This window comes from Marmota monax, unplaced genomic scaffold, assembly GCF_021218885.2.
Source record: "Marmota monax isolate L192 unplaced genomic scaffold, Marmota_monax_Labrador192_F-V1.1 WCK01_AAM20220418_F8-fsc00100, whole genome shotgun sequence".
NCBI classification, from domain to species: Eukaryota; Metazoa; Chordata; class Mammalia; order Rodentia; family Sciuridae; genus Marmota; species Marmota monax.
In genome coordinates this window covers 6,142,321-6,285,558 of record NW_026693872.1, presented here as the reverse complement: position 1 = coordinate 6,285,558, position 143,238 = coordinate 6,142,321, and the positions used below count along the sequence as shown (strand labels likewise).

Genomic DNA, 143,238 nt, shown 5'->3' with positions numbered 1-143,238 from the left:
TATATATATTGTCAATGGGGCCCCCATACTGTTTTTTCACCTACATTTTTCTGACCTGTCTTTCTTTTGTGACTTGTGATTGAAAAGCCCAACTGTCACATGGGACCACTTAGGAAACAACAGCAGGAGGTAGACTAGGTCCTGATTTCATGGCACAATCCTGCATGGGTTTTGCTTCATTTTAGTTTAGGGAGTGGGTTGTTTTGTTCTGATCTGGGCTTTTTTCTTTCTTTCTTTCTTTTCTTTTCTTTTTTTTTTTTTTGGTCAGGAGACACAGCTTCAACTGCTGACGTCATTTCTATGGTTAAATATGGTATGGAAGATTCAGCTTCATTCTTTTTCTTTCTCCTTGCCTTTTTTCCTGGCTTTGCTTGCAAAAATCACATTGTTGAAATTGACAGTGCCTGAGGGAATAGATAAATCCAACCAGAATGGGGCCAGTGCTGGTGACAAATAGCATTCTGGGCTGCTAATAACTTTGAGAGACATAGATGGAAAATACAGGGAAATAGGCACACAGTGAGAAGCCCCTAAGTGAGCTTTAGTGCCCCAGTGCATCCAGCATCCTGCTTGATTGAGATTTCCCTGAGTGAGAAGTGAAAGCCCAATGAGGCTCTGTTAATGAAGCCAGATTTAAAGTTAGGTAGTCAGTGTAGTTAGATAAATCGGGTCTAATGCCGAGTGAAATCTAAAATGGAGGCCATGCTGGCAATGATTCCAGGAAACGCAGGACAGCTCATGGAATGTTAATGAAGTCCCAAAAGGCCCTAGGCCAAAGTCCACCTCAAAGAAATGTTAATGAACAGCCACCAACAAAAAGGTGCTGACTCAGAAGTCCTTCCTGACCAGATTATTTCTTTGGCCCACCTGTGTCCCACCCCTCGGGCCTTCCCACCTACATTCCATCACTGAAAGAACTATAAAAAGGGGAGACAACATCCCTTCCACGGATTCCACCTCTTGGGTCCCCTTCTTCCTCCTGGAGAAGTCTTTTCTGCTGTCCTTTAATAAACTTCTAATTTCTACTCTGACCTTGCCTCGGCGTGCTTCTTTGGTGTTATTCTTCAACATTGGGGAAGCAAGGACTCGTCACCGGTCAACAGCGGTAACATTAGCTGGAGAAGGAGAGATGATTATTGCCAGAGAGAGAAGAGAAATCAGAATTTAAAAGGGTAACGATGTCCAAAGAACAGCACAATAACCATATGCATCATTAATTTTTATTTTCCATGTAAACAAAAATTAGTGCTGGGATATATATTAATTTCATTTTCTGGAATTATACATAAGAAACTATTAATGATACTGATGTGGTATAGAAATTTAACTGGGGTGGATTGAGGAGGGAAAACATTGCATTTATACTACACCTTTCTAGAATGAAGTTTTATTGTATTCCCAAAATAATATACATTAAAATAAAAATAATAATTAGTGGGGCTGGGGTTGTGGCTCAGTGGTAGAGTGCTTGCCTAGCATGCATGAGGCACTGAGTTCGATCCCCAGCACCACATAAAAATAAACAAATAAAATAAACACATTCTGGTCATCTACAACTAAAAAAAAATTAAATAATAATAATAATAATAATAATTAGTGTGTGTGGTGTGTATGTGTTTTAAGGGATGGAGGGCAGGAGATGCTGACCTAAACTAGCTCCAGGTTTCTCCCATAATGCATCCCTCTGTGCCCTGTGCTCTGGGTCTAGGACAACCCATTCATCAGCCAGGACCCAGAGGAACATAGTAACATCAATAAACCCACCTTGACAACTGAGCACCTGTGGTTCCCAGTTATATTCATCATAGACTCAAGCCTTGGAGAAGCTTGAAGGAAAGCCCAGTCTGCAAGAAAAAGCCCAGGCCACGGCAGGGCAAGCCCATTTCAGGTGGCCACTAAGCCCTTATTTCAGAAAGGAGCAAAACCACAGGTGATTAACTTCTTCCCTAGAAATGGGCAGCAGAGAACATGATGGGGTAACCACAATGAGCCTGCCTTAAGAGAAAAAACTCAACTGATGTGAAACCAGAGCATGAGTCACCTGCCCATTTTGCCACTTACCATGGAGTTTGATCAGACCCCAGAAGGCCTCTCTATGTATGTGACAAATGATAGTCACATTACATAAAACAAGTCAATGCAGGTGACCAGCATCTGTAGCCTGGACATCTTCTACTTCCCCTTTGACCAGCAGAACTGCACCCTTACCTTTGTTCTTTCCCATAAACAGGTAAGTTTGAGTTGGGGTTCAGGGATAGGGTAAATGACATCAGCCACAAAGCATGTATAGGCATCATTTTTTAAATTATATAAAAAGGGAGGGTAGGATATATGCTGAATGAGGTATGTTAGTTAGGTTTTTGTCTCTGTAACCAAAATACCTGACAAGAATAACTCAGAGGCCAGAAAGTTCATTTGGACTCATGGTTTCAGAGGTTCAGTCCATGGTTGGCCAATTCTGTCTCTTTGGGCCCAAGGTGAGGTGAAGCATCATGGACAAAGGGCATGGTGAAGAAAAGCTGCTCAGCCTATGGCAGGGTCAGGAAGCAGAGACAGAAGGAAGGGTGAAGGGGCCACAGGGAAGATGAACTCTTCCAGGGCACACCACCAGCACTCCACCTCCTCCAGCCATGCCCCACCTGACTACAGTTACCACCTAGTCAGTCCATTCAAACTAGGATGGGGCTGATGATGTTACAGCTCTTACCTCTGAATATTCCCACATTAACATGCAAGTTTTGGGGGACCACGTATCCAAACCATAACAAGGGGTATATGTGGAGGCTGGGGTGAGGGAGTCGAACTTAGAGAGGGGTCAAGATTTTCTGAGAAAGCACAGAATAGAAAAGAGGCAACCAAACAGTAAGCAAGTCATTTTATTGGGCAATCTGGATAAGGTGGCTATGGTAGGATTCTAATTCATCTCTGTAAGCCCTGCACAGGGTCACTGCTAAGCAGATGTGTGTTAAATGGCATCTGTCTTCCTTGCAATGAATAATATGTTGCTGGGCATGGACAAGGAAGTGCAGGACACAGATACTTTACATACAAGAGCAATGAGAGTGAGAACTCATGGGCTGCAAGGGATCCATGTGCCTTGTTTGTTTGAACAATGATGTCCTATGTGATCCCAGAGATTCTGGCATGGCTGTCCCCCTCACTACTACCTCTCTCACCCACACTTTTCTGAGTCCAGGAGCCAGGGCTTCCACTTTTTGCCCTAAGACTATAACTCTGACCCTTCCTCTTTTCCAAGTCCCCCAAAGCCTCTCCCATGTCTAAACTGCCAGTTTTGACCTAGGGTTTCTAGGTACAGGGAAGTCTTGTTAGTCCCAGGAAATCTGTTTCTCATCCAGCCCCAGGAAAGGCCCCTGTTGGGGTAAGGACACCAAAGAAGGAAGAAGCTCAAGCCATCCCTCTGTCCCTTCAGTCCTAAGGCACCCCATTCTCTACTTGCTCCTCCTCTCCGGGTGGCCATCAGGTACAGGTGAGAAACTGATGTGACTCCATTTTTTAAAAACAGCTTCTACCTCAAAGCCTGTCCAAGGGAAGGGGGCGTGACCCTTGTCCTTGGAGAAACCCACAGAGCACTCCTAGGCACATAGCCACCCTGCTGAGTTATTTGTCTGCAAATAATAGGAGATCTGCTGCAGTGTCCCTGACTCAGTTAGGCTAGGTGAAGACCCATAGCAACCCCCTAGCAACCACCAATCAGCATGAGACAGGAAAAATACTTGGGATACCAGATGACCCCCCCAGTAGTTTATGGTGGTTAATAACATGTTAGGAAACCATGTAGTTTAGCACAGACACCCCTCACGGATTAAACCAATCAGTTCAAAGGAATCCCCTTCTTGTACTAACCAATCACCCCGACCCAACTTGTTCCCACCAGAGAATGTGCTAATCAATGTTAAGAGCTGTTGTTTGACTTTCCCGTGGTGTGAAATGATTTGCTATGTGATGTTGTGACACATAGAATATCCTCCAAAACCTATAAAATCTCACTGAACAAAGGACCGGGACTCACTCCCTGGGACCGCTGTGTCGGAAACAGTTGTGAGTCCAGGCTCCAGCTTGCAATAAAGACTCTTGTGTAATTGCATGGGATTCGGCTCCTGGGGTCTACTGGGGTCCCATGAATCTGGCATTACACAAGCCCAGCCTCCAGGTGAAAAACCTCCTGGCGCCCAGTGGCTCTCTAGTGGCCATTGAAACCCTCCGCTTCTACCTGCTAGTAGAAAATTAGAACTGTGCCCCATTCAAGATGATCTTTCTGCTGAGCTTTGTCTTCCTGCTCTGGATGAATAAACTCCCCAACCAGTGGCAACCCCTTTATCACTGTGGCTCCTCCCACTGCTGGAGAGTGAAACAAGAAAAGAATTTAAAAAGACAAGTTCACAAGGCAAGTGAACTAACCAGATGTGTGGAGGAAGTAGAGACAGAAGAGAGAGGGCATCTTAAAAACGGCATCTGCCTGAGACAAAGACAAAATAAAAATAAAACCATGACACTGTGACACGTCAACACATCAAAAAAAAAAAAAAAAAAAACAAGTGGTACCTCTGAACCTGCCATCACTCCCCACCTTAGGCACCTACATTGCTCTGTGTCTGTCCCTTTATAAAAGAATTCTGAAATATCCTAACTTCCATCACAGGCCAGAGAATGGAGGAGGGAAAAAAGTAAGAGAAGTATAACTTCAAGCTAAATTTACAAAAAAAAAAAAAAAAAAAAAACCCTGCCCCACATCCCCTGCCTGGGTGCTGAAGATTTACCCATCAAGGCCAAGTCCAATCCTGCTTTTAGAACCAACCAACCAAGAAGCAACAAAAACTTCTCTTTGTGGACTAACCTCCTACCCCAGGACTCTGCCTTCCTGCACTGTCCTGTCCCTCCTATTAACAGACAGTGAAGGGCCAATGTAAATGACTTATGTTTTTTCTTCCCCAAATGTCATTACAGAACACCCTGGCCCCTTTAGTGGGCATTTTCCCAATGGCTATCCGACCATCAGGCTGGTGGCTTGGAGAATTTTTTCTGGGACTGGTCATTTCACCTCTGGGTAGTGAAAGGCGAGTGACTCACGCTAGACAGAGATTCAACCAGAGATTTACTGGGGGGCTGTCCGAGGGGGAAGAAAAGGAAAGGTAGAGAGCAGAGAGAGAAGAGGAGGAGGGCAGAGAGAAAGAGAAAGAACAGGGAGAGGAGAGAAAGAAGAGGAAGAGGGCAGAGAACATAAGCTTGCAAGCTTTGGCTTAAGAAGGGTTGCATAGGTGACGTGGCGTGTGCTGATTGGGCAGGGTGACTCAGGAATGGCGAGTGGACACTGTGTCTGGCCGGGATTGGTCAAGAAAACTTTGAATCTGGCGCCCTTCGGCTTGGCACCCTTCAGAGAGGAGGGGAAGGGGAAGGGATTCCGTGACTCTGGAGACAGCGGGGAGTCTCCCACACACCCAACAGGTAGCATCTGTAACAACTCAATAAACCCTTTATTTCAAACGAGATCCGGTGCGTTCGGGGTAGTATGGCCACAGACTAAATCCTTGAATTCAGAGACTTCTTAGCATCAACAGTTTGATTAACACCCAGATGATGGCGAGTCTGCTGCACCTGGCCTCCAGCAGCGCCCCCAACCCCATGCGGGGGTGGCTCCACTCCCTGTTGCTGCACTGCACCTGCCCGAGGAGGTGCCCCAAGATACAAGGGAAGGAGTATGTGAGGGGGGTCTCGCTCCCACTCATTTGCCTGAGGAGGGACTAGAACTGCCCACCTTCCCTTCATACTCTGCCCAGTCTTGTCCTCTTCTCACTTTAGATAAGACCCAAACAGACCTGGTTGAATGGGGGCGCAGGATTGACAAAGACCCAGCTAGTTGGCCTCGTGTTGCAGTCCAGCCACATGAAGGGGACACTGCTTTTCCTGGCCTCCTCCATCATCACAGTGACCATTCTCTGGAGCACCTGGGAGCTGAACTCTCATTGTGCAAGATCACATCACTCTCAGTTTCCCATGGCCTCAGCTGGCCACGTTGGACACTGCTTCTCTGTTCCCACCTGCATGCAGTCCCCAGAATCTCCTGATTCCCTCTCCAGCCCCTTATACTAAAATAGAGCCACTGTCAACACTCCTAGAAATGAGATCATATTTCCAAAGTATAATGAACTCAGCATATACATGTTTATATTAGAAATATCATTTCTACTGGAACAGACAGGCATTATTAATTACAACAAATATTTACCAGAAAAGAAACTTATGCTACTAATGTAGAGGAAAATGATTAATCATCATACAAGTATTTATACTATATGCTAGGTATTCTAGCACATACTATGTGCTAGGTACTCTTCTGGTGCTGAGGATATAGCAGTGAACCAAATTAACAAAACCTCTACTCTCATGGAGCTCACATTAGAGGTGGAGGGAGGAGAAAGAAAATAAAAACAGAGCCAGGCATGGTGTCACCCACCTGTAGTTCCAGCTACTTGGAAAACTGAGGCAGAAGGATCACTTTAGCTCAAGAGTTTGTGGCCAATGGGGGATGGTGGCGCATGTCTGTAATCCCAGCAGCTAGAGAGGCTGAGGCAGAAGGATTACGAGTTCAAAGTCGGTCTCAGCAACTTAACAAGGGCCTAAGCAACTCAGCAAGATCCTGTCTTAAAATATAAAAAAACAGCTGGAGATATGGTTCAGTAGCTAAGTGTCCCTGGGTTCAATCCCTGGTAACAAAAAAAAAAAGAGTTTGGGGCCAGGCTGGGCAAACTAGCAAGACCCTGTCTCAAAAGCGGGGAAGCGGGCGTTGCTGCTTAGAGAGTAGCTCAGTGGCAGAGTACTTTCCTAGCATTCTTAAGAGCCTGCTTTGGATCCCCCAGCACTAGAGTGGGGAGAAAAGAGGATTAAAAAATGATACATACAGTGTGTACCAAGTGCCAAGGAGGAGAAAACAAAGCAAAAGGAAGAATGGGAGACAGGAAGGGGTTATGAATTTGGATTGGGTGGCCACGCCAGGGCTCCTAGTAACTTCTGTCTGCTGGCTCCCATATATCATTTCGCAGCACCTGGGAGATGGAGACTGTCTTGCAAGAGACTCAGAAGTTATGTAACTTGCCTAAGGTTATACAGCTTGTACTGTTTTTAGCTCCTTTTTAGAGCTAGGCTTCAGGTATGCACTTAATTAGTGTTTATAGAGCCCAAGTGATAGATGGTAAGAACAAATGTCCTTGGCTAAGCCCTGGTGGAGACCTGAAGATGAATCTAACACAAGCTCTGTCCTGGAAGAGCTTGTAACTTGGCAGGAAAAAGAAAATATGTATGCTAAATAATTTCAATTAAATGTGTGGAACATGTTTTTAAGGTTTGTTGAGTGCCACTAAAGAGAAACTGCTCAGAAGTGTAAAGGAGCAAAACAGATTTTTTCATGGCGTGGTATGAAGGAGTCATTTGGAGTGCGACAGGACAAGATAGAGTTTGCATGTTAACAATGTGAAAATTTATCTGAATCCTGTGTTCCCAGGAAACAGCGATGGTTAAGAAAATCCTCCCTGAACTTTTTCTCTGAGAAATGGCTTACTGCAAAGACGCATCCTTTCCCATATAACTTAGATAAGACTCGCTATTCACTCTTTCTCCTGGCTCCCATAGGCTCACAGATGACTCCCTTGTCCTGTGACAAGGCCAGACACAGAGTCTTTAACTCCCTTTACTCTGACGTATGAACTATTAGCTGAGATTAGAACTATTTGACCCTGAATCTAGCTGGACACAGAGCTAAACATTTCCTGTTTGCCTAACTGCAACTTCCTCTGATTGGAACACAGTCCCTCCTGGAAATGATCCCACCTATAATGGGTATACTCCTTCCTACAAAAGTCCGAGTCAAAACCACCCTGCCCAGATACTCTGATCTGAGTGCTCTCCCTATCATGATAGCCTGAATGTGATCAATCTTTTTTATTTAGAGACAGGGTCTCACTAAGTTGCTTAGGGCCTCGCTAAGTTGCTGGGCTGGCTTTGAACTCAAGATCCTCCTGTCTCAGCCTCCCAAGCCTCTAGGATTATAAGTATGCGTCACCATGCTGGGCCTTGATCAATTTTCTTAATTGGCTCATTTTTGCCTTTGATAATATCCATCAGTTACCTGCAATTTGAAAAGAGCAGCAAAACAGCTCAAAGACAGCAAGCAGGGTTAGAATCCAATAGGTGAGAGCTGTTGTTATTGTCAATGCATAATTTTTCATTGAAGTACAGTTTTATTTTTTGTAAAATCTCATTCCTAATCTCAAAGGAAGAAGGAAGATTATTCTTGATCACAAAATAAGGCTGGTCTCATAACATTTGACTTCATTATTTACATGGTTGTAATAAGAGTGGTAATAAACTCTTTAGGCTTTTTTTTTTTTTTTTTAATATAGTACTAGATATCCAGCCCAGGGCCTCCTACATGCTAGCAAGTGCTTTACCACTGAGCTACATCCCTAGTCCCCTTTAGGCCCTCTATAGTTGGCTTTCCTGAAAGTTTCCTAAAAATTTCTTTTTTTTTCTTTCCTAAAAATTTCAAGTTTAACTTTTAAAAATCTCTTGAAGCTAGGTAGCCATGCAAATGATTTATCAATAGATTCCAACTCCAGAACCCCCAGATCTGGGTGAATTATCTTGAGGTCTCCAAACTAGCAAAGGGTTTCTGAGTGTGCTTGAAATTGCCCTGTAAGATTGGGAACACAAAAGCCCAGGTACCAGGCCAGTTTTCTTTAAATTAGCTTTGTAAGCACTGGCTCCATAACGCCAACCTTAGTTTCTTAAAAGTATCTGAACAAAATTTATTTGATTCAATGAGCATCATTCTCAAATATAAAATTTCAATCAAGGCTTTTATTGTACAACCAATGTTTCCAAATATGTTCTGGTGAAAAGGGAGGACAGATTCTACTAGAACCTATGCTAACAACTACTTTGTCATGAAAATACAATAGTTACATTGTCACGAAATTAATAATATTCAATAAGAGTTTCCAAATTCTGCAAAAGTCAGGCAGGGAAAATAATATATCATTTACAAATGTTTCATTTCAGTTTTCAAAAGTAGAGTCTTAAACGCAAAGCAGAATTATAATTGCTAAATTGTTATGAGTTATAGATAGCTTAAGAGGAAAGAAAAGGCTTCCTTAAAGATCCAGAAAATAGAGCATTATAACAACAAAAACAATATTTCAAACAAAAACTGTAATCATACTCCTTAGTTCATTCAGTTCTGTGTAATGAAATCTTGTTACCTGGGATCTTGGCTTAGCATTCTTTTGAACCCACTGGCTTCTAGAAATTCTGGTTCACTTCATTAGTACAGTCTTAAAAATTGTTCAAATGGTACCATCAAATATCATGCCCATAGTATCCATGGTCCTTTTCCACAGGATTCTGAGATAATTGCTTGAAGACAAAGCACTTTGGCTTATAGTTGATGGTTGAGCTTTCATGAAGCATAAAAGTGAAACAAAAAAATATCTGTTAGTCAGTTTTTTGTCGCTGTGACAAAATACCTGAGAAAAACAACTTAGAGGAGGAAAGATTTATTTTGGCTCCCAGTTTCAGAGGTTTTAGCGCATGGGCAGCCACTTCCATTGCCTTTAGGCCTGTGGTAAGGCAGAAAATCATGGTGGGGAGGGCAATATGGAGCAAAGCTGAACAACTCGCGGCAACCAGAAGACAAAAAGAGAGAGGAAGGGGCAGAGGTCCCAATATTTCCTTCAAGGATGTGCCCCCAACTAAAAACTCCCACATCCTAAGATTTCCGCTGCCTCCCAATAGGGACCAACCTTTAACACATGAGCTTTTGGGGAACATTCCAGATCCAAACTGTAACAGTATCTGTAGATGACAAAAGACTTTAAATGACTGTGGTTAGCTTACAACTTTTTACTGATGATTTTCAAAAGTGAAAGTTCCAATAAGAATTCATTTTAAGAATGTAATTTTTTTAGTTGCTTATAGACCTTTATTTTATTTATGAATCTATATGTGATACCGAGAATCGAACCCAGTGTCTCACATATGCGAGGCAGGTGCACTACCGCTGAGCCTCAGCAGTCTCAAGAATGTAATTCTTTTTTTTTTTCAGAATTTTAATATTTATTTTTTAGTTTTCGGTGGACACAACATCTTTGTTTGTATGTGGTGCTGAGGATCGAACCCGGGCTGCACGCATGCCTGGCGAGCGTGCTATCGCTTGAGCCACATCCCCAGCCCCAAGAATGTAATTCTTTATATCTTACAATTTGGTTGTTTCTATGAGATTGAAAACAAGACAATAAAACTAATTTTAACAACTTTAGGCAAAATAATTATAGACATAATAACTATTTTCAAAGGAGTCAATGAATATTACATCTAATTTATAAACTAGGATGAACATACCTTTTACAGAGATAGAATATTAAGATATAACATACAATAATCCTGGCATATCATATATCATGAATATTTCAAGCTTATAATAAGAACATATTAAGAAAGCCAGGTGGGGTGGTGCACACCTGTATAATACCAGCTATTTAGGAGGCTGAGGCAAGAGGATCACAAACTTGAGCCCAGCCTAGGCAATTTAGTGAAATATATATATTTCTTTTTTTTAATGGCTAGGGATGTAGTTCAGTTGTAGAGTACTTGCCTAGCATGTGTGATGCCCTGTGTTTGATCCCAAGTACTACCTAACAAAACAAAATAGGAACATATTAAGAATATCAAGAGATTCAGTAAATCTTAAGACCTAAGCATCTGTATATTAATAACAATACATAGACACATGATATGAATCACTACTGGCCTAGAAGATGCTAGATTCAAATTGAAGAAGTAAAAATATAACCATTTGAACATTAAAAGGAAATAACTAAAATTATGATCAAAGGCTCCAACTACATGGGCAGAGATCTGCTGCCCTCTCCTGGAAGACAATATAGTTCTGCTCAAAGAAGGATTGCAGGCAGAACCAACCTCCTTCCCTCCTTCCCTCTCCCCACCTCCTTCCTCCTTCCTTCTTCCTCTTCTTCTTCCCTTCTTCTCTCTTCTCTTTTACTTTTTATAACTTTTTTATTTATTTATTTTATGTGGTGCTGAGGATCCAACCTAGTCCCTCTCATGTGCTAGACAAGCGCTCTACCACTGAGCCACAACCCCAGCCCTCTTTTTTACCTTTTTAAAGTGATTTACAAGAAAGTTGTAAAAATACAAAGAGCCCTGTGTACCCTTCACCTAGATATCCCAATTGTGAATATTTCTAGATCAATAAGTTACAGAATTGATGACCCATGAACTCTGAATACTTCAGCCTGTATTTCTTAAAAAGGAGGACACTCCCATATAAAACTACTGTATAACTATCAAAATCAGAAAATGGCTATCAATCCAGGTTGCCATCAATTCTATAAGCCCTATTCAAATTTTGCCAACCGTCTCAAAGTTCTTTTGTAGGTCCAGGATCCAATCCAGGAACGCACACTGCACTTAGCTGGTCACTCTCCTCAGCCTCCTTGAGTCTGGAACAGTTCCTCAGTCTTTTCCTTTGGTTCATTACCTGGGTATTTTTGAAGAATGCAAGCTCATTATTTTGTAGTTATATTGTCAACTGATTTGGATCGGTCTATTATTTACTCGTGATTTATGCATTTTGGGTAGGAATACCCTAGGAGTGGTGCTGAGTTCTCAATGCATATAGAAAGTGCATAATTTATCACTTATTCTGTTAACTGTAATTAGTTAAAATGATGTCTGTCAGATTTCTCCACTGTAAAGGAATTAATTAATTAGTAAGTAATTTTTGTGAAGAGATACTTCGAGGACTATATAATTATCCTATTCCACATAATGATGGTTCTGGCATGAATAAATCATTCTGTGATCTTTACAAAATTGTAATTTTCTAATTCCATCCCTGTTTCTATACTTATTCACTGACATTCTAATATAGAGTTTTCTTTACCCTTTAGTGCTTCATCCATTCATTATATCAGTATGGTTTCCCGGATTCTTCTTTTATTTAAAGGGTTACATCCATCATTATCAATATATATCTTGATACTCAAATTCTTTGAATTTACTCTAGACCAACAAAGAAAAAAATCATTACTTGGTTCTGTGGCAGTGACAGGAACATGGACAATGTGACCATTTCATTTGTCAATGCTTTTCTGCCAAAGACCACCAAGAACACACCCCTAGTTAAGCAAAGACCACCAAGAACACACCCCTAGTTAAGAACTTTTGGAGTTCTGAGGCTCCAAAAGGAGTCTCAGAAAGGGAGTCTTAGAGCCTCTTACAGGATTTGGGTTTTGGTGGGGTGATTTTGGGAGAGTCTAAGAAAGTGGTAATTTGTAACTGTTGTCAGAAGGGTGGTAAATAATCAGCTAAAGAAGGAGTAGTTATTTATTTAGCAAGAGAGAGGTATTTTGAGCCAGGCAGGGTGGCACATGCCTATAATCCCAGCGACCAGTTGGAGGTCAGCCTTAGCAACTCAGGAAGACTCTGTCTCAAAACAAACAAATAAATAAATAAATAAAAAGGGCTGGGGATGTGGTTCAGTTGGTAAAGCACCTCTGGGTTCAATCCTGGTATCAAAAAAAAGGAGGGTGGTATTTTGTGGATATAGTTATTCTGTTTATATCTGTGCTAAGACAAAACTAGGAAACAGTCTTGTCTAATCTGTTCTATTGTGGTCTTAAAATGATCATGTCTGAGATTAGAATTCTATAAATTCAGCCAGATGCGGTGATGCATGTCTGTAATCCCAGCGGCATGGGAGGCTGAGACAGGAGGATCACGAGTTCATAGCCAGCCTCAGCAACAGCAAAGCACTAAGCAACTCAGTGAGACCCTGTCTTTAAATAAAATACAAAATAGGACTGGTGATGTGGCTCAGTGGTTGTGTGCCCCTGAGTTCAATCCCCAGTAACCAAAAAAAAAAAAAAAAAAAAAAAGAATTCTATAAATTCCTTTATGTTCAACCAGAGATCAAAAAAATGACCATAGAGTGTCAGATCAGTTCTAGATCTCAGGGGCTGCTCTTCTTCTTTCTCCCACTGTAGATTTCAATCCTCCAAAATCAATGTAAAACTGGGCAGAGTAGAATATGGACAACATATATTAGGAAAACAGATTTCAATACTTTCATTAAAAAAAAGATATTTGTTTTAATGACAGACACTCTAAAACAATAGGAGACTGTAAGAAATTGAATATTATGATAACTAATAACTATAGTTGAGTTTAAAAGAAAAATACATTTAAAAACCAGAATACTAGTCAGAAGAAAGCTCATTGATTTTGAATTTTCAAAGGCTGCTCAACCACTCATGAATTCAAAATCCCCAATTGACCTCTGTGGAAAAATTGTACCTCACCATTCCTGCAGATAGGGTGGCTGGGAGGCAGGTTGCCTCTAGTTGCTGATTTCTCTTGCTATACTGATGAGGCCAAAATAGATGTGAGCATTCTATTTTCCAGTAGCATCCAACCCAGGGAGACAGGAAGGCAGTGAGCATGTGGGAGGGAGATCTACCCAAGAACTCTCTAAGGGGATTTGGAACAAGGCATTCCTAAATTAAGAAAGAAAAGTTTCGGTAGCTCAATGGTAGAGCACCTGCCTCCCATGTGTGAGGCCCTGGGTTCAATCCTCAACACCACATAAAAATGAATAAATAAAATAAAGGTATAGTGTTTGTCTACAACTAAAAGTAAGAAAGAAAGAAACATTTCACTGGTCTTTCTACCGAGAAGCTGTGCCCTCCAATCTATTCTCCCATAACAGAAAATATGTGCTCTGTAAAATCTTATTTGTTTTCTGTTTTTAAATTTGTATTTTTTCTTAGTAAAGAATTTTTTAGAATTCTTATTTAATTAAAATGTCATAGGTGGGGCTGGGGATATAGCTCAGTTGTAGAGTGCTTGCCTCACATGCACAAGGCCCTGGGTTTAATTCCCAGCACCAAAAAAAAAAAAAAAAAAAAGTCACAGGGGCATACATTTTTTCCATCACACCAAGCTATAGTTGTGACTAACAGGTATGTTCATAAAGCAAGGATACAGGGAAGTTGGATAGTTGGAAAGGTGAAATTCAGATTGACTGATGAAAATAACTCTAATGGCTAAGTTAAAAGATAATTTTCAGAAAAGGCAAAGCCATTGACTCTTATAGATATAAAAATGGTCACATGTCAAAGATTTTACTCATACCACTGGTACAAGAGAATCAGACAAATGTTATAACCAGTTCAAAGGGAAATTCAATAGAACATATACTTAGATGAGGTAAAGACTGCATTTGCAAGTGGAACAAACAGAAATTATAAATACTTTGCAATTCCTAATAATTTCGTTTTTTTTTTTTTTTCCTATTTGCAACATAATTTTTTCCAAGGGCAGAAGTCCATTAAATTTCTCTTAGGACAGAATTTTATCATGTTTCATGTGATCATTTACCTAGGTGTGACAAGAGTTGAGGTGTTAAGCTTCACTTTTTGGAAGTTTTCATGAGTAATCTCAGATTGGACTTTTTAAAGATTTTTCAGAGTAGGAAACCCCACCAAAACCTCTCCACCTGGTTTCATTTGCAGGAATCATAAACTTAGATGAAATTATCCTAAAATGTTGTGTTCTGCGAGAAATTAATTTCTTTTCTCACCTATAAAACTGGGAACCCTATAAATAAGTTATAAGGGCTAATTTTCCAAGAAAGGATTATAATAATTGACTCCATAAAATTAATCTTTGTTCTTTAATAGTGTCTGGCCATATTTGATTAAAATAGCATCTTTCTCAAATATGACATTCTAGTCAAGGTCTTGGTTGCAAAAACAATGTTTCATGGTAAAAAGGAGAACAGATTCTCCTTGAACCTATGCCAGTTAATACAGTGTCCTGAAAATAAGAATACTCATTATGAGACTCTGAATTCTGGAAGGGTCAGACAGGGAGAATAATATTTACAAACATTTCATTTCAGTTTGAAAAAGCATAGTCCACTAAATTGTTATGAGCTTATGGGGAAAGAAAAGAACTTCCTTATGCATTTGGAAATTAAAACCTTATGATAAGATCAACAATATTCCAAACAAATACTGCAGTTATCTTTCATCTGTTCTTCCAGTCCTGTATAATTAATTCTTGTTCCACCAAATCTTGGGTTAGCAGATTTTGTTCCACTGGATTTTGATGGCTCAGGAGCTCACTAGCTTCTTGACTTGGTTCACTAGTGTGGTTTTAAAGTTGTTTAAATGATGCTTTTGGAAACCTGCATCCAAAAGTACTTGACATAGTTCTTTTCCACAGAGCTCTGTGATAGTACTTTGTTGAAGGCAAAATACTCTGGCCTGATTATTGAACATATAGGGAAGCATCAGAGTAAAACCAAAACTATCGGTAGATGCAAAAGACTAACTGGCTATGGTAAGCTTGAATTTCTTATTGATAATTTTCAAAAGTGAAATATTTAATAAGAGTTATTACAAGAATTATGCAACTAACAAGAAAATTTGATTGGTAAGGGCTAAGGGTTTGTAGTTCAGTGGTAGAGCACTTGCCTAGTATGTATGGGGCCCTGGGGCCCTACCAGCACCAACCAAAAAAAAATTTTTTTAAGAAAATTTGATTACTTCTTTGGCACATGAAACAAAATTAATAAGTCCAGAAGGCTTCATTGGTGAATTCTACCAAACATACATACAAGAGTCAACACCAATCCTTCACAAATTCTTCCAAAAAATAGGAGAGGTGGGACTACTTCTTAACTCATATGAATCCAGTATTACCCCAACACCAAAAGCAGACAAACACCAGAAAAGAAAATTGCAGATCAATATTTTTGTAAATATAAAGGTAAAAGTCCTTAACAAAGCCTGGCATGGTGGTATATACCTATAATTCCAGCTACTTAATACACGGAGACAGAAAGATCACAAGTTGGAGCTCAGCCTGGGCAATTTAGCAAGACCCTGTCTCAAAATTTAAAAAATGAAAAGATCTGGGGAAGGGGCTGAGGATATAGCTCAGTTGGTAAAGTGCTTGCCTAGCATGCATAAAGTCCTGGGTTCAATCCCCAGCACCACCAAAAAAAAAAAAAGGAAAAGAAAAGAAAAAAAGAAAGAAAAGGTCTGGGGATGTAGCTCAGTAGAAGAGCCTCCCTGTGCTCAATCCCCAGTAACACAAAAACAAAAACAGAAAGCCAAATCCAGCAAAGTATACAGGGATTATATACTATGACCAAGTGAGATTGATCCCAGGAAAGGAAGGCTCTAAAAGTCTGTTAATATAACGTATAAAAGTCAGAGTAAAATACAAAAAAAAAAAAAAAAAAGATAACTTTAATAGAGTTGCAAAAACAAGTATCTGACAAAACTGAACAGTCTTTTATGAAAAAAATAATCAACCAGCTAACAATGGAAATGAACTTTCTTTTTTTCTTTTAAATATTTATTTTTTGATTGTAGTTGGATACAATACCTTTATTTTATTTATTTATTTATACGTGGAGCTGAGGATCAAACCCCAAGGCCTCACACATGCTAGGCAAGCACTCCACCACTGAGCCACAATCCCAGCCCCACTGGAAATGAACTTTCTCAACCTGATACAAGGCATCAACAAAAAGCCCACAGTTAACAACCATATTTTTTGTTTGTTTGTTTTTGTTTGGTTTTTGGGGTTTGGGGGTTTTTTTTGGTTGGCTTTTTGTTTTGTTTTGGTACTGGTGATTGAACCTAGGGGCGCTTATCTACTGCATCACATCCCCACCCCTCTTTATTTTAAGACAGGGTATCACTAAGTTACTTAGGACCTTGTTAAATTGCTGCAGTTGGCCTTGAACTTGCAATCCTCCTGCCTCAGCCTCCCAAGTAATTGGAATTATAGGTGTGTGCCACCATGCCCAATCTAGCATCATACTTAATGGTGAAAGAATGAATGTTTTCCGGGACTGGGGATGTGGCTCAAGCGGTGGCCCGCTTGCCTGGCATGAGCAGGGCGCTGGTTCAATCCTCAGCACCACATAAAAATAAAATAAAGATGTTGTGTCCACCGAAAACTAAAAAATAAATATTAAAAAATTTTTTTAAAAAACCTCTTACAAAAAAAGAGGAATGAATATTTTCCTCCTAAAATCAGGGAAAAAAACGGATGTCCAGTATTGCCACTTCTATTCAACATTGTGTTAGAGGTTTTATCAGGACAAATAGGCAAGAAAACAAGTACAAATCACAATGTATGTACAAGGCATACATTGGGAAGAAGTAAAACTATCTCTATTTATGGATGACATGATCTTATATATACTGAAAATCTTAAGGAACCCACAAAGAAACTATTAGAACTAAGTGAGTTTGGCAAGATATCAAGATATGGGAGACCAATATATAAAAATCACTTGTATTTCTAATAGTGTAACAATGACCAATACAAAAAATGAAATTAAGAAAACAATTTCGTTCACAACAGCATCAAAAGAGAATGAGTACAGGGGAATAAATTTATCCAAAAACAAAAACAAAAACTCAAGACTTGTATACCGAAAACTACAAAATGTTGAAAGAAATTAAAGCATATCTAAATAATTGGGAAGATATCCCATGTTCATGGATTGGATGACTTAACATTGTAAAGATGACAATACTCCTCAAATGGATCTAGTGATTCACCATAATCCCTATCCCAATTCCACTGTCTTTTACAGAATTTGACGAGCTGATCCTAAAATTCATAGGAAGGCAAGAGACAGAATAGCCAAGATACTTTGTTGTTTACTAATTAATTTATTTATTTGTAAGTGGTTTTAACATCCAAATATATAACACACTACTTACAAACAGCAAAATATTTACATTACAATGTAAATTCTATGTAAATAGTTATTATGCTGTATTGTTTAGAGAATTATGACAAGAATAAAAGTCTGTATGTTTTTGATATAAATGGAGTGGATTTTTCCCCTGAATATTTTTGATGAATGGTTGGTTAACCTATAGATATAAGGACTATATAACAAAACAGGCATTTTTGCTCTGAGTGGTAGAGAATAAACCTAGAAAAGATCTTAGAAAAAGAAAAATACAGGCCAAGCTCAATATCCCTATCCAAGATGTCCATGAGATGGGGAAACTGAGGAAGGTGCGTGGAGTTTGAAATTCATAGATCATCCAGTCATACTTGTGAGTTATAACATTTCCCCTCAAAATGACATATGGTATTCAAAAGAGAGAACACTGTCCTACCAGATGAGATTGCCCCAATTTTGAGAAACCTCCTTTGAGCATTCTTTTCCAACTTTAAGACATTTCATCCTGTGTGGTTAATGAGAATCTTTCACATTCTGTCTGGAGTAGACTTACATAGCCATCATATCAGGATAAATGTTCATACCAGCCTGCACTCAGTATAGAGTTCCTATTCTTAGGCAAAAATCCCAAGACACCTTACCCATACAAATTTAGTCTAAGGAAGGCTAATGTCTCTTGTGATTTGACAGTTTTTTCCCATTCAACTTATCAATAGTGAAATATAAACTAGATGCAATTCTTTCTAATACCTCTCTTTGTGATTTTTCTAGGGGCTCTCTGGGAAATCTCAAAGATAATTTAAGACTTGTTTATTTTATTTTATGTTTGGGATTTTATTTTGAAAAGACAAAAATCATAAGTTTTGCTAAGAGAGGAGCATGGGAGAATTTTCCAGGATCATATGTCTTGATTATGATAGCAATAACACAATATATACATTTGCCAAAACTCTCAGAACTAAAGTCTTAACAAGAGTTCATTTTACTATATGTCAAGTACACCTTTATTTTTTAAAATTGAAGTTTTCAGGAGATTTGCACTAAGCACTTGAGATGATAGGATTTGGCTCCCAGAGAAACAGTACTATATTTGCCTATTCATGTCAAAGTGACATTTAAAAAGTAAACATAGAAGGAAATGTAATTGTAAAGAACCTTATCTCTTTCCTAAGTGAGAAGCTTTTGTCTTCTTAAATAAGGAAAGATAATAAAGTCAACATAAACCATAGATAGCTATTCTGGTAATACACAGAATCTTTACCATCTAGGCAAATGACAGAAAACTAGAGAACCCTTCATACTGTGAATGAATACAATAAACAGTAAACTAAAGCCTATCAAAAATGAGCAAAACTTTGCTAAGATTTTAGCACATTTCATAATATTTCAGACTTATTTGTACACCCTAAAAGGTAAATAAAATCCTTTTTCATAAATTTTCTATAACTTTATTTTTCCATTCTGTTGTCCTTCACTTTTCTCTTTCTCATTCTAAAATGAGTCATTTTATTGTAGGATATAAGTATTACCTGCTTCCTTTAATGAACAAAAATATATCTCATTATGTTGCATGTAAAGTGCCTCTTGGCCACCAATACTTTGGTAGAATTTTATTCACATATATTAATTGTAACTGGATTGTTTTTGTTGTTGGGTTTATTTATTTATTTTTGCATTGCTGGGGAATCTAACCCAGGGCTTGTGCATTCTAGGCAAGTGCTCTACAGCTGAACTATGTCCCCAGCCATAATTGTAACTTCTAACCAGTATAATTTTAACTTCACAGAGAAAACTGGGAAGTAGACAATTGTGCACTGTCACACATGAACATTTTGACAAATCACAACATAACCTTCTAGGGGCCATGTGCAACCCTAACAGTGCAATCTCTCTACTGGGAAAAATTGACAGATGCACTAACACAAAGACACATCCTCTCAGCAGTACATATAAATAAGAAGTAAACATATGTAAATTTGAAATTATGTGTAGTAATCAGTGTTTCAATTTAGACATGATCTAAACATCCAACAAATCCATTAAGTCTGTTTTGTGTCTATCTGAAGTTTTAAGCTATCTAAATTATCTTTAATCTGATACACAAAATAAAATTACTGTGAAATAATATTTCAGTAAATAAAGTGATAATTATTGCCATAATAATCAATTTAAACATAAATTTATATTTTTTATGAACTTAAAAATTAAGAATGCTAACTTATTTGATCAGTAAATCTATAGGTTTAGGAAGAACCTGTCCAAGTAGGAAAAAAAAAATAGTAAACTTCCATTATACTAAACACTGATAAATCAGAGTAGCATTTTTTAAACCAAACTTAGTAGTCTCATTTGACAAAAATTTGCCTAAATCACGCGAACTTGGATTCTTAAAACAATTCTGTGTTATTTTCATATGAATACTTTTTAAATCTAGCTCAGTGAAAGTATTCAACATTCAATTTCCCTATCTCTGGAATTTTAAGGAATACTCAGTTTTCCTAAATGCTTATTTATTTCTGTAAACCCATCAGAACAGAGCTCCCTGAAGAGACTTTATAATCAATGTCATTAATGCCATCCAGAGGTGGACAGTATTCTGCCTTTACAAACAAGAAATGAAGGTCCCTCTGAATTGCAGACATAAAGACAATCAAACACAGACAGAATTTATAGCTTAAATTATAAAATTTCAGCCACAGGATGAAGAGTAAACATAGAATTAAGTGTGTTACAGAAGAATTACACAGAATTACAAAACTTGACAAAACTCAGAGTGTCTTTTAGCTTTCACTGGATTTTCAAAATGATGAAGGGAGTGTGGCTCGATTGAGGGTAAGCATGAAAATTGACTGAAATTTCACGTTTTTTAGTATAATGTGTTCGAGAAAGTTTTTAGCTTTCATTGGGTTCTCAAGGTGGTATACGGGGAAACTTGGGGCAGTGGAGAAGGGGCCTCTGGTTGGCATGTGCAGGTCCTACTCAGTCCTCTAAATTCTCTTGTCTTTACGGACATCCCTAGTCTCCTAGTCACCCAGCACTCTGCTGACACTACTGCTTAAAGTCAGTCACTGGAGAGTCTCAGTCTGACTCTCTCGGCTCTAAGACAGTTCTCCTTCTCTGGATTGGTTCCACCTTAGCAATCCCTGCTGCCTCATTCAGGGCCTTGGCCTTGACCTTCCATTCCACAGCCTCCACTGGAGTGTTTCTTCATCTCTCACTGGCCCCACACAGTTCCATGGGCCCTAAGTGCAGCCCTCATCCACCTCCCACACAGGACATGAAGGGCTCTGGGTGACCTTCCACATCTCATGGGGACTATGGGGGGCACAAGAGTGCTAACTCAGTTCCTTTCTCTGTCTAAACACTTCTCACCTCTGTTTCTGCTCTCTAAAGGTTTCCATATGTCAGTTTTAGATCACAAAGTTTGGGCCCCAAGTGAGTAGTGGATCATATCCCCCATTCTGCTTAGAGCTTTCCTCCTGATCTATCTAACCCTTCTCAATATGCAAAACTCTCTCTCTCTCTCTCAGATTTCAGCAGAATCAAATTGTGTGTGTCCTTTGTCCTGAATTTCTCAAGCCAGAAGGAACAGGATTTAGTCCCCTTCTCCTGAAGCAGAAATTTTCCATAAGTCAGATTCTCTTGGGTGTAGAATTTTTCCTCCTCCAGATCTATAATAGAAGGGTTACAGAGAAAACCAATTTATGGGGCCATAGGAAGATAGAGTATATGTGTGTTTGGAAGGAATTGTGGGGGTTGAAACTATTGTAGGTTTCATATTTTTAAACATTATTCCATTATACATAATTGTCTTAAAATAGTTGAAAGGCGGGACTGGGGTTGTGGCTCAGTGGTAGAGCACTCACTTAGCACATGTAAGGTGCTGGGTTCGATCCTCAGCACCACATAAAAATGAAGATATAAAATAAAGATATTGTGTCCAACTACAAATTTTTAAAATATTTTTTTAAAAAAATTAGTTGAAAGGCATCATTAAAAAAAAGGTAGAATTGAACTAATTCTTTGTTCTCTATTGGGCAGAAATTAAGCCAGTTGTGTAATTTACATGAATGTAAATTTGGACTTAAAAAACTTAAATAATTAAAGAGATCAATGAGTGATAAAATGGGATAGCTAAGTAATGGGATGGTGTCTCTGCTTAGTTTAAAGATTATAATAGATGACCTCAAAATTACTTAAGCTATAAATTCTCATCCTTTTTCTCAGAATAATATTTTTATCAGGTACATCTTCTGACATTATTTTCAATCAGACTGAAGACTGATATGTCCCTGAGCTGGCTATCCACTACTCCCACTGGGTTCAATCCTTAGCATGGGGGAAAAAAAAAAGTAAAATGTCAATACTTCTGAAGCAACCAATAGATTCAATGCAATCCTTATGCAAATCCCAATGATACTTTTTTGCACAAAATAGAAAAACCCATCCTAAAATTCATATGGAATCTTAAAGGACCCAAAATATTTAAAAAGAAATGCAAAGCTGAAAGACTACACACTTCCTGTTTTCAAAACTTACTACAAAGGCACAACAATCATAATAATGTGTCACTGGTATTAAAATAGATATGTAGGCCAATAGAATAATAAAGAATACAGGAATAAACCTTCATGTATGTTTTAGTCAACTTTTTCACTGCTAGGACCAAAAGACCTCACAAGAACAATTAGAGGAGGAAAAGTTTGTCATTCATGGTTTTCAAGGGTCTCAGCCCAGAGATAGCCAGCTCTATTCCTAGTGGAGGGAAGCTACTCAGGACATCAAGCCAGGAAGGAGGGGGGGTGGGAGATAGAGTGCTCCACTCTCCAGGAACAAATATATACCCTGGAGGCACGCTCCCATTACCCGCCTCCTCCAGCCATACCCTACCACCTAAGTTACTCCTCAGTTAATGCCTATCAGGGGATTAATGCACTGACTGTGTTAAGGTTCTCATAACCCAATCCTTTCACATCTAAGCTTTCCTGCATTGTCTTACACATGAGATTTTGGGGGATACCTCATATTTAAACCATAACAAGGTGAGGCAGAACATTATGGTGGAAGGGCATGATGGAGATGTGCTGCTCATTCATGGTGGTCAGGAAGCAGTGACAGAGCAAGGGCAGCCCTTCCTGGAAGATGCATATGGCTCTCCCAAAATATTCATGCCCTAATCTCTGGAACCTGCAAATAGGTTAAATGGAAAAGGGGGAATTAAGGTTGCAGATGGAATCAAGTTGTCTAATTAGCTGACCTTAAAATGGAGAAATGAGGGTTGGGGTTGTGGCTCAGTGGTAGAGTGCTCACCTAGCACGTGTGAGGCCCTGGGTTCAATCCTCAGCACCACATAAAAATAAACAAAAATAAAGGTATTGTGTCCAACTACAGCTAAAAAAATAAATATTTTTTTTCTTAAATGGAGAGATTATTCTGAATTATCCAGGTAGAATCAATGGAATCACAAAGAACCTTTCTTATAGGTGAAAGAGGAAGAGAGAAGAGAATGAGAACCAACAGTGTGAGAATGACAGCCAATGTTTCTAGTTTTGAAGATGGAGAAATGAGACAATGAACCAAGAAATGCAGGCAATGTTTAAAATCTTAAAAAGCAAGGGAATGGATTTTTCCCTAGAGCCTCCAGAAAGAATACACCCCTGATGATACTTTATTTCAGTCCCATGAGACCTATTTCAGATTTCTGGCCTACGGAACTGTAAAATAATAAGTTGTGTTTCTTTAAGCCACTTAAGCTTGTAGTTTGTTACACAACAGCAATAAAACTAATATAAGCTATTAAAAGGCATTTGCGATAGAAAGAATCACTGGGTATTATGATGCACACCTGTAATCCCAGCTACTAGGAGGGCAAGACAGGAGGATCACAAATTCAAGATCAGCCCAGGCAACTTAGTGAGACGTAGTTTCAGAAAAAATAAAAAGTATGGGGGATGTAACTGCATGGTAGAGTTCTTGCCTAACATGTGCAAGGCCCTGGGTTTGCTCCCCAATCCTGGGAAAGAAAAAAAAGAAGGGGAAACCACTCCAACATATGTCTAACAAGAGAAAGAATAAACCAGGCACAGTGGCACACACCTGTAAGTCCAGCTACTCAGGTTGAGGCAGGATGATCACAAGTTTGAGGCCAGCCTAGACAACAAGACCCTCACTCAAAAGAAAACAAATAAAGCTGGGTGCAATGGCACATACCTGTAATCCCAGTGGCTCAGGAGTCTGAGGCAGGAGGATAGTGAAAAAGCCAGCCTCAGCAACTTAGTGAGGCCCTAAGCAATTTAGGGAGAGCCTGTCTCTAAATAAAATACATAGAGAGCTGGTGATGTGGCTCAGTGGTTGAGTGCTTCTGGGTTCAATCTCCAGTACCCAAGGGGAAAAAGAGAAGGGGAGAGAAAGGGGGTGTGGGACACGAGAATATAGAATAGAATAAAGCAAATGCACATGGTTTTAAATAGCTAGAAATGTTCCAGAATTGCAGCATTGAATGTTCAGACTGAGGGATGAACACCAAGGTCTGAACATAATCAGTATAAAGTGTCTATAACCACACACAATGTGGTGAAATACCCAAGACTAAGACAAAGTCTAGAAGCAGACTGAACCTCAAGCCTAGGAAAAAACAAGATGACCAGAACACTCCTTCCAGGGAGGTTATGAATGTCAGTGGTCAACCAATGCTATCAGTATTCAAAGTTGGGTGCTGCGTGTGGTCCATGACCCTTTAATCTGGGTATTCCTGAGTCCTGGTACATGCTCATTGAAGAATTTAGAAACAAAGAAGATAGAAGGAAACTGGTTCCCCAGGGAGAGATTTCCTTTCTGCCTTGTTCTCAATCTTCTGCTTCAGGTAAGAAAGGGGCCATGATAGGGGAAGAAGAAGAACCCTCTGCAATAGGAACATCTAGAAACTTCTTTCAGTTTTCCAACTCCTAGAGATTATCTAAAATAGGCATAGTTATTTTGCTGGGAGCCATTAGCCAAGTAGGTATGACAATTTCCTTGCCAGCGTACCCCATGTTGCAGTGACATTGCATGTAGGTGACCTTGCTCAAGGACCAGGGCGGATTAGGGTGTTCCCGGTTTAGGATAATCGGGTTTAGGGCATTCCAGGTTTAAGATTATTCCTGCTGGGAATAGGGCGTATCCTGCTGCCTGAGTTCCCCTTGAGTTCTCACGGGATTCAGACAGTATTTTTTGGGAGACAGAAGCCCAGTGGAGGTGGATTTGGGCAGAGAACGTGGATTTGGGCAGAGAACGTGGATTTCCCCAGAACGTGATTGTAGACGTCTGGTGTGAGTTTGGGAATAAAGAGTTGCTGTTTGAATCTACAAGCTGTGTGGTGGCTCGTGATTGTGTGCCCAGCCAGACTGCGGCATCTGTGCCCAGCCAGACTGCGGCATTTGGTGGCCCGTACGGGGAACATCTAAAGCTTGGAGGTAAGTGAAATTGCTCGCCCCTGAGGAAGAGCAAAAGAATGGGTGACCAATTCAAAAAACAATGTGTTATTGTTTTGATTTATCTTGTTTTTGTTTCAAGCTGCCTATCCCTAGAAATTTCTCAGGCAAACTGGAAAAAATGGTTGACTAAAGGTTTGAAGTTTGTCGGCCCTGAGGAAGAGAAAATTGATACAACGATTTTTTATTCCGTTTTTGTTTCATTCAGTTTCGGTTTTGTTTTGTGTTATCTTATTGGGTTGCGTTATCTTTATAGTAGATTAGAAATTAGTAAAAAACAAACCGAAAAGATGTTAAGTAAATTGTTAGAGGTTCAGACCATGGAGAAAGACATTTTAGATCAAGCAAAAGAGAAGGTCTCTCAAGCTAGTCAGACAGAGGAAGAAAATTTAAAGGAAAAGGGGTTGTTAGGAAAAAGGCCACAACAGGAGGCTGTTACTAACTCCGTTTTATCACAAGAGGGCGTAATTCAACCAACAGCCCCACCGATGGAGACAGCTGAGTGGCCCTCAAACCCCGTAGTTGATAAATGGGATCCTGAGACAGGACCTCAAAGATTAGCATGCCCTGTACTTGAACAGGCAGGAGGGCAGCGAATTCACCGTGCTTTAGATTTTAAAACAGTGAAGCAGTTAAAGGAGGCTGTAACAACCTATGGTCCCCAAGCTCCCTTCACGGTAAGCATGGTCGAGTCCATTACTAACTTGGACATGACGCCAGCAGATTGGGCTAGCATGTGTAAATCTGTACTAAATGGAGGACAATATTTGTTATGGAAGGTTGCCAATGAGGAATTTTGTGCGGAGACAGCTAGGCGAAGTGCAGCAGCCGGTTACCCTCAAAGAAATCTAGATATGTTGTTAGGAAAAGGACGTTATGAGGGTCAACAGCAACAAATTGAATATGATCCTGCTATATATGCACAAATTGCTGCAGACGCAGTTAGGGCATGGAAGACTTTACAAGGACATGGAGATTTACAAGGTCAGCTATCTAAGGTAATACAGAGAGCTAATGAACCTTACACTGACTTTGTAGATAGGCTAATTCAAACGGCTGCCAAAATTTTTAGGGATACAGAACAAGCAATGCCATTAATAAAACAACTGGCTTATGACCAAGCAAATCGTTGCTGCAGAGAGGTTATTAGACCATGGAGACATGAAGATTTAAACACATATATTAAATTATGTAGAGATATTAATGAACAAGGGCAAGTCTTGGCAGCTGCAGTACAACAGGCTTTAGATGCCAGGCCAAAAACATGTTATGATTGTGAACAAACAGGACATTTTAAAAGGAATTGCCCCATAGGAGGAGGGTTTAACAAAAGTAGGTATCAAAGGAATAGAATACCGGGTATTTGCCCACGATGCCATAGAGGGAGACATTGGGCTAATGAATGCCGTTCTCAAACCACCATAGAGGGTACTCCCTTATCAAAAAACGGACAAAGACCAGGTATTTATCCACGATATCGTGGAGAAAGGCATCAGGCTCCATTGCCAAAAAACGGACAGGGGGGCCCAATGCCCCGGGGCCCACAACCACAAATCTACGGGGCAGTGGAGGAACCCAGCAACACCATCAGGGTAGTGCCCAGGACACATTGTCCATTAAATCCCTCATCAGACAAACCCGAGGGAGCACAGGGTTGGACATCTGCGCCTCTGCCAGAGCAGTATTAACTCCAGAGATGGGAGTTCAAATCATTCCCACAGGAGTAAAAGGACCTCTTCCCCAAGGAACAGTAGGCTTTTATTATTGGGACGTAGTTCATCTACATTAAAAGGACTTATGATAAGTCCTGGGGTAATTGATCCCGATTATGTAGGTGAAATAAAAATTATAGCTAGTTCTCCAAGAGGTATATCAGTAATTTCACCTGGAGATAGAATAGCACAGTTGTTAATAATACCCAGCCTACATAATAAATTTCCTAGTCATAGTGTAGAAAGAGGTTCCAGGGGATTAGGCTCCACAGGTGTAGATTGGGCTATGTTGTCTTTAAATTTAGATTCTCGCCCAATGCTAAAACTAAATATTCAAGGTCATGAGTTTAATGGGCTACTGGACACAGGAGCTGACCTTAGCATCATATCTCGTCAAGAATGGCCAAAACATTGGCCATTACAACAAGCCACTCAAACGCTTTGAGGCCTAGGAGTGGCGACTAATCCCCATAGAAGTTCTATGATATTAGATTGGAAGGATCCCGAAGGATGTGAAGGAACTATACAGCCATATGTATTGGATCATCTTCCTATAAATTTAAGGGGACGAGATGTCCTAGATCAATTAGGTTTGACGTTAACAAATAACATCAATCCTAATGCGCCCACTACTAGGGCTAGACAAGGCTTTAGGAAAGAAAAAAGATTAGGAAAACAAGGGCAAGGTATAACAGCACCAATACAAATAGATCAAGGAACAGACAGACATGGGTTGGATTTTCAGAAAGGGCCACTGAGACAATCAAAATTACTTGGAAATCAGAAAGATCAGTGTGGGTTCCTCAGTGGCCCCTGACTAAAGAAAAGATACAAGTAGCCCATGATCTGGTCAAACAACAATTAGAGGAAGGACATATACAACCTTCCATATCTCCCCATAATACTCCCATTTTTGTCATAAAAAAGAAATCTGGTAAATGGAGATTATTGCAAGATTTAAGAGCCATTAATAATGAGATGGTTATTATGGGACCTGCTCAATCAGGGATTCCTCAATTGTCTGCTTTGCCAAAAACCTGGCATGTTTTAGCTATAGATATTAAAGATTGTTTTTTTTCAATTCCAATTCATCCCGAGGATAGTCCAAGTTTTGCATTTACTATCCCTGCATTAAATCATGAAGGTCCTGATCAGAGATATGAATGGAAAGTACTCCCTCAAGGGATGGCTAACAGTCCAACTATGTGTCAAATATATGTTAACAAAGCAATCCAGCCACTTAGAAATCAAAATCCTGAACTACAAATATTTCACTATATGGATGATGTATTATTGGCACATAAAGATAAAAACATATTGCTGGAATGTTATGCCACACTTACAAACTTATTAAAAAATTATAATCTAGAGATAGCAATAGATAAAGTACAATTAAATTTTCCAATTAATTATTTAGGAGTTCTATTATCCTCAACCATGGTCCGTCCACCAAAAATTCAAATACGAGTAGATCAACTCAAATCACTTAACGACTTTCAAAAGTTATTGGGAGACATAAATTGGATAAGGCCTTATCTAGGTATACCAACAGGAGAGTTGGGACCTTTATTTGATATTCTAAAAGGTCCATCAGATCCAAATTCACCCCGCATGTTAACTCCTAAAGCAAGAAAGGCATTAAAAATTATTGAAACATATATGGAAAATATACATTTGGATAGAATTGATATAAGTTTGCCTTTATTATTTATTGTACTACCAACAAAAAATATTCCTACAGGAGTATTTTGGCAAGAAGGTCCATTATTGTGGATACATTTATCTTATTCTCCTAACACTATTCTTACTAGGTATCCTGAGGCTGTAGGACAATTAATACTCAAAGGAATAAAAGCAGCGAAGGGAGTGTTTGGAATTTCTCCCAATAAAATTATTACTCCATATACTATGGATCAAATTGATGAGCTAGCTAATGAGTTAAATACTTGGGCAATAATCATGTGTAAATCTAATGTTACATTTGATAATCATTTACCATCTAATCCTTTGTTGTCTTTTTGGTCTAAGCATCCTGTAGTTTTTCCTAAAATGACAAGAAAAACACCTATCATGAATGCTCCAAATATATTCACTGATGGGTCTAATAATGGTACAGCAGCAGTAGTTACCCCAGATCGAACTTTTACATTTTTAGTACCCAAACAATCAGCTCAAAAGGTAGAGCTTAATGCAGTTTTACAAGCTTTTTTGATGTTTAAAGATTCTGTATTTAATTTATTTTCTGATAGTCAGTATGTAGTTAATGCTATAGTATCTCTTGAAGATGCTGGTAGGATTTCCCCTTCTTCTACTGTTTTCTCTTTGTTTTCCACTATACAAAGTCTAATCTGGGACAGAAAAGATCCATTCTTTATAGGACATATTAGGGCACATACAGGATTGCCAGGAGCCCTTAGTTTAGGCAATGATTTAGCAGATAAAACTACACATGACATACATATTTTCTCTACATTTGAAGAAGCTACAAATTTTCATAAAAGGTTTCATGTTAATGCTAATACTTTACAAAAGTGTTTTAAAATAACTAAGGAACAAGTCATACATATAATAAAACAATGTCAAAATTGTGTGACATTTTTACCACAAGTTAATCTTGGAGTCAATCCTAGAGGACTGATACCTAACCATATTTGGCAGATGGACGTCACACACTTGCCAGAATTGGGAAAATTAAAATATTTACACGTTACAGTTGATACTTCTTCTGGATTTTTGATGGGCTCCCTTCATGCCGGAGAAAAAACTAAAGATGTTATAGCTCATTGCTTACAAAATTTTGCCACTGTGGGCGTTCCTAAACAGTTAAAAACCGATAATGGTCCTGGCTATACCTCTACCTCTTTTAAACAATTTTGCTCATCATTTGGCATTACTCATATAACAGGAATCCCATACAATCCACAGGGACAAGGCATAGTTGAAAGAGCTCATCAAACTATTAAAACATACTTATTAAAGCAAAAAGAGGGAATTGGAAGAGGGTATATATCCCCCAAAGATAAACTTAAAATAACGCTTTTTACTCTAAACTTTTTAAATTTGGATTCATCAGGACTTAGTGCTGCGGAAAGACACATGTATCCAAAAAATGTACATAAGCCTAAAGTACTTTGGAAAGATATTCTAACAGGACAATGGAAAGGTCCTGACCCAGTGATTGTCTGGAGTCGGGGGTCTGTTTGTGTTTTTCCACAGGGAGAACAGCAGCCAATTTGGATTCCAGAGAGATTAACTAAAACAATTTCTACAGATGGAAAAGAAGATGATTTGACTCAAATCCATAACAGCTGATATCCAGAACTCCAGCTTGGCCATTCTTACATCTGCGACAGTGATTAACCAGGATGCTTTTTTCAATAGCTATTTTATTATTGCATTTTTCCACATCATAAGGTTCTATTTTTATTTTTTGAGCTCATACAAACCTAGGTTAATGTTTTTCTGATCAGTTTTATTTTTTAACTGTGAAGTTTTTAAACATTGCAATGGAGATTTCACCTAGGTAAAGCTACAAGGCCTTTACTATTTTCTTATGTGTTGTACGTTTGTGTGCACTCTTGTGTTTTGTGTTGTATGTCTGTATGTGCGTATGTCCATATGTCTTATATGAGGAGCGCTCATGAAAAAATGGATCCGAATTATTATTATTTTTTTTTATTCACGTGATTTAAATGGTTTAATTTAAATTAGGTAAACAGCTGTTAAGGATTGTTTTTAAAGGTGGTTAACAGATCTGTTTGTTTACTTTCACCTTTCCTTTTCATTATATTTAATAATTCTTTTCAGGATAATGTCTCTTTAGCATCATTGCCAGAATTCCTATCTTCATCCCAGTGCCGGTGAAGACAAAGATAAAACCAAACTACAGCTTCTATGATAGCTATCACAGTAAACTGTATAAACTGATGCATCAATGAATTTAACTCAACAAGTAATGCTCAATCAAGGAGTCAACTTACTTTGGGAGGAAACGGATTTTGGGAGGAAATGGACATATTGATAGATTCCTCCGCTTTGAACTGCTTGCAGAACTTGCCTGGACTATGTAACTATCGTTTGGTGCAGCGAATTGTGGTAATGCTGGCATATCTTTGCTGATGGTGTCACCAGTGATGCAATTTTTATTTCCTTGCCAGCGCACCCCATGTTAATTGTGGTAGTGCTGGCATATCTTTGCTGATGGTGTCACCAGTGATGCAATTTTTCCCAAGGAGCCGTCAATTGGCTTGGTGTCGTGGCATTTCTGTATCCTCCTCCCTTCTGCTAGTGATGGTCTAAAATTTGGGGGCCAATGGCTATATGCTGGACCGGTAGTCAGTGACGGGTATGATCCAATTGCAGTGGTATCAACCTAAGACAGGAGGCTGACGCCTAAAGGTCAGTTTTCCGATGACGGGTAAGAACCATATGTTGAATTGGACAACCTACCGGGCACGGTCCTTAAGCCACATTAACCTCACTCCCCCACTGGCACCAAGGCCAAATTTGGGGGCCAACAGAGGTGAGGCAAAGAACCTCACCCCCCCACTGGTGCATAGACCTATCCACAAGTATGGCTGTATGCTGGACCGGTAGTCAGTGACGGGTATGATTCAATTGCAGTGGTATCAACCTAAGACAGGAGGCTGACGCCTAAAGGTCAGTTTTCCGATGACGGGTAAGAACCATATGTTGAATTGGCCAAACTACCAGGCATGGTCCTTAAGCCACATTGCTTTTATTTAATTAATCAGAAGGGGGGAGATGCTGGGAGCCATTAGCCAAGTAGGTATGACAATTTCCTTGCCAGCGTACCCCATGTTGCAGTGACATTGCATGTAGGTGACCTTGCTCAAGGACCAGGGCGGATTAGGGTGTTCCCGGTTTAGGATAATCGGGTTTAGGGCGTTCCAGGTTTAAGATTATTCCTGCTGGGAATAGGGCGTATCCTGCTGCCTGAGTTCCCCTTGAGTTCTCACGGGATTCAGACAGTATTTTTTGGGAGACAGAAGCCCAGTGGAGGTGGATTTGGGCAGAGAACGTGGATTTGGGCAGAGAACGTGGATTTCCCCAGAACGTGATTGTAGACGGCTGGTGTGAGTTTGGGAATAAAGAGTTGCTGTTTGAATCTACAAGCTGTGTGGTGGCTCGTGATTGTGTGCCCAGCCAGACTGCGGCATCTGTGCCCAGCCAGACTGCGGCAGTTATTTCATAAGTGTATTACTATGATGCCCCATAGAATCTCCTTCTCCAAAAGAGAAAATCCACTTCCCGATATGTGCCACACCAGAGTAAGCACTTCTATTTTTCTTCCTACGAACCATCCACAATTGTCTTTTCTTCCACTTACTGTCTGTGTTCATCCATCTTTCTGTGCACAGTGTAATTCTTTCCATCTGTAGGTATGAAACCCACCCCACTGTAGCAAAGTACCTACTTTAGCCATCACTTTCCTACACACCTACTAGATCAAAGTGCTATAGGTAAGGTTGATGCCAGAGGGCAGCAGGTCAAAGGTGAAAGTAGACTGCTTCTCTTCCAGGAAATTAAAATGGCATAGTGGAAAGAGCATGAGATTTGGAGACAGACAAATGTGAGTTTGAATCTTGGTTCCTTGCTTTTCTAGCCTTGTAACCTCAGGTGAATTGCTTAACCAGTTTTCTCATCAGTAACATAGAACCTACCTTTCAGGGTGGGGAACATTTGAAGAGAGAAGAGTATGCAACATGGTGCTTGGTATCTGATAGGTGCCAATAAAATTCATCCCTCCCTCTAAGGTGGTCACATAACTTCTGGATAAGTGGGCACTGGAGAGGACTGAACCAGAGGTGGCTTTAGAAGCCAGTACAAAGAAGATAAACAAACTGTACACCTGGTCCAGGAAGTAGAAAACATTATAAAAGCTCCTCTGGGCACTTGGAGAGCAGGGATCAAAAAATGAATATTCAGTGCTTCCAGAAAGATTCAAGGATTTGTGTGGAGAACACTGTGACTCTGGGAATGGATATGCCATCTCTGTCACTCCAGTTGTTGCACCTCCAACCAATTTCCATCTGTAGAAAATTAAAATCTTTATTAGCCAGAAGAGGGGAGCAAGTGACACCTCAAAAGCCTCAAACTAAAAAAAAATTTAAAAAAAAAGCCTCAAACTAGAAAGCTGATAATAGGGCTATGCAGCGAAGTAGGGAAAAAGGAAGGGAGAGACAGTCCAGGAGAATACAGATGTGTTTCTTTTTGAGGCCTCCAGGCTGGAATCCTATCTGATGCCTGTCACTGTCTTCGGGACTCAGTTCGCATACAAATTGGGGCATGCAAAGCGTAGAGATAAAGTATAAGAAAGTAGGTTGATGCTCTAACTCAGCTCACCACATTAGCTTCCTTCATTTGCCTCTCAAGCCTATTCTCTTTAGCCTTGGCAGGAAGTGCCCAGCACCTGGAACCCTCTCAGTGCTCCCTCCCACCCTTCCCCATCTCATCCCGAGGGAGCATATAGCACAGCAACAGACAAACCTGGACCAGATCAAATTCAACTGCTGCCCCTTACTACTGTCTAACCTTGGGAAGTTACTGCTTCTTGCACTTTAGTATTAATTCATTTATCATATGAGAATAAACATAGTATCTACCACCTCGTAGAAGTGGGGAGTAGAAGAGTGGTTACCAGAGTCTGGGAGGAGTACGGATGGAATAGGTGGAACAGCAAGGATGCTTAGTGGGTACAGGGGTGCAGTTGAATAGGAAGAATGACTTCTAGTGTTCTCTAGCACAATATGGCAATTATGGTCAACAACAATTAATCATATGTTTCATAATAGCCAGAAGAGAGGATTTTGAATGTTCCTGACACACAAAAAATGATAAGTGTCTGAGGTGAGTGATATGCTATCACATTGATCAGATCCTTCCATGTTGTATATGTCTACTGAAATGTCACACTGTACTCTATAAATATGTATCAATTAAAAATAAGCTAGGTATGGTGGCACACACCTGTCATCCAATCTACGTGGCCGGAGGAGGCAAGAGGACCACAAACTAGAGGCCAGCCTAGGCAATAGCAAGGCCCTGCCTCCAAAAAATTAATTATTTTTAAAACAATTATAATAAAATAAAAATCAAAACTATATTTCAAAAACAATCGCTGACTAGGTATGGTGGGCCACACCTATAATCCCAGCAATTGGGGAGGCTGAGGCAGGAGGATCATAAGTTTGAGGTCAACCTCAGCAACTTAGCAAGACTCTGTCTCAAAATGAAAAATTAAAAGAGCAGGGAATATAGCTCAGAGGTAGAACACTCCTGGCTCAACCTCTAGTAATCCCCCAACACACACACACACACACACACACACACACACACACACACACACACAAACACACGTTGCTGGTAAATGTAGCATTAACATATGTAAATAGCAAATATTATGTTATAAAGTTATTTAAAATGATATCTCCTAGAACCTTGGGAGGATTAAATGAGGTTATCTCTTTAAAGGGTTCAGAATACATCTGACATATTCAGTGCTGAGTACATGTCAGCTCTGGTTATTATCATGGCTGCTCCCTGCCCCACCTTGGGCCTCCTCTCATAGGAAACACAAGAATTCTTCCCTCATCTCAAATATTTGGCATCCATTACAGGATGGGGCAGTACTTTCACCATCAACTGCTCAGAGTGTGGCCAGCATGGGGTGGTAAGACTGTTCAGAATTCAGTGTTTTCCAATCATCAACTTCACTGTCCATGTCCGAGTCAACATCTCCTACAGGATATCTGCCATCTGAGATGTGGTCAGTGCTGACCCCTCTACCCTCCTTGGCATTCTAAAGTTTTCCAAGCAACTGTCAAGGTGAACCCCAGAGTTCCTAACCACATTGTAGCTTCTTTCACCACTGTTACATGGCAATTCCCTTCATGGGGAATCTCAAAAGCTCTATCCAGCTCATGGGCATAAGAGCCCATGGAAGAGACTTTCTTTTCTTCTCACCTAGGGTTTTCTACTCTGGTTAGATGCCAGTGTCCAGGATCCACACCCTGAGGTTCTGATTGGCTGGAGCCCAAGGATTGGTTTTCCTGTCATTGTTGTTTTTAACATATCTGCTCTTCAATTAAGTTCTTGTAAGAAATTTAGAACACCAACTTGTGAGGATAAATTCCATTTGTTAAAGCAAAAACAGATTGCATGTGGCACTGTAGCTGAGGAATAACTTTGGCTTTTGGTAAAATTTGTGAGTCCACAGCTTTCTGATCAACCTTGAGCTGCTTGGAAATTTCGTATTTCTCTTCCTTTGTGTGGAAAACCTCACATTCCTGGTGCCTGGGCTTCTATAGCTTTCTTCCTGAAGTCAGCATCAGTGCAGTGTTTGGGGATTTTCATGATTCTGATAACAATTTTTGTAGAGGCAATGATGACAAATTTTTGATGTGTTCTACACAGAGGAACCGGAGTGGGGATCAAACTGCAGCAAGCCCTTGCTCAGCTGCCTTAAGAAAACCACTCTTCTTCCTCTGTGTACCCTGTGAGGATGACCAAGATGGTCCCAGGAATGATCTAACACCCAATGCTGACTGGAAGGTTATCTTGGCATGGGTCAACAACTCTCACAGCACACATTCAGGAGGATAACATCTAGAAATTTTGTGAAGATTGATACCACCATTCTTGCCACCACTAACTAGTTTTGAGACAGTAACCAGAACATTCTCCCTTTTCTTCTCACCCTTGGATTTAGCAGTTGAGTATTTCCTCTCATACATGGCTTTTCTGGAATACATAGTAGATTGGGGAGTATCTGCCAATTTTTTAAATTAGGACAGGGTTTCATCGGCAGTTGTTGTTTTTTTTTTTTTTTAGTTGTCAATGGATCTTTATTTTATTTATTTATTTATTTATTTATATATGGTGCTAAGAATCAAACCCAGTGCCTCACACATGCTAGGCAATCACTCTACCACTGAGCCACAACCCCAGCCCTTTTTAACATCACCAATGGCAAAAACCTTCTTGGTTTCAGGTTTAATCTCCTTAGTGTTCAACATCTTGAAGATGAGAAAGAGAACCAGGCATTTTTAAGCATCCCAAGTTATTCAAAGATAGCTGGGCATGGTGGTACACATCTGTAATTCCAGCAAATCAAGAGGCTGATGAGGGAGGATTGCAAGTTTGAGGCCAGCCTCAGGAGTTTAGTGAATACCCATCTCAAAATAAAAAATTTTAAAAAGCCAAGGACGTAACTCAGTGGTAAAATTACATCCAAGCTCCAGTAACACACACACACACACACACACACACCCATACACACACAAACACGCTCTCCTGCCTGCTACAAACTCTCCTGCCCAAAGCCCAATATATCTCTTTTGATCAAATCTTTGTCCTTGATCCATAATTTTGGCTTTGATCACAGCATCATGTTTATATACCTGGGAGGTTGGTAAACAAAAATGGAGAGTGGTTGGGGGGGGGGGTGATGAACAGAAATTTTACAGGCAAACATGCTGGAAACAGGAAATTCTTTTGGCAGGACGAACAGCGATAGCTCATGTCATCTTTTCCTGTGGCTGGAAATGGTATGACCTGCACATTATTCTCTCTCTTCCCTATAGCTGGGAAAGATTTTAAACAAAGATATAATTATGACCTTTTTATGTACCCAACCCACATAGGAAGGAGAAATTGAAAAATCTGCAACAATGGTGAGAAGCTTCAACACACTGCTTTTGAAAATCAAATAGAGGACTAGGGGAAATAGCTCAGTGGTAGAGCAATTGCCCAGCATGTAGGAGGCCCTAGCCTCATCTCAGCAGGGGCTTAAAAAAAATAACAACTCAGACAGAAAAAGAATAAAGATACAGTGACTTTTAAGAACAAGATTAATAAACTTAATCTGAACCAGGCATGGTGGCTCACACCTATAATCCCAGCTACTAAGGAAGCAGAGGGAGGGTATCACAAGTTCCAGGCCAGCCTGTGCAAGTGAGTGAGACCCTGTCTCAAAATAAAATCAGAAGGTCTGGGGGTGTCACCAGTGGTAGAATTGGAGACCCTGGGTTGAATTGCCAATATTGCAAAAAGAAAACATGCACACACACACATACACACACACACACACACACACACACATATATATATATATATAAATCTAATAAACATTATCAAACTTTGTGCCAGTGAACATGCATAGGCTTTTCTGACACATAAAAGACTATTCCCCAAAATTGACTACACTTCTGGCCACAAGGAATATCCTAACAAAATTGAAAAAGCAGAAATTGTCTAGATTGTATTCTCTGACAACAGCAACAAAAAAAATATAGTAAATAAGTACAAAAGGACCCCACACAAACACCAAGAAAACCTTACTTCTTGGGATTTTAAAATTAAACTTCCAAATATTTGGGGCTGGACTGGCTCTAGCTCAGTGGTTCCTTTGACAGAGAATTTACAACCAAATATTTGGGGCTAAAGAGAAAATAAAACAATCAAATAGAAATTATGAACTAATTAGAAATGAAGAGCACAATATAGGAAAATCTATGAATATAATGAAAGCATAACTCAAGTGCAAATTTTATATTTTGAGTGAATTGATTAGAAAACAAAGTGGGAGTGTGGAAAATAAAAGTAAAAGAATTAAGTTTCCAACTTGAAAAGCCGGATTGTAGGGAAGAAGGGAGCATAGAAAACATAGTAACAACCACGAAACCTTGCTCTCAAAGTTCCCACACCCATGTCACCAGCTAAGATTCACCATCTGGAAGTTTATTAGAAATGCCCTGGAGGCCTGGTGATAGAGCGTGTGCTCAGATTGTGCAAGGCCCTGAGTTGGATCCCCAATACCACAATGAAAAAGAAATGCGCTTGATCTGGGGCTCCACCTAGGATGACCGACTGTCCCATCCTGCCCAAAACTGAGGCGTTCTCAGAACATGGGGACTTGCAATACTAAAAACAAGAAAATTCTAGACAAACCAGGAGGAGTTAGTCACCCTACCTAGGAACTAAAATCTGCATTTCAACATGATCCCTAGGTGTTTTCTATGGATGGTGAAGTTCAAGAGGCACTGATCTTATACAAACTTTCAGTTAATATGCATAGAGCACCTTGTCTTGTCTGTGTTTCCACAAACCATAGCCACTAACATTGGAAGTGCCCTGAGACTAAACAAGACCATCCTGAGTTGGACGAATCTTTTTTTTTTTGGTACTGGGGATTGAACTCAGAGGCACTCAACTATTGAGCCACATCCCCAGCCCCATTTTGTATTTTATTTAGAGATAAGGTCTCACTGTGTTGCTTAGTGCCTTGTAAGTTGTCGAGGCTGGCTTTGAACTTGCAATCCTCCTGCCTCACCCTCCTGAGCCAATGGGAATATAGGCATGCCTTTCTTTCTTTCTTTCTTTCTTTTTCTTTTCTTTTCTTTCTTTCTTTTTTTTTTTTTTAATGGTGCTGGGGATTGAACCCAGGGTCTTGTGCATGCAAGGCAAGCACTATACCAACTGAGCTATATCCCCAGCCCTTGGACAATTCTTGAAAACATTTTCCAGAAGAGATGACCAGCATGGAAAGGAGAGCTAGTCATCACAAAGATGGTGCCTGGCATCCACCAAGTTCTTGGCTTCAAAGAACTCAAAGTCCTATACAATGTTTCCTTACAAGAGAGACCAGTGAAAGGGGTGTGGAAGACACTTAAGACCTTGCTAGGTACTAATACATAAAAGCTTCTGAACAACATTACAATTTACAAAATCCTTCCATACACTCAATTTCATTTAATATCCACCACTTCCCTTATCTAACTCTAAGAAAATTCTAGCTCAGAGGCTAAGTTACTGAATTCAACTCTGAATTTCATTCCTACTGCAGAAAGGAGAGGATGTCCCTGAGCATCAATAATTTTCCACTCAAATGGGAGAGCAGAAGGTTGAAATTTAATGAAGAAATAAACACAAGGAGATCCAATTTTATCTGAAATTTTGATTTCTTGGGGAAAGAGGGCAATTTAGCAAAATATTAAGACTCCATAAATTTGGAAATCTCAATGCATAGATGTTCATTACATTATTTGTTTAAACTTTTCTATTGGATTGAAATATTGCATGGCTTTTTGAAACAATAAAGCAAAGGTCAGGAGGGGCTGGGGATGTGGCTCAAGCGGTAGCGCGCTCGCCTGGCATGCGTGCGGCCTGGGTTTGATCCTCAGCACCACATACAAACAAAGATGTTGTGTCCGCCGAAAAACTAAAAAAAATAAATAAATATTAAAATTCTCTCTCTCTCTCCCTCTCTCTCACTCTCTCTTTAAAAAAAAAAATAAAAAAAAAAATAAAGCAAAGGTCAGGAGAAAATAATCCCAATGCATATTGAGCTCTCACCTCTCTTCCACCTGGGTCTACGTCTGGGATAACCCATCTATCAGCTGAATCCCAGAGGACTGTGAGAGCATCGGGGAGATCAGTATGGCAGCCAAGAATCTGTAATCCCAGTGCTCAGGAGTCTGAGGCAGGAGAATCTCAAGTTCAGGATCAGCCTCAGCAACTTAGCAAGGGCCTAGGCAACTCAGTGAGACACTGTCTCTAAACAAAATATTAAAAAAGGGCTGGGGATGTGGCTTGGTGGTTAAGCACCCTGGGTTCAATCCCCAGTACCAATAAATAAATAAATAAATCTTACGGATGTTGAAATATTTTCCATAAATATTTCAATATGACCAGCATGGAAAGGAGAGCTGGTCACCACAAAGATGGTGCCTGGCATCCACCAAGCTCTATCTTGTTCATTACCATCCCTAGCACCTAGAAAAGTTCCTGATATATGGTAGGCCCTCAAAACTATTCGTTGAACAAAAGGGTGGGAAAGGGGCTGGGATTATAGCTCAGTGGTAGAGCACTCAACTCGCACTTGTAAGGTACCGGGTTTGATCCTCAGCACCACATAAAAATAAATAAATAAATAAAATAAAGATATTGTGTTCATCTTTAAAAAAAAAAAACTTTTTTAAAAAAAGGGTGGGAAAGCAAAGGCAGTTTATCCTCCAGGAAACCATATCCTTGGAAATTATTTGGATGGTTCTCCCTTTCAGTGGATAACATGTTGCTGGGTGTGGAGAAAAAAGTGTGGGAAAGAATAGACAAGTTCCAAGATATTGTTCAGGTGCACGGAGAATGGTAGCTTCTGAGCATCAAAAAGACTGCTCCAGTGGCTGGGGATGTGGCTCAGCGGAAGAGCGCTCGTCTAGCACGTGCGAGGCCCTGGGTTTGATCCTCCATACCACATAAGAATAAATAAATAAAATAAAGGCATTGTGTCCACCTACAATTTTAAAAATACATATATAAAAAAAGACTGCTCCAGAGATAACCGAGGGTGCCAAGCTGTATGATCAGATTGTGTTCTATGTGAGTTTGCTTTTTCCTTCCCTGTTTGCTTCTCCCTTTGCCTAGAGACTGCACCACATGGGTATTACTCCAAGTTTCAGGGTCTTTCAATCTTGACACTTGTGTCTTGAAGGAGGCCAAAACTTTTCTCCTGGATTCCCAGCCTAACTCTCTGAAGGCTTATGGCTGTGCTCACCCTCTGTTGGCAGGTTCTATACTGGATTGTGAGGCTGCACTCCATATGGCTGCTGATCCCAGGGCCCTATCAGACCATGAAGAAGACAGACCGAAACTGTCACTGCAATTCACAGAAGCAAACAGCTATCTATTCCTAGATTTGAGATTTCTCCCAAATCCCATATTTACTTCACTCCCTCTCTTCCCCACCAGGTGGCCATCAGATGCAGACCCAGGCTCTATGTGACAAACCTCCTGGTGCCCAGTGGCTTTCTGATGGCCATTGAGGCCCTCAGTTTCTACCTGCCAGCAAAAAACCAGAATCGTGCCCCATTCAAGATGACCCTTCTGCTGGGCTACAAGGTCTCCTGCTCGGTCAGTGACACGGCCTTCATCAGTATGGCCCCTTCCACTTTGCATAGAAGCAATGGCAGCAGGGGACAGGGAAGGGCCAGAAGAATCAGCCCACTGCTCCACTTAAGTGGGGAGGGAGGCTTCTGAGGAAACACTGTTTTTTGGGAAAGAGGCTTAAAGAAAGTTTAGAAATGAAGCTGAAGAAGCCAGTTGTGGTGGCGCATGCCTATAATCCAAGGGCTTGGGTTGCTGAGGCTGGACACCTGAGATAGGAGAATTGAAAGTTCAAAGTTAGCCTCAGTAACTTAGCCAGACCCTATGTCCAAAAAAAAAAAGTTTTTCTGGTCCGGTGGCTTGGGAGGCTAAGGCAAGAGAATCACAAGTTCAAAGTCAGCCTCAGCAACTTAGCAAGGCCCTAAGCAACTTAGTGAGACCCTGTCTCTAAATAAAATATAAAAAGGACTCAGGTTAAGCGCCCTTGGGTTCAATCCCTCCCTGGTGAAGGAGGAGGAGGAGGAAGAGGAGGAGGAGGAGAAAAGAAATTAATCTCTCCAGGTTTAGTATAATTTTCTTTGCCCTCGGAAGTCTACTTTGCCCTGTGACTGTCCCTGATGGTGCAGTCTGCTAGAGACCATCTTCATCACCTATCTCCTGCACCTCACCTCCACCCAGCCCCCACCCATGCCTGGCTCTACTCCCTGCTGAGGCACTGCACCAGCCCAAGGAGGTGCTGCCCCCCTGGGGCCCAGAAGGAGAAGAAGGGTCTGGACCTCAGGTCCACCCACCTGCCTGGTGAGGAAGCCAGCACTGCCCACTTTCTCTTCCTGTTCCTCCACTTCTCTTCGCCTACCTCCTCTCCTGTCTCCCTCCCTTCCCAGGTGAGCCCTGCATTCCACAGGTGAGCCCTGCACTCCCCACAGGGGTGAAGGAGCCAGGAGACTTGGTGGAGAAGGTGTCAGGTACCAGGGAGGTGGAGCTAACTGGGTGCCCTGAATCAGCAAGAGCCCGGCAGGAACTGGAGGCCCAGAAGCAGCACTGTGGGTGGAATTCAGCCATCTATCTGATGGACACCCTGCTCTTCCATCTCTACCTGCTCTTTATGGCCTCCTCCGTCGTCATGGTCATTGCCCTCTGGAACACCTAGACATCATGTCTCTCTGTTCCTGTAGATCCCAACCCAGAGCTGCTTCTGGCCTCCTAGGGCCAGCCTCATCTTTTCCCCTTTTTGAGCACCAACTGTCACGTCCCCAAAGATTAACAATTCCACCTGTCCTAACCTAGCCCTGCTGCTTGTTATATCTCATCCCAGACATTTTCCCTTATTCCTGCATATTTGTGGGCTTCCCTCAGTCCTACTGCATGGTTCTAGATCCCTTAGGTCTTCTGAATACATCAGGTTCTACCCCACTCTACCCACTAATTTGCCTTAATAAATCAATTTGCAGAGATCTCTGGCTCTTTGTCATGTTGTAGGGTAGGAACTTAGTTATGCAAGAGTGATAGTCCCAAAATATCACCTGTGCATCCCTCTGCCTGTGATAAAGCTTTAATGTCATTAATGGTGACGCTTTCACCTCAAGTCCAGTGTGTCAATTTTTCTGTTGGAGAAGTTTTCATTCTCTAAGGTATTTTCAAAGACATGTTTTCCTATTAGTAGATTCTTTCAATTTACTTTTTTCCTTATCCTGTACTAATTTCATCTTAATACTCTCCTAGGGCTGAGGATGTGGCTCAAGCAGTAGCATGCTCACTTGGCATGCGTATGGCCCGGGTTTGATCCTCAGCACCACATACAAACAAAGATGTTGCGTCCGCCAAAAACTAAAAAATAAATATTAAAAAAAAATTCTCTCTCTCTCTCTCTCTCTCTCTTTAAAAAAAATACTCTCCTAATTTCTTCTCTTTCATTTGATTCCTTTTCTTATTTTCCTAGTTGAATTTTCAAAACATTCTCATTCTTTCTATAAATTTTCCTCTGAGATCAGCTTTAGCTCTATTCCAGAGGCTTTATGATAAGTTGTTCTCCTTTCATTACTTTGTAGATAATTCATAATTTTTATTTTTATTTCCATTTCCTCTTTGATCTAAAGGCTAGGGGTGGGGTACTGGGGATTGAACTCAGGGGCACTCGACCACTGAGCCACATCCCAGCCCTGTTTTCTTTTATTTGGAGACAGGGTCTCAGTTGCTTAGCGCCATGCTAAATTGCTGAAGCTGGCCTTGAACTTGTGATCCTCCTGCCTCCACCTCCCCAGCCGCTGGGATTACAGGCATGTGCCACTGTGCTGGGCGAGAACATGAACTTTACATTTAATTTTTTTTTAAATTTATAAAGCTTTCTTTCTGGATGAAAGCATGATTGATTTTGTAACTGTTTCCGGACATTTTAAAAGCATATGTCCTGCCAGCATATGGTGGCATGCCTGTAATCTCAGAGACTAGGGAGGCAGAGGCAGGAGGATCACAAATTCAAAGCCACACTCAGCAACTTAGTGGGGCCCAAAGCAACTTAGTGAGACCCTTTCTCAAAATAAAAAATAGGGCTGGGGATGTAGCTCAGTGGTTGAGTGCCTTTGGGTTCAATCCCTGGTACAAACAAACAAATAAACAAATGCATATGTTCTCAAGCTAGAGGTGTAGCTTAGTGCTAAAGCACTTGCCTGGCATGTATGGGTCCAATCCCCAGCGCTACGAAAAAGGGAAAAAAAGTATATATATTATCTGTTTATATGTACATCTATTAAACAGAGATTATTGGTTGCATTATTCAAATCCTCTTATATCAAAGCTTACTTTTGTCTACTTGGTCTGATAAAGATTTGAAGTTATTTTATTCAAGTTCTCTGGGTAATTGCAGTTTTTCTTTTATGTAATTGACTGTTAATGCTGCATAAAAATGTGTGGTTGTTGTATCTTTTTGAATCATATCTGATTTTATCCTTAGATAATGTCACAATTTGTTCTGTTCAATGTGTTTTGCACATGATTTCCATTTGATTCATAGCAATGTTGCAAATCTTTGCTTTTGACCAGCATATTTTTGCACATCTCTTTTATTATTATTATTATTATTATTATTATTTTAATCAGGGATGGAACCCAGACCGTTTTTTGTATTTTATTTAGAGACAGAGTCTCACTTAGTTGCTTAGGGCCTTGCTAAATTGTTGAAGCTGGCTTTGAAATCGTGATCCTCCTGCCTCAACTTCCTGAGCCACTGAGATTACACGCATGCACCACCATGCCAGGCCTCTCTTATTAATTCTTGATTAATTTTTGGAAAGGTAATAAATACACGAGGTACAACATCAAAAGACATAATATGACATAGAGTGAAACACAAGTCTCTTTTCTAACTTTGTTCCCAGCCCCTTGCTAGAAACAACCACTGTTATTTTCTCGCGTATCTTCCAGTTCTTTATTTTCCACCTTGCCTTGCCTCTTTATTTTAGGTGCATTTTTGGCAAACAGCACTAGTCTAGTTTTTATCTAATTCAATACCTTCTTTTAATAAATGAGTTCATCCTATTCACATGCAGAAAAAAAAAATGGTGCACTTGAGGGGACTGAGGTCAGCGGTAGAGCACACGCCTAGCATGTGCGAGGAGGCCCTGGGTTCGATACTCAGTATCACGTAAAAATAAATAAAATAAAGGTATTGTGTCCAACTACAGCTAGAAAATAGATATAAAAAATGGTGCCCTTGATTTCATATTTTCCATGTACTTTATGTTTACCATATATATTCCTTGGTGCTGTTTTCTCTATTTTCCCCCCTTTTTCTGGTTTAGTTTCGGTTCATATTTTTCCTGCTATAAATTTGAAGTTCTACAGTATCTCTTAAATTTCTGCTTATGATTATCTTCCTAACAGATAAAATTAGGACTCTATTTTTTCATTAATATATCAAAACTAAATTTTAATTCTGTTTTCCCACTAAAATGTTTTATTTGCCCATTCTTCCCAACCCCAACAAAGTGAAAACTAAAAGAGAGTTTTAAAAACATTTGCTTCCTAATTTGCTTTCCCTACCTTCATTTCAACACTCAGGATCTATAAATAGAGTTTAAACTTTTAGTACTAGGGTATTGTTTTTTTTTTCTTACATTATGATTTCATTTTCAAGAATCCTTGTGTTTAAGTCATTTTCCCATTTATGCCATAGATTTAACTCTTTTTATATTATGGAAAATTTTTTCCAGGTCTAGGGATGTGGCTCAAGCGGTAGCGCTCACCTGGCATGCGCCCAGTGCTGAGGTTGATCCTCAGCACCACATACAAATAAAGATGTTGTGTCCGCCGAAAACTAAAACAATAAATATTAAAAAAAAAAAATCCAGAAAATCAGGGAAGGTAAGTGAATATATCCTTCAAAACATTTTAGGTTACACTGCAGTGATGAATTAAGTGTAAAATGTCAGGAGATCCAGACAGCAAACGTTTATCTGAGTATTTATATCTGACTTTGGTTGCTGGGGAGTAAAACTGTGCACCACAGGTCACTACAGAAGAGGAAGAAGGAAGCACCACTATCTTGGTGATGTACCTCCCCAAAAGTTCATGACTTCTTCAGTTCCCACTGCAGGAGATGAAGAGTACATGCGAGTCTTACTTACTTGTTTTGACACTTTGGTTTGGGGAATGAATGTGGTCCTGTTTTTTGTGTGTTTGTTTGTTTTTGTTTTTATTTGTGTGTGTGTGTGATACTAAAGATTAAACACATGGATGTTCTACCATTGAACTACATCCCCAGCCCATTTTAATTTTTTAATTTTGAGATAAAATCTTACTAAGTTGCCCAGGCTAGACTTGATCTTCCAATCCTTCTGCCTCAACCTCCCAAGTAGCTGGGATTATAGGCATGCTCCATTTTGTCAGGCTAACCTTGGTCTTCTGTATGCTTCTGTATAAGAGAACTGGATATTCTCTACAGCAGTCTTCTCTTCATGCAATAGTATTTTGTTAACTAACCCTCTCATCCCCTCCCCAGAGGACAACCCCTTGTCCCACTATACTAAGAATCACAGGGCTAGGGTTGTGGCTCAGTGGTAGAGTGCTCTCCAAGCATGTGTGAGGCACTGGGTTCGATCCTCAGCAACACAAAAAAATAAATAAATAAAACAAAGGTACGAAAAATTCCCCTGTTAAAAATAAATAAAAGAATCATGATATTTTTCTTACTCAGGTCACATATAGTCCTTTTAATCCTATGTAAATGATAAAGACAATTTTCCATCATTCTTTTCAAGTGACCGGCAAGGACTGTTCTCTGGACCACGGGATGATCTCATTGTGGCTGAATCTGGGTCACATTCTTTATATCTGATGATAAGAAGAAGAACAGTTTCTTCAGGATTGGAAAGCAGAGATGGTAAAGAAAGGCATCTGCATGGCCTTTACTGAAAAGTTCCATGCCACTGAGAAATTTTATGGATCAAGGGATAATTCTCTCATGACTAGAGTTTCATCCACAAGTATGCATATAATATATGGAAATGTGGAACGCCTCATTATTGTGGACATTGCAAGATAATTTTTTTTATCCTTGGGATTGAACCCAGGGTGCTTTGCCACTGAATTATATCCCCAACCTTCTAATTTTTTTATTTTGATATAGTGTCTTGCTAAATTTTTGAGGATCTCACTAAGTTGTTGGGTCTGTCCTCAAACTCACAATCCTTCAGTCTCAGCCTCCCAAGTTATTGGGATTACAAGTGTGCCTGCAGGAGAATTTAAATGACAGGGAAGGTATAGATTGATTCAGAAAAGTAGGAATGTTATGTATGATTTGAACTACATACTGTATCCTTTCCATGGAAGCTTCAATTCATGGTGCAATGAGGAAATTGCTATCTTCAAGCACTTTCTCAAGATGGTTAACCTTCCCCAGACCCAAATGAGTTTTACATCAGTAAATTATAGTTCCACATTTTTCATCACTGGCTTTCTGATTCAGTGGCCATATTGGAGTCAGCCCACCAAATTCTTCTTCAGAGTTTATCCAGGAAATTTTACCATGACAACTATTTATGACTTCAGAAATAATTGAAGAATGTAAAATGACGATATGAAGAACAGTTTCTTCAGGATCTTGGGGTATTGATGGGTCATCCCAATAAGAAATGGTTTCAGAGGTTCGGTTGGACAACTCCACAGCTCTGGGCCCAAGATGAGGGGGAACATCATGACAGAAGGGTGTGGCAGAGGGAAATTGCTGGGTTCATGATAGCCAACAAGAGGATAAAGAGAAGGAGAGAAGGAGAGAGAGAGAGAGAGACTCTTTATGATACAAAGATCCAGTTTCTCTATTCTCTCCTCTTTCCCTTCTCCAATCTAGTAAACTTTGTCGTTTTTACTGCCTCCTGGTTAACACATTTCTCAAGTATTTTCCTCAGTCAGAGTACTGGGTATATGCTCTGAATCCCTAAAACTGTCTTTTGTGTAGTAGATAATGCTTTCTCTCTTTTTTTTTTTCAACCTTTATTTTATTTGTTTATTTTTATGTGGTGCTGAGGATCAAACCCAGCTCCTTGCACGTGCTATTGCTAGGTAGAGATGGTATGGGTATAGAATCACAGCCCACCCCACTCTCATTATCTACATCTATTATTCTAGTTTCCAACATCTTAGATGAGAAATCAGAGCTATTCTGATTCTCTCCCCTGTGAAAGGACATGTTTATAAGAATTTTTATTTATCCTAGAAATTAGAAATTTCACTAGACTGTTTCTACATGTGAATGCCTCTCCATGAATCCTACCTAGTCTTGGTGGCCCCTTTCAATATGGATATTCAAGTGTTTCTTCTGCTTAGGGAATTTTTTTCCTAGGATTTAATTAACACTCTCTTCTTTTGTTCTTTTTCTGTTCTGGAATTTTTGCTCTTCATAGGTTGGGTCTCATGGATTCATTTTTTTTTTTTTTTCATTGAACCCAGGCTACATCCCCAGATCTTTTTCTTCATGTTTTTGCTTCTTAATGGTTTGGCTTTGTGTTATGACTAATCTTTCAGACACCAATTCTATTCTCAGTAGTGACCAATTCTACTCTCAGTTCATATATTGAATGCTTTAATTAAAAATAAGGGTCTTGAGGCTGGAGTTGTGGCTCAGCAGTAGAGCACTCGCCTAGCAGCACGTGCAAGGCCCTGGGTTCGATCCTCGGCACCACATAAAAATAAGTAAATAAAACAAAGGTATTGTGTCCAACTACAACTAAAAATAAATAAAAACTTTTTAAAAATAAGGGTCTTGGGGCTGGGGCCGTGGCTTAGCCGTAATGCGCTTGCCTAACACGCGTAAGGCAATGGGTTCGATCCTCAGAACCACATAAAGGCAAATAAATAAAATAAAGGTATTGTGTCCAACTACAACTAAAAAATATTTAAAAAAAAAAAAAAGTATGGGTCTTGCTGGGCACAGCAGCCCACACCTGTAATCACAGCAGCTCAGGAGCCTGAGGCAGGAGGGTCAAGAGTTCAAAGCCAGCCTCAGCAACAAGGAGACTGTGGCTCAGTGGTTGAGTGCCCCTGAGTTCAATCCCCGGTACCAAAATAAATAAATAAATAAAAGTAAAAATAAGGGTCTTTACAAACCGATGTAAATACAGTGGTCTTGTAATGCCAGATTTGTGGGACCCCAATAGACCTCCAGGATCCGAATCTGATGCAATCACACAAGAGTCTTTATTGCAAGCTCAAGCCTGGACTCACAACAGTTTCCGATGCAGTGGTCCCAGGGAGTGAGTCCCGGTCCTTTGTTCAGTGAGGATTTATAGGTTTTGGGGGAATACTATATGTGTTACAATATCATACAGCAAATCATTCTATACCACGGAAAAATCAAACAACAACATTGATTAGCACATTCACTGGCAGGAACAAGTTGGGTAGGGGTGATTGGTTAGTTCAAGAGGGGAATTCATTTGAACTGATTGGTTTAAGCCACGAGGAGTGTACGTGCTAAACTACATGGTTTCCCAACATGTTATCAACCACCATAAACTACTGGGGGGTCATCTGGCATCCCCAGTATTTTCCCTGTCTCATGCTGATTGGTGGTTGCTAGCGGGGTTGCTATGGGTCTTCACCTAGCCTGAGTCAGGGACACCTGGCGCCACAGAGCTCTCCTGTTATTTGCAGACAAACAACTCAGCAGGGTGGGTATGTGCCTAGGAAGGCTCTGTGGGTTTTTCCAAGGACAAGGGTCACACCCCCTTCCTTAGGACAGGCCTTGAGGTAGAAGCTGCTGTTATTTATTTATTTTCAAAAATGGAGTCACATCAGTTTCTCAGTCTCATACTAGACAAAGGCACTATAAACATACATTGGAGAGAAGATACCCTCTTTAACAAATGATCCAGAGAAAACTAGAAATTCATATGTAGCAAAATGAAATGTGATCCCTATCTCTCACCCTGTACAAAATTTAACTCAAAGTGGATCAAAGACCTATGCATAAGACCAGAGACCATGTGACTACTAGAAAAAAAAGTAGGCTCACCTCTCCATCATGTCAGCTTAGAGACTGAATTCCTCAACAAGAGTCTTAAAGTTCAAGAAGTAAAATCAATAAATGAGATGATATAAAACTAAAAAAATTCTTCACAGCAAAGGAAACAATCAAGAATGTGAAGAGAGACTACGGAATGGGAGAAAATCTTTGCCACCTGCATCTCAGATAAAGCATTAACCTCCAGGATATACACAGAACTAAAAAAAATTTAGCACTCCCCCAAAAACCCAAATAACCCAATCAATAAATGGGCAAAGTAACTGAACAGACACTTAACAGAAGAATCAATATGATCGGTCAACAAATATATAAAAAAATATTCAACATCTCAAGCACTTAGAGAAATGTACATTAAAACTACAGTGAAATTTCATCTCACTCCAGTCAGAATGGCAATTATCAAGAATACAAGTAACAATAAATGTTGGCGAGGATGTGGGGGAAAAGGTACACTAATACATTGCTGGTGGGACTGCAAACTGGTGCAAACATTCTGGAAAGCAGTATGGAGATTCCTCAGAAACCTTGAAATGGAATAGCCCACCATTGGACCCAGTTATCCCACTCCTCAGCATATACCCAAAGAACTTAAAATCAGCATACTATAGTGACACAGCCACATCAATGTTTATAGCAGCTCAATTCACAATAGCTAAGCTATTGAACCAACCTAGGTGCCCTTCAACAGAGGAATGGAGAAAGAAAATGTGGTATGTTACTCAGCCATAAAGAAGAATGAAATGATGGAATTTGCAGGTAAATGGATGGAACTGGAGACTATCATGCTAAGTGAAATAAGCGAATCCCCAAAACCGAAGCCAAATTCTCTCTGATATGTGGATGCTAACTTACAATAAGTGGGGGTTGGGGGAATAGAAGTTCACTGGATTAGACAAAAGGGAATGAAGGGAAGGAAGAGGGATGGGAATAGGAAATATAATACAATGAGTCAGACATGACTTTCCTATGTTCATATATGAAAACATGACCAGATGTAACGTCATATCATGTGCAACCACAAAAATGGAAAGTTAACACAATTAGCAGAGTTTAAGTAAAACAGGTTACTCTCCATAATGTGGGTGGGCCTCATTCAATCAGTTGAAGTCCTTCAGAGCAAACTGCTGTTTGCTGAAGATGAAGGAATTCTGCCTCAAAACTGCAACATAGAAACCCTCCTTGTTTCCAGCCTGCTGGCCTACCCTGCAAATTTCCCGCTCAAGACCATAATATCAGTTATCTCCTGAATTCCAGCCTGCCAAGTCTTAGCCTGTTCTATAGACTTAGTCCCCATCATCAGGTGATCCAGTTTCTTAAAATAAATGTTTCTCTCTCTGCTCCAACCTTCTGAGTAAGAAAATCCCAAATCTTAATCAATGTTCTTGAGATACATACTAACCTGGAACTCTGCAGGGATGGCAGTTGCAGGCAATGAAGTTTCAGCTTAGCTAAATGACATGATACAAATCTACAACAGAGTAGCCCATGTTGACCTGGAAATTCTATAGCTCTAAACACCACTTTCAAACATAATTTCCAAATAAATAGCAATTAAAAAAAAACAACTCTGTGTGCATATAATTTCTTTGGAAAACCCTGGCCAAACAGTTGTTCTGAGCCTCCCTTAAATAAATTGTTAGGATTTTTGCCTGATTATTGATTTTGTGTCCCCTCAGCACCTATAAAGTTCATGTGTGTGAGATTCTTGTGAAGAGAAAACCATCTAAACTGTGGAGAGCCTAGAATAGTCTCCTTTTAACAACCAGTGATCAAACATTTTCTTCCTGCTGCAGCACAGGAAGGCATTTCTCAATTCCCAGGTCAATCCAGAACAAAGAAACAATCTCTCCCATCTGCAGGAACTAGAAATAACTGAGCACATGAGTGCAGCTCCCCTCAGCCCCCAACATGAGACATGACATCAGTCTCCAACAACCACAGCAGAGGAAGAGCAGTGAGGGGCAGCTCTTCCTCAAGTTCACAGCTTCTGCCTCTGGGCTTCTTGGAGGAATGTGAAGTTCTGTCTTTACACCAGTCGGAGAGAGACAAGCTGTCTTTGGGAATAAATAAAAATGTACTAAAGCCAGGCACAGTGGCGCACACCTGTAATCCCAGCCGCTTGGGAGGCTGAGGCAGGAGGATTGCAAGTTCAAAGCCAGCCTCAATAACTTAGCAAGACCCTGTCTCTAAATAAAATATTAAAAAGGGCTTGGGATGTAGCTCAGTGGTTTCGCACCTCATTCCCTGGTACAAAAAAAAAAAAAAAAAAAAAGAAAAGAAAATACTAAAACTAAATTATAGTAACATTTGCTCATCTCTGTAAATATACAAAAAAAAAAAAACTCACCCTGAATTATAAACAATAAAATTATATTGCATGTAAATTGTATCTAGAAAACACTGCTTGGATTGGAGATTAAGGAGAGGTAAAAACTGAATGTGAGGGGCTGGGGTTGTGGCTCAGTGATAGAGCGCTTGTCTAGCATTGTTGAGGCATTGGGTTTGATCCTTAGCACCACATATAAATAAATAAAAATAAAATCCCATCAAAATTTTAAAAAAAACCCTGAAGGTGACATGGAATCATGATCTAATCATGAAACAGATAAGTGATATTAAGAGGGAAATTGTTGGAATTCCAAGAAAGTCTGTAGTTTACTAAATAATATTGTACCAATTTTTAGCTTCCAGGCTTTCATGATTGTACTATGGTCATGTAAGTTGTTGACATTAAGGGAAAAGCATATTATCCAATTAATGGAATTCTATTTAAATCCATTTGATTAAGATGAATGTGATGTTCAAGTCTTCTGTGTCCTCACTCATGTATCTGCTTGATCTACCAAATACTGAGAGAAATATATTTAAAATGCTTTGCGATGATGTGAACTTGTCAATTGTTTCCTATTGTTGTCACTTTTTACTTAATATGATTTGAAGCCTTATTTAAGATGCATCCTTTTAAGTATGTCACTTGAATACAGTATATTGCTAAATTTTATTTCTTGGTCCAGTCTTTAGGAGAATAGTAAATATTTTAGATAGAATATTTTATCTGTAACCTATTTGCTGATTTCTATGTATAAGAAATGTTTCACTTTATTCTTATAATTTTACAATTGAGACATTAATATTATTTTATATCATTAGCTGTATTTTAGATTTACTCACACATTTAGTGTTTTCTTTACTAGACTTTCCACTTGTATTTCAGACCCTTGTTCTGGAATTTTCTCCTTCCACTTCAGGTATATCTTTTAACACTTTCTGCAACAGTGGAAATATTCTCTATCTGCATTGTCCAATATAGTGGCCACTGGCCACATGTGGCTATTGAGAATTCGGAATGTGACAAATGTGATTGCACTGTGAAATTTTTAATTTCATATAATTTAAATGTAACTAGCTATAGGGGCTTAAAGCTACCACATGGGACAGTGTAATTTTAGAAGTTCCTCTAGGCTCAGTAAGGACTTGCCCAGCATGCAAAGTATTGTAAAACAACAAATATTTTGAAGATGTTGCATCATTGTATTCTGGCTTCCTTTGTTGTTCTAGCACAGTCAATCTATTTTTTATTCCCTTTTATGGAACATGTATTTTGTCTTTGGTGTTTTGCAGTCAGCAACAGTGTTGCTAATTTGAGGCTCCACCAGACTTAGGATCTCCTTTTCTCTCCAGGCATTGGGAAAATCAGGCTATTTCTCCTTGTTGACTCTTGAGGAGGGAGTTCCCACAGCAGAATTCTTGGCACTTAGTGATCCATCTATACGGTGACCAACCATTTCAGTGTGCCAGGGACTGAGGGGTTACCCTCAATCTAGAACACAGGATTGTCAGTGCTGAAATGTCAGGGACTAGAAGGAAATTCTCCTTCAAAGATTAGCCTGACAGCCCCCTGGGAGACATCCTGCCTGGGAGGCATCCTGCAGCTACCTATCTCCCTGGAACATCCTGCGGTTATCAGGATCATCAGACATCTTGCACCTGGCAGTTTTACCACCCACATCCAGCAATTGTTGATTAGAGAGCTTCCCCATCCCCAGCATATAAATACCCCTGTGTGAACAATAAAAGTTTGCAGCTTGATCAGAATTTTTGTCTTGCTGTCACCTTTCGTGTCTCTTGTCCCTTCATTCCTCCCCATCTAGGTTCGCTGCCCACGTTGATGTGTCCTGCCGGACGGGACACTGAAACTGTACAGTTCTGGGAAAACAGGGATAGTTGATCATCTATCCATTTCTCTTCCTTCATACCACAGCCTTCCCCTCCGGGGAGACTAGATAAAAAGTAGTCCGGGCAGGGCATGGTGGGGCATGCCTGTAATCCCAGCTACTCAGGAGACTGACGTGGAAGGATCACAAGTTCAAAGCTGGCCTCAGCAACTTAGGGAGGCCCTAAGCAACTTAGCAAGAGCCTGTCTCTAAACAAAATATAAATAAATAAAATATAAAAAGCAGTGGAGATGTGGCTCAGTGGTTAGGCACTCCTGAGTTCAATCCCTTGTACAAAAATAAAATTAAATTTTTAAAAAAGCCAGTTCCTGTATATGTATCAAGGGTTCCCTGGGGGGGGGCATATAACCTACCACTATTTTGACACCTATAGGTAGAATCTGGGGAGAACAAAAAAACTTAGAAGAAAATATAGACAAAAAATTTTATGACACTGGATTTGGCAATGCTTTCTTAGATATGACAATAAAAGCACACGCAATAAAGGAAAAACAGCTTCACACTGTCTGAAATCCCTGCTCCCTCTGGACTTGAGACCCTGATGCTTAGGCTGACTTACTGGGCCATTCTTTTTCTTCTGGGTAATGAGGTTTCAGGAGCCCTGTTGTCATTCTGAAGTCCAGTCCCATCCAAGAAGCTCGACCTCTCTTCAAATATACACATGTCTAGATCTCAGGGCAGCCATGAAAAATTATTTCTCACAGAGCCTCTAGCCTCCATGTACATCACGGATATGGCTGGTTCCCACTTCAAAGTCCCTAAATGCTCCAGATTTAAAAGTACCTCAATTGTCTATGACAATTGGTGAGGAGAGTGATGCATAGCACAGAGACAACCTCTAGGGGGCAGTGTTGCCTAACGCCAAAGCCCCTGTCCAGCATTTCACCTGTGCCCAAAGTAGTGTATTATATGTTGATGGCTTTCTTCTCCTTCTCTTTCCTTAAGTTTTTAAATTCCTTTCGAAAAAAAACCCGACCCATTTCAACTGATGGAGAATATTTAAAGGTTTATTTTTTTCCCCTCAAGCCTCATCATAGAAAACAAAACATTGTTATTTCTTTGGAGCCTAGTGTATTTTTTGAAGAACTTGGACTTTTTTTTTTTTCTTGCTCTCTTATTTTATAGAAAGCTAGGAAATAGACCGTGTGTGGTGGTGCAGGCCTGTAATCCCAGAGGCTCAGGAGGCTGAGGCAGGAGTATCACAAGTTCAAGGCCAACCTCAACAACTTAGTGAGGTCCTGAGCAACTTAGTGAGACCCTGTCTCAAAATAAAAAATGTCAAAAAGGGCTGAGGATGTGACTCAGTGGCTAAGCACTCCTGTGTTCAAACCCTGGTACAAAAAAAGAAAGAAAGCTAGGAGATAGGGGTAACAATTCAGCTACTCCATAACACATTTAGATCTCTTGACTTTCAGAACTATTCCAGACCCAAAAATTACCTAGGGGGCGGAGCTGCCAGTTCCTGTATATGTATCAAGGGTACCTTGATGGGGGGGGGGGCACATAACCTACCACTATTTTGACATTTATAGGTAGAATCTGGGGAGAAAAAAAAATTAGAAGAAAATATAGAGGAAAAACTTCATGACATTGGATTTGGCAATGCTTTCTTAAATGTGACAATAAAAGCACAGGCAACAAAGGAAAAAAAATAGATCAGTTAGCCTTCCATTGAAATGAAGAATGTTTGTCTATCAACAGAATCAAAAAAGATAACCCATAGATTTGCAATCATATATCTGATAAGGGATTGATGTCCAGAAGGTACAAAGAATTCCTACAACTCAACCAAACAACCCAATTAAAACATTACCAAGGGACTGGAACATATATTTCTCCAAAGAAGATATATGATTTTGTTTTGTTTTTTGTGGTGCTGGGGATTGAACCCAGGGCCTTGTGCATGCAAGGCAAGCACTCTACCAACTGGGCTATATTCCCAGCCCTCCAAAGAAGATATGCGAATAAGCACATGAAAAGATGCTCAACATCATTTGTCATTAGATAATTACAAAACAACACCACAATGAGACCACCTCACACCCACTAAGAGGGCTATTATATCATATATATATATATATATATATATATATATATATATATGTTGTTGATGGACCTTAATTTTATTTATTTGTATGTGATGCTGAGAATCGAACCCAGTGCCTCACACATGCTAGGCAAGCGCTCTACCACTGAGCCACAACCCCAACCCCTATTATATCTTTTTAAAAAGAAGAGTGTTGGTAAGGATATGAAGAAATAGGGACTCTTATGCATTGCTGATGGGAAATAGAAAACATTGCAGGTGCTGTAAAAAAATGCACCTGTATATTAATTTATAAAAAGAACCAGAACTCACAGTTGAACCCAAAAATTCAAATAAGGCCTTTAACATATAAAAAGATGTTTTCTGACACATACACACACACACACACACACACACACACAAAGCTGCAGCTCACAGTTTCTCAAAATATTAAACATGGGTTTGGGTGCAGGGGCGCAGACCTATAATCCCCTGCTCGGGAGGCTGAGGCAGGAGGATTGAAAATTCAAAGTCAGCCTCAGCAATTTAGTGAGGCCCTAAGCAACTTAGTAAGACCCTGTCTCAAAATAAAATATTAAAAAGGCTGGTGATATGGCTTAGTGATTAAGTGCCCCTGGGTTCAATCACTGGTACAACACAAATAAATAAGTAATAATAATATAAGTTTCAATTTTGCCAGATGAGGAGTTCCATGGATAGATGGCAGTAATGGATATGAATGTAATCAACACTACTGAGTTGTACACTGTAAATGGTTAAGAGATAACTTTCATGTTACATATTCTTTAATCATATATTTTAAAACAGAGTCTCAGTTTTTAAAGAGCCCAAAGTTACTTCTGTTTGTCTAAACTTGATCAGACTCAGTTACTGACTAGCAACAATCAGTCATTCATTCCCCAGATATGTATTAAGCATATGCCATATGCCTTACTCTTCAAAATACCTGGGATACAGTAGAATCAATATAATAAAAAACAATAAAAACAAATAGCCCTGATTGTCACAGAGCTTATACTCTAGACTGATTAAAATTCAAGATTCATTTTGAAATCTAAATGCAGATACAGATGGTCACCATCTGTAATGGCTTGACTTATGCATTTTTTTCTTGGTTGCTGTTGTTGTTTAATTTATGACGGTATAAAAGTGACACACACTCAGTAGAAACCATGCTTTGTGTTTTGATCTTCTCCCAGGGTAGGGATATGCAGTACCATGTTTTCTTTCCTGTAATGCTGGGTAGTGATAGGAAGCTGCAGTTCCCAGTCAGCCACTGGCATACAAAAGTAAACAACAGATACTGTACATTGTACTGTGGTGCCAGCATTTTTGAATATTGAATTTTGGGTTTTCATATCCCATCTTGTCTAAAAAATGCCTATCTGTATATGTATATGAGATATTCAACATCTTACTATTAATAATGCTTTGTGTTAAGACAATTTTGCTCAACTGTAGATTAATATAAGTGCTCTGAGCACGTGTAAAGTAGAATAGGTTAAGTTAAGATGGCCAGTAGATTAGGGATATAAGTATATATCTGACTTACTGTGTTATTAATCTTGATGGGTCTAATAGAGTATAACACCATCATCAATCAAGGAGCATCTGTGTATTAATTTACAAAAAGAGCCAGAACTCAAAGTTGAACCCCAAAATACAAATAAGTCCTTTAACATATGAAAAGATGTTTTCTTTTTTCTTTTTTTTTTTAAAGAGAGAGAGAGAGAGAAAATTTTTTAATATTTATTTTCTAGTTTTCGGCGGACACAACATCTTTGTTTGTATGTGGTGCTGAGGATTGAACCCGGGCCGCACGCATGCCAGGCGAGCGCGCTACTGCTTGAGCCACATCCCCAGCCCTGAAAAGATGTTTTCTAACACCAAAATAAAATCAAAAAATGGGCAAAAGAACTGAATAGACAATTCACAGAAGAAGAAATACGATCGATCAACAAACATGAAAAAATGTTCAACATCTCTAATAATTAGAGAAATGCAAATTAAAACTACATATCGATTTCATCTCATTCCAGTCAGAATGGCAATTATCAAGAATACAAGTGGGGGTGGGGTTGTAGATCAGTGGTAGAGCGCTTGCCTAACACATGTGAGGCACTAGGTGTGATCCTCAGCACTGCATAAAAATAAATAAATAAAATGAAGTCATTATGTCCATCTACAACTAAAAATTATTTTTAAAAAAGAATGTAAGTAACAATAAAGGTTGGCGAGGATATGAGGGTAAAGGTACACTCGTACATTGCTGGTGGGATGCAAATTGGTGCAAACACTCTGGAAAGCAATATGGAGATTCCTCAGAAACCTTGGAACGGAACTTCCCATCATTGGATCCAGTTATCCCACTCCTCAGCATATACCCAAAGAACTTAAAATCAGCATACTATAGTGACATGGTCACATCAATGTTTATAGCAGCTCAATTCACAATATCTAAGTTATGGAACCAACCTAGGTGCCCTTCAACAGATGAATGGATAAAGAAAATGTGGTACATATACACAATGGAATATTACTCAGCCATAAAGAAGAATGAAATGATGGAATTTGCAGGTAAATGGATGGAACTAGAGACTATCATTATAGGTGAAATAAGTCAATCCCCAAAACCAAGGCCAAATGTTCTCTCTGATATATGGATGCTAACTCACAATAAGTAGGGATGCGGGGGGTGGATAGAAGTTCACTGGATGAGACAAAGGCTAATAAAGGGAAGGGCGGGGAGATGGGAATAGGAAAGACAGTAGAATGAATCAGACTTAACTTTCCTATGTTCATATATGAATACATGACCAGTGAAACTCCACATCATGTACAATCACAAGAATGGGAAGTTATATTCCATATATGTATACTATGTCAAAATACATTCTACTGTCATGTATATCTAAAAAAAAAAGTAAAATTTTTTTAAATACTTATTTCTTAGTTTTTTTAGGTGGACACAATATCTTTACATTTATGTGGTGCTGAGAATCGAACCCAGTGCCTCACGCATGCTAGGCAAGTACACTACCACTTGAGCCACATCCCCAGCCCTAAATTTAAAAAAAGACATTTTCTTTTCATCTCACTCAAAATAAGAGAAATGCACATTTAAGTTACACTCTCCCCCCAGCCCCTTATTGATTGGCACAAAGTCCAAATTGTTGACCAAGTACTCTACTGGTGAGGCCACGGGGAAACAGGGGCAGGCCCATGCACTGCTGAGCCTCGCATGTTCATGCCAATCAATATGGAGAACAATAAAACCATAACTCCAAGGGGCTCCATCAGTGCCACAAGAGGCTTCCCAGTCAGTCACCTGTCCCAGGAATTGTATCCAATTTGTACTCCAAGAATGAATTCTAGAAATAAATGCAAGTTGGTAAAGATACATATAGGATGATACTTGTTATATTATTTGTAATCACAAAAATGTCAAAACTCTGAATGTTTAACAATTAAGAAATAGTTGAACAAATAATGGTCTAGCCATAGTATGGAATATTATGGATTAATTGAAAATAGCTAAGGTTGTCTACTTCCATCATATATTAAATAAATATCAAGTTGCAGACAAATATATCATCATATTAATTAACCACACACCCAACGGTGCTCTCAGGACTTTTAATACAATATCTCATTTAATTTTTGCAACAACCTTATGAGGCGAATACTATCATTATTCCATTTTAAAGATGAAAGCAAACAATGGGGAGGCAAAGTAATCTGCCCAAGGTTAACCAGTTAGGATATGACTAGGCCCTGGAATAGAACCCAGGGAGGGTGGCTTTGAAGTACCAGCATAGAATCATATGGTATACTTTCTCTAAACATAACTCTAAGTTCGAATAGGTGTAGGTATACATATTTGTTTGAATGAATGTAGGAGCATGTATCTATCTATCTATCTATCTATATAATGGGCCCCTCTGGTATGGCTATAACTCCTGAGGTTAGGTAAGGTGAGAGAAGGGAAGGGATTTTTACTTCTTTCTATAATTTGTTTATGATTGTGTATGTGTGGTTTTCCATACCTTTCAAGTAAGTTTTGAAACAAAAAAATATATATATATATATATATATATATATATATATATATATAACCTTAGGGAAATGAAAAAAAAATATCTACCAAGTTATTAATACAGATGTTCCTCAACCTAAAATGGGGTTACATCCTGATAAATCCATCATAAATTAATAACATAGTAAGTAAAAAATCCACTTAATATACCTAACTTAGGGAATATCATAGATTACCCTAGTTTACCTTAAACATGCTCCATTAGTCTACAGTTGGGTAAAATCGTCCAATAGATTATTTTATAATAAAAGTAATGAAAAATCTCATGTAATTTATTTAATATCTGTATCCCAAAAGCACCGACAACAGAGAACTATAGAGTATCAATTGTTTATCTTTGTGATGTAGTGGCTGACTGCCAGGGGCAGCTCCCTACCACTACCCAGAATTGTTAGAGAATAAAACACATTTTGAAAGCCTGGGAAGATATCAAAATTCAAAATTCAAAGTATAGGTTCTGCTGAATGCACATCACTTGTGCACCATCCTAGATTTAAAATTCACAAACCAAGCCAGGCTCTTGGCTGTGCACCTACCTATAATACCAGCAGCTCAGGAGGCTGAGGCAGGAGGATCGCAAGTTCAAGTTCAGCCTCAGCAATTTAGCAGGGCCCTCAGCAACTAAAAAGACCCAGTCTCAAAACAAAAAATGATAATTTTTTAAAAAAGGACTGGGGCTGTGGCACAGTGGTAAATTGCCTCTGAGCTTACTCTTCAGTACAAACAAACAAACAAACACAAAATCACAATTTGAATCATGGGAAGCTGGGCCCCTCTGGTATGGCTATAACTCCTGGGGTTGGGGTAAGGTGAGAGAAGGGAAGGGATTTTTACTTCTTTCTATAATTTGTTTATGATTATGTATGTGTGGTCTTCCATACCTTTCAAGTAAGTTTCCACAGGGAGAACAGCAGCCGATTTGGATTCCAGAGAGATTAACCAAGGTCCTGACCCAGTGATTGTCTGGAGTCGGGGGTCTGTTTATGTGTTTCCACAGGGAGAACAGCAGCCGATTTGGATTCCAGAAAGATTAACTAAAGCGATTTCTACAGACCAAAAAGAAGATAATTTGGCTCAAATCCATAACAACTGATATCCAAAACTCCAGTTTGGCTATTCTTACATCTGCAACAGAACCAGGATGCTTTTTTCAATATCTATTTTATTATTGCCCTTTGCCATATCATGAAGTTCTATTTTGTTTTTTGAGCTCATACAGACCTAGGTTAATGTTTTGCTGATCAGTTCTATTTTTTGACTATAGAATTTTTAAACATTGCAATGGAGATTTCACCTGTAAAAAGTTATAAGGCCTTTACTATAATGTTATGTGTTGTATGTATTATATTATGTGTGCACACTTGTGTTTTATGTTATATGTTTGAATGTATGTATGTCCATATATCATATATGATGAGCGCTCATGATAAAATGGATCCAAATATTTTTTTTTCATGTGATTTATATGGTTTAATTTAAATTGGGTAAACAACTGTTGAGGATTGTTTTAATATGTAAACAAAAGAGAAGGTTAACAGATCTGTTTGTTTACTTTCACCTTTCCTTTTCATTATATTTAATAATTCTCTTAAAGATAATGTAAATTGTTAAGAAAATTGTTTTCTTTTAGTGCCTTCTGGAATGTTACATAATTTTTTCTTTAGCCATTATTGCCAGAATTCCTATCTTCATCCCAGTGCTGGTGAAGTCAAAGATAAAACCAATCTACAGCTTCTACAATAGCCATCACTGAACTGCTTGCAGAACTTGCCTGGACACATTGTGAACTCACCTGTATGCATTGTGAACTATCTGTTGGTGCAGCGACTTGCGGTAGTGTTGGGGTATTTTTGCTGATGATGTCATTGGTGGTACAATTTTTCCAAAAGGAGCCGTCAATTGGCCTGGTGTATCTTCCTCCCTTCTGCTTGTCATGATTGTCCAGCTAAAATTTGGGGGCCAACAGAGGTGAGGCAAAGAACCTCACCCACCCCCCCCCCCTACAAAGACCTCTCCACAGGTGTGGCTGTATACTGGACCGGTAGTCAGTGACAGATAAGATCCAATTGCAATGGTACCAAAGGACCATATGTACTATTGGACAACCTAAGGCAGGCACGGTCCCTAAGCCACATACTTGTTGTTTAAACAGAGAGGGGGAGATGTTGAGAGCCACAGCCGAAGGGGCCCCAGCAAACTTCCAGCTGCCGGCTGATGATTGGCTCACAGCGGCCCCAGCAACATCTAGCTGATTGGCTCCTCTGCGGTCATGCTCATTGGGCTGTTTCCCTGCCCTTTCAGACCACGGAGCTGCTCATTGGGGGACTTTTTTGGCTCCGCCCACGTGACCCAGCCAATCGGCCTCAAGAGCAGGAGGATGGTGGGAGGTGGAGAGAAGCTTGTGTGGGAGAGAGAGGCTTGTGGAAAGCTGGTGGTGGCAGTTGAGGCTCTGAGGGTTTTTCCTGAGAGGCTGTTTTGTTTGGCGTGTGTGGTTCTAAAAATAAAGTTAGTTTCTTTTGACAAGTGGCTCCTGATTGTGCCCAGCCAGACTGAGGCAGTCTTCCATACCTTTCAAGTAAGTTTTGAAACAAAAAATTAATACAGGTTGAGAGTGAGCCTCCTCCAGACTCATCTTTTAAATTGAAATCCATCTAGCTGATTCCTAAGGCCTGAATTATTTACTGCTCCCACTCATGTCTTAGCAGGGGACTCACAACTTTCCAAAATCGTGGAAGCCATTTAAAACGTCCACCATTGGATCTACTTTCCATCCCCGTGAACACCCACCCGCATCTTTGTGTCAGCATGTCCCTACAAACACTCAAATCACTAATCCTATTTAATTTTTCTCTCTTATGCTGCCTGTGAATTTGTAGGGCAGCCCAACAGTTCTTTACAACGTACATTTCATTTAATTGAAAACTTTTACTGAATTGCCATCTACTTTTCTGTCTCCAGGCAAAATTTTCCAAAATCAAATGGTTTTCATTCATTAACAATGGAAGAAATGACAGACTCCTGGGTCCCACAGGAGGGCACCTGAATACTGAGAGTCAAGTCGGAATGGCAACATGGAAATAAATCTCAGTCAAACCACAAGCGCAAAGAGGAGGTGGGAGGGAGTAACTTGTACAGAAACCTAGTAGAAGTTTATAAGCTGTGGATTTCCGGCAGTGTCCATGCAGAAAGGACAGGCGGTGTCTTGCTGGAAAATTCTTTGCTGCGAAATGACACCTAGGCTGCTGACCTTGCCTCCCCGGCTTCCCCAACAGCGCGCTTCATTTACTCGCTACAGCCACCTCTTCTTTCCCTAAAACGTGCAGCTGTCCTTCAGCATGGCGCCTGGGAAGCTTGTTGCTTCAACCTACTGGTGTTCTTGCATCCACCCCTGTTTTCGCTCTGCTTCAGCCAGAGAGTAGTCTGATGGGTTGAATGAATGAAGGAAGGTAGTCTTTGTTAACCCCACATAACTTGTCAAAAAGATCATGTAACTATGAAGTCAGACTCATTGAGTTCCAGAACCAGTTCTTCCACTTACTAGCCAGTCTAAGAGTTTGAGAAATGTTTGTTGTCCTGGATTGGACTTCCAGCACTGGGGGGAAAAAAAAAAGCAAGCAAGTTTTTGTTTGTTTCCAGGGATTGAACCCAAGAGCGCTTAACCACTGAGCCATAGCTACCAGTCCCTTTTTATTTTTTCCTTTTGAGACAGGATCTCGCTAAGTTGCTAAAACTGACTTTGAATTTGCGATCCTCCTGCCTCAGCCTCTGGTATTACTGGCGTGTGTCAAGGCGTCCGACGAAAGAATGTTTGTTGAACCAAAGAACAAGACGTCTTGAAGAGACATTTTATATTACATTAATTGTAAATGAGCTAACACTTGCACCACACCTGGCCCACAATCAGGGTGTGTAAGACTAACCACCCTCCCTCCTACACCGTGAGTTTCCTGCCAGGGGTGGGGAAAGTCGGACTCGGTTTCAGCTGCCCAACGTCCCATTAGGCGACTAGAATAACTTGCATTACACACACAAACCCACATGATTGAACCCAGGGCGCCTTACCACTAAGCTACATCCCCAACCAGTCCCTTTTATTTTTGAGACAGGTTCTCGCTACATTGCGAGGCTGGCTTAGAACTTGCGATCCTCCTGCCTCAGTCGCTGGGATTACAGGCGGGCGCCACCACGCCCGGAGAGGACTACAATTTTTAACATGCTCGGGCAGGGAAACTGCTGGACCACTACAAATTCCACGTGGGTCTGGCTCCTTCGTGGCGACCACAAGTCCCATCGCGCTGCAAGAACTCCAGCTAGCACGCGCACGAACAAAGGCCTACGACACCTGCAGACAGAGTCTGACGTCTGCGCGATCCCACCCGGCAGCTTTCCCACAGCCCCAGACGGCGGCTCTGGACGTCACGCCCCCAGCTTCAGACCTCCCAAGGGTGCTTACATCAGACGCATGCGCACTCCTCCCTCTGCGTCTCCTCCCACTCTTCGTTAGTCCTTCGCGTTTCCAGTGCGGATCCTTTTTGTCCCCTACTGCGTGTGGTGTCACCTTCCCTGCGGAAGTGTTGGCTGTGAAGGAAGAACATGGCGGCCGCAGTGGTGGCGGCCCCCGGTGCTCCTGCCGGTCGAGCTAACAAGCGCGGCTGCGGCGGGCCGGGAGGCGGCGGCGGGGGAGCCAGAGCGACCGAGGAAGAACCGCCGCCGCCCCTACAAGCGGTTCTGGTGGCCGATAGCTTCGATCGCCGCTTCTTCCCTATCTCCAAGGACCAGCCTCGGGTAAGCGCCGGCACGTGAGCAGCCAGCGGACCTGGAGGTGATGGGGCTGGAGCAAGTTAACCTTTCGACTGGCTATTGAAGCATGCCCTGGAAGGTCTTGTGTTCTTCCCAATTTTCCTAAAAATTGGGTTGATCTGTTTAGAGGAAGGCAGATGTCTAAAGCTCGGTGACTGCCTGACCAAGTGAGTGACTGGCAGATGTAGGGCACTCAGGGCGGTCCTCCCAGGTTTGGGAGGAATGACGAGGAATAAATATAGAAACATTGTTTGAGGAAAGCCTGCACACAGCGATGCAGTGGCCCAAGGTGGAGGCTGCTTTGCCTTTTAACTTTGCAGTAATACAAAAGGGATAGTACCTTCCTTTGCCTCCAAAAAGGCGATGGTGTGCCTAAGAAAGAGCAGGCAGGATCTCGGGTTAGTGTATTTTTTACCTTCCAGCTTTTAATGACAACCTCCATCTGTCAAAAGGAGGACAGAATTATTGTAGGGGTTAGTTATCATCAGTCCTTGAATTCTCGAGACAATGAGAAATTGGACTGAGCTAGTCCTGGGATCATCAGGTTAAGAAGGAACTGCACTGAGTTTTGGGGAAATCTTCCCTAACTACCCCGCAAAAGATTAATGGTTGTTCATTTGTAACAAATGATGGGGGTGGCTAGCCCATGACTCTTAGGACTCAATAAAATTTTATGGGGAAGAAGACCTTAGCAGTGGTTAGAGTTCTGGTGATGTGATTGATTTCCAGTATTGTCCTTTGCCAAAAGACCCAGCAGCTCTCTATCTGACACTAAGCAAATAGATTCCATGCTTACCATGTCCAAATTGCAACAACTCAGATTTTGAAGCTTAGAGCATGCTATGAACATCAAAGGTGGGAACCTGTTTATTCTTGAACTGGAAAGATAAGGCAAAACTACAGTGTTTGGGAACACTGGTAGAGGAGTGAAAATTATTGTTATGGGGTACCTAAAGGGCCCATAACAAAAGACTTCAAATATTTTTCATATCCTGCCCTGCAGGTCCTCTTGCCCATGGCTAATGTGGCATTAATTGACTACACTCTGGAATTCCTGACTGCCACAGGTGTACAGGAAACCTTTGTCTTTTGCTGCTGGAAGGCTGCTCAAATCAAAGAACATTTACTGTAAGGCCCTGTAATTTTGCTTTCTATGCTTCACCATTTCTATCCAGTTTTTTTCAGGATGGATATAAGTAAGGGGAAACGAAGGGGTTAAAAAAAGTGTCTTTTTAGATCCTATTGTAAGGTCTAAGGTCATTTTCTTTACTTATCATGAGGTGAGCAGCTAAGCTCTGTGTCTGTCCATTTTGAGGTTCCTGTGACAAAAATAAGAATAACACTTGGGCCAACGAGTTCCCCTAGTTCCAGCTACTCAGGAGGCTGAGACAGGAGGATTGCTTGAGCCCAGGAGTTGAAGGCATCCTGGGCAATATAGTGAGATCCTCATCTCATAAAGAAAGAAAAAAAATGAATGACACTTGGGCTTGGGTTTCTCCGAATCTCACTTACAAAATTTGGTCTCAGTGGATTTTTTTTTTTTTTTAATGGCTGTAGTATGTAAATTATTAAAATAGAATCTTTGTTTTCCACTGAGTGTCCATATATCATCTGTTCTGATCCTCAAAGACAAGAATGAGTTCTCCTTCATCTTTGTATCCCTACTGCCTAGCTTAGTGCCAGGCATATAATAAGCCCTTACTATGTTCATTGAACTGGGTGTGGTGACAGACACCTGTAATCTCAGCTACTTGAAATCTTCTTGGAAAAGAGTGGCTCTCAGAATTTATGGAAGCTTAGCAAATAAAGGGCATTAGCATGGTCACCATCAGACAGTTCCTAAATTTTGTATGGACTTCGAAGAGTAAAAGTGACGTGACAAGTATGTTTTCATAGGACTTTTATACCCTAGGTTTCAATAGGATTTTAAGTTCAAATCTATGTTTGGGGATAGGGTTCAAGGTATAGAGAAGAAATAACCACGTTTCTCTAACCCATAAAATAAAACTGGTGGCACAGGATGCTGAAAGCATTAATTACAGTACATAAATCTCTTTGAAGTTGAGGACGCTGGCAGAAACCCAAAAAAGCCAGAGAGAATGAGGGTGAATGTTTAATTGAGGAAGGGGTTGGGAAGGTCCATGTGATGTTTATGGTTGATTTACTCGTTCGCTTCCCTGTAGGAAATCCAAGTGGTGCCGCCCCACATCCCTCAATGTGGTTCGAATAATTACATCAGAACTATATCGATCATTGGGAGATGTCCTGCGTGATGTTGATGCCAAGGCCTTGGTGCGCTCTGACTTTCTTCTGGTGTATGGAGATGTCATCTCAAACATCAATATTACCAGAGCCCTGGAGGAACATAGGTCAGGAAGGGAAGGTGGCAGGGACAAGGGTTAGGGGACAACAGAACTCTAGGATTGCTCTTTTGCAGCTCTCTCCCTCCTATCCTTTATAGGTTGAGGCGGAAGCTAGAAAAAAATGTATCTGTGATGACAATGATCTTCAAGGAATCTTCTCCTAGCCACCCGACTCGTTGCCATGAGGACAATGTGGTGGTGGCTGTGGATAGTGCCACAAACCGAATTCTGCATTTCCAGAAGACCCAGGGCCTCCGGCGTTTTTCATTTCCTCTGGTGTGTGGGTATCTGGGGTCCCCAAGATGGGAAAGTGACTGGCTTCAGCAGGAGAAACAGGTTAAAGGTCATATCACTTCTCCCCTCAGAGCCTGTTCCAGGGCAGTGGAGATGGAGTAGAGATTCGATATGATTTACTGGATTGTCATATCAGCATCTGCTCTCCTCAGGTGAGCTGTCAGAGCCAGAGTTACACATTTGAAGAGTAGAATTCTGAGGGTCTTTTGTCTCCTCAGAAGGATAGGGGATATTTTTTCTCTCTCTTTTTCTTATCTGTTGTAAAGCCAAAAGATGATGTCATCTTCTCCCCAGTGTATTGAGAGCCTCTTTGGCATTCTGGTCCATGTCCAAAATAGGTTTGATAGGTCTCTGGTGGCTGGTATTTGCTTCCAGAGAATAGCACCTAACCTTAGCCCGCCCTGCTTCCTCTTCAGGTGGCTCAACTCTTCACAGACAATTTTGACTACCAAACTCGAGATGATTTTGTGCGAGGCCTGTTAGTGAATGAAGAGGTGAGAAAAGTCTTCCAAAGCCTCTTTAGGAGGGTAGGAAAGAGCTTGGATTTTATCCCACTTTGGTAACTTTTGTGTTTTATTGAGGCTTAGGAGCAAGGAAAATAGCTGGGAAGCTGGGGAAAACAGACCACAAATAAAACTCTCGGGCTGTTTGGCTGTTACAGAGAGGAAGGGGGAACTGAGGATATTTAGGAAGATATTATACTTGGGGATGTTCTTCCTGTCTTGCTTGCTTAGCTGACCTCAACTTCCTTCCCATTTAGATCCTAGGGAACCAGATCCACATGCACGTAACAACTAGAGAATATGGTGCCCGGGTCTCTAACCTACACATGTACTCAGCTGTCTGTGCTGATGTCATCCGGCGATGGGTCTACCCTCTTACTCCAGAAGCCAACTTCACTGACAGCACCACACACAGCTGCACTCATTCCCGACACAACATCTACCGAGGGCCTGAGGTCAGCCTGGGCCATGGCAGCATCCTGGAGGAAAATGTGCTTCTGGGTTCTGGCACTGTCATTGGCAGCAATTGCTCTATCACCAACAGTGTCATTGGCCCCGACTGCCACATTGGTGAGCACAGGTGGGGAATCAAACCAACCATCCTAGGAATAGGAACCTGGGGACCTTGTGTTTTCAGAAGCAAGGATGGACCCATGGGTTTTAGTCCTTGGGAACAAGGGACTAGAGAGGCTAGCTTAAGAAAAAAAGGAATGAGGATTTGACAACTGATACTTTAAACTGTAACCTGTGAGCCTATTATTGGATGACTCTTCACATTCCAGAGCACCCTATAGTCACATTCAGGACCAAGTGGATAATTAACATGCACTAATAACCTCTATTTAGTGTATTACTATTTATATATCTGAGCTTATTCAATCCTCACAAAAACCTTGAGGTAGGTATTATTTATCCTAATTTATAAACAGGCTCTAAGAAGTTGTCTTGCCCAAGGTCATAGCTAATAAGAGGCAGCACTATGCTTGAATTCTGGGTATTCTGGTTGTAAACCCAGAGTTCTTTTTACCCTCTCATAATTAACTGGTTAGCCTCTTGGTAACTCATTGTGGCTGTAGGAAAGTGATGCTTCTAATGATACTGCCCCTTTAAAGAACAAAGTAAGATTCAAATTCTAAATGTAAAGAGGAGGCAGACTAATTTGATTCTATTTGTAGAGATGGATATGATTCTAATAAAAGTCTTGAGTTTGTTCCCAGAAATCTGGAAGGTTTCCCAGTTCTTAAGCCCTGTATATAGTCTTTAGTAGTTGTGAACTTGGTAGAGAATGGTCAGGCAGAGCAATGTTCTGTTCTCAGGGTTGAGCCTAGAGAGTGACTGGATATTTCTGCTTCGTTGGTATGAGACATTAGAACTATGTGGGAACTGGGCTAGTGTCAGTAAGCCTTGTCCTCCATGAAAGGCTCTGGCCTAGAGGTGAAGCCCTGAGTAACCAGGAGTCCTTTCTATCCTGAGTCAGGTGATAACGTGGTGTTGGACCAGGCCTACCTATGGCGGGGTGTTCGAGTAGCTGATGGAGCACAGATACATCAGTCTCTGCTCTGTGACAAAGCTGAGGTCAAGGAACGAGTTATTCTGAAGCCACGTTGTGTCCTCACTTCCCAGGTGAGATCTGCTCCATACTGTTCACAAGCCCTAAATTGAGTGGTAGTCATACCAAGCCAAAAGAAACCTTTTTTCTACCAAAATTCAACCTGAATTGAGAGTTTAAATCCACTGGTTTCATTTACTTTCCACTTAGTCTAGAAAATAAAATAAAAATAAAAAGGTCCCTCCTAACACACTGATGGATCTGTGCTACCTATTCCTTTCTTCTCCCCTAGGTGGTAGTGGGTCCAGATATCACGCTACCTGAGGGCTCGGTGATCTCTTTGCACCCTCCAGATGCAGAAGAAGATGAGGATGATGGCCAGTTCAGTGATGATTCCGGGGCTGACCAAGAAAAGGAGAAAGTGAAGCTGAAAGGTGTGGGGCATCTGTGTACCTCTCTGCCCTGTAGAAAAGCCACTGTTCCTTTGGGAGGGATGATACTTCTGTTGGGCCTTCTCTAAACATCAATGCCTTTTTCAGGTTACAATCCAGCAGAAGTAGGAGTTGCAGGCCAGGGCTACCTCTGGAAAGCTGCAGACATGGATGTGGAGGAAGAGGAGGAACTAAGGAAGAATCTGTGGGGTAAACAAGGCCTTACACCTGCCTTCCTGCTTCTAAGTCAATATTTTGAAGGAGAATGACTACTTCAGAGTCAGATTACTTTTCATTCCTCTTTTCATGCTGATAGGAGAGATATATTGCTCTCTGACAATGGCTCTTTTCTTATTTTTCTTTTTTTCCACCCTTTCTGTGTTCTAAGGGCTCAAGATCAACATAGACGAAGAGAGTGAAACTGAAAGTGAGCGAAGTATGGATTCTGAGGAGCTGGACAGTCGGGCAGGCTCCCCTCAGCTGGATGACATCAAAGGTGAGTGACCAGGGGAGCAGAGGCTATTCTTTACCTACATCAGCTAGCTTAAGGCTCGTTCCTCCCAGAAACAATTTAGTATAAAATCAAGAGTAGGAGACTTAAAGCAAAGCATCTGGAATAATGTTGGCCTGTGAACTTTTTCTTTTTTAGTGTTCCAGAATGAAGTCCTGGGAACATTACAGCGAGGCAAAGAAGAGAACATTTCTTGTGACAATCTAGTCCTGGAGATCAACTCTCTCAAGTAAGAGGAGCCCATCCCTTTTCTTTTATACCCTGGGAAATTCAGGGCAGGTAGAGCTTCTCCGAAGTGTTTCTTTCCCAAATAGGAACCTTTTCTCTCACTGTCCCAAGTGGAGAAGGATGGTAGTATTTGGAGCAAGGAAAGCATTAAGTTTTAGCTTCATTATGACCTCCTCTCCCAAAACCTTCCCCTTCCATGTTCTGACTTTCTGTCCTCTAGTTTGCTGTCCTGCAGCATGCTGAAAGGGCCAGTGAAGGCCCTGTTGTCACACCAGTCTCCCCACAGGTATGCCTACAACATAAGCCTGAAGGAGGTAATGGAGGTGTTGAGCCATGTGGTCCTGGAGCTCCCCCTGCAGCAGATGGATACCCCGCTTGACCCAAACCGCTACTGTGCCCTGCTGCTTCCTGTGAGCAAAGCTTGGGGCTGGGTATAGGGATTAGGTGGAGGCACTCATCCTCACTGTGCTTGACTTTAAAGGAAGTCAAGAGTAGATGGTCTTGTGGGGTACATGCTACTTCTGGCTCCTTTCTTTTTCCTTGCCTTTGGAAACTGGTTGGGTTCTTGAGCAGCTTTGGCTGTCCAAAGTAATCAGATTGGGTTTAATGCTGGCCTTTGAGACTCGAGGACTCAGATCCTAATAGGTCCCCAAAAGGATACTCAGAAATAGACCTGGAAGCCAGCATACTGGTGTGTATCTGAACTCCCAGGTACTTAGGAAGCTGAGGCAGGAGGATCATTTGAACCCAAGAGTTTGCGGCAAGCCTGGGCAACATAGCAAAACCCCATCTCCGAAAACAAATGAATGAAAACCAATGATCAAAATAATAATAATAATAGACTTGAACTTTCAGACTGTGAAAATTATTTAGCCAGAACAAGATCAACCTGTAGGCTGGGAATAGGTATTTTGAGGCAGCCTTTAGCATCTGACCCCCTTTCACTTTTCCTGGGAAATCTGTTCTTTTCCCTCTGGCTGCCAACAACTCCCAAGTCCCTCTGACATGCTTCCACAGGACCTCTATCATTTTCCTCTTGCCTTTTTGTGTCATTAAAAAAAACATGTATCAATATTGATTGTCATTGCTTTTAAAGTATAGGTGCATTCTCAAAAATATATTGTATTTCCTTTCTTTCTTTCATAGCTGCTCAAGGCTTGGAGCCCTGTTTTTAGGAACTACATAAAGCGCGCAGCTGACCATTTGGAAGTGTTGGCAGCCATCGAAGACTTCTTCCTAGAGCATGAAGCTCTTGGTACTTCCATGGCCAAGGTGAATACCACCTAGAGCTCCATGCTTCTCTATCTGCTTTGAAAGAGACCTTGGTGACCAACATGGACTTTGTCCCTAGTATCCAGCTCATTGCTACATCAGTACTGCTTAACGACAGGCTAATTCTAGTAAGGCAACTATTGGGGGGTTAACCTGGGAATGTGCAGAGCACTGTCCAACAATAGTTTCAGAACTTATCCTGCCCCAGCATCAGAGCGAACAGTTCAACTCTTATTTGTTTAGAGGCTGCTCAGTGTGTAGAAGGTAGAGCTGTTAAGATTATGCCTCCTCTCCCTCTGTTACCCACTTTATCATGCTGGACCCTGCAAAGCCCCTGAGATCCCTTTTGCTGGCCTTCCGCAGGTACTGATGGCTTTCTACCAGCTGGAGATCCTGGCTGAGGAAACAATCCTGACCTGGTTCAGCAAAAAGGACGTAACTGACAAGGGCCGACAGTTGCGCAGGAATCAGCAGGTGAGTCAGTCTTCCCTCCTCTGGCCAAGGTGGTTCCTAGGTCTTTGGCCTTAGTGTCCAGAGACTCTGGCTGTTAGGAGCTGTTTATCCACCAAGAGAAGTGAGAGGGCACTTGGCTGTCCCCCAGTAACTCTTCCTTCTGCTTCCTTACAGCTGCAGAGGTTCATCCAGTGGCTGAAAGAGGCAGAAGAAGAGTCATCTGAAGATGACTGAAGTTACACTGCCCACTCTTGTGGTATGATTGATTGCCCTCCTGACTCCTGGATCAGGACAAGTGAGGAGCTACCTGCAGAAGGATGAGAGGACCTACTCCAGGCTGAGAATTAAAGGAGCAGAGGCTGAACTACAGTATTCTTCCCATCGCCAGCAACCATGTGCCTCTCATCCTGATTGGAGAGTTGGAATGAGGGAAGTTGGGCTGAAACAAAGTCTCTGCCTTGGGAGGAGCTAGGCAGGCCCTACAGTTGGAGGAAGGCCAGAGGAACAGCTTTTTGCTCTGGCTTTCCCTCAGGGAACAGCAGAGAGCAGCTGCTCCTTTCTGCTGCTTGTATTTGTTAATATTAAAAAAGAAAGGTGTATTTGTTTTCTCTCCAGATCTGACCAATCAGCCATTGATTTACATGATCAGCCTTTCCCTACACCTGGGGGAAGGGAGAAGAGGGGTATTGTGGCCACTAGGTGGTACTATGTCTTACTAATTAACCATTCCCTTGGCTCTTGGGTAGTAGAGGACTGAGCTTATGCAGCTTATGTGGACCATTCTGTGGTTCTGGAGTGGTGTGCCTGAGCTGATTTTCTTACCAGTTCTGGTCCATATTAAGCCAGGCATATATGTAAAGCCCATTACCTCTTGCCAGTCCCTCTCACATGTCTTTTCCATTTGACCCAGTACTAGTCATATCAGGGAAGTTGGACCACTCTTTGTCTTAAAGATAAGAAAATCTGCTCAGGGTCTCATGAATTCCAGGTAAAGTTACGAACTTGAACCTCATAAACGAAAACTCTTTCTGCCTCAGTATCTTATCTCTCAGTGATAGGGAAACTGCCTCCAGAAGCAAATAAAACCCAAAGCCAGTAATGAACACCCTAAGAATGCAGGAAAGTCCTGTGAAATGTGCTTTCCCTTATTTCTGAGAGACTTTAATGTGTGACAGGCATTAACTAAATATTCTTTATGTGTCATTTCATTTAACCCTCATGTCAGCCCTGTGAAGTAGATCTTGCTTCATTTTCAGAAGGGGAACCCAGAGAGGTACTCAGAGAGGTCCTATGAGTTGTTATTGATAGAGCCAGGATTTGATATTGAACCCTAGAGCTGGAATTTGTCATTTTACTATATTTTTTTAACCTCAGCAGTGAGACATGCCCTCTCTCTCCTTTGTGAGGTCTTTCTTATTTGTTTCTTTCTTTCTTTTTTTTGTATGTGTGCTGGGGATTGAACCCAGGGACTTGTGCATGGTAGGCAAGCACTCTGCCACTGAGGTATATCCCCAGCCCTTTTTTTATTTTGAGACAGGCCCTCATTAAGTTTTCTAGGCTGACCTTGAACTCAGTGATCCTGCTGCCTCAGCCTCCCAAATGGCTAGGATTACAGGTTTAAGCCACCTTGCCCAGTTCCTTTGTGAACTCTTTGTTGCCTTCATATAGAGTGAGTTAGTGCTTTCCTCTATTGATACTTAGTGTGGCAAATGTCACTGGTAACAACGGACCCCCTGGCATGGAAGTCATAGATAAAATGAGTGCCTTTCTTCATTTCAGTGAAGTGGAAAGGAAAAAGCTCAGAAAGAAGATAGTGAACTCTCCTTGGGGTAAAGACATTTCCGAAGAGGAAAAAATAGACTGTCCAAGCAATGATTTAATTTTTTCTTAGTAAATCTCTGTTTCAGTCTTATCAGGTACAGAATCTAGTACCTAGACAGCATATGAAGGTTATTACCTGGACCTAAGACACTTAAATACAGGTAACTGTAAGGTATCTCTGATCCGTACCAGATTGATGATGGAAGTCAGAAGTGATCTATAAAACTTTTTTACAAAGGAGAGATGTCTTCTAATTGGGATATTTAGGGAAAACTACCAACTTGTGATGCTGAGATTGGCCTAACAAATAGAAAAGGTTAGAAAGGCACATTCAAAGTAAAGCATAATGAAAATTAAATAATATCTTTTGCTTCCTCCCAACAATCTCTTTCAAATGTTAGTAAAGGAATTCTTTTTCCAGGCACAGTGGCACATGCCTGTAATCCCAGCTACTCAGGAGGCTAAAACAGGATGGTCACAAGTTCAAGGCCATTTTAGGCAAACTTTGTGAGGCTGTCTAAAAAAATTTAAAAAGCTGAAGATGTAACTCAGTGGTAAAAGTCCCTGGGTTCACTTGCAATACTGAAAATTTTAAAAATTCTTTTAAAAAGGCACTTGAGCCAGGCACGGTGGCACCACTTGTAATCCCAGCAGCTTTGTAGGCTGAGGCAGGAGGATTGCAAGTTCAAAGCCAGCTTCAGCAATTTAACAAGGCACTAAGCAACTCAGTGAGACACTGTCTCTAAATAAAATACAAAATAGGGCTGGGGGCAGAGCTGGAGCTGTAGCTCAGTGGTAGGGCACTTGCCTAGCAAGTGTGAGACACTGGGTTCAATTCTCAGCACTGCATATAAATAAATGAACAAAATAAAGGCCCATCAAGGTCTAAAAACTATTTTTAAAAAATTAGGTCTGGGGATGTGGTTCAGTCGCTAAGTGCCCCTGAGTTCAATCCCCCGTATCTCCGATCCTCCCCCCAAGAAAACAAGGCACTTGATTCAGTGATATGAAAAACAGGAGATGACAATGAATAAGAAACACCAATATTTTGAAAAATCAAAGAGTGAAAGGTAACTTAGCAGAACACAATGAGTTTGATTCTACCTGCTGGAATGGTTGTTAAGAAGCAAGCCAGCTTGCCCTTCATAATCCCAAAAAGGGAGGTTATACAAAGATCTGTATAAGAAAAATTTAACCCCTATCCTCACTTCATTGGATTCATCCAGCTGATTTTCTTTGCAAGAAATGAGATATTCAACTTCTGGAGAAATGATAGGAAGGAAAAGAGAAATACTTAAGAAGACCATGAATTTCCAGGCAAACAGGGCCCCCAAGTGCCCTGTATAATGAATGAAGAGTCCTGTGAAATTTCAAGACGCTGGAGAGAATCATCAGAGCCTCAGATCTTAGTAGTAGGCATGGTGAGGATGGAGGTGAATTATTAGATTGAACGTGAAGAGAAAAAAACTGAATACTGACTTTTTTTTTGTTGTTTCCTTGACAGAAAAAAAAAAAAAAAACTCCCTGTTTTACCAAAACCCCACATTAAAACCCATCAGTTAATAGGTCATTTATGTTGAGCTTCCAGTCAGATTTTCAGCATCTCACCCTTAAGTGTGAATAGAATTCAAGCCAAGGTCCATCAAATATTTGAGAAAGCTTAAAAAATGAAAGAGACCAAAACCAGCAAATAGAAATTTTGAAACCAAGAAAAAAATGGCAAAGTTGGATACTTTTGAAACTTCAGAGAGGGAAAAGCTACAATTATACAATTATAAAAACTCAAGGAAGATACTGTGTCTACAAAGGAAGTGCTGTTAAAAGGAAGAACTGGAGAATAAGAGTTTTAGAACTGTAAAAATAAACAAGTTGTGTCCTGTTCAGAGTTGGAGGACTAGAGAACCAAATTCGAAGGAGATACTTCATTACATTTCCATCCTTAGATATGTTTGGATTTCAAATTGTGAATATTTTACCTATCCAATAAGAACATACATGTTTAAGGATATATTGACATATTGGATAAGTAAAATCCAATATAATGGATGGCTAATGTTTGGAAGGGTTATAAATAATGTTAAGAAAATTTTGCAAAAAGGTGGAATCATTTAAAAATGAAATGGTAATAAAGGAGAAAAGGTTAAGAAAAATGGTTAATCCAGAAGGTCCAACATCTAACAGGAGTTACAGAAAGAATAGAAAAGATTGGTAGTGATAATGTTATTAATTCAAGAATTCATTATTAAATTTCTAGATGGAAAGAGTCCACCAAATACCTAGCACAGTGAATGAAAAAAGATCAGTCACAGTGATGCACCTGCAGCCCCAGCTATCCAGGAGGCTGAATCATGAGTATCACTTGAGCCCTGGAATTCAAGGCCCTAATTCAAAACAAGATTTTCACCAAAGCATATCAATGAAATTTCAGGACTCCAGGGGAAAAGGAACTTCTAAAGGTTTCCAGAGAGAATAAAAATAAGAATTAAGAGGCCTGAAGAAAATGAAATCAGTACTGAAACTAGAAGACAATGAGAATATGTCAAAATAGTTTTGCCTTCAAAATTCTGAAGGAAGATTATTTTCAACTTAATCATTTTTAGATATGCAAGTTCTCAAAAGTTTTCTATTTCCCATGCTTCCTTTCAAAGGAAGCTACCAGAAGATTGCTTTACTGAAATGCAGTAAAACAGGAGTCCAACACAAGAGGTAAAGAGAATTGTGAGGATGCAGAGAAGTCCAGGAATGGCAGCTGTGTACAGGCAAAACAGCCAGCAGTACAGTCCACAGCAAAAGAAAGAAAGGCTTCAAGGGGAAAAAATGGAATTGATGGAAGCCTTATAGTGTGTCTGTGTGAGGAACAAAATGTGTATTGAGAAACAGATTATATGGGAAGAATTAGTGATAGGTACAATATATAAAAGGCATAGTCATCTGGGGGGGAAGGCAAAGCAATGATTAATACCAGGAAAAACAAAAAGTCAAAGGAAACAAAGTCATGTGACACACAGGTTAGCAGTGTACATTTACTCAGTCAAAATAATTCAATACCAAGTACTATATCCACTGAATCGAAAAGTGTGATTTCAGCAATTTAAGAGGGTAAAAGGAGGCGAATGAGGAGGAAAATTAAAAAGACTTCTGCTTTGTTAAAAGTTTAACACTATTTGGGGCTGGGGTCGTGGCTCAGTGGTAGAGCACTTGCCTAGCATGTGTGAGGCACTGGGTTCGATTCTCAGCACCACATATTAATGAATAAAATAAAAATCCATCAACAACTAAAAAAATAATAAAAACGTTTTACACTATTTGGTTATGCACATGTTACTTTGATTAAAAAATTAAAAGTAAAGAGAAAGAAATGAAAATATACAAGGTCTGTACAGCAGCTAGCAAGAATATTCATTTGCCTGCAGTCAAAAGTTTGGCCAGGATATGGACAAAGACTAAAAGGTAGGTGGAACTTAGATTATGAAGGACTTTAAATATCATGCTGAGGACATTTGAAATGCATCTGAGGAAAGTTAAAGAGGTTTCTGAGCAGAAAAGTTATTGGAAAGATACTTTAAGCTAATTTGGCCACTATGTACAGAATGGAGTGAGCAGACCCCACACCAGTTACTGTAAAATTCCCTATGTGATCAGACTCATATCTACCGTTCTAGCCTGGTACAACTGTCCTTCCAGTCACAATGGCTGCCTTGTTCTTCACACGTGGCAATCTTATTCCTTTTTTGAGCCTTTACGCTTAACTGTGCTCTCTGAAATATTCTTCCCCCAGATCTCATAGCTGCTCTCTCATTATTAACTCAGATGGAAGAGGTCTTCTCTGGTCACCCAGAATCCTCTTTCTCCTGTCACTATCCCATCACTTCGTTTTATCTTCTTCTTAGCATTTGTAAGAAGTTAAATAAGTTAATAAGCCTGTGAGCTTCCAGTGGCGTGAAGGTCCTAAGGGCAGACTTGTCTGTCTTGCTACTGCCTTCACGTGCAGCATACCTTGCAGTGTAATGGGCACTCGATATTTATTTAATGAATTAAAAACCAAGGGATGAGGGCATCTGTTGGGAACCGACCTTGCATCTAGGCATTGAGGTTAGAAGGATAAACCAGAAATTGATCCTGTCCTGTCCTCGAGGAGCTCAGTTAAGTAAACCTCAATGACAGCAGCTGTGCTTCTAGCAGATCCTAAAGGGCTTGTTGAGGCCACTCTCCTCCAGATATCCACAGTCTGATCTTCAGATTCACCCTCCTCCCCCAGACCGTCTCTGGGGACCAAAGCGACTCCTGCATTCCACCCCTCCAGGGATACAGGAAAGCCACTAATCCCCTTTGGGTCTAGAATAAGGACCTTGAAAGGTCCGGGAACAGAGTCATCCAGCAAAGACCTCCCCTTCCATCTGTGAGGGCCTGGGACCCGAGCGCCAGAGGCAAGCGCCGCCGCCCGAAGGGTGGGCGGGGAGTCCGCAGGCCCGGCCCAGGCCCGGCCATCAGCAGCGAGGCCAGCGCGGCTCCGCGGCGGCCAGAGGCGGGGCCGCGCCGGGGCGGGGCCCGGGCCGGGGGAGGGGAGCGGGCCCGGCCGCAGCCCAGAGCCGGGAGGGCCACGGCCACCGGAAGAATCGCTGTGGCCAGCCGAGCCGGGAGAGTGGGGAGCGGAAGCAGCGGCGGCAGGCGGCGCTGGGACCCGGGAGAGGCCGGAGAACAAGGGAGCTGGCGCCGCGGCCGGCCGCCGAGCGGGGCTGAGCCGCTGGGCCGCGCCGAGCGCCGCCGCCGCCCGAGAGGCCCGGCCCGGCCGCCCTAGCAGGCCGCGCGCGGGCCACCCGGCCCGAGGCCGGAGCCATGGGCGAGACCAAGATCATCTACCACCTGGACGGGCAGGAGACGCCGTACCTGGTGAAGCTGCCCCTGCCCGCCGAGCGCGTCACCTTGGCGGACTTTAAGGGCGTTCTGCAGCGACCCAGCTACAAGTTCTTCTTCAAGTCTATGGACGATGATTTCGGGTGAGGACGGCCCCGGCCTGGCCTCCGGGGAGCCCCCGCGCTCAGCTTCCAGGGGCCGACGCGGCCAGTTTGGACTTCCCTGGCTATGTTGACTTCTATCCCCACTCGCTGCAAAGAGGCGACTCGATCCATTGGAGCTCCTCTCTGCTTTTGGGGGGTTGGAGTTCCAGTCCTTTAGAGACTCTTAATTCTCCTCTCGGGTGTGGGGAGCGTCGTCCGAGGCCCCCAAAGCAATTTAGTTCCTGCCAGTCAAGCCCCCTCACCTCCCTAGAGGCCAGTGGCCCACATAGACAGACACACCCCCCCTCCACCCAGTTCCAGAGTCTTCAACCCTCCTCCTTCCAGGGAGCCTCCTTTTTAACATAGTTTTGGGGTATTTGGCCCCGGCTTGCCTTCCCTATCTTTTCAGCTCCACAACCCAGAGCCATATTTGGAGTATCCCGCATCCAAGGGCTATGCTGTGGGAACTGGGGAAAAGGGGAGTTGATGGTGCTCCGCCAGGCTGGAAGCTAGGGCCTGCAGACCTTATGTTTATTTACCGCCCATGTGGGCTGACGGGGATGATGTGGGCTGAGCAGAGTGCCTGCCCCTGAGAAAGAGACCTCACTAATCCAGGTGGTGATCTTTCCCAATTTTTCCTCCAGATGGTGGCTCAGGGAGAGACATTGGAAAGGGCCTTAGAGCCTGGGTGGGAACGCCAGGAAGAGCCTCTTGGCACTCTCCATGTACCCCTCGCTGGTGGGGGTCTTCCCCTCTGCCCAGCTACAGGGCTTTGGACAGGCAGAGTTTGGAAGCAGCCACTGCCCCTTTAAGAGGGGTTGGAATGTTGCAGCCGGAAGGTTCTGTAGCAGCTGGCCTGGGCGGGGGAGCCTGGCTGATCCCCCCCCCCTCCAACTCCCAGGGGACTGGGGGAGGGGGAGGCCCCCACACTAGCCTGCCCTGCACTAACTGGGCGCTGGGCCTGGAGGCCACTGGGAAGGCCTCCTTGGTCCTCCAGGCCTGAAGGCTGCCTCTCCAGCCCTAGCCTGAGGCCCGCATTGCTCTTTGCAGCTGAGGCCTCAGAGCTGAGTCAGGGGAGATATTCTTCTCCCCAGTGTTCTTCAGCCTGGCTCTTCTCCCCAGACCCAAGCCCTCCTGGCATCAGGGAGTAAAGCTCCTTCTGTCTGCTGCCTGGCATGTTTGTTGTCCCCTTCTCTCCTGGAACTCAGAATTGGATGAACCCATGAATCGTGTGTGTGAAAGTGCTTTGTACAGTGGGGAGTATACTAGGTAGTTTCTTTCTATTCTTGGTTCTGTTGTTCTTCCTATCCTGGAGTGGGGGCTCCTAGTGTGGTGATGATTGTCTGGTTTCAGTCTGAGGCAGACATGCCTGATTGGAAGACTGTAAAGAGAATCAGTCTGGAAGCTTTGGAGATCAGGAGGTGGGTACTTCAGCTTGGCAGGCAGGAAAAAATAGGGTCCGAAAGGACTGATGCTGCCTTGGGGTATAGGATGGGAGAAAGTCATTCAGAGCCCTCTATGCTGGGACCAAATGCCTTGAAGAAAATTGAAATAGGTCTGTATCAACATCCCCCATCTTGTCCCTGCCTTCTAAGCAGACCATTCTGTGCTGCCTCCCACTCTCCCATGGCTTCTGTTAAGCCAGACCTAGCTGCAGTTATTAGAGGGCACTCATTACATCCTCTTACGGTTTATTTAATATTGTTCTTCAAATTTACTGTTAACCCTCTCTTTTTTTTCTAAGCTTGACCCACTAATAATACAAAATCAACCACAGATCTCATTTTCTGTTTATATTTCTTTCTAAATTTTGTTATAAGTAAACATTGATCTAAGCAATATTTATCATGTACCCCCTGAAGTTATCTTGCATACATCAATGGTACTTGAAGGATATTAGAGTTGACTGTTTTAACCTTAAAGGATATTAGAGTTGACTGTTTTAACAGGATTGAGAATAATGCTAAAAATAAAGTGGAGAAACTGGGCATTGTGGTGCATGCCTCTAATCCCAGCAACTGGGGAGGCTGAGGCAGGAGGATTGCAAGTTGGAGGCCAGCCTGAGTTAACAAGACCCTATCTCAAAATAAAAAAGAAAATGAACTGGACATGTAGCTCAGTGGTAGAAAAATAGGACATTGATGGATTAAACGATTTTAGCCCCAGAAGGGTAAATGAGTAGGAGACCTGGTAGGGCTATCTGGTCACAGAAAACTAGCCAAGGAGTGTATATACAGTGTGTTTATTTTACAAACTTTTAAAAATGGTGCTTACACTGTGCCAGACACTGATCTAAATGCTTTGCAAATCTTTACTCACAGAATCTTCATGATAGCCCTATGAAATAGTGGTACAAACCCCTATGAAATAGGTGGTACAAGTGAGGAAATTAGAGCACAGAATGCTTAAGTAACTTGCCCAAGGTCACACAGCTAGTAAGTGACAGAGCTTGGCTGACATCAGTAATCTGGCTCCAAAGTCTAAAACCTTAGTCAAACAGGGTGTTTTTTTTTTTTTGTTTGTTTGTTTTTTTTTGTAGGTATGATTGTTATCACCATTTTACAGATGCTTCTTTTCTGGGAGATGGTGGATTTGGCAAACTGGGGAGGTGGATAGGGCTACCACTTATTGAGCCCACACTAGGGACCTCTGCTGACAGGAGGGAAAGAGCATTAGAAGAGAAAGACTGCTGTCCTACCAACAGTCTCTCCACTCCAGGCTTACCCTCTGAGGTTAGGATGTGAGATCTGAGGACCACTCCAAGACCCATCTGACCGCCACAAGTGTTTGTCAAACCCAGGGTAGGCCCAGCCCTCTTATGTGGAGTAATGGAAGAAGGATAAATATTTTTAGCACTAAGGAGATGGTAGATAAAGAATGGGGTCCCCGCTGCTAATCTGACCTTGAGCTGTGGGAGGGGGTACCATAGTAAGTTAGGAAACTGTGTTGCTTCCTCTCCATATCACCACTGCTCTGTCTCAGGACCTTCTGCCTGGGACACTCTTCCCCTGTCTTCTCTAGGTTCAAATCCCTCATCCTTACATCTCCACCCAGTTCCTAGCCCGTTTCTGACACCTAAGTAAAACTCAGCAGATGTCTATCCAGTAGACACACCTGTTGCTTTGAGGCTCTAACTTCTCCCCTCTTGCAATATGCTTACCAAATCTACCCACTGGATTGTAACCTCTCAGAGTCTAAGGCAGGCTCCAGGCCTGGTGCTTCATACAGTCCTGTAGTATCACGGGACCTAAAGCCCACTGGGCTCTTGATAAAGCTTGAGTGTGCGTGTGATACTAGGATGGAACCCAGGGGTGCTGTACCACTGAACAACATTCCCACCCCTTTTTAATTTTTTTTATTTTGAGACAGGGACTTGCTAAGTTGCCAATCATGGGCCTGCACTTGTGATTCTCCTGCCTCAGCCTTCTGAGTAGCTGGGGTTACAGGCATGCACCACTGCATCTGGCTCAGCAAAAGCTTTTTATTTGGATGAACGATGAATGATGAGAAGATTTGTTTGGTCCCTGCTTTTAGAAACTTACACCTAGTTAGAAAGAGAGTGTGAATCTCACCAAAAGTTGGTAGAGTTCGTAACTGTTTTATTATATGCCTGACCATGCATTTAAGAATCCCACTTACTAGGACAAGTCAAAGCCTTGGAAAAGTTAGGATGGGAGGGCTAATAATGGGAGGGAATTTGAATGTATATTTATCTGACTCCATGGGGGGATGGGAGACAGGTGTTAAAGAATGAGACTGTGGGGCGCGGGTACATGAGTGCTATGGAACCCTGAGCCATTCAGCTCTATGGTAGAAGAGTACAGGCTGTCTGAGGTCCCTCAAGGCTGCTGAGGATCAGCTGATCATTGTGAGTCAGCAGAGCCTTGGCGACCTGTCGGTGACCCCCAGAAAGAGAGGAAACATCTGTAGTGTGGAGCAGCGTGGTGGGGCCTGCTAGGGGAGGTCGGGGAGACTCAGCAGCAGTTTCCCACACAGGGAGACCCTCTCCAAAGTAGGACATACAGTCCATGCACATGCACCCCCTTTTCCTTTCAGCTTTGGCTCTCATTTGAGTCTGCTTGGGGTATCCTCTGGCCAGATTGGTTACCTCTCTGTCACTTCTTTCCAGCCTATTTTGTCTCTAGGCTCTCTGCCATCACGAACCCGAGCAAGATGATTTGGGCTGTTCTTTTAGGGTCGCTGTGGGGTTGGAAATGGTGGGGAGCCAGAGCTGGATGGGAGGGAAGAGGGCAGGCTTGGCCTGGGAATTTGGCTTTGAGTCCAAGAATGTGAGCATCGTAAGGAGCCAAGCACATTCCTGACTCTAGGCAGAAGCTGCTCTAAGAATGAGGGAGGAGTGGTCTTCCCAACCTCCTCCCTCGCTGTCATCCGTCTCTGCTCAAATGTACCATGTGTTTGATAGTCTTGACAGTCCTCAAACTTTTCCATTCTCTTCCCTGCCCCAAACCTAGCCAGTGTTTGACTTCTTACCTCACCACGTTCCTCAAACCAAACTACAAGCCATGACCACATCCCATACCATGCATGCCCCATATCAGTATCCTCTCACCACCTACCTCCTCATAAACCCATGCTACCTTTATCATTGCACAGGAAAGAATGTATAAATGTATCATTGCACAGGAAAGAGTACAGTGGGAAGAGTGTAGGTTTAGTATCAAATGAGCCTGTGATTAAATTAAATGTTCTAGCTCTAACATCCATGAGCTTCATGACCCTGGATAAGATACTGAATGTCTGTCAGTTTCCTTATTCATGAAATATGGATCATATTGTCTACATATGAGACTGATGTGAAGATTATATGTTCTAAATATAGAGATAGAAGCTGGTATAATAGGTAAGAATAGAGACTTTAGAGTCAGACTGACCAGGGTTCAAATGTGAGCTCTTAGTGTACTAGTAGAGTAAGTTTAGGTGAATTACTGAACATATTGAACCTGGTTTCCCATCTGCCCCAACCTCATAGCATCGCAGTATTAGATGAAATGATATAAGTAAAGCACCTAGCAAAATGCTCAGCCTATTATGCTTGCTTAATAAATGAGAGCAGTTGTTACTATTAGTTATCTTGATGGTATATAGAAGATGTTTAGTAAACACCTTCTCCCCTTATTTCTTAATTTCCTAATCTCCTTGTCCATACCTCCCAGAACAATGTCAGGATTCCAAGTTGTAAAGGGAAGATCAGTAATAATTGTATCTTTTTTTGTTTGTTTGTTTGTTTAATTTAATTTAATATTTTTTATTTGGTTGTAGTGGTCACAATACCTTTACTTTATTTATGTATATTTTTTAATGTGTTGATGGGGATCCAAGCCAGTGCCTCATGCATATTTGGCATCACACATATTTAGCAAGCGCACTACCACTGTGCGCACTACCACCTGAGGTGCTGGGGATTGAACCCAGGGCCTTGTGCATGCAAGGCAAGCACTCTACCAACTGAGCCATATCCCCAGCCCCCAATTATGTCATTTTTTAAAAAATATTTTTTAGTTGAAGATGGACACAATACCTATATTTATTTATTTTTATGTGGTGCTGAGGAGTGAACCCAGGGCCTCACACATACTAGGCGAGCGCTCTACCACTGAGCCACAACACCAGCACAATAATTGTGTCCTTTTTCCCAATTTGGGACTCTGAGGAAAAGAGAAAGTCTAGCCCAGGGAAGCCATATTGGGGTTGGGTAAAGCACTTTGGGGGTTATAGGAAATGGTATGACCTCTAATGACTTAGAGGATGCCCCAGAAAGATAGCTGGCCCAACAGAGCTGGTGTCTTCTGGTGGTGCTAAAGAGATGTCCCTGGGTCACCTCCCTTATTCCCATTTGAACAGTCTTGTGCTGGTAGCTTAAATCACGGTTTAGGATGGAGTACAACTGGGATTGCGAGGACCTTCCATGTACATGCCAGAAAGTTCTCTCTGACATCCCTCTTTCCCTGCAGAGTTGTGAAGGAGGAGATCTCAGATGACAATGCTAAGCTACCCTGCTTCAATGGCCGGGTGGTGTCCTGGGTAAGGAGGCCTCCGTTTCTATCCGCCTGCATGCCTGTGCTGGGTTGAGGGAGGGAAGGCATCACTGAGATCGTAGCTGGGAGTTTTATGCTTCAGTATCTGAATTTTCCTTTAGTTTTCTAACTGAACTATTTCTCACCCCAGCTTTCTCAACTTTAATGAAAAGTGGGAGTGGTGGGAAGGGATGAAGGGAAGAGACAGAAACACATGTGGAGATAAAAATATCTCCTATGCCAGTAAGATACCTGCTGTTACCTGGCGACCGCTGCCTGGGACCACCGACCCTTTTCTCCATCCCCCACTCCACTTGAGCAACCCATGCCTCCAAGAGCCCCCTCAAATTGGTTCTGGGGCCACTCCTCACCTCAGCTGCCCTTGCACAGTCCTGTCTCTTCTCCCTGCTTCATTCTCCCAGGCCTTCATGCCCTGCCAGAAGCCAACTCCCCATCCCCATCTCCCTGGTGCCCCCTGTCATATAGATCTCACTCAATGTCTCCCCATCAGCTGGTGTCAGCTGAGGGCTCACACCCAGAGCCAGCCCCCTTCTGTGCTGATAACCCATCAGAGCTGCCACCACCTATGGAGCGCACGGGAGGAATCGGGGACTCCCGACCCCCATCCTTCCAGTGAGTACGAGCCGAGAGTGGGGAGGGCCCATGGGAGAGGACTGCATCAGCTCAGCCCAGGGCTGGGGGAGGGAACCCCCAGCCTGCCCCCTCCTCTACCAAGTCCTCTCTTCCCTGCAGCCCTCATGCTGGTGGGGGCAGCCAGGAGAACCTGGACAATGACACAGAGACAGACTCCTTGGTATCTGCCCAGCGGGAGCGGCCACGTCGGAGGGATGGCCCAGAGCATGGTGTGTCTTCCCAAATAGGATTGCCTTCCCCACCCCTACTCCTTTTCCACATCTTTCCAGTCCCACCTCTCTGCCCTGTTTCCTGAGCTCTGGCTATGCCTGGCCCCAGATTAGCCTCTGGCCTGCGCCTCTCCCCTCTTTTCCCCTGAACTAAGCATAGTGTGAACGCAGCTGCCTCCATCTCCTGCAGCAACCCGGCTAAATGGAACTGCAAAGGGGGAGCGGCGGCGAGAGCCTGGTGGTTATGATAGCTCGTCCACCCTTATGAGCAGTGAGCTGGAGACCACCAGCTTCTTTGATTCAGATGAGGAGGATTCTACCAGCAGGTGGGGCTTTAGTTTCATGGGTACTGTGGGGCAGGTGACCCCAAGGAGCCCTAAACCCTGAGGATACTGGCTCCTGGGAGGGATGTGGGCTTTGTGTTGGGCACCTGGGCCCTGCAGTGCCTCTTGTAGAGCAGGGCTGGGCCAGCCTGGTGGGGAACGACTGTGGGCCCCACAGGTTCAGCAGCTCCACAGAACAGAGCAGTGCCTCACGCCTGATGAGAAGACACAAGCGGCGGCGGCGGAAGCAGAAGGTCTCACGGATTGAGCGGGTATGGGGCCTGGGATGCTCAGGATGGGTGGGGGCAGATTGTGAGCCCTTTCCAGGCAGGCTCAGCTTGTTCTTCCTCAGAACTCTTCCCTTTGGTTCAGCATCTAGAACCATAGAGGGTGAGGGGAGTAGTGCTGAGGAGGAACCAGGTAGGAACAATGAGTTCCTGCCACCCCCACCTGCAGCTCAGGGCCTCTGTCTCTTCCAGTCCTCATCCTTCAGCAGCATCACAGACTCTACCATGTCTCTCAACATCATCACAGTTACTCTCAACATGGGTGAGTCTGGGAAAACAATACTCTTGAGCACCTACTGTATGCCAGACACTGGGCAGGTATGAGGGGTTCTGGGAGACACAAGATTTGAACTTTACCCTCAAAGAGTTCTCTTGAATAAACATTAGCTGAAACTTACACAGATCACTTCAGTACTTCATGGTCAGAGCTATGACAGATATAAGCACAGAGAGCTGTGGAAGTAGAAATGGCACCAGGGAAGCCTTCTTGGAGCAAGTGGTTTCTGGGTTTCCTGCCCCTTGCCATCTTTAGTCATTGCATCCTTGCTCTCTAGTTTCTGCCCTAGGTATTCTTTGGTTTTTCCCCCTGCTTTTGGTTGTGGTCTTGGGAAATGAACCCTGATGTATGCCAGGCAAGTGCTCTACCACTGAGCTATATTGAATTGCTGAGGCTGAATTGCTGAGGCTGGTCTTGAACTTGAGATTCTCCTGCCTCAGCCTTCCAAGTAGCTAGGGATTACAGCTGTGTACCACCACACCTGGTTCCAATAGACTGTATAAAGGAGATAGCTGGATGTAGTGAAAAGAACCCAATTTGAGAACTTAGAAATCTGAGTTTGAATTCTGCCAATTATTGGCTTAGAAAAGTCACTTAAATTCACTAAACTTCACTTGCGTGATCTGTAAAATGAGACAAAGAGTCTCTGCACCACAGCCAGCAAAGATTGAATGAAATCATGGGTAAGTGCACTATATATACAGTGCCTGATTTGGGCTTAGTACATGTCAGTTTTTGTCCCTTTCCACCCTGTTCTAATAAGGTGTTGGTAATTTGGATAGGACTCTTGCCCTTCTCAAGCTGTTAAATTACTTCCTGTAGAGAAGTATAACTTCTTGGGCATCTCCATTGTGGGCCAAAGCAATGAGCGTGGTGACGGAGGCATCTACATTGGCTCTATCATGAAAGGTGGGGCTGTGGCTGCTGATGGACGCATCGAACCAGGAGATATGCTGTTACAGGTATCATTGCCCACCCTGGGTGGTGGTGGTGTGGATAGAAGGTTGGGAGGAGTCCCTGCCCTCTGGAGGAAGACTTCCTGACCCGCAAACTCAGCTCCCCTGCCCCTCTCCCCTGCATAGTCTATTACCCAACTCCTGGTCCTCTTTCTTAGGTAAATGAGATCAACTTTGAGAACATGAGTAATGACGATGCAGTTCGGGTACTACGGGAAATTGTGCACAAACCAGGGTATGAATGGAATAGAGCACTGGGGAGGATGGGGTAGACATTTCTGGTTATCATGCAAGAGGCTTTGTCTGGCCTCCACACATTCTACCCTCAATCTTTGTTTTCAGGCCCATTACCCTGACTGTAGCCAAGTGCTGGGACCCAAGTCCACGTGGTTGCTTCACATTACCCAGGAGTGAGTAGATGTAGGGGGAACTCATTCTTAAAGCTGATATCTGTGAGCCCTTTCCCTCATTTCTGCTGTGTTTCCCTGAACCCCCACACCTGCCTGTTGGGCCCAGAAGTGGTCAGGGTGAGCAGCCTGTGACTCCTCATCCTCCCTGCAGGTGAGCCCATCCGGCCCATTGACCCTGCGGCCTGGGTCTCTCACACTGCAGCCATGACGGGCACCTTCCCTGCCTATGGCATGAGCCCCTCCCTGAGCACAATCACCTCCACCAGCTCCTCCATCACCAGCTCCATCCCTGACACAGAGCGTGAGTGTCTAACCCTGTTCTCTGGGCAGCAGACAGAGCCAAGTGGGAGGACTGATGAGGGGCAACGTAAGCACCCGCAAGGACCAGAGAGGGGACGCCACTCATTCCAGTTACCTCACACTGTGATTTCTCCCAGTGGGCACTTTATGGATCTTCACTAAATATTGTTTGCTTCTGAACCTGCATTGAACCCAGGGAGCCTCAGTTTCCTCTTGTAAAATGGGACTATTAATATATACTTTACCAGGTTCCTATGGGCTCAATAAGAAGCTATAAGTGAAGCACCATTGGTATGTGGCATAAAGTAAGCATTATGGCTTACTAAATGGGTGCCATTTTTATTATTATACATGTAGGCATTGTGCTAAGTACCTTCATTTATGTAACTGAACTCAAATATCCTTGTAAATAGATATTAAAATCCCCATTTTTATGGAAGAGAAAACTGAGTGCCCAAGAAATCAGTAATTTGTCCAGCATTGATCTGTAATTATTGTTTGGTATAGCCGGAATGCAAATTCTTATTTACCTAACTCCAAAGCCGCTTTCTGTCTCACCATTCTGCCTCCCACCCCCAGGCCTAGACGACTTCCATCTGTCCATCCACAGTGACATGGCCGCCATCGTAAAAGCCATGGCCTCCCCTGAATCAGGGTTGGAGGTCCGAGATCGCATGTGGCTCAAGATTACCATTCCTAACGCTTTTATCGGTGAGAAAGCCCCATGGAGGGATGAAGGATTGGGTAGGGAATGATCAGACAGGGCAGGCCAGGGGTGGGGGACTCAGTAACTCCTTTGGGCCACTCCTTTGAGCTGGAACCAGCCCCAGCCTCATAGCTTCTATGAGGCCAGCTGAACCCAAATCAGATGGGCCTCCCAATCAACTGGCAGCCTTATCCTCAGGCTCAGATGTGGTAGACTGGCTATACCACAATGTCGAAGGCTTCACTGACCGGAGGGAGGCCCGAAAGTATGCCAGCAACCTGCTGAAAGCTGGCTTCATCCGCCACACTGTCAACAAGATCACCTTCTCTGAGCAGTGCTACTACATCTTCGGAGACCTCTGCGGCAGTACGTGTTTCACTGACCTTCTTGCCCTGCCTCCTGGTTGGGAATGGGGAGTGCCCAGGGATATGGCAGCAGACTCCAGGGAACATAGATGGGGCTCAGCAGAGATGGGGCCTGATTCAAGGCCTGAGAATTCTGTGGTGGAAACAGTCCTATCTAATCTCTTCACCTGCCCCACATCTCTTCTTGGGCCTGGCATGCTCTAAGTGCCTGTTCTGTGCCTGACAGTGTTGGTAGTTTCTAAAAGTATTATCTCACTCTCTTGCTGGATCCTCATAATTCCCCCAGAAGCAGGGAGGATTACTATCCATGTTCTCAGATGAGGAAACAGATTTCTCAGTGTGAAATAGTCTGCCCCAGGTCTCACAACTAGTAGCATAAGTGTTAAGCCTCAGATCCAGTTTCTTCTCACTACCTGGGCTGCCCTAGGTGTGTGGTACTTCAGAAACATTTTCTCAGTGATGCTAAACAGAGTACCTGCCCTTGGTCTCTGAACCAAGGAGGATCTGGAACTGACTAGGGTAGGATCTGCCTCAGACCCCTGAAGGCAGGCTGTGCTATAGGATGAAGCTGGAGAAGCTGTCAAGACCAGGTGGCAGAGGATTCTGTAAGCCATACCAAGGAGTTTTGACTTGATCCTGAGAGGGCACAAAAACAGTGAAAGTTCTTAAGTAGTAGAGGTCTACAAGGAACCTCCTTTCTCTTTAGCCTGTGGATAATCCTTAGGGTAAGGAGTTCTTAGAACAGGATAGCACTGCTCAGGGCTGAGAGCTGAGGTCCACCCCCAGCAGCCACCTCTGCCCAATAGTGCCAATAGGTATCTAAAGCTAACTCTTAAAATGCTTCAAGTTAGGGCTGTAGTTGTAGCTCAGTGGTAGAACACTTGACTAGTATGTGTGAGGCACTGGGTTTGATCCTCAGCACCACATAAAAATAAGTAAAAATACTGTGTCCATCTACAGCTTAAAAAAAAATGCTTCAGGTTAGGTTCTAGTCACTAGAATGTTAGAATGACTGATCCTTCAGAACATAGTCTGTGGGAGGAGAGTAGGATCCCTAGCCCTTAGCAATTCAAGTATGGCCCCAGGGAGTAGTGATAGATGCATAAGATTTTGGAATTTGGCAGTTCTATGTTCAAATCCTAGCTTCATCCTTACTGTGTGAGGTAAGAGTAAGTGATCTAGCCTCTTAGTGTATCTGTAAGATTCTATAAGATGGAGATCTCATAGGAATTTTTTTTTTTTTTTTTTTTTTTTTTTTTTTGAGAATAAGATGTATGCTCTTAGTGTAGTGTATGGCTCATGGTAAATATTCTATAAAAGTGGTCCGTGTTTATATATTTAATTGATTCCAAAATGCACTCTTTTTTCATATTTCAATATCTGAAATTGGAGTACATCTTGTAATCAATAGCTTCTTAGATTCATTGAAATGTGGTTATTATTTTCATCATTAGCAGAACTAATCCCTGACCTTCAACCTCCAGGGACACCTAAAGCTTCCAAGGCAGCTATGGCCTTTGCTCAAAACATTGTTTCTTCCCTAGACCTACCCGGATCTGCCACCCAGGGCCCCAGGCCACCCAAGGCCCAACTCAGGGTGATGCTGATAGAAGAGCCTTTTCCTTCTCATTTGGCCAAAGCTGAGAGTGTAGCAGTGTGGGGGCCTCAGTTTCTCCCCAAGAGCACACAGTTACTTCCCAGGACAATAGCATGCAGGATAAAGTCATCACCAGCTCTTTGGAAGTGAGCAAAGAAAGATTACTGCTTCCCTCTACCCTGCCTCATACTGCTGCTGTCCATTTGACGGATTGATAGCTTGGCTGGCAGGTTCTACAGGCCACCTCAGAGCCCCTCTTCCTGATTTTTCCTTGCAGGGCTGGGCTGACTCACCTGAGGGCTTGGAGGAAGAGCTCATTTGTATGAGCCACATACAAATGTAATTGCCCTAGAGGGCAATTACAGTTCTCTCAGAGCTGTAGAACTTGTAGAGGTGGTGTGTGAACAAGGGGTATCCCATTATGCTCACTTTAAGGTAGTTCTAGCATTGACACAGGCAGCCTTGCTCTTAAGGAACACACAGTTTCTCCCAGGAAGCCAGAGTCATGAAATAAGTGATGATAGAATGAGTTGGTGCCAGGCCAGAGGTACCCATGTTGTTCTGTCTGGCCCTTCCCACCTTATGTCCAGCCACCCCAGTAGTACCAGGAAAATGTGATAAAGGCAAGGGTCTTCTATAAGGGGCCTCTAAAAGGCCCCATGTTCTGGGCTTCATATATATATGGACAGGGTAAAATTTCACTACCATTTCCCCAAACTGTCCCCTGTTTCTAACTAATGACTTCATCTGGAGAAGTAAAGAGAAAGCAAGCAACTCTTAGTTTCTGTTCTGCCTATAGTTTAGGTTGACCTCAGGCTGCTCTTTTAACTTCTCTGGATTGACTTTCCTTTTCTGGAAAAGTGAAGAACTCCTGTATGGGTCGTGGCAGTCTTTGAGGGAGATGGAGTGCTGTGTGGTATGCTTAATGAAGCATAGGTGTGCAGTACCTACAGAATGTCTTTCACATTCCCTGACCTAGGACCCTCTAAGTGAACAAAAGAGAAAAAGGCTGAATAGCAGTCTTATCCCTTCTTTCAGTCCACTGACAAGGAAGGAGAGAGCACTACAAATTTTGAAGGGTCCTCCCAGGTTCTGGGAGTTGGATATTGGGATTGACCCAGAATCTTAAATGATGACTTGGGTTTCCTGAGGAGGGTCTCCGGGGCTGTAGAGGTAGTGGCCAGGAGTTGTGCAGAAAGGGTGAGCTCTCTGGCTTGTGCCATACCTACTCTCATTCTGACCAGAAACTACCAGTGTTGCCTACCACCTGACCTAGGCCAGGAACCCCTCTCCTGATCAAGGAGTCCAGGGGACAGGGAATAGACTCGGCTTACCCAGCCTTTCCTCCACAGACATGGCCAACCTGTCCCTCCACGACCACGACGGTTCCAGCGGTGCCTCTGACCAAGATACGCTGGCCCCTTTGCCACACCCGGGGGCTGCCCCTTGGCCTATGGCTTTCCCTTACCAGTACCCACCACCCCCACACCCCTACAACCCCCACCCAGGCTTCCCGGAGCTAGGCTACAGCTATGGTGGGGGCAGCGCCAGCAGTCAACACAGTGAAGGTAATTACGGCGGAGGGAACCATGGAGGGAGCTACAGGTGAGTCCAGGGTGTCAGCTCTGAGTGCTCCCCACCCCGGCCCTGCTTATCCTCCACAGGCAGTCGGAGCAGTGGCTCAAACCGTAGTGGCAGCGATCGTCGGAAGGAGAAGGACCCAAAGGCTGGAGATTCCAAGTCCGGCGGCAGCGGCAGTGAGTCGGACCACACGACACGCAGCAGCCTGCGGGGGCCACGAGAGCGGGCACCCAGTGAGCGCTCAGGGCCCGCGGCCAGTGAGCATAGCCACCGCAGCCACCATTCACTGGCCAGCAGCCTGCGCAGCCACCACACGCACCCAAGCTATGGCCCTCCAGGAGTGCCCCCTCTCTACGGCCCCCCAATGCTGATGATGCCCCCGCCGCCTGCAGCCATGGGGCCCCCAGGAGCCCCTCCTGGCCGCGACCTGGCCTCTGTGCCCCCAGAACTGACCGCCAGCAGACAGTCCTTCCGCATGGCCATGGGAAACCCCAGTGAGTTCTTTGTGGATGTGATGTGAGCAGGACCTCTCCCCCACTGCCATCCCACCCCGCACCCGGTCCCTCTCTCCAACTGTCCGTCCGTCTTTTTTACTTCGTCTGGTACCTGAAAGGGAAATAAATGCAACTAAATCCAGGCACGCTAGCTAACTGCTCGCTCGGCGCAGCCAGGGCAGGGTGTATCTACCAGTCAGCTCTGCATTCCCTAACCCGGCTCTGGCCTAGCTTGTTCCCTCTGCTCACTAACCTTAGGGGGACTTCCCAGGATCCTTCATGTCCCCGAGTCCTCACTTGCTGGTGCTTACTTCCCTCTGCCCCATCCTCACACACTTTAGGAGCTGACCCCAGTGGTGTCCTTGGGGGGGGGTACCCCTTTCTCCCTTTGCTCCCCCTTCATTCATTCAGCTACACCATCCTGGTGTTAAGTCCACCCTCTCAAGCATGTGTGCAAATCTCTTGATTTTGCCCCATAGTACTGACACCAAAAAAGTCACTTCATCTGCCCTACCTAACTCTCCCCTGCCTGCTGCCTCAGTCCTGCACCTGAGCTATAGTCACCCTTCAGTAGCTATTCATGCTGTTTACCCCTGCCTGTACCCATTCCTAATCAGAAGCCAGAAGGCCCCCTCAGGTGCCCAAGCAGCTAGTGGCTTCCAGAGAGCATCTCTGCTGGATCCCTTGCTCCTATGCCTGACCCATGTGCTGGTTCCATCAGACCCTAACCCTACTAACTGGCAGGCTCATCTCACCTCCCGGCTGAAACATTTCTTTTCTTTCTTTTTTCCTCCCCCAATTTTCCCTTGGCCTGGAGCAGCCAAGAATTTCGGGCTGTTTGACTTTCTGTGAACCCCCCAGCAAGGGGAGGCCCAGCCTCCGAGGAGACCAGGAACCCTGCTTCAGGAGCCCCTCGGGGCTTCCCAAGGATGTCCAGCCCCTACACCCACACTTCAGTATTGCTAGGCTTCTGGGAAGGGCCACAGCCTTACCCATGCACAAGGACTCTGTTCTCTTTTCCATAGAATATTCTTCCCCTCTATATCTCTCCCCTACCCACCCTCTCTCTGTCTCTCTCTCTCTCTCTCACACACACACACACACACACACACACATATACAAATACACACAGGTGCCTATGCAAGTTCACTTAAGCCTCAGGGCTGGACCCTGCCCAGAGGGCTGGACCCTCTCTCCAAGTCCTTTCCTAGATAGTGGGGCTGGTCCCCTGACTTTCCTCTCCCCTTCCTCATAGCCCTCAAGCCACATATCCCCAACATTTTCCTACCTGGATAAGCCTATAAGCTGAATCTCAGGCTGGGCTCAATAGAGAACTCTCCAGGTAACTGACAGGCCATCTCACACATACCCCAACACACACACACACACACACACACACACATACATACATACCCACTTCCAGTTTGCACACACCGTGACACTCCAGAACAAGGACAGGAACCCATAGGTCAGTTGGGAGTTGGGCAAGAGGGCTTCCAGGACTTTCAAACAGAGTTCCAGTTTTTTTTTTTTTTTTTTTTTTTTTTTAACCTTATTCTCCACTTTAAACAAATCACAACTTTCTCTTCTAGCCTCTGCTTTAAATTCTCCTGACTTGCCCAGGCTCCCATATTTTTAGGGACAGGGTGTCAAGAGTAATATGAAATCCTTAGCCCAGGTTTTAGGGCAAACCAAAGTAGGGGCATTTTGACATTCTTTCATACAACAAATACTTCTGGGGTTTTAGTGAACAAAGTGCTGTGTTGGACACGTGACTCAATCTTCCTTGCCTTCTGGAAGCTTCGAGTTTACTCCCAACCAGGCTGTGGCTTCTTCTAGCCACCACTACAGGGCCATCTCCTGTACTCCTCTAACTCTGCCTCGTCTTGCTTTGTTGAGAACACCTCCACTATACTATACCTTCAGTGTCAATTCTTACATTGTTCCTTCTTTGGTCCACTTCTCTTTCTTCTGTATTTTTTCCCAAAATGGTGTCATCAATCCTGATGTCCTCAATTGCTGCTGATATGCTGGTGATTCCCAAATATGTAACCCCAAATTCCCTCAATCTTCAGATCTGTATTTTTATTAACCACTGAACATCACCACGGACATGTCTATATGGACTCAAGTCATGTCCCCAACCAAGTGTGTTCCTTCTGAATTCCTGTCCTGGTGACCATCACAACTACACAGGCACACCAGTCAGAAACATTTACAGGCTTAAATTCTTTCTTGTATCTTACCAGTCAGCATATCACATCTTTTTCACTCCAACAATCTTTCTGAATTTGGCCCTTTCGTTCCCCTTTACCTCTAATTTACCAGAGCCTGGGATTTGGAGTCATATTGTTCTGGGTTTGAATTCCAGCTCTATTTCCTTTTGGTTGCGTAATAGGAGAGTTATTTAACCTCTCTGAGCCTCAGTTCTCTCGTATGTAAAATGATGATAGTAATACCTACCTCACAGGGTTGTTGTGAGGATTTAAATTAGATATTGTACGAAAAGTGCCTAGCACAGTGCCTGGCACATGATAGAGTAGGTGCTCAATAAATGGTAACCATTATTATTATTATCATGATCATTATTATTTACTCAAAATTGGCAGGTATTTACAGTATGTTTGGAAGATAAAATTCTGGCAGAGGTAGAAGTGTAGAAGTGAAGCCTTGAATGCTGCTGGTTAAAGGATTAGAAATGCCTGCTTTCTGTCACTTAATGGAATCAGGATGTGACCACAGTTTGAGAGAGGCCAGATCTTCATTCCACTAAATCCTGACCTCTGGCAGAAGGCTGCTAGGGACAGTAAGGTTCACAATCAGTTTTGCCCCTTTTTCCTTTTTGCCCTTCCTTCCTGCCATGACAGTTTCAAGCCTGCCTAGAGAAGGCAGCAGGCTGTCTCTGTCTACCAAAACAGAAGAGCTATCTCTGGTCCTCAATTCCAAGATGACAAAAAAAAAAAAAGAATAATGGTCATGCCAAAAAGGGTTGCAGCCATGTATGGCCTATTTGCTGCAGGAACTGTGCCCAGTGTGTGCTCAGGACAAGGCCATTAAGTTCATCATTCAAAACATCCTAGAAGCCCCCAGCCATCAGGGATATTTCCAAAGGGAGTGTTTTTTTCACCACTTCTGTGCTTCCCAAGCTGTATTACTGAGTTATGACATTTATAGCAAAGTGGTCAGAAATCCATCTTATAACATCCAGAAGCACACAACACCCCCACCCTGATTTAGAACTGCCCCCGCCCACTACCACTAAAGCCCATGAAAGAAGCTGGGTCCTTAAAAGTGAAGAAAAGCTATCATGGGGGGGTGGGGTGGGAATTATAATTCAGATAGGGGAGAGAGAGAAAGGCAAACAGATTTTCTTCAGATCCAGGCATGTATTTCAGATTCCATGGTTGACTGTCTTCTCTCAGGTCAGATGTGAAGATTAATTCTGTTCATCAGGGAATTTTGAATCCCATGTCCAACTAAGTACAAGTTACCTGCGATTTTTTTAAGCCCCAGTTGCCTGGGGCTGAGGTTATGGCTCAGCGGTAGAGCGTTCGCCTTGCATGTGCAAGGCCCTGGGTTCCATCCTCAGCACCACATAAAAATAAAGAAAAATAAATGTATTGTGTCCAACTAAAATATATATATATATATATATATATATATATATATATATATATATATATATATATATACATACATATATGAGTTGCCTGCCACTAGAAGGTACACACACAGGCATAGCTGAGGAGGGCACTGACACATTAAAGTTTTCGCTAGTTTCTTCCAAAATTTGCCTCCTCTCTCCCGTTCCCCTTCTTTGAGTTTTGATCCCCAGGAAAAGGCTCTATAACTGGAACAAGTAAGAGAAAAGTATGGGAGAATCACAGGTGGTATTAAAAAGCAGTAAATTCAGCACTGACACTTCTGTCGAGTTTTGTGTTTGTGTGTAAAGTGAAGACAGTCCTTGGACTCTGGAAACAGAAAGGACCCTACAGCAATTCGAAATTAACAGACAAGCTTCAAAAAACGGCACTAATCCTCTGAGGCTCTCCGGAAATATCAAAATAGGAACAGTAGAAACTGCAAAGACTACACTTCCCGGGATGCTCAGTAAGAAAATAGAGTGGGAGGAGCGCCGTGTGTTGGACTGTGTATTCTGGGTAGGGCCCGCCTAATCCCCGAAGGCGGGGGCGTTCTCTCGAAGGCAGTCGGTAGTTGTAGTTTTCCTAGCCTGGGGCGCTCGGAGCTGTCCGCGCGAAGGCCGAGGGGCCTGACGGGATTTGTAGTCTGCGCGGGAGGCGGGCACGCAGGCGCAGCTGGGGCTGGGGCGGGGCCGCAGCACTGCGGTGAAAGCCGAGGCAGCGGGCAGGCGAGCAGGGGGGCGGGCGGACATCTTGGGATCCGGAGAGTGGCTGGGTCGGCGGAGCGGGGGGCCGCATACGCCAGGTGAGCTGGGGATTTGGCCTTACGGGGTGGGGAGAATTCCGCGGGTTGCCTGTCCCGCTGCTCAGCCTTGCCCTTCCCTGCACTGCGCTAAGTGAAAAGCTGCCCATACCCGGGAGTGGCCTCAGCCTTCAGACCCGGGAGGGAGCTGACGGCGGGGCGGGGGTGCTTGGGGTGCGGTTGCAGGACTGGCGGGGAGCGGCGCCCTCCTCCTGATCCATCGGGCGCCTCTAGAGAAAGGGAGACGGACCGGAATCCTCCCAGAGCAGGGACGCCGCGCGGCGCCCCCTGAGTAGGATGGTGACCCCCCCCCCCCCCAAAAAAAAAAAAGAAAGAAAGAAAAAGCGTACACCTGCCCTCGGCGCAGGGACAATTCCTCCATCTCCCAAGACAGTGACACCTCTTTGTAATGCCTCTTTGGACGGTGACAGGTCTCACACAGTGACACCCCGCGGCTCTTTTTCCTCAGGCTTGTGACAGCCCCCGCACCCCGTGGCACCATCTCTTCCCACGATGTCTTTTTCCCTAGCGAAAAGCCCACCATCCGCTCGTGTTTCTGTTCCTAAAGCTCAAGTGGACCCATCTCTCCAGTTTTCCCGTATTTGCCACTGTCAACTTCTCCTTGCTGTTTTTTCCTCTTCAAAGCCCTGACCTTTGCCATACAGCAGTCTCTTTTCCTTAGGGGCCCCATCAGCTCTGTTTGCAACTGTGCGATTCACCTGAGTATACTGCTGACGGGTCTCTTAACTCAATATTATGTTCCTGTCCAGAGCCCCACCTCTAGTTCTCCAGTGCCCAGAACTTCCTACCACTTGATACCTTTAGACTTGGTTCTTTGCCCAGGGCTTTACCTGCATTTTGCATTTCCTCTCTCACCTTCTTTAGGACTCAGGGATGGAAATGTTTTCATCACTTGAGAGATTTCTCACTAGTCTGGGTGATGGTGACAGCCACAGTAAAAGGCTTTATTTTCCAGTTTTAGAAAAGTCTGCTAAGCTTCCCCATGTGAAATTAATACCAGGGCTAATCCAGGAAATCTAGAACCAAATTAACCCCTTTTCTCAGTCTAAATTAGTTTGACCCAAATAATTTGTATATATATATATTTGTATAATAATTCTGATATCCTGCCCCTTGCTTATAAGCACTCAGCCAAAAGTGAGTTACTTGGTAGGTTTAGAATCACAACTTCAGCTAGAAGGATCAATTTTATGAATCTGCATACACACACACACACACACCCTCATTTTTATTGAACTCTGGAACTTTTCCCAAAGCAGGGAGGATGGTTCTGGGCACTGTAATAAGCAGCCTGGGTCACTGAAGGTGGTTTGCTAGTGCTGGGACCTTTTCCCTCTGCTTCTTTGCCTGCTTATCTGACTGCCTGGAGAGATGTGCCTGCTTTGGTCACACTCCTGGTTCTCATCAGAGCCTAAGGCCTCCCTTCTTTCCCCACCCCCACACCCACACCCTTTCCTGGAATGTGTAGACTTCTGGAGGTTCAGGCTCTGCTGCCTTCTTAGAAGGGTAATGGAGTCTGAGAGACTTGGTGCTCTAAAGGTTGTGCCTGGGGGCACCAGGCCTGAGCCAGCTGGAGTAATTCCTACCGCCATTCCTGCAGCCGCAGGCAGGCCTTCTCGGTGACTCACTGGCTGGAGCCTGAGTCTGCACAGAAGGGGGCTGAAAAGGATCCTTGCTGAGCTCAGCGCTGTGGAGAGAGGGTGGGGGTGAGCTCAGCGCTGTGAAGAGAGGATGGGGGTGACTCCAGAAAAGGGAGGGTCAAGATGGCCTTAGAATCCTGAGCCCTTGTCTGTTTCTTCCATCCTGTGTGGAATAAACAGGAACTGGAGCTTAGCTGAGGGGAGGGGCTTGCCTGGGAGGGCTGCAGGGTCACTTAGTAAAGGGTTGAGTCAGGGAAAAAGCCAGTGACCTGTTCAGCCCCACAGGGGACATTTGCAAGGGTTCTGAAGACTTCTCTTACCCCACCCCCACCTGTCCTTAGGTCAGTTCTCAGAGCGATGGGCCGAGGAGACTGAGCTGCCGCCATGATTGGAGGCTTATTCATCTATAATCACAAGGGGGAGGTGCTCATCTCCCGGGTCTACCGAGATGACATCGGGTGAGTCCCCTGGCTAAGCCAGCTATGTCCCCCCCTACCCCACCCTCTCAGCCCCAGCATGCAGGACCAGGTCTTATCCCAACAGGTTTGACTTGGGCCCCCACCCCCACCCCTTGCTGCATCCTGGAAGCTCATCTGATATAGCCTGGTTCCTATTAGGTCTGGTGGTATTGGCCTAGCAGCCTGTTTTCTGGATGCTAGGCAAGACCAGTGGAATGAAGGGGGCCCTACATCTTTAAGGAACTCCTGCCCTTCCTGCTCCCATTGTTCCTTAGTTACAGTTCTGGTTGCTGGAGATAAGTGTTTTTACCTAGACAGGTCAATTCCTCCTTTCAGGAATAGGGAGATGTCTCCAGTGAATGGAGTTAGTGCCAGGCTCGAGGTGCTAATCTAAATCTTGCTCTTAAAGCCCTTTTCACGTTGAGAGCCTTCATTGGATTCTCTTAAAAGTCTCTCCAGGCAATCCTTTCCCACTCCCTTTCTCAGGAGGAATTGAGCTGCTGACTCAGCTGTTTTCACTTCCTCTGGGTCATTCCTGGGAGAGGTTGTAAGCATGCTCAAGGCGCGCTCTGGGTCACTGAAGAAGGGACAGGGAGGCCATGCTCCTAGGACAGTGCCATGTTCTGGTTCCCTCAGACCTTAAGAAGGAGCCACAGCCTTATTTCTCATTCTGCCCCACCCTGCATGTCATCTTTCTAACTGAGAACTACATAGCCTCAGCAGCTCTAATGAGATTGGGCTCTTCTGGTTCCTGCTACCTGTTTTTCTTCCTCAAAGAGCTTGAGATATATAGTCACAGCATGGGCCTATTGCAGTACCCCAGCTTCTTGGCTCCCTAGTTGATGGGCTCGCTTGGCCCGGCCTTTGTGGCTCTCTGTTGGTTTGGTGGCATGGCTGAGCTACACGATTAAGTCAAGGCCAGGTTACATGCCACCTTGCATGCCTTGCTATGCTCTTTACCCTTGCTTGTCTTGTCTGCTTCTACCTCATGGTGTGTGCTGCCCTCCCTGGTGTGTCATGTGTCTAACCCTCTCTCTCGTTGCTGTCACTCTCCTCTTCTTGCTGGCGTCATTTCTCTCATCCCATCTCATTGGCTGCCGTAGCAATAGGTAAGCGGCGTATCAAGCTGCTGCCCAGGTACAGGTGGGTGGGGGGCCCTAACCCCCCATCATTTTTTTTCCTTCATCCTTTTTTATTCATACAGCAAGTTAAGCTTGCTCTGGAATTGTATACTGGACAAGAATGAGTGGCATAGCTTCATTACTCCTTGATACTTCTTACCCAGTAGATTAGAGCCTTCTCTGAAGTCAAACTGGCTTTGTCCATCTTCCTGGAGGATTCTCCATCAGTGGGCTCACTAGTGGAAATGAAACAGGGTCTTTTCTCTCCTGGGCATGGAGCTTACTGGGAAGGTGCTAGAGAGGTGGTAGCTAAGTATAGGTGGGAAATTGGGGCCAGGCCTGGGAGTTAGAAACATACTTCTCTAAACTTGAGGAACCTCACTTTATTGATATTACATCTGTCTTTCTGCCATTGCCACTTGACTTCCCTCTTTCTCATGCCTATCAGATACTAGCCTAATCCAGACCCTCCTTCTGGCCCCACTGGGAGCCATAAGAAGGGAACCACCCTAATGGTTTAGACCTTGGCTTTAGAATACATGTCATATTTCAGCAGTGTGGAGGGTGGGGCTTTTAACAGCTGTGGTTGACCCCCATGGGGTGGGGTTTTCCCGGGTGCTGAGCAGGCTCTGTGCACCCTTTTCCCTTAGGAGAAATGCAGTGGATGCCTTTCGAGTCAATGTTATCCATGCACGGCAGCAGGTACGCAGCCCTGTCACCAACATCGCTCGCACCAGCTTCTTCCATGTTAAGCGGTCCAACATCTGGCTGGCAGCTGTCACCAAGCAAAATGTCAACGCTGCCATGGTCTTTGAATTCCTCTATAAGATGTGTGACGTAATGGCTGCTTACTTTGGCAAGATCAGTGAGGAAAACATCAAGAACAATTTTGTGCTCATATATGAGCTGCTGGATGGTAAGGATGGGGGAGTGGTGGGCCTTGTGGGAATGAACCTAATTGGGTATGACCTAGAGACTGGAGCAGATCTGAAGTCCAAGTGTTCTCTGAACTTTGTTTCCTGCATACCTGATCTCTCAGGCTAGGATCTCTCTATCCTTGAGAAGCCAGTTCAAATCCAGACTTAAAGACTGCTCTGAAGTAGAACACAGAAATAGGCCAGCAGGTGGGGGCAGGGAAGTTTTGGTTTTCATAGGACTAAAGAGCCTGACTCAGGTTTGGTGGCTGAGCCTCCAAAATTCATCCTCTCTTCTTTGTGACTTGAGCCTTAGTTCGTTCTTGTCGTGGCTTTCCATCTCAACAGCTACTTCGGAGCATGTGGGAGGATGAGATTTTACAAGCCTCATGGAGTGCCCTTTGTTTCCTTGTTCACCTGTAGGGTATGGTGGTTAGTTTTTCCACCTTCTCAGCATCTGTTTTCTGAAAAAAAAAGGGGGTACAGAGTTTTTTCACCGCTGACCCACTGACCATGTGACTTTTTTCTGTCTTCTCTGTTTGAAAAAAATAAACATTTTTGGGTTTTATTAATTTTATTTTTTTTCTGGTGATACTGGGAGTTGAACTGAGGAGCACTCTATTACTAAGCTATACCCCTAGTTCATTTGTTTGTTTGTTTATATTACTGGACTGGGTATTGAACAGGGCCTGGTGTATGCTGGGCAAGTGCTTTATCACTAAGCTACATCCTCAGTACTTCCTCCCAGCCCTTTTTTTTTTTTTTTAAGAGAGAGAGAATTTTTTAATATTTATTTTTAGTTTTCGGTAGACACAGTATCTTTATTTTATTTTTATGTGGTGCTGAGGATCCAACCCAACGCCCCGCGCATGCCAGGCAAGCGCGCTACCGCTTGAGCCACATCCTCAGCCCTCCTCCCAGCCCTTTTTATTTTTTGACAGGTTCTTTTTTGACAAGTTACTGAGGCTGGCCTTGAACTTATGATCCTCCTGTCTCAGTCTCCTGAGTTAAGATGTGTGAAGTAATGGCCACGAACTTTGGCAAGATCAGTGAGGAAAACATCAAGAACAATTTTGTTTTTGTTTGTTTGTTTGTTTTGGGAATACAGACATGCACTACTGTGCCCAGCTTATTTTAATATTTATTTTTTAGGTGTAGATGGACACAACACAATGCCTTTATTTTTATGTGGTGCTGAGGATTGAACTCGGATCCCACCCATGCTAGGCGAGTGCTCTACCCCTGAGCCACAGTCCCAGCCCTTATTTGATTTTTTTTTTTTTTTTTTAGCTTTCTGTGGACACACAACATCTTTATTTTTATTTTTATGTGGTGCTGAGGATTGAACCCAGCGACCCGTGCATGCCAGGCGAACGCGCTACTGCTTGAGTCACATCCCCAGCCCCTTATTTGATTTTTTTATGAATTACAAATCACAGAGTAAATGCTACAAAGGTAGAATACTTTGTGCAATGATTCCACATAGTCTTAGGGAGCTGTGCTAACTAGACATGCCCAGGTCAGGAAACTTGAATGAAAGTGACTATAGGTTTGTCCAGGGGCTAATAATTCCCTTCCTTTTGCAGAGATTCTGGACTTTGGCTACCCACAGAACTCAGAGACAGGCGCACTGAAAACCTTCATCACACAGCAGGGCATCAAGAGTCAGGTACTTGCATTGTACAGACCATAGGCCGGGTGGAGCCCAACCTCCCTTCTGCCCAGCTGGCCTAGCCTTGTCCAAGCTGACTCATGAGCCCGCCCTTGACAGGAAGTCCTGGCCTGAGCCTCTTGCAATGACAGCAAGCCTGTTTTTGCCTTGTGTGGTCCTTCCACCCCAGGGGCAGCCGATTCAGCATCTCTTACCAAGAATACAGATCAAGCAGTTTCCTTTGGGCTGGGGACAGTGGGGTGAGGTTTTGCTCTGGAGGCCTGGTATTCTTTGGGATCCTCCTATAGGATCCAAACCTCATAGCCTTCTCTCCTTTTCTGCCTCCCCTATGGCTTCCTGTGGGAACCTTTTTTGGCCCCGTGTCCTCCAGCATCAGGTAAGTTGCTCCCTTGGCTTCTGCCCTTGGGCTTTACTCTGTTTTCTCTAGGCCCTGCCCCATGGGGACCTGTGGGAAAGAATGGGTTACAGGGAGAGGCCTAGAAGGGAGGTGGGGTGAGGGTGAAGTGGGAAGAGAGAGAATGATTGAAAAGGGAGAGGAGCAAAGCCATTGCTGTTTGTCTTTACCTCTATGTAGACAAAAGAAGAGCAGTCCCAGATCACCAGCCAGGTGACTGGGCAGATCGGCTGGCGGCGGGAGGGCATCAAGTATCGCCGGAACGAACTCTTCCTGGATGTTCTAGAGAGTGTGAACCTGCTCATGTCCCCACAGGGTGAGGGCCCTCTCATGATGAAGCCAGAGGGAGGCCAGGGCAGGATCTCTGAGCTTGCCTGCTTGACTCAGCTGTTCCCGTTTATCTGTTCTATCACCAGGGCAGGTGCTGAGTGCCCATGTATCAGGCCGGGTGGTAATGAAGAGCTACCTGAGTGGCATGCCTGAATGCAAGTTTGGGATGAATGACAAGATTGTCATTGAAAAACAGGGCAAAGGCACAGCCGATGAAACAAGCAAGAGGTGCCTGAGTCAGGGAAACAGGAGGGAAAGGGCAGTGGGCTTTGAAGGGTTCACTGGGGCTTGGTGGACCAACTTCCTTCTGGATTTCATTTATGCTATAATTGCAAACTCTCTTAAGTGTATGTTTAGCTGATAGCTCTTGACATCAGCAATAAGAAATGAGGGGTTGCCATTAGCCTACTCTCCTTAGAGAACAGACTCCTTGTTTGGCCCCTAGGACCAAGGTCTCATTGATGCATACTGACAGCTGTTGCCCAGTGTGCCAGAAACACCCATGTCCCAAGCAACAGGCCTCTAAAGAGATGATGAGTTTGCAAAGCTCCCTCTCTTCCCAAACTCTGGGACAGGGACCCCTGAGTCAGAAAACTGTGTCCTGAGACTGTGGTGTCAGTCTGGAGTAGTAAGATTGCCTGGCCTGACACCTGCCACTCCTCCTATACTAATGAGAGCTCTTCTGCTTGCAGCGGAAAGCAATCAATTGCCATTGATGACTGTACCTTCCACCAGTGTGTGCGACTCAGCAAGTTTGACTCTGAACGCAGCATCAGCTTCATTCCACCAGATGGAGAATTTGAGCTCATGAGGTGCCATTGGGCAGTGAGGAGGCAGCGGGTATTGCTGGCTGGAGGTGGGGGAAGGAGTGGAACAGGCTTTCATTGCCAACCTCACTTTCCAACCCCAAAGGTATCGTACCACCAAGGACATCATCCTTCCTTTCCGGGTGATCCCCCTTGTGCGGGAAGTAGGACGCACAAAATTGGAGGTCAAGGTGGTCATCAAGTCCAACTTTAAGCCGTCACTGCTGGCCCAGAAGATTGAGGTGAAGACAAGGGGCTTGGGGAGGAGGAAGAATTTGTCTCCAGAAATAAAGGTAGTATATGTCAGGGCTTGACAGAGCTTGACGGGTGTGTCACTTCTAGGTGAGGATTCCAACCCCCCTGAACACGAGTGGGGTGCAGGTGATCTGCATGAAGGGGAAGGCCAAGTACAAGGCCAGTGAGAACGCCATTGTGTGGAAGTGAGTGTTTCCTTCAGGAAGACACAGCTGCTCTCTAGATGCTATAATGTACCTTCTTAAGTTTCACCTTTTGTCCTATCCATTGTGGGTTGTGGAGCGGGAAGAAAAATGGTGCCTTTTTCTCTGGGAGCCTCTGCTTGTGCTGTCAGCTCTTCGGCTTGTGTGTGCCTGCCTGCACTTGGGTTCTTTTTACATTTCTTTTTCCAAAAGGCTTTAGCATTTCTCAGTTGTCCTAGTAATATGTCTGTAAAGCAGACAGACAGGGCAAGGGATAATGTGCCCATCTAAGCAGAAAGTGCAACCTGGAGTGCTAAAGGAATAACATACCCAAGGTTCCACAGCAAGTGGTTTTCAGGGTCCTGATTACTTTTCCTTGTCCTGGCACCTCCCATAAGCTCCTGGTTCTCACCCAGTTTGAAATGGCAATCCCCCTTTGAAACGCCTCCAAGCTATCACGGGCACTTGCTACCCATTGCTCCTTTGTTCCCAGGATCAAGCGCATGGCAGGCATGAAGGAATCGCAGATCAGTGCAGAGATTGAGCTTCTGCCCACCAACGACAAGAAGAAATGGGCTCGACCCCCTATTTCCATGAACTTTGAGGTATGGCAGAGAAGGGGCCTAGCACCATGGCAGGATATGCTGGGAAAAATAAGAAAGATCATTCAGATCAACCTCTGTACCTTAGGGATGAGAAAACAGACCTAGAGGGAAGAAGTGACTTTAACTCATAGACCATTTCTTCTCCCTTTAAAAATCTTAGTAGAAATTGCTATTCACACTGAGAAAAAAAAATTTATTTATTTTTAATTGTAGATGGACATAATACCTTTATTTTTATGTGGTGCTGAGGATTGAACTCAGTGCCTCACACATGCTAGGCTAGCATTTTACCACTGAACTACAATCCCAGCCCCTGAGAAAAATATTTTGATTTATCTTAGTGTGTTGCGAAACAGTTCTTTGAAAAAGTTTCAATTGTTTAAATGCCAGGTAAGAAGTAGATGCTGTGGTACCTGCCTGTAACCCCAGTGATTCAGAAGGCTGAGGGCAGAAGGATTCCCAAGTTCAAAGCCATCCTCAGCAACTTAAACACACTGTTTGAAAATTAAAAAGTAAAAAAAACTGGATATATATATCTCAGTGGTCAGTCCCCCCTGGGTTTAAATTAAATTTTTTTTTTAAAAAACGTGAATTCAAGTAAGGCAGCAAGTTTTCTTACAGACAGGACAATGAGCAGACTTTGCATGTGTTAGACATATAATTTTCTCCACCTTACTTTTCAAGTACATAATATTGAGCAGGATAAGTATGTTCTAATGCAGTTCTCTGGCTGCTGCTGCCTCCTCCTAATTAAAGGAATTGATTCAAGTTATCTCAGGTAGCACTTGACTCAACACCCAAAATTATTGCTGGTTACTCTTGGATATTCTCTCTTCTTTAGTAATGTTACTTAGAGGGCTCCCCACCACCCCTATCTTCTTTCAGGACCCCCGCCATTCAAACATCTATAGTAGAAATGAGGTAGGGCATAGCTACTGAACTTTTCAGAGAAATGCTGTGAGAGGAAGACCACAGTCCTAACTGGAACTATTCCCTGCCCAGGTGCCATTTGCGCCCTCTGGCCTCAAGGTGCGCTACTTGAAGGTGTTTGAACCGAAGCTGAACTACAGCGACCATGATGTCATCAAATGGGTGCGGTACATTGGCCGCAGCGGCATTTATGAAACCCGCTGCTAGCTGTCCAGTGGCAGCTAGCCCACCTTCCTACCCACCCTCTTCTGCAGGTCCAGGCGCCCCCAGCCACCACACATCAGTGTCTCCTCCCTTCTGCTTTGCTGCCTTCCCTTTGCACCAGCCCCTGAGTCTAGGTCTGAACCAACTGCATTGCAAGTGGGACTGGTGGAGCAGTCCCTGGGCTCCCTGGGCAGGGTGGTTTCTGGGACTCCTGCTCTTCCTAATTCATCTGTGTGTCCTGGCCTAGTGCCAGGCTGAGTTCTGTGACCAAAGCCAGGTGGGTCCCCTTCCTCCCCACCCCCGTGGCCACACCTCTGGAGTGGGAGGGTTGGCTGCCCCTCACCTCAGAGCTCCCCCAAAGGCCAGTAACGGATCCCTAATCCTCAGTCCCTGTTCTGCTTTGGGATAGTGTGAGCTTCATTTTGTACAAGTGTGACTTCGTCCAGTTATAAACCCAATAAACTCTGTAGAGCGGAGTTGTTGGCTAAGTGTTGATGTGAAAGCTACAGGGGGAGGGGAACTGGTAGGACTTCCCACATATTTTTTTTTAATATTTGTTTTTTAGTTGTACTTGGAGTCAATAACCTTTTTATTTTATTTTTATGTGGTGCCAAGGATCAAACCTAGTGCCTCATGCATGCTAGGCAGTTGCTCTACCACTGAGCCACAACCCCAGCCCCATATTTTCTTATTCTGCCTGTTTTGAGTAGAATTTTCTATTCTGAATACTCTCAAGGTTCTTTCCTTGTTACAGTTATGAGTCCCCTGCAGGCCTTCCAAGCCCTTATCTTATTTGGTGTTGGTCCATGTCTCCTGGCTTCTCTAAGAAGCAAAGGGCTCAAGAGTAAGCTCCTGACCCCCAGTTCCCCAAGAGTAGTAGATTCATTTGGTCTTGTAGCCATCCTGAGAAACTGACCTCTTATTCCATCCTTTTTCTATTTAGCCAAGCTTTCTGAATCTTGGTGGGTTAGGAAAGGAAAGATTTTATTTTCTCCATGTCTCTTAGAAAATTCCTCTGGATACCTCCACCCCTGCAAAGAAAAATGTGGTGAGCTAGTCCTTCAGGGGAATGTCCCATATCTTGCCAGCATGCTGGGGCAGGTAAAAGAGCAGATTTGCCCTTTCTAGTTTTCTCTTGTTTAATTTTTTTTAAAACTTCGAATCTATTAACAGAAAATTTAAAACAAATAGAATAATGTAATGAACCCCCATGTCCCCTCACCCAGCTTCAGCAATGATCAACTCATGGTCAGTTCCTTGATATATCCAGTATATATTCACTTAACCCAGATATCCTACAAAATTTTCCATAACTTGTATCTGGGTCCAGTTAGGATCAGTTGTGGTTGGTTCATGCATCTTGTCTTAAAATCCATACATTTCCCCTCAGCTCTCACTTTTGTTGAGGACCTGGAGTTCTGTAGTTTCCTGTTAGAAGTTACCTGTTGTATCCCCCAGGGTCACTTTATTCCTCCTTGTATTTCCTGTAAAATGGTGATTAAAAGGAGAGGAACCGTAGTTTAAACCTTTAAATATCAGGAATGTTTCCTCATTGTGGCCATACTTAATCAAAACGATAAATGGATAAAGATGTAATTTTAGGTGCCAATTTTAGAGCCCCAAGTTGGAAGAATATTTATCTAAAATATCAAACAGTAGCGTCATGTAAGGACAGAATCCTAACTTCTACCTGAGGAATCTATGAAGAGAAATATCCTTCTACTGACACTGAGATTCATGGTGCAGGAAAGCCTGCTGTGGGTGTAGGTAGGGAATAAATACCATGAACTTCTACCGTCTGTGGTGTCTATCTGGTTTTCTTTTCTTTTGGGGTTGTATGAGGTTGTGCCCTGGGGTGGTGAAAGAACTGGCATAATTTGCAAGGGTCGACTACACTGTCAAGAAGTGTAAAACAGGGAGGGCGGGTCGTGCCGGGCGGGGGTAAGGCACCTGGCTGACCTGAACAGCCAGACTGGAACAAAACCAGCAGACGCAGAAGACTGAGCCTGGGGCTTCTTGAGAGGGCAGGGCGGGCATGAGTCAGCAAAGCTCTCAGAGGGTTCCAAAGTGGACCTGCCTGGACATACAACTGTATAAGCGATTCGAAGAACGCTTAAAAACCTGGCAGAAAACGATGTTTTATCAATCTTCATCCTATTGGAAGACTCCCATCCACAAGACCACTCATGCTTTGCGCCCTGATAAACCTTGAGGGCCCTTGCCCCACCCCTCGCTTCTGGATCGCCACCTCCCAAAAGGCTGCGAGAACTGTACACATGGCTAATCTTGCAACAGTAGGCTTCGCGCAGGCGCAGAAGGAGAAGCTCATCTAAACTGGGAGCGGCGCTTGCGCGCGGTTCTGCCAGCCCTGTTCTCCCCGCCCGACAGATTCCGCGCCCTCGGCTCGTTTCTTACGTCACTGCTACGCATGCGCTGTGGGAGGAGGAGCGAGATTTCGGGGGAAGGGTAGGGGGCGGGCCTAGACAGAGGTCTCTCGGCGACTGCGCGGTCGGGATTCCGACTGGAACATGGCGACTTGTGCCGAAATCCTGCGGAGCGAGTTCCCAGAAATTGACGGACAGGTCTTCGACTACGTGACTGGTGAGCCAAACCGAATCATCTGGCTGATAAGGCCGAATTGGAGGTCGCGGGGGAAGAGTAAGGGATGGCAGTGTTGGAGACCGCTACCAGGCCTCTCCTCTTGAGTGACCTCTTGTCCTGAGGGGCGGTTGGGTCTGGAGCGCGGACTGGGGTCGCGATTCAAGCCCTGATACTGTATGTCCACCCGACCGCTATCTACCTGGTCCCGCCACTTTTCCCCCAGGCGTTTTGCACAGCGGCAGCGCGGATTTCGAGTCTGTGGATGACTTGGTAGAAGCTGTGGGAGAACTATTGCAAGAGGTTTCCGGGGACAGCAAGGATGACGCGGGCATCAGGGCTGTGTGCCAACGCATGTACAACACTCTGCGCCTGTATGTGCCAAGGAATAGGGGTCGATGGGGGCGAAGGGAGGCTAACGGTTCAGAGACAAGAATTGGGGGGAGGTCTCATGGCCGTGGAGCTTTTCCCTCAACTCCTAACTGCGCTTTTTATCCCTATCCCTAGGGCTGAGCCACAGAGCCAGGGAAGTAGCCAGGTGCTACTGGACGCCCCTATCCAGTTGTCAAAGATAACGGAGAACTATGGTGAGAGTGAGGGGAGATTGAACTAGCCTCCCTCTGTCCTTTATGCAGCTTCCACCCACAGCCACCTGTGCCCTGCAGCTTGGAGGACTCCTTCCTCTCTTTTTCACAGGGCAAGAGTTGTAGGAGCTAGTTGACATGTTTATGAGAGCAAAAGAGCCTGTGATGATGGGAATAAGACTGGAGGGTTCTCCCAGCTGTTAGGTATGGTAGGAAGTATATGGGTCTTGGAGCTGGACAAATTTGATGTCATTTCCCCAGTTTTGCAGCTTATTGATCAGTAGTAAAAGAGTTGTTTATGTGCCCCAGTTCCTATATCCTTATATGTGAGATTTGTGGGGGGTTTTAGTTCGGAGAAAATCATAGCTGTCCATCTCCAGGGTTGTAATACTTTCTTAAAAATGTGTGTCCATACCAGGTTCTTGTTGATCACTCAAAATGTTAGTTTTCCTTCCCTCAGGGAGAAGGTGACTGCTTTTTCTTCTCACTTACAGACTGTGACACCAAACTTCCAGGACTGCTAAAGAGGGAACAGTCCTCGGTGAGGAGGAAGTGATAGGGAGGGAGCTGTGTCCGTGGTGGGTATGGGAGTTGGCTATCCAAATGTCAGTGTCTTTGGGGAGATTTTTAAAAATTCTTTTTTAATTATACATGACAGTTTAATATTTTGATATATCATACCTACATGATTTGGGGGGGTGGATTTCTAATTGTGTCTTTCTGTGAACTTTTGAGTCTGTTCAACATGAGTAATTTGTGAGGGTTTACTTGAGATGTTCTCTCTTCTGAGAGAACATCTCTTTCTGAGCCTACACCTTAGGGTGAAATGGTTGTGTTTGGAATTCACTTAGACAGTGAATGCGAAGAAGCTAGAAAAGGCCGAGGCCCGACTGAAGGCAAAGCAGGAGAAGCGCTCAGAGAAGGACACCCTGAAGACCAGCAACCCACTGTGAGTTTAGGAAGAAGGGCTCAGAAGGAGAGCAGAGCAGTCTATTGTGACAGAAGGGTGGTTGGGAGCACTGAAAGCTATATACTTATCTATTTTAAAGAGTCTTAGAAGAGGCATCAGCCAGCCAGGCGGGCAGCAGAAAGGAGAGTCGATTGGAATCATCTGGCAAGAACAAGTCCTATGATGTGCGAATTGAGAACTTTGATGTGTCTTTTGGAGATAGGTGAGAGAATGGCAATATGGGGTGGCATTCTTTTTCTTTTTCCAATGTAGGGAGAATTTGGAGAGATGAAATGGGCCTAAAAACAATGTTAGGATTCTGCTCTATTTGCTATGTGCCTGTTTTTAAAACACCCTTAATCTCCTTTCTTCCACTCTTGCAGGGTACTCCTGGCTGGGGCAGATGTGAACCTGGCATGGGGCCGCCGATATGGACTGGTGGGACGGAATGGGTTAGGGAAGACAACACTGCTGAAGATGCTGGCCACCCGGAGCCTGCGGGTCCCAGCCCACATTTCCCTGCTACATGTAGAGCAGGAGGTTGCTGGAGATGACACCCCTGCCCTTCAGAGTGTGCTGGAGAGTGATAGTGTGCGAGAGGACCTGCTACAGCGGGAGCGTAAGCTCAGTGCCCAGATTGCTGCTGGCAGGTGAGAGTTAGGGAAGACCTAGCAGAAGCTGTTTTTCAGAGTGCCTGCCATGCTGTCCCAGTCCTTGATTTGCATGTTCATCCTTCTTGCTTAGCAGAGCTTAGAATATGGCATTGTGGGACTCTGAAGCCCTCATTCTTTCAGCACCCATTGACTCAATACTTTGGGCAAGTCTTCCTGTGTTCTATTCCTGTTCTGGCAACAAAGCAACAAGTAGCCTGTTTTCAAACTATATAGGATGCAGGGCATCTTCCTAGACTGCCTCAACTTAGGCTGGTTGCTCTTTCTCTTTTCCAGGGCAGAGGGTCCAGAAGCTGCACAGCTGGCTGAAATCTATGCCAAATTGGAAGAGATTGAGGCTGACAAGGCACCTGCCAGGTTTGAAATTCCTCCTCCTCATTATATTTTACCTTTTTTTTTTTTTTTTCACTCTTAACTAGCTTGCACACATTACCTGTGTCCTACTTCTTTTAAAATATTCTTGGGCTTTCTTATTTTAAATAGCACATTATATTTTACCTTTCCCTCCTGTGAAGTGTTCCAACTGGGTTTTTTTAATTTCTTCATTCCTAGGGCATCAGTCATTCTTGCTGGACTTGGCTTTACTCCTAAAATGCAGCAGCAGCCCACCCGGTGAGTGATGCTTGCCATTCTTGGTTCTCAACATTGTTGACTCTGATTAATACCACTAATGTGTCTCTGTTTAGGGAGTTCTCAGGTGGCTGGAGGATGAGACTGGCCCTGGCCCGGGCCCTGTTTGCTAGGTGAGTCTTCTGAAACCATGTGTGAGCCTAGGGAGGATGGGTCTTAGGACATGACAATGAGTCACTGACCTAAAACCTCATGCCATGTATTCTTTTTCATAGGCCAGATCTTCTGCTATTAGATGGTGAGTTTAAAATGGGTCACCCTGGCTTCAAGGTGGGGACAGGTAATAACATCTTTTTTTCCTAGTTCTACAGCCCTTTAATCACAAGTGTGTGCCCCCTACTTCTTCTACAGAACCCACAAACATGCTGGATGTAAGAGCCATTCTGTGGCTGGAGAATTATCTACAGGTGAATTTGGGGAAAGGCTCTTTAGTGGGTTTGGGGAAAGTCTGCCTCTAAGACACTTGGGAGCCTGGGATCTGTTTACCCTCCCAAACTGGGCCTGCTGTCCTGTGACTCCTCAGACATGGCCCTCCACAATCCTAGTCGTCTCTCACGACCGAAACTTCCTGAATGCCATTGCCACAGACATCATCCACCTGCACAGTCAGCGGCTAGATGGTTATCGGGGAGACTTTGAGACCTTCATCAAGAGCAAGCAGGAGCGGCTGCTTAATCAGCAGCGTGAATATGAGGCACAGCAGCAGTATCGCCAGCACATCCAGGTGTGGGGCACACAGGGCTTTGAGTCCCATCCCATGGTATCAGTTGTGGGTAGCAAGGGAGTTTGACCAATCCTTGCCCTCCCCCTGCAGGTTTTCATTGACCGGTTTCGCTACAATGCCAATAGGGCCTCTCAAGTGCAGAGTAAACTCAAGATGCTGGAGAAGTTGTGAGTACAATGTCCTTGGCCAGACCCTGTTTTCTTCATTTCTTCCCTCATTTTGCAGGCTATCTTTGCCCTCCTGTTCCAGGTCTTCTTTGGCTGGCAGGCAACTTTGACTTCATTTCCTGCAGGAAAGCAGAAAATATTTTACACTGCTCTTAAAGGGTTGATTTTGCCTTTTTCTATGCAACCACTAATCTACAATCTGTCTTTACATATTTGCTTATTCTAGATGTTTTGTATTTAAAAAAAAAAAAAATCGTACAGTACGTGACCTTTGGTATCTAGCTTCTTTCACCTAGAATGTTTTCCAGGTTCATCCATGTTGTAGCATGCATCAGTACATTTTTTTTAATGGCTGAATTATATTCTGTTGTGAATATACCATATTTTGTTTATGGATTCATCTGGTCATGAACATTTGGGTTGTTCCTGTTTTGATTTTTACAAATAATGCTGCCATGAACATTTGTGTACAATCTTTTTGTGTGAACATGTTTTCATTTCACTTGGGCAAATAGCTAGGAGTGGATTTGCTGGTTTACTTGGTGATTTCATGTTTAACTTTTTGAAGATCTGCCACACCATTTTTAAAGGACATACACTGTTACATTCCTGCCAGCAATGTATGAGAATTGAAGTTTCTCTACATCTTTGTCAACATTTATTCTTAACTCTTCAGTTTTAGCCATCTTGGTGAGTGTGAAGTGGTTTAGACGTGCATTTCCTTAATGACTAATGATATTGTAATTTGCGATTTTAATCTCGAGTAGCCTTTCTAGAAGTTCTGGGAGGAAGATTAAGTTCATAAAAGTTTAGAACTTTGTGACATTTAAACACATATCATAATATATTAACCAGGAATTAAAAAAAAAAAAAAACCTACAAAAAAATAGGGGCTAGGGATGTGACTCAGTGGTAGAGTGCTTGCCTGCTATGTGTGGAGGCCCTGTGTTCAATCCGCAGTACCACATATGGGAGGAAACTACTTCCAAAAAGGGGGTGAGGATATAGCTCAGTGGTAGAAAACCTGCCTAGCATGTGTGAGGTCCTGGGTTCTGTCCCCAGCACTGCAAAAATAAATAAGGTAATTTTTTTAAAAAGCTAAAAAAAAAAAAGGGTGAATCTTTTTCAGCAGATAGTGAACTAGAAAAATGTATTCTAAAATAATATCAACTGGGTTGGGGATTACAATATTTTCCTAAGTTTTCTCTGAGCTTATATTACTTGTGCAAGAGGAACAAGGTTATTTTTTAAGTTTTTATTTATTTATTTATTTATTTATTTATTTTTGCTTGGATACTGAGGATTGAACACAGGGCCTTGCACACGATAGGCAAGAGCTTTACCACTGAGCCATACCCCGAGCCATAATAAAGTTACTTCTTAAAATCATAATTTAGTCCATTTTCTCTCTCTCCTCAGACCTGAGCTGAAGCCTGTGGACAAAGAATCTGAGGTTGTGATGAAGTGAGTGCTAAACTGGGGGTGCTGGTGGGGAAGCCCTTATTTCTGGCTACCCAATGCTCCACACCCACACCTCCTACAGATTCCCTGATGGGTTTGAGAAGTTCTCACCGCCAATTCTGCAGCTAGATGAGGTGGATTTCTACTATGATCCTAAGCACATCATCTTCAGTCGTCTGTCTGTCTCAGCTGATCTTGAGTCCCGCATATGTGTGGTATGGTTACTATTTGTCTATTCCCTGAGCTGCAACTCTTGCACCACAGAAAGTGCGGGTTGGGCCATCCTGAGGCCATAGAAGGAGGTGCACAGGCATAGGAGTTGGGTCTAGGCAAAGGACATTGCAGTACTCATATTCTAGCCTCATATAGCTACCCACAGAGCTTAGAAGCCTGGCATGTGGTGTTTTCTGAATACTCAGAGCAGTACTTTTTCTGTCTCAGTTCTAAGTTAACCATGGGATATTTTAGCAAGAACATGGGTTTCAGAATCAAATTTCCAATCCTGACTGACCATACCATTCCCTAGCTTGGTTACCAAGCAATGTCTTCTTCCTTAAAAGGGAGATAACAAGCCGGGCGCGGTGGTGCATGCCTGTAATCCCAGAGGCTCGGGAGGAGGATCGTGAGTTCAAAGCCAGCCTCAGCAAAAGCAAGGCGCTAAGCAAATCAGTGAGACACCCTGTCTCTAAATAAAATACAAAATAGGACTGGGGATGTGGCTCAGTAGTTGAGTGTCCCTAAATTTAATCCCTGGTACCAAAAAAAAGTGGGAGGTGGGGGGTGCCTAACAAACTAGGCACAATGGTGTACTCCTGTAATCTCAGAGAGTCAGGAGAACAAGGCAGGGGATTTCAAGTTGCCCAGCTTGTAACTTAGCAAGTCTCTGTCCCTGGGAATGTAGCTCATGTATAATGCCCCTTGGTTTAATCCCTGGTACCATAAAAAAATAAAAGGGGGGCTGGTAGCATCTGCCTCATTTGGTTATTGGAAAGATTAAATCCTAGCACTTAGTAAGTACTCAAGTATTGGTTTTAGTTTTTTAGAGAAATAGTTTTTTGTTTATGGGACTGGGGATGTCGCTCAATGGTAGAGTACCTGCCTATCCCTGCAAAAAAGAAAGAAATTTGGGGGGATATTGGAAGGCACAACCTAGGACCCCTTCTCATCTCCTTCCTTTCTGTGTTCCTTCATGTGCGCTCTTTAACATTCCTATGCTACTTACAGGTTGGGGAGAATGGGGCTGGAAAGTCTACCATGCTGAAGCTACTTATGGGGGACTTGGCACCTGTTCGAGGCATCAGACATGCTCATAGGTAAGGTACCATCACTAACCACGTGTACGCATTCATATACACTCACACTGCTTACACTTCTTTTTTTCTGGAGGGGGGGATAGTAGACAATAAGTACTTACAGTTGCCAAAGGAATATAATACATTTTAAGACCTCTCTTATTAGTAGAATTATATTGTCATCACAATAAAGGTAGTATATGACTACAAATATCCATAAAGTTTTATAGAGTAAAAGAAGAAAAGGATCAAGCATTGGTTAAAATGCATAAGGAGTGTTTTAGGAGTTAAAATTTTTTAAAAAGAAAAAGAAGTAGGAGGTGAGGATCTCATGAAAATCAAAGGGAAATCAGTAGAGGAAAGACGAGGTGGTGGAAGGAGAGAAGGGAGGGGGAAAGTAATAGGGAATAATCCAAATTATATTGTGATGTTGTGTGCATGTATCAATATGGAACAATAAATTCCATCATTATGTACAACTATGATGCACCAATTAAAAAAATCAGGGGGAAGGGGGACGGGACCAATCATAAGGATTAAATCTGGCAAAAAGGAAGACAAAAAATAAGCCAGAAGCTAGAACTGTACTGGAAACATAAAATTATAGAAAATGTTTTTTAAATCAACACATATTTTGTACAGATAATACATTATATCAGTTTCTCTTAAAACATTTTAACATATATTATAAAATACTTGTCTGCAATTTCCCATACTAAGAGTATATTGTTTGAATGTTCTCATTGTAGCAATGGAATTTCACAAATTTATTTTCTTTTTTTTTTTTTTTAATTCTGCTTTTTTACACAAATGGAGCACAATTTTTCATTTCTCTGGTTGTACATGATGTAGTCACACCATTTGTGCAATCATACCCATACATAGGGGTAATTATGTCCACCTCATTCCACCATCTTCTCCGCCCCCCACCCCGCCACACATACCCTCCCCTCCTCTCCTCCCCTTTGCTCAATCCAATGTTTCTTCATTCTTTCCTCCCCCCACCCCCATTATGAATCAGCATCCACCTGTCAGCCTTTGGTTTTGGGAGATGGGCTCACTTTGCTTACTATGTTATTCTCCAGCTCCATCCATTTACCTGTAAATACCATGATTGCATTCTTTTTTAAGGCTGAGTAATATTCCATTGTGTGTATATTCCACAGTTTCTTTATCCATTCATCTATTGAAAGGCATCTAGGCTGTTTTCACAGTTTAGCTATTGTGAATTGAGTTTCTACAAACTTGAAGTGGCTGCATGACAGTAGCATGCTGATTTTAAGATCTTTGGGTATAAACCGAGGAATTTAACTGGGTCAAATGGTGGTTCCATTCCAGATTTTCTAAGGAATCTCCACACTGCTTTTCAAAGTGGTTGTAGCATTTTGCAATCCCACCAGCAATGAATCAGTGTACCTTTTTTCCCCACATCCTCACCAGCAATTATTGTTGCTTGAATTCTTGATGATTGCCATTCTGACTGGAGTGAGATAAAATCTTAGAGTGGTTTTAATTTGCATTTCTCTAATTGCTAGAGATGTTGAACATTTTTTCATAAGTTTGTTGATCAGTTATATATTCTGTGAAGTGTCTGCTCATTTCCTTAGCCTATTTATTGATTGGATTATTTGGTTTTTGGGTGGTGTTTCTTTGAGTTCTTTATGTGTCCTGGAGGTTAGCCACATACACTTTTTCATAGTCATTGCCTTGCATCTTCATTTCTGTCTGCAGGAATCTGAAGATTGGCTATTTCAGCCAGCACCACGTGGAGCAGCTGGACCTGAATGTCAGTGCTGTGGAGCTGTTGGCACGCAAGTTTCCTGGTGTGTTAGGGATCTGAATTGAGGCAAGAGGGCTCAGGCTGACCTCTGCGGCTAGGGGTTGGTATAGAGCAGCCATGCTCAAGACTAGGCATAAGACACGGGCATATAGAGGCAATGGGCATTTAGGACAAAGTTGGGTCAGGAGCCTACCTGATGAGAGGGGACATTTCCAGGACGACCTGAGGAGGAATATCGTCACCAGCTGGGCCGGTATGGCATCTCTGGAGAACTGGCAATGCGCCCTGTTGCAAGCTTGTCAGGGGGCCAGAAGAGCCGGGTGGCCTTTGCTCAGATGACCATGCCCTGGTGAGCCCTGATTTTCTAGCGTTTTTGCCCTTTCCATTTCCCTTTTTGCCCATAGAAAATGATTCTCTCATCTTTGTATCAGAGGGATGCATTTTCTCCCACCATCCCCTTCATCACATAACTGTCCACCTTCCTGGGTTCTGCCTTCCAGTCCCAACTTCTACATTCTGGATGAACCCACAAACCATCTGGACATGGAGACAATTGAGGCTCTGGGTCGAGCTCTCAACAATTTCAGGGTGAGTATGCTTTCACCCTTACCACCACTCCCTACTTGTCAGTTTGCTTTCCCCCTGAGCACCTCTTGCTGTCCTGTTTTTCAGGGTGGTGTGATTCTGGTGTCCCATGATGAGCGCTTCATCCGGCTTGTGTGCCGAGAGTTGTGGGTGTGTGAAGGAGGCGGCGTCACCCGGGTTGAGGGGGGATTTGACCAGTACCGAGCCCTCCTTCAGGAACAATTTCGCCGTGAGGGCTTTCTCTAGGGCCACCAGGCTAAGGACTATGCCCAGGACCTGGACTGGTTTTGAAGATCCCTGGGCCACCATTTAAGCAATCACGTCCAGGCCACAGACTTCCCCCTACCTGGGGACAGCCTTATTCCAAGATCTCTTCCTTTTGACTGGAGCATTCTCTATACAATGTGGAGAGCCCCATCCAAGGGTCTGTGAGGACTATATCCCAGCAGAAGGGGGTGGGGCTACCCTCTAGGGTTGTTTACCCCCACTGCCCCAGATTGACTGGGCCCCAAGTGGCTGCTATGTAAATTAAATTATCCCCTGCATCTCCTTTGCCTCATCTCTACTGCTCCCTCTCAGGGCTGCAATGGTTACATATTATTGAGGGTGTGGGCACTCTGGTCTTTTTCTGTGACACTGGTATCAGTCACACAGAGGAAATAACAGTAGTGCCAATTGTGTCCCTCAGAAGAGACATTGAGTTTTATGTGGCATTAAGGTCATCTGCCTGACCTGGGGGTAGGCTGAGTGGTGGAATGAAGAGCAGTGTATTGGTATCATGCGGTGTTTATACCCTGGCCTGGGCTCAGCCTCAGCTGAAGGGATCTTGGACTCCTCTGTCTTAGCCCCTGCTGCTTAGGAGTCAGATGGATTCTGAAATCTGGCCTGCTTTCTCCAGGATTCTCTGGCCTATCTTTGTCTCCATTTTGCATCAGTGTTTTCATGGTTTTTATTTTTCTTTTAATCATATAGGAGAGACCTGAGAAGTAGGGAATTGAGAACAGAATCTAATGGGAAAAACTAGGACACTTCATTTTCAAATTAACCATTCTTTGAGAGGGAAAGCCAGTGCAGCACCCTGCTGTCTGGAGTGCCATCTACTTGGGAGGCCAAGATAAAAGGGTTGCTTGAGTTCAGCACACAGGAACTTGGGTTCAGCCTAGATAACAGAGACACATCTCAAAAGCAGGTGTGTGTGTGTGTTTAATTCCGGTCTTATGATTTGTAAATGTTGTTGAAGAATTTAGCTGCTGTGTGTAATTGGTAAGCAGAAGACATTAAAATGAAGACGTTACTTAATGACAGCAGAAAAAAACAGTGAGCAGATGGAACTGGCTAGCCTTGTGGAAATTGTAGTCACAAAGTTCAACCAAGGAAACTTCAAGCTACTGAGAGTTTTGAGGTATAGCTAGGGGAGAGAAACCTTTTGGGAGTTAATAAATAAAGGCAGATGGGCTGGGGTGTGGCTCATTGGTAGAGAGCTTGCCTTGGAGGTGTGAGGCACTAGGTTCCATCCTCAGCACCACATAGAAATAAATAAAGGCTTTTTTTTTTTTTTAATTTATTTAAATAAAGGCAGGAAGGCTCTATTGAGCCACAGAGCAGACACAGACTGAGGGAGCTGACAGAAGGGCTGCTGAGCTGTCCACCCCTCAGCTTCCCTCTCCTGGAAGTTGAGGTGTTCCTCCAGCTATGTCTCTAGCCATGTGTACTCTCAGCACTCCTGAGAACTTTGTAACAGCCCCCCAAATTCTTTTCCGACTTCAGACCTGCAGATGGATGAGTCAGGGAGCCATCTGGAGGACATGTCTGCCAGACTTTCAGCCCCAGAGCCTCCCCCAGCTTATGAACCTCCATAGGAGTTCTTCCAAGTACTTTAGGGACCTGGTAAATACAATTGGGAGCTTGTGTGACATAGTCTGTTTTTGCACACCAGATCACTGGAGCTGGAATTGAATATAAAGGTAAAGCTCACTTTTTTTTTAATTTTTTTTTTTTAAGAGAGAGAATTTTTTAATATTTTTTAGTTTTTTGGCGGACACAACATCTTTGTATGTGGTGCTGAGGATCGAACCCAGGCCGCACACGTGCCAGGTGAGCACCCTACCGCTTGAGCCACATCCCCAGCCCTGCTCACTTTTTTATAGCTCACTTATTATTATTATGATGAGCTGCCAAGATCCCTTCTCGGGATCTTGGCAGCTCATCACAGCATCTACTACATAGCATCTACTACTTTGTTTATTGCTAAACAAACAGGCCAACAATAGAAGCTGGGTAGCCAAACAAATCCCTTAACATCTACTCAGGTTTTTGTTGTTTGGTACTGGGTGCTTTACCACTTTACCACCGAGCTTCGTCCCTTGCCCTTTTTATTTTGAGACAGGGTCTCATCACTAAGTTGCTGAGGTTGGCCTCAAGCTTGGAATCCTCCTGTCTCAGCCTCCCAACTTGTTGGTATTTCAGGTATGTGCTACCCACCTGCTGTTGTAAGGATTTGCCACCAAGCACAATACACAGGCATTTAGAAAGTGGCTCATGTCTGACCAGTCTGATTTGAAGGACTATTTTATGGGAAAAGATGTAAACTTTTCTGTAAGTTTCTCCTCTAGAGCTAGGCCAGTGGGCTGACAGGAAGACAAACTGTAGTCGTTGAGGCTGCCTCATGATTGTACCCCCACTCAAGAGGGCTGTGTGGCCCCATCAGAAAATGGCTTTCTAGGGTAGGAGACAGTGCTGGATGGCCTCCAGCTTGGCTTCCACATTACCAAATCCATGAAGGAGACATGAAGAGCCTGTATGTATGCAGTGCCAGCCTTCAGGAAGGTGGCATGAATGAATTACAGTGCTGAGAAAAACTAGTTTTTGAAAATGAGAGGAGAGTTGTCTTGAGGGATGGAAAAATGGCAGTGTCAGCCAGCTCCATTGCAGAAAACAGTGGACAAAGAGGAATCCGACAGAAGGAAGATGCCCTGGATCACTCCAGACTGGATCATGGCAGCCACCCCCTTCCCTGGTGATGCCAGCCAGTTGGGAAGCAGTCTTTCCACAACTGCTGACCCTGGAGCTGCTCTGCCAACATCATACCCTTAGTCAATCAGGAGCTGGTCAGGGTAAAAGGCCTCAGTCTACAGGATCTTCTTTGAAATTCTGGCCTCCCTACCTCTGCTGGCCAGACTATACTCACCAATACCTCTCTGACAACCTGGCTTATCCCTGATGGGTGGCTATGGGGCCTTCAGTCCAGTCTATGAGGTATTCAGATGCCAGTTAGAGACTTATTTTCTTCTGTGTGGTGTTACTGTCTTGAGATTTGTTGGACAGACCCATCATTAAGCTAAGTTTAGCATCACAGCCTGGCTCTGCATCAGGCTGGAGCGTGGAGACTGGATGTCAGAGACTGTAAGAAGTCTTAGCAGGGTGGCCCCAGGCTGTGGAATGCTTTCACAGCCTGAGTGAAGGGTTTCTAGAAGTCCCTGAACCTGGAGTGATGAACTGCCCTCAATTCCACCCTCCTCCAACTAAGCTTCCATTGCTTTTTTTTTTTTTTTTGGTTCCCCCATTATGAGCTGAAGGCTGTTATTAAGATACAGTTTCTGCTTTGCCTTGACATCCTAGAGGGCCAGACTGTGGCTTACTCATTCTTCACATCTTTTGTGCCTGTTGCAAACTGGGTTTCCTGGGAGTATATTGAAGATATCTGCATGCAGTGTATAGGGATGGAAGGGAGGGCCTGGAAATAGAATCAAGCAGAGAGAGAGAACTTGAGCAGCAATCCAGGCCCAAGGAGAACCTGGGTCAGCCCCACATTCTGGAACTGGGATAGCCCTGCAGAGTTGTCCTGAGTTGGGGCAGTGGGCCAAATCTCCCTTCAGCTAAGGCTGTCAGCCTTTGGATGTTGGCTGCTACCAGGAGGCATGACCTTGGGAGAGGTTTTCCTCAGCTGAGGCAATACCTGCAAGGGACTGACGGCTGAAGACTTTCTGCTATTAGTACTTTCAGCAGTGAGGGCAACAGTATTTCATTCCCGAGAAGGGGTCTTGGCAGCTCATCATAGCATCTACTACAGTGCCTAGAGCATAATAGGTGCTTAGTAAAAATATTTTATTTGACAAATTAATACTTGAGGAAAATTTGAGGTAGATGATGACACTGAAGGAGAAAGTACAGACAAGGCACCCATTACCAGAATTCAGTGTTAATGGGGGTGGGGGTCAGGACAAAGGAGGTGAGATGAGATGCAGCATGTTTGGGTAAACTTTTTTAACTTTACCCAAACTATAGAGGGTAGTTTCTCTAGCCAAAATCTTTACAATGAAATGAGATGGAAGCATTGGAACGCTAAGTCAAAAAGTTTTTTTTTGTTTTTTTGGTACTGGGGTCTGAACCCTAGGAGCATTTTAGCGTTGAGCTATACCCTTTTTAGTTTATAATTTTGAGGCAGGGTCTTGCTAAGTTTTTTAGGGCCTTGCTATCTTGCTGAGGGTGGCTTTGAACTTTTTGGGGGGTGGGGTAACAGGGGTTGAACTCCAGGGCACTTAACCACTGAGCCATATCCCCAGCCCTATTTTGTATTTTATTTAGAGACAGGGTCTCACTGTGTTGCTTAGCGCCTCACCATTGCTGAGGCTGGCTTTGGTTTTTTGTTTTTTTTTTTTAATTGTTGGTTGTTCAAAACATTACATAGTTAAGAATAGGCTTTAGCTATATCTGATTTTTTCTTTTTTTTTTTTTTTTAGTGATACTGGGGTTTGAACCCAGGGCCGTATGCATGTGAGGCAAGCACTCTACCAACTGAGCTATATCCCCAGCCCTCTGAGGCTGGCTTTGAACTCATGATCCTCCTGCCTCAGCCTCCTAAGCCACTGGGATTACAGGTGTGTGCCACTGAGCCCGGTTTGGCTTTGAACTTTTGATCCTCCTGCTGCTGGGATGACAGGCATGTGCTACTATGCCTGACTAAAGGGATCTTTCAAAAAAAAATTTTTTTTTAACCTTCCCCTTGTTTTCTTTTGAGGAAATGCTAAGGAACTTTCAGATAATAACAGTGAAATGTTTCAAGGCTCTTGGGCAGTAGGCACGATTGAAGTGCTTTCCCTGTATTAACTCAATCCTTACAACCTTATGAACTGGCACAATTACTAATCCCATTTTATAAATGAAGGAGTTGACATGGTGGCAGGACTGAGATTCAAGAGCACAGCTCTTAACTTCCACACTGGGCTACGATGTTGCTCTTGGTGTGACATGATGTGCTGAATTTCGCTTATTAATGTCACCTCTTAAGCCTCGTCATTAATTATCTGGGCAGGGGGCTTGGGGATCTGGGCAGGGGGCTTGGTCAAGCTTTCCTCGGGAGAGCAAGTTAGTGAGGGGGATTCCTTGGCAGAATGGCTTACACATAGGAGGTGCTTAGAGAAAAAATGATCCAGAGTTTGTGGTGTAGTGGAAAAGTCATGACATGGGATTGGCTCAGCTCTACCACTGATGGTCTTGAGTAAGTCAACATCTCCTGAATAAATCATCCATATTCATAAAGTGAGCCTCACTAGGATATCTTGCCTGCTGCTTTGGGTAGTAGTTTGTTTTTGCAGTACTAGGAATAAAACCCAGAGACACTTTACCCCTGAGCTACATCCTCAGTCCTTTTTCACTTCAAGACTATCTGATCAAGTTGTAGATGGTGGCCTTGAATTTGGGATCCTCCTGCCTCAGTCCCACAGTTGCTAGGATTACAGGGCGCCACACTCAACTTCTTTGGTTATTTGGAAGGTTTGAATGAGACAAAGTCCTATATAAAGTGAATAAGAATTTATGAAAGCTGTGAAATCCCAAGGATCTAAGAGGTGTCATGGAGTGGCAGAGCAGCAACTTAGGGCCTCCTAGTGACAAACAAACTCACATTTATGCCCATAAACACTCCAAACCATCCTTAAGATGACCTCAGGAAGGCCACCCCACAGCCCTTCATATTTGCTGAGCCTGGCACCAGAAAGCCTACTAGCACCTCCTGAGTTGCATGGGGTGAGGCAAAAATCCTGCAATTTATGCTCATTCTAGTATGTATAGATGGTGCCCTGTTGATAAGTCTAGGCTTCTGTTTTCTTTATGCTGAATCAGTGGGTAATTTGGAAGTGATTTCCACTGTACATTAAGAGACCTTTGAAGCCCTAAATTAGAATAAGTATTTGTCAACTCACACTATGGCTTTTATGAGGCTGAAACAGGAGGATTGCAAGTTTGAGACCAGCTTGGGAAACTTAGTGAGACCCTGTCTCAAAAACTAAAAAGGAGCCAGGCATGGTGGTGCACACCTGTAATCTTAGCAACTTGGGAGGCTGAGGCAGGAGGATTGCAAGTTCAAAGCCAGCCTCAGAAACTTAGTGAAACCCTGTCTCAGAATAAAAAATAAAAAAGGAGGGGCTGGGATCGTGGCTCAGCAGTAGAGTGCTCACCTAGCACGGGCAGGACCTGGGTTCGATCCTCAGCACCACATAAAAATAAAGGCATTGTGTTGTGTCCATCTACACCTAAAAAATAAATTAAAAATAATAATAAAGGGTTGGGAATGTCGCTTGGTGGATAGTACCTCTGGGTTCAAGCCCCAGTACTAGGGAAAAAATTATTTCTTACATTGGAGAGTTGTGATGACTGCAAGATAATATAAATCAAATTCTATGGACTGGGGATATAGCTCAGTTGGTAGAGTGCTTGCCTTGCATGCACTAAGGCCCTTGGTTCAATCCCCATCACCACAAAATAAATAAATAAACTAAATTCTCAATATGGTTTCTAGTGTTCAACAAGTGTTAGCTATTATGATGAGTGTTAGTATTACTGTGATCCTCACTGCTGTATTGATTTTTAGTGAGATAATATTTATAATATGTAATTGAGAATCTCTATATTTAGTCATACTGTCTCATTCAAAATGAACAGGCATCCACACCTCCTCCTGTGTGTCACTGAGCCCAGAAGGGACCCCTTAAATTCATTTTTCACTGCAAAGACATTCTCTTCTGATTGTTCTACACACACACTCACACACTTTCTCTGATTCTTTCTGGATGTCCTACACTCCAATGTATTCCATCACTCAGGACTTTGTTTCATGTTGGTGACTGTCATCAGTGTAGGAGTCCAAGTTTCTCTTGACAGCTAGGGACCCTTGAGCATAGTCCTTCTGAACCTTTTCCTCACCCAAGATCTCTTACTCTCCCTACCTGTGAGTCCTGCAGTCAGAACGTAGGCGTGGCATATCCAGAACTTGGAAGTAGATTTATGTTAGAGTGAAACTAGTATGAATCAGCAAAAAATGGCTGAGATGTAGAAGTGATTCAAAAGATTGTGAATTTTGGTTTGGTGGTGGTGATTGTGTGTGGGTGTGTGTGTGAGAGAGAGAGAGAGAGAGAGTCAGAGGACTGAGGAAATGTTTAAGACCACCCACAGTCATGGCAGAACACAGTGTTTGGAAGAATCCATGAACTGTGATTGGAAGCAAGATTGCTGAACCCTGCAGTGGAGATGGGGGGCGCGAGAGCAAGCGTCGCTCACTGGGTTCCCAGCTCTGGGAAGATGCAGGCTCTATCTGGAGATTTGTCCCTGTTGAATGTCTTGCCCTTCAAAGCACTGGATGCCTTAAGCTTTCAGAGCTTGGCACCATAGTCTCCTGAGCTCCATCGACTCCCATACTCCATTCGACTTTCATCTTCCTTCTTCCACTTGTGATGGGCCTCCTTGTGTCAGTTTTCTCACCAAAAGAGGATGTGCTGACCAGCAAAGATGGATTTTTCAGGCCACCTGACAGCTGCATTTAAAAAAAATATTTTTAGTTGTAGTTGAACACAATACCTTTATTTTATTTATTTTTATGTGGTGCTGAGGATCAGATCCAGGGCCTCACATGTGCTAGGCAAACACTCTACCACTGAGCCACAACCCCAGCCCCCTCGCAGCTGCATTTCTAATGATAAATTAATTAACACATCTGGTTTATAGATCAGTCTCTTCTAAGTTTCACCTGTGTGAGACAGAGCCCCTTAGCATGATCCACTAATAATTTGCTGAGTACTATATACCTGTCATGGTTCTTAGCATTTTATATGAACTACTCAATAATGTTTGTTTGTTTTGTACCAGGAATTGAACCCAGGAAAGCTTAACCACTGAGCCACACCCATGACCCTTTTTTGTATTATTATTTAGAGACAGGGGTCTCACTGAGTTGTGTAGGGCCTTGCTAAATTGCTGAGGCTGGCTTTGAACTCAAGATCCTCCTTCCTCCGTCTCCAAAGCCACTGGAATTACAGGTGTGCACCACCACGCCCAGTGAATTATTCAGTTTTTACAAAAAATCAATGAGATATGTGTTATCCCAAGTTTATAAATGAGAAAATGGAGACCCAGTCAAGTTAAATACTGGCCTAGGTTCACCTATCTAGTGAGATTCTGAACTGGGGCTAGAACTGAGTCACATGGAGCCCAAAGCCCAAGCTCACTCACTTCAGCACAGTGAGACACTTTGACTATGTGGACACACGTTGCAAACCTAAGGGGATGAGCATCTGTTCTCTGCCTGGTGACTTCGGCAGACACTGGGCCCCTGGAGACCACATCTGAGCTGCCTGCCTGGAGAATACCAACACTTTTCAAAAGATTTTATTAAATAAACCCAATTTGTTAAATGGTTATGTTTCCCCATGATTTCTTATGGTCCTAATCCACAAAGTTTCTGATCAACCCTGCCTAATCATATTTGTTAACCCACCTTATTCTATTACAAACCCCAAGGGGGAAAAAGCTCTTTCATATAGTTTGGATGCTCTTCAGTGGTATCTCGAGGCATATCTTCCTGCCTCCTCAGCTCCCAGACGGGTGTGTCATTGCGCCCGGAGATTTAAGACTGGGTGCTTCTACTTGACACAGGCCGCTTCTCTGAATGCTGGCTGCTTCCTCCGGAACTATCTGAGCAGAGGCATGCTAGGACTCTACACCTTACTGGTATGCTCATGATCTGAAATGGGAAGGGTTGGTCCAGGACGTTTGGGCGACTAAGGAAAGCGCATTCCATCTGATCTAACATTTCCATGCTTGAGACTTTACCTTCTGCTCTATAAAATGAATATGACACTCCTCTAGAGGTCCTCTGCCTTATTTGTTTGATATTATGATATAGTGCTGTCTAGAGAGGAAGCATGGAGAGATGCCCTCTCAAATGAGTGTTTCACTGAATAATTTCCGCACGCCCGGCCATAGCCCCCGACATCCTATTTGCTGTTCCTTCCTTGTGCCACATGTGCCAACCCCTGTGCCTGGGCCTGAGAACAGCATTTGCTCAGACACTGTTATTGTCCACAGGGGTCTGTGCCATCACCAGAGGGAGAGACAGAAACAAGCTGAGGGGCACATGTACAGGAGCACAGTGGAGTGCCAGGTACAGCCCAGTCACTACCACGCACCCCAATGTCGCAGTCCGGCTGCAGCAAAATAACCAGGGCGGGTGATGAGCAACTTGTGTACATCGATTCAGCAGGAGTGGGAGCCGTTTATTGTAGGACAGGAGGGGTATATATACATTACACACAGCTTATCTTAATTAACATAAACTAGATACAGCAGTCAACCAATAAGGAATCTCCACACTTAATGGCTTGCTGGCGTTACTTCACAAACCACTCCCTCTGGCAAAATGCCAGGCGCCATCTTGACTTGTTTATAGACCCTAACACCCCAATCCTGCTCTTCTAGCCCGGCTGACTGAAGCTCTTGCACTTTCAGTGCTCCTCAATGCTTCTCTGCCCTGCCAGCTCCACATATGCTAGAAAAACTCAGAAAACTTTCCCCATATCCCCCAACTGAGGGTGACATCCTTCTGTGCTCCTGGTACGATGGGCACATTCCTTATCATAGCTCCTGGCACGTTGTTCTGGAGTCAGCTTTTTTTCTGACTTGTGCCCCACAATAGACCTTGCATCCTGAGAGCAGGAACCATGTGACTTATTATATGACTGCCTTCGCACTGCTTAGTGTGTACCTGCCGTATATGGTCTGTACAATAAGTACCTGCTAGTATAATGTTTTATATTGAGTTTCCTAATCACAAACTGACCTTACTACATTCCTTTAATAAATTTCACTTGGTCATGGTGAACTTAAAAAAAAAAAAAAAACTGATAAATGAGGGCTGGGGTTGTGGCTCAGCTGTAGAGCGCCCACCTAGCATGTGCGAGGCTCTGGGTTCGATCCTCAGCACCACGTAAAAATAAAATAAAGGTATTGGGTACAACTAAAAAGTATTTTTTAAAAAGACTGACTGCTAAATGAATGGGAGGAAAAGAGTGAAAATTATTCCTCCATCCAGCACCATAGTGCTGAAAATTACAGCATTAAAAAGGCATTTGGGAGGGTGGAAAGTAACAAAGTATGTTATATGAATGTATGAAATGCCACCATGAAACCCATTATTATGTTTAATTCATACACACTAATATGAAAGAAAAAGACTTTCTCATTATGCATGACCACCCTCTCTTTGAGGAATATTAAACAGTAACACTTATAAAAGAAAGAACTAGTAAGGGACCACCCACACAAAGAAGGATGGTGATGAGACAGAGCATGTATTCTGGAAATCTAGAACCAAATTCAATTCCACACCCCACCCCCCCAAGGCTTGCTTAATCACTGAGTTTTCAATGAGTAATCCGGGAATTCATTTACACCAAGGAGCTCTAAGGATTAAGTGGCGCAATGTATGTAAAGCACTAGTGAGGAGCTTTGCATACAGTAGGTGCAAAATAAAGGGTGCTTGCTTTCTTATTATCAGAACCTAAATTTGTATTGATTTTTACTGGAATATCTTTTGTGAAAGACTTTCAGGAGAAGAAAAAGAAAAAAGAAAGTCTTACAGAATCCGAGGGGAGGTATCAAGGCTGCAACCACTCCATAAAAAATCCTCTGTAGCTGGGCATGGTGGTGGCACCTGTAGTCCCAGCTACCCAGGAGGCTGAAGTAGGAAGATCATTTGATCCCAGGAGTCCAGGGCCAGCCTGGGTGACATATTGAGACCCTATCTATTTAAAATAAATATGATTTTTAAAGCCTCTAAATTATCTGCACTCAACATTCTCATGCACATGAAAATATCAATAAGTTTTATGCAGCAAAATGCATTAAGTACCATAGAAAAAGCAAAATTACTCAAAGGACAGGTGAGCTTTCAAGGCAAACAGTATCAGGAAAGTAAGCTGACATTAGGGCAATTCCTGATAAAGCAATAGGGGAGCAGCAATGGAGTCACCCTCTCCCCTTTTTGGTACTTGTGGGTGCTCTGCCACTGAACTACATTCCAGACCTTTTTTTATTTTGAGATAGGGTCTTGCTAAGTTGCTCAGGTGACCTTGAACTTGTGATCCTCCTGCCTCACCCTCCTGAGTCGGTGGGATTTCAGGAGTGCACCTCCATGCCTAGTCCCCATCCTCCATTTTTTTTTTAATGGAACCTCTTTCCTTCTGAAATAATCCCCGCCTTCTCTGGGCTCCCATGGCACTTTGCCTCCACCTCCCTTGGAAAACTAGTCACGTTCTGCCTTGAATGGAGCTTCCTCTACACATGAGTTGTAAGCCACGGTACCTGGCAGGGTTATTCTTAAATCTCCATAGGTACCCTTCTCTAGCCTTAAGGTTTGTATCTCAGCAAGTTCGCAGGAGTCTTTTGCACAATTAGTTTGGTGATGTGTGTGGTTCCGTCTGTCAGTACAGCTGGTGCAGCTCCTTTCGAAGAAAGACCTCAACCAGTGCTGGTGTTGGCCTCCTCTTTCTCCCCCCACACTCCCTCCTCTGCCACCATCACTGTCTGTCTCTCTGTCTTGACTTCTCTGGTTGCTGGTGAAAGTATTAATTGTGTATTCCTACTGCTACTAACCAATTTCAGGTAAGGCTTTCTGTTGAGATTTTTTTGTTGTTTTTGTTTTGTTTTGTTTACCTGTGCTGTGGATTAAACCCAGGGCTGTCTCATGCATGCTGGGCAGGCACTCTTAGATTTTTAAAAATTTAGGTGTGGTGATACATGAAGGAGGCCCTGGGTTCAATAGCGTGACTCTGGTTCCATCATGTGTGGTAGGGTGGGGTGGGGGGATTTAAGTAAGTATATAGCTGTCTCCCAGCTCTGTACATTGAGAGAACTGTAGAGAAGTGGTAACCACGGGCGTGGCTCAAGCAGTAGCACGCTCGCCTGGCATTCGTGCGCCCCAGGTTGGATCCTCAGCACCACATACAAACAAAGATGTTGTGTCTGCCGAAAACTAAAAAATAAATATTAAAAAAAAATTCTCTCTCTTTAAAAAAAAAAAGAGAGAGAGAAGTGGCACCCAGTCTCCTGCCAATCATAATGAACAGACCCAGTGCCCAAACCTGTGTTTCTAAATACTATTCTCATGAACTAGGGGTATGGCTCAGTGGTATAGCATTTGTCTAGCAGGAAATAAAGCCCTGGGTTTAATCTCCAGCAACACACACACACACACACACACACACACAGAGCCAGGCATGGTGGCACATGCCTGTAATCCCAGTGACTAGGAAGCCTTAGGTAGAAGGATTGCAAGTTCAAGGCCAGCCTCAGCCATTTAGCAAGAACCTAAGCGGCTTAGTGTGACTGTCTCAAAATAAAAAGGGTTGGGGAGATGGGGGTGACTATAATCCCAGCAACTTGGGAGGCTGAGGCAGGAAGATCTCAAATTCAAAGCCAACCTCAGCAAACTTAGTGAGACCCTGTCTCAAAATTAAAACCAAAAATAAAAAGGTCTAGGCCTGTAGCTCAGTGGTGAAAGGCCCTCTGGGTTCAATCCCCAGTACCAATAAACAAATAAACACACACCATTCTCCAAAAGGATTGATTCTAGGTCTGAGGGAGAGAAATTGCAAGATGAGACTAGAAATTGTATACTATAAAACAGAAATACTGCAAGAATGATGGAGACGCATAGAATGAATACAAAAATCAGCTTGTAGTGCTCTCAGTGTACAAATGAGGGACCATTTAAGCATCTGCATGGAGAAAGGTTGGAATAGATGACAGTCCCTGAATAAAATAAAAAATCATGAGTCCATACTGATGTTTATCAATACATAAATATGTTGAAAGTTTGCTAAGAAATAAGACACTTACATATTTTCAAAATATTTCCACCCAAACATTTACTTATTTATTTATTTAATCTTTATTTTATTTATTTATTTTTATTTGGTGCTGAGGATCAAACCCAGGGCCTCCCACGTGCTAGGCGAGCACTCTACTGCTGAGCCACAATCCCAGCCCCCCAAGCATTTATTAATTATAGTTACTTTAGAGTAGAAAGGCTTGGCAGACACTATCTTAATCAAGTAATCAGAATGAACAACATCAGTAAAGGGACAAATCAATGTCTTGCACCACCTGATAGGATACCATCAAAATACAGCATCGCTTCCACAATATTCCTGTCAAAGATACATAACTGGAATCTAATCGTGAGGAAGCATCAGACAGGCTCCAGTTAAGGATTATTCTACAAATGCTCTGCACCCTTTCAAAATATCAAGGTCACAAAAGTTAAGAAATGTTCCAGACTGAAAAAGAGACTAAAGAGATAACAAAAGGCACTGTGTAATCTACACTGCATATATTTAAAAGACATTATTGAGACACTAGGCAAGTTGGAGCAGGGTTTGAGGATCAAACCATAGAGATGAATCATTATTAATGTCCTGATTTGGGTGGTTCTGCTGTGGTTATGCATGAGAATGTCTTGTTTGTAGGTAATACGTACTGGGATATTCAAGAGTGATAGTTTTGGGCATGGTGGCTCATGCCTATAATCCCAGTGACTTGAGGGGCTAAGGCAGGAGGATGGAAACTTCAAGGTCAACCTCAGCAATTTAGCAAGGCCCTAAGCAATTTAGTGAGATTCTGTCTCAAAATAAAAGACAAAAAGGGCTGGGGATGTGGTTCAGTGGTTAAGTGTCCCTGGGTTCAATCTCCAGTATCTCCCTCCACCCCACAAAAGGAGTAATGGAGCATCAAATTGGCTACTTTCTTATAAATAGTTCATGGCAGGCTGGGGTTATGGCTCAGAGGTAGAATGCTCACCTACCATGCGTGAGGCACTGGGTTTGATCCTCAGCACCACGTAAAAATAAAATAAAGGTATTGTGTCCACTTACAACTAAAAAATAAATATAAATAAATAAATAAATAAATGGTTCATGGATAAAAAAGTGCTTTGTTGGTTGGGGCTGTAGCTCAGTGGCAGAGCACTTGCCTAGTCAGAGGCACTGGGTTCGATCCTCAGCACCACAGAAAAAGAAACAAGTAAAGGCATTCTGTCCATTTACAACTACAAAAAACCCTTAAAAAAAATGCTTTGTGCTGGGTGCTGTGGCACACACCTGTAATTCCAGCTGCTTAGAGACTGAGGTAGGAGGATTGTGAGTTCAAAGCCAGCCTCAGCAACAGTGAAGCACTAAGCTACTCAGTGAGACCCTGTCTTTAAATGAAATACAAAATAGGGCTGGGGATGTGGCTCAGTGGTTGAGTTTAATCCCTGGTACAAAAAAGAAAAAAAAAAAGCTTTGTTCTGTACTTCAATTTTTTTGTATTGAGATTGTTTAAATTTTTAAAATATAAAAAAAATACAGGAGTGTTGTAACAAGCTGAAGAATGCATTCAAATAAAGCTAATATTCACCTGTCCCTCCCAATTCTAGTCCCCTCCCTAAGGAAACCATTGTTGCCAGTTTTGTATGTACCTTTCCAAACTTTCATCAATAATCATCTGAAACATGAAGTGGGAACTTCACATGTATGGTGATCTCATCTCTCATTGTGCCAGCTGTTAACTTTGTTCGTAATGTCCTTCACTAAACAGAAATCCTTAATTTTTGTAACATTTTATTTTGAAATAATTTTAGACTTGGAGAAATACTGTGACAACGAATTCTACTCTTCCCTCAGCCAGATTCCCAGAACGTCACATTTGTTTTTATCTTCTGTGTGTGTGTGTGTGTGTATTGCCTAAACTATTTAAGAGTAAGTTGTAGACAAAACCTTCCTTTATTTCTAAATACTCCAATGTGTTATTTTCTAATAATAAGAACTCACCCTAAATAACCACAATGCAGTTATCAAGCTCAAGATATATACACAGATACACTGCTAGTACCTAATCTATAGAGTTTATTCAAATTTGACCAATTGTACCACTAATTTCTATAAAATAGAAAAGGGAATAATTAGGGAGGGGGACAGGATCCAATCCAGGGTTCCACGTCACATTTAAAGTTGTGTCTTGGGCTGAGGTTGTGGCTCATTGGTAGAGCACTTGCCTGGCATGTGTGAGGCACTGGGTTCGATCCTCAGTACCACATAAAAATAAATAAATAAAAATAAAGGTGTTGTGTCCATTTACAACTAAAAAAAATAAAAATAAAAAATAAAGTTGTGTCTCTTTAGCCTCCTTTGTTTGGAACAATTCTTCAGTCTTTTCTTATCTTTCGTAACCTTGACATTTTGGAAAAGTACCGGACATTTGTTCATTTGGATTAGGCTGGTGTTTCCCCATGATTAGATTCAGACTGTGCATTTTTGGCAGGAACAACACAGAAGTGATGCTGTGCCTTCTCAGTGCATCTTATCAGGAAGCATGTGATGTCAATTTGTCCCATTACTGGTGATGTTAACTTTGATTATTTGGTTAAGGTGGTGTCTGTCAGGGTCCTATGCTAGAAATTATTATTTTGCCCTTTGTAATTAATAAATATCCCGTGGACAAGAAATACTTAATTCCTATGCAATCAAAATCATCAAGGTTTTGCAACAATAATCTGTTCTTTTGATGTTTTGATCCTTTCCCACTCCTAGGTAGCTGATTTTCTGTTTTGTTTTTTTTTTCCATGATGGGGATCCAGCCCAGGGACCCACACATCTAGACAAGCACCCTACCATTAGGCTACATCCCCAGCCTCCTGCAACTTTTTAAAAAATTAATTGTGTAGTTATATTTTCTTACTTAGGTCTTTAATACATCTGTAATTTACCTTTACAAATGTCATTGTATAGGGACATGGTTCTCATCTTGCTCCATATAGTAAGCCAGTTTTTCTTACATTATCTACTAAACAACCTATCATTTCCTCAGTGATGGTAGTGCCACATTTATTACATATTACATGTTCTCATTTATATTACATATTATATTATACTATACATGTGTCAGTCCTGTATTAGTCTCTTTGCTCTTATACCAGTACCATGCTGTGTTTTTTGTTTGTTTGTTTGTTAGTAAGATTGAACCCAGGGTGCTTAACCACTGATCCAGCCAGCCCTTTTTGTATTTTTTATTTGAAATAGGATTTCCACTAAGTTTCTGAGTACCTCACTAACTGAGGCTGGCTTTGAACTCTCCACCCTCCTACCTCAGCCTCCCTAGCAGCTGGGATTACAGGAGTGTGCCACCACACCTGGCTACCATGCTGTTTTGATTATTGTAGCCTTGGAATATGTCTTGACATCTGATAGGGAAAGCTTGACTCTGCTTATAACATATTGACTTTGTTCTCTTTTGAAATTTATTTCTCCATATAAATACTGGAGTAAGTTTTTTACATTTCTCAGAAATTCTTCACCAACTTGAATTAGGATTGCTTTCACTGTATACATTTAAATGGGAAAAACTAACATCATTTGTTATTAAACCATTCCATCCAAGACACTAGAGTTTCTTTCTACTTCATTTGGATCACTTCTATGAACTTTTGGGTTTTAGTGTTTTCTTATATATTCTTAAGTAAACTGTCTGATTTTTTATGGTTATGTCATATTGTGAATGACCTCCCTTTTATTGCGTTTTCTGGTTGATTATAAGTGCTATGTTATTGGTTTTTGTAGATTGATCTTTTTTTTTAAGAGAGAGAGAGGGAGAGAATTTTTTTTTAATATGTATTTTCTCTTAGTTTTCGGCGGACACAACATCTTTGTTTGTATGTGGTGCTGAGGATCGAACCCAGGCCACAGGCATGCCAAGCGAGTGCACTACTGCTTGAGCCACATCCCCAGCCCCTAGATTGATCTTTTTTAAAAAAAAAAAAAAATTTATAGTAGATAGACATAATACCTTTATTTTCTTTTTATGTGGTGCTGAGGACTGAATTCAGTGCCTCACACGTGCTAGGCAAGCAGGCCCCAGGCCTGTAGATTAATCTTGTATCAGGCTACAGTGATGAATTCTCTGACAAGTAACAATAGCTTGTTGATTTTATTGGTATTTTGAGATGACTCACTGTCTAATTATAATTTTAAGTATATAAACATGTATCTATAAATATTTCCCACCCGTCTCTATAGTAAGCTACTCATGAGTTCCAACTCCAATCCATGACTCATGGATCATTCTAACCTTCTCTCCTTGCTCATCTATAATGGGAGTCCCCCCATTCCAACATTAAGACACCTGGTTCACTTATCATGGTGGCATATACTTGTAATCCCAGTGCCTCAGGAGGCTGAGGCAGGTGCAAATTTGAGGCCAGCCAGGGCAATTTAGCAAGACCCTGTCTAAATAAATGATAATGATTCAACAATGATGATGATAAGAAGGGCTGGAGGTGTGTAGCTCAGTGGTAAAGTACCCTGGATTCAATCCCCAACATAGAAAAAGGGGACCGGGGACAGAGGCAGGAAGGAAGGGAGGGAGGGAGGAAGGAAGGAAATAAACCTGACTCCCACCATGCACTATTCCTTTATTTAATTGTTCAAATCCAGCATACATGAATGTATGTTAACCCATTTACCCATGGGAAACACTTTGTCCACTAGAGTTCTTTGACCTTTAGTCTTTTTTTTTAAATATTTATTTTTTGGTTAGACACAATACCTTCATTTTGTTTATTTATTTATTTTTATGTTGTGTATCGAACCCAGGGCCTCGTGCATGCTAGGCAAGCGTTCTACTGCTGAGCCACAACCCCAGCCCTACCTTTAGTCTTACAGACTCTATGTATTTCCAGAGTAACTCAGGTCAGCACCATTCTCCACTCTCCAATAACTTCATTTCATACATATGCATGCAATACAGCTAGAGTCTTTTGCCACATTCTGCATTACATCCTAAGATCTCTCATTCTCTTGAATGGTTTTTTAAATTGTATATACATAACTGTTCACTTTTGTGCTGGAAGGATTGATGGGTTTGACAGATGCATAGGGTCATATATTACCTGTCACATTATCATGCAGAAAAACTTCAGTGTCTTCCCCAGTCCCCTATGTTTCACCATTCAACCCTCACCGCACCTTCCCCTCATACCCAATAATTTTGTTTATCATCTTTATAGTTTTGCTTGTTCCATGATGTCCTATGAATGAAATCATACACTATGTAGCCTTTTCAGACTAATTTCTTTCACTTAGCAATATGCATTTAAAATCATCCATGTATTTGTGTGGTTTGATAGCTTATTCCTTTATATTGCTGAATAGTATTTTGTTATATGGATGTAGCACTCACCTGGGACCTGAGTGTAGCTCTGTGTTAGAGCACTTGCATAGCATGTGCAAATTTGATTCCCAGTACTATAAAAACAAAAGAAAACATCTTTGTTGCTTCCAGTATTTAGTGGTCACAAATAAAAAATAAAGTGCTATGAACATTTATGTGCTTTTTGTGTGTGTGGAAATAAGTTTTCTAATCAGTTGGGTAAATATCTAGAAGTGTAATCACTGAATTATGAAGTAAAACTATAGTTAGCTTTTTAAGAATCTGCCAAACTCTCTTCCAAAATGGTTATAATTCCCACCAGCAATGAACAAGATGTTCCTGTTGCTTAACATCCTTGTTAGCAATTGGTATTGTCAGTTTCCTGGATTTTTGCTAGTCTAAAAGGTATGTAGTGGCTATTTATTACTATATTTTTAAAGTTTTCTTTTTGTTATTAATTTTTAGTTGTAATGCATTATGATTAAGAAACACAGTCTATAAGCTACTGATTTGTTGGAATGAATTGGTCTTCTTTGTGATCTAATATGTGGTGTATTTTTTATGTCTTTTGAGTAGACGAGAAAATAGTGTTTCCTGTTTGTGAACTGAAGTTTAGCACAGTGATTCTGAGCACAGGCTTTGAAATCACCTTGCTGAGTTTCAAACCCTGGTCTAAGGTTAATAGCAGTGTGAATTCAGGCAAGCTATAGTGAACTGCCATGCCTCACCTTCTTTAATAAATGAGAAATATAATAGTATCTGCCTTTTAGAGTTATTATGGATTCAAAAAGTTAATATTTGCAAGTTAGAACTGTGCATAGTAAGCATGATATCAGTTGTATAAGAAATAAGTGTATCTAAACTTATTGTATATTTGGGTATTTTACATTTCTCATGTTTTTACTCTATGCGTGTTTGTGTGTGTTTGTGTGTGTGTGTGTGCGCGCACACACACACATGCATACGTGCTGGGGTTAAACCCACAGCCTTCTGAATGCTAAGCAAGCACTTTACCACTGAACTACATCCCCAGCCCTTTTTATTTTTTATTTTGAGTCAGGGTCTCCCTAAATTGCGAGGCTGGCCTCGAACTTGCAATCCTTCTGCCTCAGCCTCCCAAGTTGCTGGGACTCATTTTATTTTTTAATCTATCAGTTTACAAGGATAGTGTGCTAAAATATCTCTAACTGTGTTTGTTGTCATATTTAGTTCTTCCTGACCAACTAGCAATTGTTTGATATATTTTGATACTGTGGCAATAGATTCATGTTTGTGACAGATAGATCCTATGTTTCTATTGTTCTTTTTGTAAGTATAAATACAAAATGTCCTTTGTTCCTCCCTCTCTCCCTTCCCCACACACATATATATAGTAATGTATTAATATGTAGGTATGTGTGTATACATATATATCCTTCTTTGTGTCTTAATACACACATACAATTTTTTTCTTTACATTTTACTTGGTCAGATACTAACATTGCTACTTAAGCTTTCCTTAGGTTATATTTTCCTCTTATATATCTTTCTTTTTCTTTTACTGGTACTGTGAATTCAACCCAGGAATGCTCTACCATTAAGCTGCATCCCAAACCCTTTCTATTTCTTTTATTTTGAGACACACAAAATAAAAGTTGCCCAGGCTGGCCTCAAGCTTGTAATCCTCCTGCCTCAGCCTCCCAAGTGGCTGGGCAGGTGTGCACACTGCCCCAGCTATTCCTATACCTTTCCCTATCATTTTCAACTTTTATATTTGCTTCTTAAAGGTAACATCTGAATTTTGTTCTTTATTAGAGATTCTTTTGTTTTGGAAAGTCTTTGGAGGCATGGTATCTCTAGAGAATTTTTTTTTATTATTTATTTTTTAGTTATTGGCAGACATAACATCTTTGTTGGTATGTGGTGCTGAGGATCGAACCCGGGCCGCACGCATGCCAGGTGAGCGCGCTACTGCTTGAGCCACATCCCCAGCCCTGGCATGGTATCTCTAAATTGCCCAGGATGGGCTCCAGCTCATGATCCTCCAGCCTCAGCCTCTCAAGTAGCTGGGATTATCTGCATGTGCCACTAGAGAATCAATCAATCTCTCCCTCTCTCTCTCTCTCTCTCTCTCTCTCTCTCAAATAAATGCCTTTCTTTATTTTTTTACCTTTATTTATTTGTATGTGATGCTGAGAATCAAACCCAGTGCCTCACACATGCTAGGCAAGCTCTCTATCACTGAGTCACAACCCCAGCCCCATAGAGAGAATCTCTTTTAATGTTTAACCCATTTATAATTATATATTTCCGTTATTTTATGACTTAATTCTCCCTTCTTGTGTTCTTTTCCATTTACTGGGTTTCATATTGTTTTTTTTTCCCTCCCATTTCCTTATTTCCATAGAGTTTTAAAAGCCTTATATTTTTGGTTTGGTGATGGTCTTCAGACCTATATGCATGTTTACTTTTCCCTACTGATTTATTGATTGATTTTCTTTCTTTCTATTTCTCTTTCTGTGTGTATGTGTGTAATACACCACATATTAGATCACAAAGAAGACCAATTCATTCCAACAAATCAGTAGCTTATAGACTGTGTTTCTTAATCATAAAGCATTACAACTAAAAATTAATAACAAATGGGCATTGAATTCAGAGTACTCTATCACTGAGCTACATCTCCAGCTCTTTTTTACTTTTTAATTTTAACACAGGGTCTAAGTTACTGGGGCTGGCCTCAAACTTTTGATCCTTCTGCCTCAACCTCCTGAATCATTGGGATTATAGGCATGGGCCACAAGTCCAGCTCTTTCTTATTTGTTTGTTTGTTTGTTTGTTTATTTGTTTATTTATTTTACAGTAGAATGCATTTTTACATTTTCTTTTTATTTTGAGACAGGGACTTACTAAGCTGCTTAGGGCCTCACTAAGTTGCTGAGACTAGCCTTGAACTTCCATCCTCCTGCCTAAGCTTCCCAAATTGCTGGGATTACAGGCATGTGCCACTGGAACCAGCAGAGTCCAACTCTTTACTTTATACATGTTTCTGATCCTTGACCCGTTTTTGTTTGTTTGTTTGTTTGTTTTTTGTTTTTAACTGGGGATTGAACCAGGGGCATTTATCACTAAGCTACATTCCCTAGTCTTGCTGGGATTAAAGGTTTGCACCACCAGCCCAGCGCGCGCTCGCTCTCTCTCTCTCTCTCTCTCTCTCTCTCTCTCTTTAAGACAACAATAAATTTTAACAAAGAGTAAAGTAAGATAGTTCCCATATATTTTGCAACAGCTCCTGGATTTATATCTCTTTTTATCTGAATACTTTTCCAAGAATATTTTCATGTGCATCTCTATATGACAGATCTTTATTTTGTCTTCATATTTGAATGATAATTTGGCTAGATATAAAATTCTTGTTTACATATTATTTCCTTCAACTAAACCTTGAAAGTATTTTTATGCTTTTTCTTGCCACTAGTATTACTTAAAATAATTACTTAAAATACTTAAAAGTATTGCTTTACTTATGTGAATTGATCCTTATTCCATTGTAGCCATTCTACAATTTTTTCAAATGTTTCTCCAAACATTTTTTAATTTTTCTCTTACCTATATTGTTCTTAGATTTTCTTTAGTATTTATATGTTTTGGTTTTTCTTTATTCTCTTCTATTTGAGCCTCTAAGCGTCTTTTCAATCTGAAGTTATTTGTTTTTAATTTGTTCTGAGAAATTTATTTCTAGTATTCCCTCTCTCCATTTAATTTATCTCTCTTGGATATTCCTATTATCTGAATGTTCAGACATCTACGTCTAGCTTTCATATCTGTGAACTTATATTTTTGTCAGTATCCTTCCATATTGTTTTCTGAAAGAATTCCTCAATCTGATTTACTAACTCATTAATTTGTTCTTCAGATATTTCCAGCTTTTTATTAATCCCATCTATCATGTTCTTTAATTTTAGTTTTCATACAAGAGGTCCCACAATCACATTGTCTCCCTGGCCCTTAAAACAGGTTTGTATCCTTGACTATATTCTCTTACACACTTGAGCATTTATTTCTGTAGGCTGGCTTTGCTGCTGTACAGTGGTAAGATTCATAAGACATAGTGACCACATTGATTACTTCTAGGACTGGAACAGAGGAAGAAAAGAGAGGGGAATTTTTAAATTTTTCATTGAATATCCTTTACGATTTTCTATCCTGAATGTGTACTCATTTTATTACATATTTATCATATTGTATTACATATATGTATTTTATACATATGATATATTATATACATATGAACTTGTGAAAGAGAATAACTCATTAAATTGGAATAAAGTATGTATAATCATATTCCCTAGTTTAAATATCTCTAATGGCTTTCTATTTTCTAGTTTTCAAGTAAAGCTGAGGATCCTTGACAAGGCTCTAAAGGCCTGAATAGACAAGCAACTGTTGACCTTTCCAGATCAGCTGACCTCACTCTTCCCTTGCTTTCAGATCTCTAACTATAGGAACTTTAATTTGTTGCCTGTAAAGCTTCATGCTTTCTGTCTACTCATGGCCTCTGAGTAGACAGAAACCTAACCCTAACCCTAACCCTAACCCTAACCCTAAGCACTATGCCTTCTGCTTGCAAATTTCTCCCCATCTACTTTGCCTAGCTAATTGAACCCAGGGGTGCTTAATCACTGAGATACATCCCCAGCTCTTTTTTTTTTTTTTTTTTTTAGATAGGGTCTCACTTAATTGCCTAGGACCTCACTAAGTTGCTAAGGCTGGCTTATGAACTTTCCATCCTCCTGCCTCAGCCTCCCGAGCCTCTGGAATTATAGGTGTGTGCCATCGTGTCTGACAACTAGTTAATTCTTATTCATCCTTCAAATCTCAATTTTAAAGTGACATGTTATGAACAGCTATCCCTGATCCTTCCCCCAAGTTGAGGTCAAGTTCTCTTCCATGATAATTGCATTGGAATATGAACTTTCTTGCAGCATTATCAAAATTTTAAAATCCAAATTAAAAGTGAATAAATAAGCTGGGTGCAGTGGCGTACGCCTGTAATCCCAGCAACTCTGGAGGCTGAGGCAGGAGGATCACAGGTTCAAAGCCAGCCTCAGCAACTTAGCAAGGCTATAAACAACCTAGAGAGACCCTGCCTCTAAATAAAAATTTAAAAGGGCTGGGGATATGGTTCAGTGGTTAAGCACCTTTGGGTTCAATCCCCAGTATCAAAAACAAAACAACTCCCCGCCCCCCCCCAAAAAAAAAATGAACAAATAAAGTAGATCTAAGTAAATGGAGAAACACACTGGTGCTTATGGATTGGGGAGATTCAACATAGTAGACAGGGTGCAGTGGCACATGCCTGTTGTTCTAGCTACTCAGGAGGTTGAAGGTGGAAAGACAGCTTCAGCTCCCAAGTTCAAGACCAGCCTGGGCAACATAGCAAGACCTTGCCTCAGACAACAGCAGTGTGATAAAGATGTCGATATTCAGTGGGAGTGGTGGCACAAACCTGTATTTCCAGAACTCGGAGGCTTTGGCAAGAGAATCACAAGTTTGAGGCCAGCCTCAGCAACTTAGCAAACGCTCATCTCAAAATAAAAAATTAGAAGGGCTGGGCTGGGGTTGTGGCTCACTGGTAGAGCATTTGCCTAGAACGTGTGAGGCACTGGATTTGATCCTCAGCACCACATAAAAATAAATGAATAAAATAAAGATATTTTTAAAAAAATTAGAAGGGCTGGGGATCTAGCTCAGTAGTCCAGCACCCCTGGGTTCAATCATCAGTACACACACACACACACACACACACACACACACGTCAGTTCTCCTCAATTGACATATAGATTAAATGTAATCTTTATCAATATCTCAACAAGACTTTCTGTAGATATAGACAAGAGTATTTTAAAATCTATATTAAAGGCAAAGGAACTAAAACTACTATAACTATTTTGAAAAATAAGAATAAAATGGGAGGAATCAGTCCATAAAATTTCATGACTTATTATATCTCTACAATAATCAAGACTGTATGGTAAAAATAAACAATCCTGTATGGTGTTGCCAGAAAGATACACATATAGACTGATGAGCAGAATAGAGAACTAAAAAAATAGCTCCACA

At 42.7% G+C, this 143,238-nt stretch overlaps 4 protein-coding genes, 1 non-coding gene and 2 pseudogenes across 6 annotated transcripts; 5 read left to right on the top strand and 2 right to left on the bottom strand.

Annotated features, from left to right (window-relative positions):
* Positions 1 to 35,122: 35,122 nt before the first annotated feature.
* On the bottom strand, positions 35,123 to 35,816 carry LOC124105422 (large ribosomal subunit protein eL6-like; annotated as a pseudogene).
* A 2,769-nt stretch (positions 35,817 to 38,585) lies between these two features.
* On the top strand, positions 38,586 to 42,048 carry LOC124105421 (5-hydroxytryptamine receptor 3E-like; annotated as a pseudogene).
* Positions 42,049 to 64,359: 22,311 nt separating this feature from the next.
* Positions 64,360 to 72,812, top strand: Eif2b5 (eukaryotic translation initiation factor 2B subunit epsilon). The gene is made up of 16 exons (XM_046462605.2): positions 64,360 to 64,579; positions 65,598 to 65,722; positions 66,778 to 66,963; positions 67,056 to 67,233; positions 67,323 to 67,403; positions 67,668 to 67,745; positions 68,012 to 68,324; positions 69,232 to 69,377; positions 69,596 to 69,737; positions 69,843 to 69,944; positions 70,123 to 70,230; positions 70,384 to 70,474; positions 70,760 to 70,883; positions 71,620 to 71,745; positions 72,109 to 72,219; positions 72,373 to 72,812. The coding sequence occupies exons 1-16, from the start codon at positions 64,388 to 64,390 to the stop codon at positions 72,430 to 72,432; spliced, it is 2,163 nt and encodes a 720-aa protein (XP_046318561.1). The 5' UTR covers positions 64,360 to 64,387; the 3' UTR covers positions 72,433 to 72,812.
* Positions 72,813 to 78,612: 5,800 nt separating this feature from the next.
* On the top strand, positions 78,613 to 95,786 carry Dvl3 (dishevelled segment polarity protein 3). The gene is made up of 16 exons (XM_058585100.1): positions 78,613 to 79,016; positions 84,989 to 85,058; positions 85,563 to 85,684; positions 85,805 to 85,914; positions 86,105 to 86,240; positions 86,416 to 86,509; positions 86,717 to 86,786; positions 87,624 to 87,763; positions 87,916 to 87,992; positions 88,100 to 88,167; positions 88,319 to 88,468; positions 89,047 to 89,178; positions 89,372 to 89,539; positions 92,488 to 92,703; positions 92,800 to 93,210; positions 94,031 to 95,786. Exons 1-16 carry the CDS (start codon positions 78,856 to 78,858, stop codon positions 94,060 to 94,062), a joined length of 2,157 nt encoding a protein of 718 aa, XP_058441083.1. The 5' UTR covers positions 78,613 to 78,855; the 3' UTR covers positions 94,063 to 95,786.
* Positions 95,787 to 97,547: 1,761 nt separating this feature from the next.
* Positions 97,548 to 107,661, top strand: Ap2m1 (adaptor related protein complex 2 subunit mu 1). Its single transcript, XM_058585099.1, has 11 exons — positions 97,548 to 97,656; positions 99,656 to 99,772; positions 101,544 to 101,809; positions 103,394 to 103,476; positions 104,054 to 104,189; positions 104,290 to 104,431; positions 104,896 to 105,015; positions 105,116 to 105,251; positions 105,352 to 105,449; positions 105,940 to 106,051; positions 107,054 to 107,661. The coding sequence occupies exons 2-11, from the start codon at positions 99,699 to 99,701 to the stop codon at positions 107,186 to 107,188; spliced, it is 1,302 nt and encodes a 433-aa protein (XP_058441082.1). The 5' UTR covers positions 97,548 to 97,656; positions 99,656 to 99,698; the 3' UTR covers positions 107,189 to 107,661.
* A 1,976-nt stretch (positions 107,662 to 109,637) lies between these two features.
* Positions 109,638 to 119,171, top strand: Abcf3 (ATP binding cassette subfamily F member 3). Of its 2 annotated transcripts, XM_046462662.2 has the most exons (21): positions 109,638 to 109,786; positions 110,010 to 110,157; positions 110,291 to 110,370; positions 110,862 to 110,908; positions 111,219 to 111,316; positions 111,417 to 111,539; positions 111,700 to 111,966; positions 112,264 to 112,344; positions 112,540 to 112,599; positions 112,674 to 112,730; positions 112,833 to 112,855; positions 112,969 to 113,024; positions 113,141 to 113,341; positions 113,432 to 113,508; positions 114,928 to 114,972; positions 115,052 to 115,184; positions 116,194 to 116,282; positions 117,993 to 118,084; positions 118,258 to 118,390; positions 118,542 to 118,629; positions 118,714 to 119,171. In XM_046462662.2, exons 1-21 carry the CDS (start codon positions 109,714 to 109,716, stop codon positions 118,870 to 118,872), a joined length of 2,130 nt encoding a protein of 709 aa, XP_046318618.1. In that variant the 5' UTR covers positions 109,638 to 109,713; the 3' UTR covers positions 118,873 to 119,171. The 2 variants fall into 2 exon arrangements, with proteins under 2 accessions (XP_046318618.1, XP_046318619.1); XM_046462663.1 differs by lacking the exons at positions 109,638 to 109,786; positions 110,010 to 110,157; positions 110,291 to 110,370; ... (1 more) ...; positions 111,219 to 111,316; positions 111,417 to 111,539 and having other exon boundaries at positions 111,867 to 111,966; positions 112,239 to 112,344.
* A 4,191-nt stretch (positions 119,172 to 123,362) lies between these two features.
* On the bottom strand, positions 123,363 to 123,435 carry Trnav-cac (transfer RNA valine (anticodon CAC)). The gene has a single exon. It is a non-coding gene; the product is annotated as a tRNA-Val (tRNA).
* Positions 123,436 to 143,238: the final 19,803 nt, after the last annotated feature.

Excerpts from the sequence above, each read along its gene's own strand:
- Eif2b5 (XM_046462605.2), top strand. The coding sequence starts at position 64,388 with ATGGCGGCCGCAGTGGTGGCGGCCCCCGGTGCTCCTGCCGGTCGAGCT. Across the intron at positions 65,723-66,777 it reads CAAATCAAAGAACATTTACT|GAAATCCAAGTGGTGCCGCC; the intron begins GTAAGGCCCTGT and ends GCTTCCCTGTAG. Across the intron at positions 69,378-69,595 it reads GTTGTGTCCTCACTTCCCAG|GTGGTAGTGGGTCCAGATAT; the intron begins GTGAGATCTGCT and ends CTTCTCCCCTAG.
- Dvl3 (XM_058585100.1), top strand. The coding sequence starts at position 78,856 with ATGGGCGAGACCAAGATCATCTACCACCTGGACGGGCAGGAGACGCCG. Across the intron at positions 79,017-84,988 it reads TCTATGGACGATGATTTCGG|AGTTGTGAAGGAGGAGATCT; the intron begins GTGAGGACGGCC and ends CTTTCCCTGCAG. Across the intron at positions 88,469-89,046 it reads CTCCATCCCTGACACAGAGC|GCCTAGACGACTTCCATCTG; the intron begins GTGAGTGTCTAA and ends TCCCACCCCCAG.
- Ap2m1 (XM_058585099.1), top strand. The coding sequence starts at position 99,699 with ATGATTGGAGGCTTATTCATCTATAATCACAAGGGGGAGGTGCTCATC. Across the intron at positions 101,810-103,393 it reads CATATATGAGCTGCTGGATG|AGATTCTGGACTTTGGCTAC; the intron begins GTAAGGATGGGG and ends TTCCTTTTGCAG. Across the intron at positions 104,190-104,289 it reads CCTGCTCATGTCCCCACAGG|GGCAGGTGCTGAGTGCCCAT; the intron begins GTGAGGGCCCTC and ends TTCTATCACCAG.
- Abcf3 (XM_046462662.2), top strand. The coding sequence starts at position 109,714 with ATGGCGACTTGTGCCGAAATCCTGCGGAGCGAGTTCCCAGAAATTGAC. Across the intron at positions 112,731-112,832 it reads GCCCGGGCCCTGTTTGCTAG|GCCAGATCTTCTGCTATTAG; the intron begins GTGAGTCTTCTG and ends TCTTTTTCATAG. Across the intron at positions 116,283-117,992 it reads GGCATCAGACATGCTCATAG|GAATCTGAAGATTGGCTATT; the intron begins GTAAGGTACCAT and ends TTCTGTCTGCAG.